The sequence below is a fragment of the Bos indicus genome, chromosome 15, assembly GCF_029378745.1.
Source record: "Bos indicus isolate NIAB-ARS_2022 breed Sahiwal x Tharparkar chromosome 15, NIAB-ARS_B.indTharparkar_mat_pri_1.0, whole genome shotgun sequence".
Taxonomy (NCBI): domain Eukaryota; kingdom Metazoa; phylum Chordata; class Mammalia; order Artiodactyla; family Bovidae; genus Bos; species Bos indicus.
In genome coordinates this window covers 30,864,406-31,008,584 of record NC_091774.1, presented here as the reverse complement: position 1 = coordinate 31,008,584, position 144,179 = coordinate 30,864,406, and positions in this window count along the sequence as shown.

Here is a 144,179-nt window from a genome sequence, read left to right as displayed (position 1 = left end):
CAAACCCTCATCTCTTATGTCTCCTGCATTGGCAGGTGGGTTCTTTACCCCTAGTGCCACCTGGGAAGCCCCGCAGGTAATATATAAGCCCCTTGTTTGGGCTTCCCTGGCGGCTCAGTGGTAAAGAATCCACCTGCCAAGCAGGAGACGTGGGTTCGATCTAAACAACAACAAATTCTGGTTGCCTCTCTGAACCACACTGTCTTGGTGAGTTTCTGTGCGTGTATACATAATTAAATTTTTTTTTTTTCCTCTTGTTAATCTGTCTTTTATCAGTTTGATTCTCAGGCCCCAGGCACTGAAGCTAGGAGGGTAGAGGGAAGGAGGGTTTTCTTCCCTCCTCTGTGTAAGGGGGTGAGATTTTATTCTGTCTTCGCCATCTCCTGTGACACACATCACATTCTGGTTTAATGCTCATCCTGTAAGAAAACTGTTTTCTGTCTCTCTGTCTCTACTACCTTTGTGCTAAGATTTTCCAGGTCGGGAGAAGATCTCTTTTTCTAATTCTATTCTCCCGACACCCACCTTGCCTCGTCTTGCCTTTCCAATCATGGGTTTCTGTTGTTTAACTCGATCCTTCTTACTCCTGACTCCTCTAAGACTCCAGACTCCCGCTGACCCTCAGTTTCTCGTTCTGTGGGGTGTGGCCCCTGATCTGAATTAAGCCTTGCTGCTCTATTGCCAGGTGGCCCTAGTGGTAGAGAACCCACCTGCCACTGCAGGAGATGTGAGACTCAGGTTCCATCCCTGGGTCGGAGAGATCCCTAGAGGAGGGCGCAGCGACCCACTCCAGTTTTCTTGCCTGGAGAATCCATAGACAGAGAAGCCTGGTGAGCTACAGTCCACAGGGTCGCAAAGAGTCGGACACGATTGAAGCAACTTAGCCCGCACACATGTTGTGTTAATGGATGTCAGACCACAGGTAAGGGTGATCCTTCCGGGCCTTCTTAGGGAAACGTTAGGACATCCCACAGTTTAAAGGCGGCTTCAGCAGCTATAGTTTTAGCCCCAGAACTGTCCCCACTGATGTTGCTTAAAAACCTTTGAGGTCTAGGAGGTAAAGTCACAACTTAGTCATGTGGGGACCCCATAGGCTGTGTCAAGCCCACCTTTTTAGCCATACCTTCTGCTGCTCTTCCAGTTTTATCTGCCCCCATAGTCCACTTAAGGATGCATTCACCAAACAGGACCTCATTCCCTCTGGCTTGGAAGGTTTCCTCTCTACTCTCCACCCAGGTGAGGTCTATCTGTTCTTCAAAGACCAGCTCAGTCACCTCTCCCCCTCTCCCACCTCTTCAAGCCTTCTCATTTGAAGGATTCACTCTGAGCACCTCTGTCCACACCACGCTTTGCTGGTCATCAGCTCCCCATTCTGTATGGTCAGTGCTTCCCACTTCATCTGTGATGTGTCCTCTGCAATGTACAGTTCTTTGGGAACATGGCCCATTTCTGTTTATTGCACCTCCCTCACTACACGGGTCCCCAGCCTCCAGGATCTAATGCCTGATGATCTAAGTTGGAGCTGATGAAATAATAATAAAGTGTGCAATAAATATAATGCACTTGGATCATCCCGAAACCACTGCCCACCCTGGTCAATGGAAAAATTGTTTTCCAGGAAACTGGTCCCTGGTTCCAGAACGCTTGGGGACCACTGCCCTACTGCACACGCCCCAGGGCCATACCCGGCAAATTTCCGGGTGGGACCAGCCCTGGTGCGTCCTACAATCTCAGGTCTTGGGCCGCACAGTCGGTCCAGGGTTCCCATTGAGGAGTTGCTGAGCGGGGGGTGGGGGGAGGGGGTTAATTTGTCCCTCTGCGGTCTGAGGGTCACTGACTCTTTCTCAGCTAATCAGCGGGTGGAAATGTAGCCGTCCCGCCTGGGCCACCCAGCGCACAAGGCCTTCTTGCTCCCTTTCTCTCTCCAGCGTAATAAACAGAGTCGTTACCAGGTGCCTCTTGCAGCCTCCTGTGCTGGCAGGTTATTTATATGCAAATGTTCCTGTCTGTGGTTGCGGAGGCTCATAAACAGGATAACAGAAGCCTCTGTAGGGGCTGGATGTGATGGAGGGTGGGGAGAGGCCCTCTAGCTTCTGCAGGGAGAGTTAATATGGGATTAGCCACAACCAATTAGATGGTATCAAGCCCAAAGGGATCCAGCCATTTAGCTAAACTGAAGATCCTCTGAGGGAGGGGGCTGCAGCTGTCAGGAGGGCCTCCGGCGCTGGCAGAGCCATCCCCCAGGAAGCCTTTGGGGCAGAATCCAGGAGCCCAGGCCTCTTGGGAAAGGACTAGGGGAAGAAGGGCATCACCTTGACTTCACACTGGTCCTGGCATCCATGGGTATGGGGCTTGGGTGGGAGGAGCATTCCTGCTTAGGGGGTACCAAGGCATTTATTCAGTCCTCCTAGGCTATGGGCTGCAGGTGGTCGTGCCCAGGTACCTTCACACACTGACCCCTGGTCTGCCTGGTAGACTGCAGTTTGTCCTCTGAGACCTCCTGGGATGTCACTTCTCCTGGAAAGCCTTGCTTAGCCTGTCCTTGCTCCAAGATCCCACGAGACTTTGCACATGCCTGGAGCACTGTTCATCACCCTGTTTAGCTTATGTGTTTGTCTCCTGTCCAGCCTGCAGGTGTTTGAAGGGCACACATAGCTTCATTGTCTTTGGCTTCCCAGAGAAGGAGCAGTGTTTGGTACAAAGTAGATGGTCAATAGGGCTTCCTTGGCAGCTCAGCTGGTAATGAATCCTCCTGCAATGCAGGAGACCCCAGTTCCATTCCTGGGTTGGGAAGATCCCTGGGGAAGGGATAGGCTACCCACTCCAGTATTCATGAGCTTCCCTGGTAGCTCAGATGGTGAAGAATCCGCCTGCATTGCAGGAGGCCTGGGTTTGATTCCTGGGTTGGGAGGATGCCCTGGAGGAGGGCATGGCAACCCACTCCAGCATTCTTGCCTGGAGAATCCCCACGGATGGAAGAGCCTGGCGGGCTACAGTCCATGGGGTTGCAAAGAGTCAGACACGACTGAGCGACTAAGCACAGCACAGCACAGATGGTCAATAAACAGATTTTGAGGGACTGGAAGGGAAATACAAAGAAAGTCAAGGATATCTGGGCTTAAATTCTGATTTGTCCTTGAAATCAGGACATCTATTATACCACCTTATAATATGCCTCTGTGGCATATGGATTATTTAAGAGTTAAGATCCATTGAGAATCAGCAGGCACAGGAAAAACTCTAAAAACAGGGAACAAGTTTTCCTTTTGCAAAGGAAATTTCCATTTGTAAAAGCATCTTCCTCACCTGTAGTAAGAGCTCTTATCCATGGAGAAGGCATTGACTTAAATCTGCATCACTAACCTCACTAAACAACTCTGCTTACCGTATTTTGCTGATCACATTCCCATAACCTCCCTTCCTCACCCCTCAGAAGCCCCCGTTTCCTTTGTCTAGCCTAAGATGGTTTGTAAGGCCAAGTTCTAATCACCCCGAGGGTTAGTCATCATTGGGTGCTCCCCTGTGTATATGCTCCCCTGTATATATGTTAATGTTGTACACATTAACACACTTTGATTTTCTCTTATCACTCTGTTTTTGGTCAGTGTAATCACAGGGACCCAGCCATTAGAGAACTAATTAGTAGAGGAAAATGTTTTTCCTACATATTGCTTTTGTGATCTTGGGCAAGTTATTTTACTCTTTGAGAGTCTCCTCACCTGTAAAATGGGGACGATGATCCCTCATATGACTATCGTATGTATGGTGATAGTAAAACTTGGCCCTTGAGAGTTTGCTCAATAAAGTTAGTTACTTCTTTGTTGCCGTTAGCTGCTTCCCTTCTCATCCCACCAGGGCGTCAGACCACAGGTCAAATAGTTTCTGTTTTCTCTGGGGAGTTTAGTCCCTGAGGAAAGTAACCAGGGAAGAAGAATCTAGCAATCAGGAAATCAAAGACTTGTGGATAACAGAGCAGGGAAGGAGAGGAGAATGGTCTGGGAAAAGGGGTGGGAAATGAGCCACAACCTCTGAAAGTCCTTTTTATTATAAGGGCATCCCTGAGAAGTGGCAGGAAGCACAGAAAAGCAGTGCTATGAGCATGGAGTCAGGGGCTGTAACCCTGGTCTGCTCTCTGCGCCAGTCAGCAAGCAGGAACTAGTGCCTGCTCCATGCCAGGCAGCCCCCCTACACCCAGTGGAGGAGATGGAGGAGGCAGTGAAGAGAACACAGGATGCCCTCAATTTACTGACAACCCAGGGACCCACGGCCAGGCTCCTGATTAGCGACTCTTTGAATTGCTTCTTTGGGACTCAGGGAGAGTCTAGGACGCTGAAGACTTTATCCTGCAAATAAGAACCAGGAAACACAGAAAGATTTTGTGTCCAGAGGACTCCATAGGGTCCTGCTCAGTTACATGCTCATAGCTGTTTGCTGCCCAGATCTCTGGGAAGACCTTCTCGTCCACTCAGTGACTATGTTGCAGGAAGGAGGACCTCTTCCAGGGCCTTAGAGTGGGCTGTTGTCTAACACCCAGAAATGAATTGTCAAGGCAGACACATGAGCTGACCAACAAGAGGCTTTATTGGGAAGGGGCATCTGGGTAGAGAGCAGTAGTAGGGTAAAGAAACCCAGGAGGACTGCTCTGCCGCATGACTTGCAATCTTGGTGATGGGATTAGTTTCTGGGGTTTTTTTCTGTCCAGTCTGACTCAGTGTCCTTCCAGGTGACGCATACCCTGCTCAGTCAAGGTGGATTCCAGTGGGGAAGATTCTAGCAGGACATATGGATTAGCATCTCTTGTCTCCTTTTGACCTTTCCCAAATTCTTCTGGTTGGTGGTGGCTTGTTAGTTCCGTGTTCCTTACCTGGATCTCCTGTCGTAAAATAACTCACGTGAATGGTTACTGTGGTGCCTGGCCAGGGTGGGCGGCTTCAGTCAGTGTTTCCCCTAACAACTAGACCCACCATCCATCTTCCTATTAGTCCTGCTGGAATCCTGGGAGACAGTTGCAGCTCCGTCCTCTCCTTAACCCCGTAATCAAGGGTTAGAGACCTCCGCTTCTCAGGAAGCCTCCACTCCACATCCCATAACCTGAGTCTATTCCTTTTCATCCTTACCTCTCAGCACAACCTCAACACTTCCTGGCTGAACCAAAGCCTTCTAAAACAAAGAGGCAGACCAGCCTAGCAATCTCTCTCTCTCTCTCTCTTTTTTTTTTTGCCATAAAACACACGAATACTGTCAGTTCCTGCTGTGGGTATGAAAAGCCCAGGCCTCCAAGGTACAATGGCTTGGCTCTCCTGCTGGGGTGGGAGTGAGAAGGAAGAGAAGTGGAAATACCTGTCATTCTTTACCAAGGAGCCACAGTGGAGAAAGCAAGACCCAGCTAGTCTCTCAATAGGCTCTTCTGCCACATTACATTCTTCACAAACCACCATGGTACATTTCTAAAAACAAATCTGCTCATGTCTCCTCTCTGCTTAAAATCTCTCAGTGGCTCCCCATCGCCTTCTGGATAAAATCCCAGACTGCCCCAACACATAAGAACGTCATGATCAGCTAGAGCGTACTTCTCCAGTTGGGACTATCCCTCTCCTCCCCGCCTCAGCTGTGACCAGATCAAGATTTTGATCTAGAATTTGACTGTGTGTTCGAAATTGTTGGCCATTTAGTGTGCTTTCTCTCACATGGCTCCTTGGACCTGCTGTCCCTTCAGTCTGGAACACCTTCCCCATCTTCCTTTATTCCTCCTCATCTTCTAAGATTCAGAGAGTGGGCCTGGGGCAGTGTGAATGCTCACTAAGGGCTAAGTGAATCTCAGCCTCCGAGATGTCCCCCAAATTCAGGATTGGCCCCACAAATTTATCCAAGGTATCATATGGCTATTTTATCCTTGACTTTTTTTTTTAGTATATTTAGCTCAAAAATCAGGACTTGCTCAACTCTTTTTTTTTTTTTAATTACAGGAGTCATAGTTTTGTATTTAATCCTTAGAGTGACCTGATGGAGGATGTGTCAATTTAGAGGCAGCAGGGTCCGTGGCCTTTGTTTCTGGTGAAACGGTGGGTTGATGTCCCCATCAGTCTCTAGTGAGAACCACCATCCAAGCCCAGGGCCTGTCTTAACCCCAGAGGGAGGCCTCCTCAGCATCCACAATCACACTGAAGTCCTCAGCTCTGGAGGGCACTGGGTCTAGCCTGAGGCCAGGCCCAGGACAGCTACTGGAGTGGGTGTTCTTGCCTCCTGAGGCCAGATTCATCCAGGTCCAAAGGAAGAAATTCCCAAATTCCTTTCACGATCCTTGTCTTGCAATCCAATCCCCATCCAGCCCATGAGGGGCCTGAGAGAGAAGCAGCCATGCATGGAGCATCGCCAGGGAGGGCTCTGAGGGGCCATCCTGCTTCACTTAAGCCAAGTAGACCAGAATCCCACAGGGAGACCCTTGAGGGTTGAGCCCAGTGGAGGGTCATTCCTTAGTGACAGACACTTGCTGTTGAGATCAGCCTCCTCCTTCCTCAAGAGCTTATGGAAATCCATTACATCCCTTTCCTTTGACTAATTTCTTGATGCTGGGAGGTGGGCCAGAGATGAAGGCCATGTCCATGGTTGAGGATGGTTCCAGCAAATGCTGACTGTCAGCTGTGTGTGTGGTTGCCTTGGAGACGAGCTGTGCTGTGGCCCTGCTGTGTCCTGCTTCAGTGGCCAGAGACAGGGCCTTTGCTGCTGGCCACATCACGGAGCCTGACCCCGAATGGGAAGGAGCAGCTCACTTTGCTCTCAGTGACAACCTCATAGCCCCTGGGTACCACATTAAAGACAGCTTGGCTGGTCAGAGTCTCTAGGACACCATCCGTTCAGTCATGAACACATCCTTGGCACTGCAGGGAACAGGAGTGAGGCACTCTGGACTTGAGAGTTTGTATGCTTAGCTATGTGGGAGGAGCCTAGGATAGAAGACCAGGCACTTTGAGATTGCCGTTCTCACAGCACCTTCTCCAGGAAGCATTCCTGGACAATCCCACCAGACACACTTTACCCATCAGAATCTCTGCAACCAAGCAATGGTCTCAATGGCAGTTCTCTTCTCCCAGCTTACATGGCTTAAAATCTCAGTAAAATTTTTCTTCTTTTCCTTGTCTCCATATTGAATTGGTCGCTGGGTTATTTCCATTTCTCCTAAACAATGTATTCAAGGTCATTCTTACTCTGCTCAACCTGGTCTGGGTTTCCATCCTAGCGAGTCTTCAGACTTTAGGCTCTAGCGCCTCTAATCCACCCTACATACAAATGTCCAAACCAATGTTTTTTGCATTCGGCTGTTATCCTACAACTCCCCTACTCATTAATCTTCCATGGCTCCCTCTTTTCTAGTACATAGACACCAGTAAGTTATCTAATTTTCTTCTGTCTTCAACTGATTACCCATGACCTTCCCATATACAAATCAATGATCCCTTTTTAGTCCTCCCTTTTTCTGAAACTCTCTTCCCCCAGACTCCCTTAGGATCACTCCTGCTGCTGCTGCTAAGTCGCTTCAGTCGTGTCCAACTCTGTGCGACCCCATAGATGGCAGCCCATCAGGCTCCCCCGTCCCTGGGATTCTCCAGGCAAGAACAATGGAGTGGGTTGCCATTTCCTTCTCCAATGCGTGAAAGTGAAAGTGAAAGTGAACGTGAAGTCACACAGTCGTGTCCGACTCTTAGCGACCCCATGGACTGCAGCCCACCAGGCTCCTCCATCAATGGGATTTTCCAGGCAAGAGTACTGGAGTGGGGTGCCATTGCCTTCTCCAAGGATCACTCCTACCTCCTCACAATTCCTGCCCAGGTTCTCAAATCATTCCTGCTTCTCTTCTTTCTGCCCAACTCATAAGTGTTGATGTTTCCCAATCTTCTATCCTTGGCTCTTTCCTCTCCCTCCACATTCACAGGCTCCTCCTTGGGTGATTTTATTCAACTGTGTAGCTTCAGCCACTACCTATTTGCTGTCAATTTGTAAATCTACATCTTTAGTCTAGACTGGCCTCCCAGAAGCTATGTGCTACTTGATGTCTTGAGGTATAAGAAGAAAACATTGTTTTGAAATAAGATTTATAAATATGTAATAACCACACTGACATACATATTAATTATTAATGTAAATACATATTTTTTTCAAGAGTTAGTAGCTCTTTGTGATTGCATGGACCATAGCCTGCCAGGCTCCTCTGTCCATGGAATTCTCCAGGCAAGAATATTGGAGTGGGTAGCCATTCCCATCTCCATGGGATCCTCCCAACTGTTATATATAAATGCACATATACTGAGGGAGTACCTACTCAAAAATATACTGATGGGATGTAGAACAGAGATTCCTAGCCATCCCAGAATATCCACTCTCCATTATTCCGTAGTAGTAGAAATGAACTGTGCATACAACTGCACGGGATAATAATGATGTCACTCAGCCTCCCTTTCAGCCTAATGGAGGCTTGTTACCAGCTTCTGGGATGTGAGCAGAAGTCATGTGTGCGTCTCTCAGGGTTCTGACCCTAAAAGGAAGGGACTTGCCCTCCCCTCGCCCAGTGCCCCATCTCTGCTGGCTGGAATGCAGATGGGAGTGAGTCATCTTGGACAGCGCACATGTGACAAGACAGGGGGAACTGGGCCCTGACACCTTCGAGCACCACATTGGCCCTGGATTGCTTACCCTTATGAAAGACAGTGCTGCTGCTGCTGCTGCTAAGTTGCTTCAGTCGTGTCTGACTCTGTGCGACCCCATAGATGGCACCCCACCAGGCTCCTCCATCCATGGGATTTTCCAGGCAAGAGTATTGGAGTGGGGTGCCATTGCCTTCTCCATAAAAGACAGTGAGACCTCATCATATTTAAGCCACTCTTATTTTGGGTTTGTAACAGTAGTTGAATCTGTATCCTATCAAATGTGAGATATATGGCATGCCCAGGTCTAGATTTCTCTTTTGAACTCCAAACCATACATGTGTCTGGTATCTATGGCACAGAGCACTTTAGATGTCTGAACTAACCTAGCAGATTCCCTCCCATCACCGTCTGCTCTGCCCCATCCCTGTTTGGGTCCATCACACCGCTGTCTCCTGGAGCAGGGCTCCCTGCTGGCCACTGCTGGGTAAGGCACAGAGCTCAGCTGCTGGCATGCTTGGAGGGCTGGGACCCCTGGGGATATTAATTCTCAAGAAGTGGTATCCCCAGTATTTTTTATTTTTATGCTAATAGAGGAGGAGAGAAGTTCTTTTTTTTTTTTTTTAAATGAGTCATTAGGGAGGTTGAGGGAACAAGTGGAAGGAGGTGACGGGGGCAATTGTGTGAGGATGGGACAGTGGGAGTGGCAGCTTGGATGGGGAGAGGGTTGAGGTCTGAGGCTGAGGGGGCCAGTGCTGTGGGCACAAGGTGCAAATTTGGGTTCAAGCTGAGCTGCTGCAGGCCTGGGTGACAGAGTGCAGAACAGAGGTGCTGAGGGCCCCTCCTCCCTGCTCTTTGAAGGAGCCAGTCCTGCTTGGGTACCTCAAAGATGGATGTAGGGGAGTGTCAGGTAGATCTTTGTGGGAATGTCAGTGCTCTCATGATGGAGAACATTGGTAGGCTCAGCTAGGAAGGGGTCTACAGCAGAAGCAATGTTATAGAGGCACCCGGACTGCCTGTCCCAGCTTCCACGCAGGTGGTACCACATTTATCAGGATGTGAACAGAAGTGGTGTTCACACTCCCAGCCTCACCTCCCTCTCATTCCATTCAGTTTCTACACTCTTTCCTCTGCTGCCTGGATGATGCTGGGGTGACTGTGAGGCCACAGGATGGTGGCAGCACAGGCCCCCAGCACCACTAAGCGGAGAACCTCCCAGGAGAGTGGCCCAGTTGGGAACATCCCAAATACATGTGCTAAGCACAAAGTAATTTTCATGATGTAAAGATACTGGGATTTGGAGGTTGTTTGTTCTAGCAGCAACCATTAATCATCCCAACTAACAGAGTTCTCTAGTGGCTTTGTGAGTGAAGGACACTGACAAAGGGGAAGTGAAGCCCAAGACAGGGGACAGGGACACTGTATGACTGGAGGTGGCAGACAGATGTTCAAATGTGCACGTGATGTCCTTTCTAGAGACATCAGGGAGGTGAGATCTTATTAACCCCTCAAGTCTAGACAATCTTTCCCATAATTCTTTTCTACTTTCCTTTGATCTTCCAAAGAGCCTTGAACAAATGCTGACAAAAGCCAATGCATACTTCTCTCTCTGTATGCATGTGTGTGTATAATTATACATACTATATATATATATATACATATATACATACATACATATAATTCACACTTTTTAAAAAGCTCATGTAATTTTTGGAGCCTGCACTAGGAAATTATAAACAGCATGGGATTTAAAAAATTAGCTTTTTTTATTTTGAGAATCGTACGTTCATACACAGTAGTAAGAAATAACAGAGAGATTCTGGGTATCCTTGTCCTCTTTACCTGGGTTCCCCTGGTGGTAACATTTCATGAAAATGTGGTACAGTGTCACGCTGGTGCTGACACTGATTCCATCCCTGCAAACTTCCCTTATGTTATCACTCAGCATAATGATCCAGGTTGTCATGTGCACCCAATTTGTTCTGCTTTAGTATTGAGCAGTAGTCCATGGTATGAATATGCCACCACTTTTTAAATTTTCACTTGTTAAAGGGCACTTGTGGTGTTCAGTTTTGGACTATTATGAATAAAGTTGTTATAACATCTATGTACAAGTTTTTGTGAGGACTTAAATCTTTATTTCTCTGAGATAAATGCCCAGGAGTGCAACTGCTGGGTCAGGTAGTAATCACGTGCTCACATTTTTTTTTTTTTAACAAAGCTGCCAAACTGTTTTCCAGAATGGCAATATTGTTTTCAATCCCGCCAGCAATGTATGAGTGATCTAGAGTCTCTGTATTCTTGTAAACATCTGGTTCTGTCACTATTTTTTATTTTAGCCATTCTGAAATAGGTGTAGTAAGTCGTGTCTTATTGTTCCTGGTTCTAATTTACCTTTTCCTAAGGGCTAATGATGTTGATCATCTTTTCATGTGCTTATCTACTATCTGCAGATCTTCTTTGGTGAAATCTCTCTTAATATCTTTGTTGTTGTTTAGTCATTCAGTCGTGTCTGACTCTTTTGAGACCCCATGAACTGTAGCCCACTAGGCTTCATGGGAATTTCTAGGCAGGAATACTGAAGTGGGCTGCCATTTTCTTCTCCAAGGGATCTTCCTGACCTAGGGATCGAACCCACATCTCCTGCACTGGCAGGCATATTCTTTACCACTGAACCATTGTCAGTGGAATTTGTTACTTAAATACAAGGTAGATTAGAATCAATGTCAATCCAATTAACAGATTTTAAAAAAGAGGAAATCTTACTATATTTCTTGAAATATGAAGAAGAAAAATACTACTCTTTTATTGTTGAGTAATATTCCATTGTATGAATATAACATAATTTATTGATCTATTCGTCGGTTGCTAGACATTTGGGTTGTTTATATGTTTTGGTTGTTGTGATAATGCCACTAAAGGTTTCGGCATTTTGTATGTTTGTTTTGGACACATGCTTTCACTTTTCTGGCATGTTTACCAGTGAGTGGAATTTCTGGGTCATAAGTAACCATGTTTAATCATTGAATGGTCAGACTGCTTTCCAAAGTGGATCACCATTTTATATTCCTACCAGAAATGCATGATGGTTGCAATTTCTCCACATTCTTACTAATACTTCTTACCATCTGTTTTGTTGTTGTTCTTTTTTATTATTATAGCCATCCCAGTGCATGTGAGCTTATATCACATAGTGGTTCTGAGTTGCGTTTCCCTGATTACTAATCATGCTGAGTATCGTTCATGTGTTTACTGGCCATTTGTATAGCTTCTTTGGGGAACTATCTAGTCACATTCTTTGCCAATTTTTCGTTTGGATTGTCTTTTTTTAAATTGAATTATAATAGGTCTTTAGATATTCTAGATACGAGTCCCTTATTAGATATATAATAGGCAAATATTTTCTTCTATTCTGTGAGCATCTTTGCATATTTTTGATGGTGCCCTTTGAAGCACAAAAGTTTTAAATTTAGCTAATGTCCAATTATTAGGCAAAGGAGAAAAGAAAAGATACACCCATCTGAATGCAGAGTTCCAGAGAATAGCAAGGAAAGATAAGAAAGCATTCCTAAGTGATCAATGCAAAGAAATAGAGGAACACAATAGAATGGGAAAGACTAGAGATACGTTCAAGAAAATTAGAGATACCAAGGGAACATTTTATGCAAAGATGGGCACAATTAAGAACAGAAATGGTATGGACCTAACAGAAACAGAAGATATTAAGAGGTGGCAAGAATACACAGAAGAACTATATTAAAAAGGTCTTAATAACCCAGATAACCATGATGGTGTGATCACTCGCCTAGAGCCAGATATCCTGGAATGTGAAGTCAAGTGGGCCTTAGGAAGCATCACTATAAACAAAGCTAGTGGAGGTGATGGAATTCCAGTTGAGCTATTTCAAATCCTAAAAGATGATGCTGTGAAAGTGTTGTATTCAATATGCCAGCAAATTTGGAAAACTCAGCAGTGGCCACAGCACTGCAAAATGTCAGTTTTCATTCCACTCCCAAAGAAAGACAATACCAAAGAATGTTCAAACTCCCGCACAATTGTACTCATCTCACACACTAGCAAAGTAATGCTTAAAATTTGCCAAGCGAGGCTTCAATAGTACATAAACTGAGACCTTCTAGATGTTCAAGTTGGATTTAGAAAAAAGAGAGGACTCAGAGATCAAATTGCCAACATCTGTTGGATCATACAAAAAGCAAGAGACTTCCAGAAAAATGTCTTCTTCTGCTTCATTGACTACTAATGCCTTTGACTGTGTGGATCACAACAAACTATGGAAAATTCTTAAAGAGATGGGAATACTAGACCACTTTACCTGCTTCCTGGGAAACCTGTATGCAGGTCAAGAAGCAACAGAAACAATAGACTGGTTCCAAATAGGGAAAGGAATATGTCAAGGCTGTATATTGTCACTTTGTTTATTTAACTTATATGCAGAGTACATCATGCAAAATGCCAGGCTGGATGAAGCACAAGCTGGAATCAAGATTGTCGGGAGAAATATCAATAACCTCAGATATGCAGATAACACCACCCTTATGGCAGAAAGCAAAGAGGAACTGAAGAGCCTCTTGATGAGAGTGAAAGAGGAGAGTGAAAAAACTGGCTTAAAACTCAACATTCAAAACACTAAGATCGTGGCATCTTGTCCCATCACTTCATGGCAAATAGATGAGGAAACAATGGAAAGAGTGATATACTTTCTTTTCTTGGGCTCCAAAATCACTGCAGATGGTGACTGTAGCCATGATATTTAAAGATGCTTGCTCCTTGGAAGAAAAGCTATGACCAACCTAGATAGCACATTAAAAACCAGAGTCATTGGAAGGACTGATGCTGAAGCTGAAGTTCCAATACTTTGAGAACCTGATGCAAAGAACTGACTCTTTAGAGAAGACCCTGATGCTGGGAAAGATTGAAGGCAGGAGGAGAAAGGGACAACAGAGGATGAGATGGCATCACCAACTCGATGGACATGAGTTTGAGCAAACTCCGGGAGTCGGTGATGGATAGGGAAGCCTGGTGTGCTGCAGTCCACGGGGTCACAAAGAGCTGGACACGACTGAGCAACTGAACTAACTGAATGTCCAATTTATCTATTTTTTTCTTCCTGTACTATCTAAGAAGCCATTTTTTAAGCCAGGGTCTTGAAGATAATATGCCCATATTTTCTTCTAAGAGTTTTATAGTATTAGCTCTTTCATTTAGGTCTTTGATTCATTTTGAGTTAATCTCCATAGATAGTATGAGGTAGTAATCTGACTTCATCCATTGTAGATATCCAGTTATTTCTGTACCATTTATTGAAAAGACTGTTCTTTCTCATCGAACTGTCTTGTCACCCTTGTTGAAAATCAGTTGACTATAAATGTGAGGGTCTGTCTCCAGACTGTCAATTTTATTCCATTGATCTGTATGTTTCCTATTACATTTTGAGCTCTTTTAAAAGATGCCTTATTCATCTTCATATTCTTGGCATATGTTAGGGTCTGTTGGTAAATCTAAGTGCCATCTGTTGAACTGAATAGAAAGCAGGACTGCTTTGACAGATGAGAGGGGGGAAATGAGGCTGTCCCAGCTGAGCATCAGCTGCTCAAAATGCAAAGGTACTGCGCCTGGCAAGCATGGACCAATCTGAGAAGTTATCCGGACTTCCTCAGGTCAAGTGAGAGCCTGGAAAGGGACAAGAGAACAGTGCGGGCTCTTCTTCCTGTGGAGGTGATGTTTGTGAGAGGCAGAAATAGACATAAGAAGTTTCACCTGTGCGATGATGGAAAGTTGGGTGTTGGCCGTGCTTGAATGGAGAGTGTGTGCATGGAATATATTGCTCCCTATCACGAGAGAGAGAGCCAGGAGGAGTGATATCTATTTTTCCAACAGTGATTTCTGCCTATTGTTGCTATATGGTTTCTGTGAACATTCATGGGACAGGTATAACAGCTAAGCCTTGGCTGGGCATGCACACATCACTCCCCTCACCTTCACAGGTGTGGGCCTCTTTGCTGGGAGGCACTTATAGTATAAAGGTTGTGGTTGTTTAGGTGCCAAGTCAAGTCTGACTTTTTGTGATCCCACAGATTGTAGCCCTCCAGTCTCCTCTGTCCATGGAATTTCCCAGGCAAGAATACTGGAGTGGGTTGCCATTTCCTTCTCCAAGGGATCTTCCTGACTCAGGGATTGAACCCATGTTTCCTGCATTGGCAGGCAGATTCTTTACCTCTGAGCCACTAGGACAGCCCTAGTATAAGGATACTTGGCATTTTCCTCTGTCCTGGGTTTCTTTTAGGTGTCCAAACATTGTCCATTCTCTGCTCTGCTGTGGGCATGGAGCAGTGGGGTGTTTGAGAAAGCCCCTCTCTGAGATACAGCTTCATTGTCTTTATAATAGCAATGTAATTACTTCCCCTCAACTGTTTAAGCCTAGGGCTGTTAGAAAACCTGTGTCAGTGGAACAGCAAAATGGATAGAGGAGGGGTATTGCTGGGGAGGAGGGCTGAGACGCAGCAGAAAGAGAAAAATGGGAGAGATCATGTTTAGGAGCCTCCAATGCCTCCCAAACTTGAACCAAGGTCTTGTTATTATTTCCGGTGGAGGCCCAGACAGTATTCTCGCAATACAATAATATCAAAAGGCTCAGAAGTAAGCAGTTGTAATGGTTTTCATTGATCAGGCCTATAAGCTCGCTCATTGCGTTTCAGGAAGTTCAAGTCAGGGGTGGGAATAGATTCAGGCAGCAGGGGAGAAGGCTGGGAAGTGAGCTCAAAACTCAGCACATTCTGAGTGGACAGAGGGCATGACCCGAGCACTGGGGGTTGTATGGACATCAAGCCAGTCTTTCTTCTGCACAATTCAAATGTGCTGGTTAATTTCATGCCCTCTGGGTATAGAGACTGGCTGCAGGCCAGGAATCTCAGAGTCCCAGAGGCTGGAATGGATCAGAGGAACCTAAATTTACCATCTCCTGACTCCTTGAGGGAAGGTTGGAAGCCTTTTCAGCTCAGTTTCTTCCTTCCTCCCAGGCTGCAACTGAGGCTTGTAATGGGTTGGCTGAAAAGTTAGTTTGGGTTTTTCCATAATGGAAAATCCTGAATGAACTTTTTGGCCAACCCCATGTAACTTTCTCCCAATTAACACGACTCAGCTGTGAAGATATTTCAACCCCCAGGTTCCTTCTCCCGTTCCCTGTTTTCCTGGGGGCCCGTGGTTTCTGGGGCACAGGACCTAGTGATGCAGTCTTACATGTCTCCAGGGCTCTTCGCTTTCCACTGCCCCTGCCTAGCCCTGGTGGCAAACTTGAGTGCCCAGGTGCAGAGAAGGAGGTCACTGGTGTTTCTGAAACACAGCAAACTGTAAAGCCAGTAGGACCAGGACTCGGGTCTGGATGGCTCAGTTTCTGCTTTCTCCTCTCATTTCCCCGCCTATTTCCTCTCACTGTTCTTTTCCTTCACTGCCCTCCTCATCCATGGTGTCTGGCAAGGATTTCTAAGGGCGGTGGGTGGACTGCTGAAAAGAGCCCCCTCTGAAAACATTTCCTTAGGGACCTGGAATTCAGCTAGGAAGAGTTCTAGCTGGCAAATTCTGGGCCAATCTGAGCATTGAAAAGAATAATGAGTTCAACTGATTGTAAAACACTGAACAAGTAGATATCCATCAGACCATGGTAGATAGATAGATACGCAAATGAATAACTAAATAACTGTCAGAGTTGAGAAATAGAGAGAAACTCATTTACCACCATTGAAGGTGACTATTGAACCAATTCTTTATTCAGGAAATTCATAATTAAAAAGAAAAAATTAAGCATTTACCTGCCTTTTCAGGAGGAATCGTTCTTAATTCCTGTTGATGAGGAGAAAAAAATGCTTCTTTGGGAAGAACATGAGCTGGTGAATATGAAAAGAATGATAGACTTGTAAAAAAATCATTTTGCAATATTTAAAGAAATAATTAATTCAGGGAAGGATCATCAATAAAGGTTAAATGAAGAACAAGATATTCCAGGGGGTCAAGGTAATGTCCTACAGAAGACTTGCTGATTGTAGAAAGGGAAAATAAGACTTTTCAATGGTTAGATCTGGCAGGGGCCACCTTAACCAAGTGATGAAATTTAGTGGGACAGCTTGGCAGTACATGCCTTCTGATATGATGAAATATGATGTTGATAGCATCCTCTACAAAGTTGTTTTAAGTATCTATTGATTTATGTGTTAGTCTGCTCAGACTGCCATAACAAAATACCACAGACTGCGTGGCTTAAGCACTAGATATTTATTTCTCAGTTTTGGAGGCTGAAGTCCAAGATCAAGGTGTTTGTTGATTCAGTTTCTGGTGAGAGCTCTCTTCCCGGCCTGGAGACAGCTGCCTTCTTGCTGTGTCCTCACATAGTTGGGATAGGAAGAGAGAGATCTCTCCTATTCTTCTTCTTATAAGGCCACAGTCCTATCAGATTAGAGTCCTACTTATGACCTCATTTAATCTTAAATTCTCCCTAAAGATCCTGTCTCTAGATACAGTCACATTAGAGATTGGGGCTTCAACACATGAATTTGGAACAAGGGGACACCATCTAGTCCACGGCAGTGCATAACAAAATACTGCCAAACTAAATAGCCTTAAACAGCAAATATTTATTGTCTCATGGTTTCTGTGGGACAGGAATGCAGGCACAGCTTAGCTGGGTGCCTCTGGTTCAAGGTTTCTCATGAGGTTGTAATCAAGCTACCACCTGGGACTGTGGTCTCATCTGAAGGCTTACTGGGGTGGGGTGAAGAGATCTACTTCCAAGCTCACTCACGCAGTGGTTGGCAGGCCTCATACCCTTGCCACATGGACCCTTCCAAAGAGTGCCCCATGGCATGTTGACTGACTTCCCCCAACAAGGGTGATCCAAGAGAGGGTGAGAGACAATAGCCATGACAGAAGTTACAGTTGTTGTTGTTGTTGTTTTTTTTTAATAATCTAATCTCAGAAGTGACATCTCATTGTTTCTGCCATATTCAATTTATTAGAATCGAGTTACAAAGCCAAGCCCATGCCCAAGCAGAGGGGACCACACAGGGTGTGAATGCCAAGAGGCAGGGATCAATGGGGCCACCTCAGAAGCTCCCACCATGGACATTCTCCTACATGAAATCTCAAACTTGAATCTAATCTGCTGACAGAAAATACAGGGAAATACAGTGACGAGTTGAATAGCACCATAAGGAAATAACCAGACAAGCTCAAAAAGTGGGACATTTTGTAGGACTATCAGCTCAATCACTTCAAAATGTTGATGTCATGACAGGAAAAAAAAAAAAAAAGGCTAATGTGGTGGGGAAGTGGGGTGGGCTATTTTAGATAGAAGACTGAACCGACATGATAACCAAATGCGATGTCTGACTTTTAGAGCCTGCTGTTAAAATACAGCTAATAAATGACATTTCTGGGACAACTGTGAAAAAATGAAGATGGTCTGGATATTGAATAATATTAAGAAATTGTTAATTTTCCTCAGGTGTGATAATGACATCTTGGTTTTGTAGGAGAAAGTCCTTTTTAAGAGATATAGGCTGAGCATTTAGGAGTGTGCTACCTTGATGTTGGCAACTTATACTCAAACAGTCCAGAGAAACACACAGATAAAGCAAATTTGACAAAATTTTAATTGGAGAATGTAAATATAGTGGGTATATGGCTGTTATTGTCTTATTCCTTGAGATTTGTTGTATGTATGAAATCTTTTCGTAGTAAAAAGTTGAGAGGAAAAATATTCAGTCTTCTGACCAAAACTATTCAACCCATAGAGACGAGCCCTGTTAGATCCCTCATGAAAAATGCCTCAGTTTTTTCTCATTGAGACGCTTAGAGTTTGCCTGGTTCATGCCCCATCTTGTTCTGGATGAGAGTCATAGTGACTTCTCGCCCTGCCTCCAGCCCTTGCCTGGCTTCCTGGAGAAGGAAGCCTAAGATGCAGGTACAGAGCTGGTTGTGTCCGGGTCTCTGGGCACATGGAGGCAGGTGGCTGGGCAGTCTTGGAGCAGATTCCTGGGCAAGTGTCTTTTTTAAAAAAGTTAACTTGCATTGGAGTATAGTTACTTATAGTATAAATAGATAACTAATGTTGTATAGCACAGGAAACTCTACTCCGTGCTCTGTGGTGACCTAAATGGGAAGGAAATCCAAAAAAGAGGGGATATATGTGTATGTATACCCGATTCACTTTGCTGTACAGCAAGAACTAACCCAACACTGTAAAGCAACTCTATGTGTGTGTGTGTTAGTCACACAGTCGTGTCCAGCTCTTTGCGACCCCATGGACTGTAGCCCACCAGGCTCCTCTATCCATGGAATTCTCCAGGCAAGTATACCGGAGTGGGTAGCTGTTCCCTTCTCCAGAGGATCTTCCTGACCTGGAGATAGAAACTGGGTCTCCTGCATTGCAGGCAGATTCTTTACCATCTACTCAGGTAAGGCTCGTTGAGAAGGAGAAGATGAAGGAGATGGAGGGGTGTGATGTTTTCAGGTCCTGGCATTCTGAATGCTCTCAATGGGACATCAGGTGGGGCAGGGAGACCCTGAAGCCCCTGGGGAGGGGACCAGAGAGCCCGTCTCAGGTATACTGCGAGTGTGGGGATGATCGGTGTTTGACAAGCAGGAGCTCTGGGCCCTGTGCCATTGTGTGTGTGACACACGAGGCAGACCCTGGCCAGGAAATGGCTCTTCTTTCCCCTTGCTCACCAGCACCTCTCCTTGGGATCATCTTGGGAAATCTTGAAAACATTTCCACGGCCTTTTCCACTCAGGGTAGCTGGGGATCACAGCAAACCTCTCCCATTCATCGCTCATCTGCCCCTCTCTCTCACAAGTCCAGGTCCTGCTGGGAGGGGGCTTGGCTAGGTTACCAACATCAGCTGCCTGCCCACCCATGTCTCTGGAACAAAGCCTCTATCTTATCACAGGAGGCACGATGGCCTGCGAGATTATCTGTAGAAGGAAAGAGTGGATGAGATGCACCAGTACACACATCAGTTCAAAACTCCAGAAGTGAACTTGCTTCCTTACACCTGGAAGTCTCCTGGAAACCCCAGCCAGGGGTGTTCACTGGCTTGGAGAAGACCCCAGAGAGGCTGCTGAACGAGGCTGTCGGGTTCCCTAGTTTTACCCATAATCTAGAAATCCATAAACTGTAGTCACACATGAGCGGAGCCTGGGCTTGTGGGTAGCTGACAGGTGGGTGATGAGGAGCTGAGGGAGGCGAGTGGATCCTCTGTCGAGGAGAAGCGCTGGAACCACAAGGAAGCAGTGGGGAGGCTGGTGAACCCTCAGAGGGGGCGAGAGGTCTCAGGGTCCAACCTGATGATGTGGTCAGGAGGGGAGGACCAGGAGCCCCTTCTGGAGCAGGTGGAGCCCTGAGCACTGGAGAAGAGCCAAAGTGTCCCCTTTTACGGCATATGCTTTTGGGTTAAATCTTGCCCTTAAAAATGGAGAATAGTCTTAAAACAGTAAGGAATGGGGACTTTCCTGGCCGTCCAGTGGTTAAGACTTTGCCTTCCAATGCAAGGGGTGAGGGTTCGATCCCTGGCAGGAAGTTAAGATCCCACATGCCTCAGGGCCAAAAAACTAAAACATAAAACAGAAACAATCTTGTAACAGATTCAATAAAGACTTTAAAAATGGTCCACATCAAAAAAACATAAAAAAAAAAGTAAGGAATTAAGTCACCGACCCCAACCCTCAATAGACTATATCAACAAACTGCCAGCCCTCAGCATCCATGGGTTTCCCATCAGGCTGCAGCTGGGAGCCAGCATTTAGTCTGTCCTGTGGACACCTGAGGCTGATGCCCTGCAGGGAGAAGGTGCCCAATGGGGAGGCGGAAGGGGGCAGGCAGGGGTGCCCAGGAAACACCTGTGTTATGGGACCTCTGTGCTGGAGGCCAACAGGACCAAGCTGGTGTGGAGAAGACGAGCTTCACTGTGGAGGGCTAAGGCAGTGCTGGGCAAGAAGCCAGAGGGCTGGTCTCTAGGCCAGCCTCCTCACCAGGGGGCCCGGAGCCGTCACTTCTCCTCTGATTCTTGGGGCCTCATCTGTGCCTCGGTAGTTTTCCAGGACCCACTATAACAGAGATGCCTGGTCAACCCCAGACTCACCCAACCCTATCAATAGGGGCAGGAACTGAGCCTCTTATTACCCAAACGTCTCCCCAGGTGACTCTGCCTCCAGCCATGGTAGCCGAGGCCCAGGAAGGCAGCAGGGGATGGGCAGTGAGGAGGGAATGCCAGGGGAGATGGAAGGTTTCTTCAAACCTCTGAAATCCAAGGACTTCCTTTGTGACAACTTCCAAGGTCAGAGTGGTGACCTGAGGGCATTCAGCCCTCCTACTGATGGGTTAGATGATGGGCTAGATGATGCTGTTAGGCCTGCAGCATTAGTCTGAGCTCAGTCAATGCGTGTATTCCCTGCTCTTACTTCGGTGTGTCCCTACTTGCCTGGCTGGGGCGGAAGAGTTCATCTGAGAACTGAGAAATATGGCAAAACATGGTGAAATATCTTCCAAGACAGAAGTGGGAGGTTGTGGAGTGGTTCACAAAATCCCCATGAAGTTCTAGGCTTCTCTTCTTTGAGGCCAGTGATGAGAATTGCTTTGCCTGATCTGGAATAAAGAGGCCTTGAATGCTGTAAACTCCCTCACCCCTTACTGGCATCAAAGAAGACTCCAGAATGACCCTGGAGGTCTCAGGAGGAGCAGGGGCCAGGACAGGACTTGCAGCCTCCCCCAAACTTGGAAAGACAAGGTAAGGAGGCAGTTTCCCAGTGGGATTCCTGGCCAGGGCCATCCCATTGCTGTCTAGAGAAGGACAGCCTATCAATCCAGCAGCTTGCTCCAGCAAGTAGAGCTCAGGCTGCCTTGAAAAACCTCCCAGAATCAGTTCTGACCTGGACCAACATGATCAACTCCCCTTCAGGAACCCTCGGGCAGGGATCAAGACAGCAGCCTCAGGAAAGATGTGGGGTGGGAGAGGCAGGAGCCAAGTGGCAGATGGAAGAGGGGGCAGACGGAAGAAGGGGGTAGTGCAGGTCGGGGAATGGAAGGTGGGGTGTTAGGGGCATCACTCTCCTCTGTTCTCCCTGGACCCTGGCCCTCTCATCGGGCAGGGGTCTCATTGTTCACAGAACCCCCTTGTCCCTGCTCACACCCGTCATTCCCATCCCCCTGTCTTTGCCCTTATGTTGCCTTTAAGCATCTTCCCTTTCCTAGTTTAACGTGCTCAAGTCTTTCCCGTCTTCAAGCTCCATATCTTCAGCGGGGCTCTCCCAGACAACTTCAGCCTTTATTTAGTCAATCATTCATTTTACAAAGTTTTTTTTTTTTTTCCCCCCAAGCCACAAGGGGCCGGGATATAGAGATGAATGAGCCAAGATCTTTGCTTCAAGGAACTCTGTTAGACTGATATGTAAATAAGCCAACTAAACTAAGACACAAAGGTGAGCCCCCAAGGGGCCCAGTGGATTGAGCGGCTGTTAGGGGGGCCAGGCAAAGTTTCTTCCCAGAGCCAAGTGACTCTCAAGGCATCCTGGGATGTGAGGGGTGCTCAGAAGGTCGTCCTGGCAGAACACCTGGCTCGTGGCGGAAGGTCATCTGCTGGAGGGACGATGAAGGGCACTGGGCAAGGATGTGAGGTCCACGCAGGCAGGCACCTGGCCTTGGGGAGGTGTGAGCTGCTGCGTGTGGGACGGGGGGGGCCACCCTGGGTCCCCACCGTGGCTCAGGCAGCTCCTGGGATGTCCGCCACCAGGATCTGCGTCTGATCTGATCTACCTCCTCATCGGAGGATAGGGACCAGGTTTTACCCCCTTCCTCCTTTCCCTGCTTCCGTGGTGGCTCAGATGGTAAAATCATCTGATTGCACTGCTGGAGACCTGGGTTCAATCCATGGGTCAGGGAAGATCCCCTGGAGAAGGACATGGCCACCCACTCCAGTATTCTTGCCTGGAAAATTCCGTGGATGGAAGAACCTCGTAGGCTACAGTCCACGGGGTCACAAAGTGTCGGACACAACTGAGTGACTTCACTTTTTTTTTCCTTTCCCCTTTCCCCTCACTGCCCCACCTACTGGTCACACAGCATTGTCCTGAGTACGTAGACGGGACTTGACAGATTATTATTGATAAATTATCCCTAATATCCTTTCTAGACCTTTGTTTATCAACTCTATAGCCTTGAGACAGAGAAAATGAATCTCCCTGTTTGTGTAAGATGTGCCAATCATGGGACCTGCCTGGCTCCCCACTATAGCCTGTAGGCTACCCTCTGTAGCCCCTGCTCAAGGGGCAGCCGTAGGTGGCCAGGTTGTATATCACATGACTCCTCCCTCCCTGGGCACAGCTGTTTAGTGGCTTATAGAAGGCAGACTTAAAAAGACTCTGTCCAAACTGGGAGGGCTGGGCCAATCAGATTTTTGTTCTCAAGAAGCTGAACTGGGAAATTCTGGAATCATCACAGCCTGGAAGCAGAAGCTGAAGCCTGCACAGAGATCAAGAGGCCCTGATGTATGTTCTGGGCCAGCAGGGGTCAGAAGCCCCCACTACCGGTAAGAAGAGGCTGGCAGGTAGAAAAAAGGCCAGGCAGAGGGTGAGGATGTGAGCAAGAGATGGGGGCGGGGGCAGAAATCAGAGAGAGATGCAAGTGCTCTGAGGGTCACAAAGCCACAGGGAATCCTCACAACGAGGTGCTACTCTCCCATTTGACAGATGAAGAAACTGAGGTGCAAAGAGGTTTAATGGCTTTCCCAAGCTCACACAGTCAGTTAGTGGTAGAGCCAAGATTTGAATCCCGACCACAAAGCTCTGCTGTGTCTGGGCATCTGGCTGGATCACTGAGCAGTCTTAGCTTCTGAATAGCCCCTTGGTTCTCTTACCTGGGGGGCTTGGCCTCACTGTGAGGATTTCCTGGGGATTCTGGGTTTTTTATTTACTATTCTGTATGTCTCCTCACATATACTCCCCCTCCCACACACACACATTCTTCAGCTAAGGGAATCTGTCCCTCATGTACCTGGTTTGTTGAGGCTCAATTCAGTTCAACACAAACATGAAATATTTACTTAAAAAATTTTCTCAAGTCAATGTTTTCAACCCTACTCCGTTGAATTTCCCTTTTCTGTCCCTTGACAATGTCTGAGGTAGATTCTATAACTTCTTTCTGATTATAAAATATATCAAATTTAAGACCCCCAAATCTCATGTCTGACTGAAACTCACATTTCCTCGCTGTCTGTGACCCTGGGGTCTGGGGTGGGGTAAGAGTTGTCTGCTCTTTACTCTTCTTCCCCAGGAGTGAAGGCCATGGGGGTGGGGGTGAAAGTGGGGTGTATGATGATGCCACCATGATGATGAGTCTTCAAAGTGGATGGTCTGTTCCAGCTAACTTTTCCAAACCACTTTAAGACTTTGGCCCCTCTTAGCAGGGGTCCCCTTGCCCGGCAGATTGCCTGCCCTCTTTGGGGTGTTACCAGCAAGGTAGCTTAAGCTGTATTACCTTCCATTACCTTCTGCAGTGTTCCTTGACCCATTGAAAACTCATGCATCCTTGCCACTTCACACGTGGAAATGTAGACTCCACCCTGCTGTCTCCAATCTCCTTTTCCCTGCCCAGTAGCTGCATGGGGCTCAGTGAGACTGCTACCTGAACAGACTACCTCTTACCAGAGTGAGGCGCCAGAGTCCCCTTCTCGCAGGCTCACCCAGCCTCTGATTGCTTTTGAATGTGGGGTCTGGATGCCTCTCCCCCGCCCCCCAACTTTGAGTCCTAGTTTTCCCTCTGGGGTCTCAACCAGAGTTCCACTCCATGTTCTTTAAACTTGCACCCCACAGGAATGGCCCGGCTCACTCCCTGCCTGGACTCAGTTCTCTCTCTGCCCCTAGTGAACAACAAAGGGGTCCCTGATTTCCCACCCGCCTTGGATGAGCAGCAGGCCTGAGGAGATCAGGGGTTTCTGGAAAGCCAGATGCTGCCAGCGTAGCCAGTGTGTCCATCACCCCTGCTGCCCTGGCCGGGGCTTCTCTTTCTCTTGCCCCAGCACCTGTGATCCTCTTCTGGATCCTTCCATGACTTTTCCACCACCCTCTGTTCTTGGTCTCCAGGACCTCCCTCCCACTCTTTAATCACACACCCGTTATGTTCCAGAACTCCTTGCTGCCACTCCCTCCCTCAGCTGCCCCTCTTTCCCCTCAAGACCTGAGTTCCCATCCCCTGGTGAACCCAGGCTTGGTCAATCCACTTCCAAGGGACCAAGGTGGGGGTGGGGAGAGGCTGCTTTGTGAGGCCGTGGCTCCTTCCCATGGAGCACACACTCAGCCTGTCCAGGAGATGGCCCCTCATCTGATGGACCAGAGGAGCTTGCCCAGCCTGGCTGCACGCTGCACTGAAATCAACAGGCTGTTCTCTCTCTCTCTCTGTCTCACACACACACACACACACAGAAGACTGAACGCGGGGATGGTGTAGACAGGGGAAAATTACAAGGTTCATTTAGAAAGCAGTAAAGAGGGGATTTCAATTTCCTTTGAAAGTCACAGCACAATTCTCCCGTGGTGGCTTTTGCAGAAGCAGTGGGATTCTGCCCTAGGAGCCAGAGACCCAGGACACGCCGAGTCAGGGGAGGTGCTCAGGAGGGTCATGCAGAGCTTTGGGCATTAGTGTGGCTGCTTCATGGGGGGGCGGGAGGGGTTGGAGGGAGGGCTCCGTGTGGGAGGGGCCAGGAGAGGGGCAGCTGTGGGAGGCAGTAGAGGGAGGACTTAAGGGATGGCAAGATGATGGGGCCATGCTCACGCGTTGTCCCATGGGTCTGGACAATGTGAGGCCAGTGAGGCATCTCAGAGTCAGAACGTAAGAGGCATCGCTCTCAGGTCTGTGCAAGTGGATCCTGATATGCACAGGGCGCTGGCTGTGTTCTGTACCAAGGGGGCGCCATGGACCGAGGGCCTGCTTGCAGAGCCCCAGCAGACAAGAGACAGAGGGATGACGTGCAAACAGGCAGCAGAGCAGAACAAGCATGTTTAGTAACAAGTGCCGTGCCATGCCCAGCCACTTCAGTCATGTCCGACTCTTTGCAATCCCATGGACTATATCCCACCTGGCTCCTCTGTCCATGGGATTCTCCAGGCAAGAATACTGGAATGGGTTGCCATGCCCTCCTCCAGGGGATGGCAGTGTCCTATCTGGGAAGGTAAGGTTCAGGAGGAGATGATTCTATTTCTCTAGGAGGACTTCTTGGAGGAGGAGGTAGGGATGGTTGAGCAGCTATTTGAGTTTTGGCAGAAGAGGAGAGCGTGGCCTGTGTGTATGTGAGAGAGAGAACTCTTCCTGTGGACCACAGCATGCACCTGCTGTCAGGCCCCATGGATGCACAAGACTGCAAGGTCAAGGTCAGTTGATGGGGGTCAGGGCTCATGGGAGCTGGTTCTAAGGAAGCCTGGGGAAAGATTTGGGGAGCTTTCCCTACTCTCTTTTGCTTCAGGCTCCTACATCCACCAACACCTCTGTGCTGGCTGATGAAATGGAATGGTAAGTGTAGAGAACACTGAAGGGTTAATTAAGCCTGCAGGTGGGGCCTGGCTCTCCTGCCAGCTGGACTTGTGGCCTTGAGAAATTTTAACCTTTAGGGCTTCTTTCTCTTGTGACAGTAGCTTACATTTTCATAGCTCTTTAGGTGACAGGTAGTCTTATGTTTACTTCTCACAAACTCCTGAGAGGAAGCCCTCGATAAACCCATTTTACAGACAGAGACACTGAGGTTAGAGGAACTGTCACTATTACAATTCACTCCTATATAAAATGAGAAAGTGGGGCTGGGTAAGCTCCAAGGATTCCTTTTAGAACCCAGATTTTATGATCCTGGGGAAATCTACCACCAGAGGACAGTCCTAAATGTTTGGGCAATGTCCTTGTTTTATCTCGTGTTCGTTTCCTCTCGATGCTGTAGTGAATGACCACAAGCTGAGTGACTTAAAATGACAGATTTATTCTCTTGCGGTTTCTTAGGTTAGAAGGTCAAAACCAGTCTTCCTGGGCTCAAGTCGAGGTGTCAGCAGAGTGGATTACGTCCTTTTTTTGTTGGTCTAAGGCTGCTTTACAATGTTGTGCTTGTTTCTACTGTATGATGAAGTGTATCAGCTATACATATATACGTGTTAATATGCCCCCTCCCTCTTGGACCTCCCTGACATCCCACTAGGTCGCCGCAGAGCACTGAGCTAAGCTCCCTATGCTTTATAGTAGGCTCCCATCAGCTACCTGTTTCACACACAGTGTTAGTGTTCGTCGCTCAGTCGTGTCTGACTCTTCGTGACCCCACGGCCTGGAACCCACCAGGCCCCTCTGCCCGTGGGCTTTTCCTGGCGAGAATACTGGAGTGGGTCGCCATGCCTTCTCCAGGCTCTTACACATGGCAGTGTGTGCCTGTCAGTGCGACTCCCGATTCACCCCGCCCTTGCCAGCCCCTCCTTGCGCCCCCACGTCCATTCTCTATGTCTGTGTCTCTGTATCTGCCTTGACGCTAGGTTCGCCTGTACCACTTTTCTAGAGTCCACGAACATGCGTGAATATGCGATATCTGTTTTTCTCCTTCTGACTTGCTTCACTGAGGTTGTGGAGAAAAGGGAACCCTTTTTGCACTCTTGGTAGGAATGTAAATTGATACAACCACTATGGAGAATAGTATGGAGGTTCCTTAAAAAACTAAAAATAGAACTATCATATGACCCAGAAAGGACTTCCCAGGTGGCACAGTGGTAAAGAATCTGCCTGCCACTGCTGAGACTCAGGAGATGCGAGTTTGACCCCCAGGTCAGGAAGATCTCCTGGAAAAGGAAATGGCAACCCACTCCAGTATTCTTGTCTGGAGAATCCCATGGATAGAGGAGCCTGGTGGGCTACAGTCCATGGGGTCGCAAAGAGTCAGACTCGACTGAATAGCACACAGTCACAAACATGACCCAGAAATCCCACTAGTAGGCATACACCCTAAGAAAACCATAGCTTAAAGACACCTGTCCCCCAGTGTTCACTGCAGCATTATTTGCAGTAGCCAGGACATGGAAACGACCCATGTGTGTCGACGTGTCTGTGGACGGATGGACGGATGATGAAGATGCGGTGCATGCAAACAGTGGAGCACTACCTAGCAGTAAAGAGCTGCACTCCTACAGGCTACGCCCGGAAAATCCACTTTCTCGCTTTTTCTGACTTCAAGCGGCTGCTGTCATTCCCAGCTTGTGGCCTCTTCCTCTGTCTTCAAAGCCAGCAATGGAGCATCTTCAGATCTCTGTCTTACCTCTGCGTGTCTCCTCACACTCCTGCTTCCCTCTGCTAAGGACCCTTGTTAACCCTTATAATAATCCTTATTATTATTGAGCCCACCCAAATAATTCAAGATGATCAAGATCCTTAATTGAACCACGTTTGCTAAGTCCCCTTTACCTTGTAAGGTAATAATTCACAGGTTTTGGGCCTAGGAGGGAAACATCTTTAAGAGGGGGTGTTATTCTGTCTGCCATGTAATCCTCTCCCCATCCTTCTTCCCCCACATGTACTAAAACCAGCGTTAAAAGTGTATCTGGAAAATGCTGTGGGCTGAGCAAACCTCTGTCCACTAGTGAATGAAGCTCATTGTAAAGGTAGACTCTGTGAGGGAGAGAAGAAGTGGGTTTCAGTTACAAATCAAGGGAATGAATATAGATGTCAGAAAGCACTTATTCAGAGGACTGTCTAACAGAATTACAGGGGGGGAGCCTCAGCTGAAAGGCAAAGAATGCAGCGTGATGGTTAGTGTCATTGACCATTAAGCCAGGCAGACAGGAATTTGAAACGAGCCCTGCTACTTTTTCACTGTGTGGCCTTGCACGTCTGCACTGTGATGTAATGTGTGTGCTCAGTCACATCCAACTCTTTGTGACCCCATGGACTGTAGCCCGCCAGGCTCCTCTGTCCATGGGATTCTCCAGGCAAGAATACTGGAATGGGTTGCCATTTCCTTCTCCAGGGATCCTTGACCCAGGGATCAAACCCGTGTCTCCTGCATTGGCAGGAGGATTCTTTACCGCTGTGCCACTTGGGAAACCCATAGGATACCAATAAAAATATGAAATGCACGTGGACTTCCCTGGTGGTCCAGTGTTTGAGACTCTATGCTTTTACTGCAGGGGGCACGGTTCGATTCCTGGTTGTGGAATTAAGATCCCTCATGCTATGCAGCGTGGCCAAAAAAAAACAAATTGCATAGGTTTTGTTATGGGAATTATGAGGTAGCATTAGGAAGTTCTGAGATTCTCATGATATCAGAATGTGTGGTCCTGCCCAGAGGCAAGGTTTGGAAGAGATGACCTTGGAGGAACGTTGGGGTTCCTTGAAGGCCGGGCCCTGTCTATGCGTGTTGAGGCCCTGAGAATATGTTTAACCAACTCTTTGGTGAGTTCAGAGCTGACTGCCCTTTGGCAGGCCCCCATGCCTCCTGACAACCAGCAGAGCAAAGCTGCGGCCTGTAGAAGGGTCCTACAGGGATCCAGATGAATCACCTGCTGACCCTGCGGACCTAACGAGCAGGGTGGGACCCTCTGGCCCTGGGCTCCTGGAGGGGCCGGGACGCCTGATGACTGAGAGCAGGGCAGCAGGCCCTTTTCTCTCAGCAGTGGAAAAACAGCCACCCCAGCACGCGCCGGCCGCACTCTGTGTCAATATGCTTAATGATTTGTGACGTGATTGATACAGAAAGCGAACTTGCTATAATCCATCTGTTGAAGAGGAAGTGGGCGTTCAGGGGAAATCAGGATGACATGCGCCCTGCTTATTGCTGGGGCTAGGCATGCTGGAGCGGGCCGTTTCTGACAAGTCTCCCGGTCTCCAGCCCAGGGCTGCCTGGGAAGAAGGAGCCCAGGAAGGACCACACACCAGGCAGGGAGTAGGGTGGCAGAGCTAGAGGGAAGCACTTCAGAGTTACAGCCCTGGGAGCTGGAAACCCTCGCTCCTCTGTGCCTGCGCCTGTGAGCTAACTGGACAGCTCTGTCCTCTTGTACCTGCCTAGGTCCCCTCGTGTCCCTCTCAGGAGCCTATGTGTGTGCTTCCCTGCTCACGGCTCATGAGGACACCCTTCAGAGGATTGCTCAGGGGATCCTGGAGCCACCTGACCTGTCCGTGCCCGGGAGGTGACAACCCGCTCACCCCACCCTCCACTTCTGGGACAAGGGATACAAAAACCCAGTACCTTTGCTTCAAGACGGGAAAAAAAAAAACCTCTTCAGTGTCTTCGACACTCCAGAAGTTTCAATGTGATCAGACTGAGGCTGAGACTTCACTTGAAATCACACCCTTCCTTTTTTCCTCCCCTTCCCTGTTCAAACGGGCTCACTACCTGATTCATTTCTCCAGGTAGCACTTCCCTAATAAATAAGTAAGGACCCTGCTCAGACTTCTTTTTCTCAGGATCTATGTGCTTCTAGGGAACCCAAGCTCGGACCGCCCCTAAGCAAAGCTGGAAGAGGCTCATAGGTAGCTGCAGGCAATCCACATACTCTTTCATTTCGATCAAGTGTTCTAGTGTGACGGCCCTGCCAAGACTGTCAGGTCCCGAGGACCCATGCCAGTGGCCAGAGGCTGCAAGTCGGGTCATCCCAGAGCCTGTATGAGGTGTTGGACTCTCGCGTGTGGGTGTGTACATCCAAGCACTCAGGTCTGGTGCTGGGGGGTTTGTCTGATCTCCCACCCCAGCCCCACTCTCTGCCTGCTCCTGCCAAAAGTGGATTTGCTGTCCTCTGTCTGCTGTGCTTGGACAGATGTTAAATTTGTCATTTAACTCACATGCCCTGAGTACATACACTGTGATGACTGCGTCAGCTCAGTAACTAAATACCATGGATGGGGTGGCTTCAACATCCGACATGTATTTCTCACAGTTCCACAGGCTGGCAAGTCCAAGATCAAGGTGCTTTCAGGGTTTGCTTCATGGTGAGAATGCTATTCTGGCTTGTGGATGGTTGCCTTCTTGCTGTATGCTCACGTGGTCTTCCCTCGGTGTTTGTGTGTGGAGACTATGAACTCCAGTCTCTCTTCTTATAAGGACACAAATCCTATGGCATCAGGGCCCTAACCTTTTGATTCCATTTAACCTTAATTATATCCATAAAGGCCCTAGATCCACATACAGTCACAGTAGGGGCTGAAGCTCCATCATGTGAATTTTGGGAGGACACAATTCAGTCTATAGCAGTGCGACAAAGCCTTTTTGAATGAAGGGAACTTGAGAGTAACTTAGTTTGGTCTCTGGGTTTTGCTTGGAATCCTGCAGTGCCAGGGGCTCTAGCCTAGGTTTAAACCTGTGACCTGCATAACCCATAAAGAGTCTGCCACAAGTCAACAATTGGAAATTCACTGTTAATGTGGATAGATCCTCAGGACATATTCTTTTACTGCTCAGATTTCCTTGAATAAGGGAGAGGAAAAAATGTGTGTTCTTTCTTTCCAGAACACTTTCCCACTCCTGCTCAGAGGGGTCAGGCCCTCATTCGTTCATTCGCAAGGTGAATACTCACTGAGCATCAGCTGTATGGACCTCTGTTGTCTTGGTTGCCCAGGCATGCAATCAGGCCCGGCCAATCAGAGCACTGCATCACCGTGGCGGTGTAATTAGTTCAGAGCTGGACAGGTGATCAATCTGGTCCGGTGACAGCGAACCTCAGGGCTTCTGCTTGACTGTTGGAGAAGTAAAACTCTACCCTGCTGGACACAAATTGGTGAAGCTATAGGTCTTGAACTGTGGGCAACCGTGTTGCTAACCACAGGAAACCCGAGACAAAACTAATGTGTGGATGAGAACAGATCCAAGAAACAGAGGCCACATCCTGGTGATGTTGTTTAAGGTCCCAAGTCCGTCTGTGCCTGGAGCCAGACCCTGGACTTTCAGACCTATGCGCCAACACATTTCTTTTCACTGAGGATAGCTGTGCTTCTTTTGTTGCTTTTAAACAAAACTGATGTTAGTTCCAAGAGTGGGGATGTGTACATGACAGGCCACACTGAGTGGCCGGAGGGTATAAGGGCAGTGAGGATGTTGTACCCTGGGCTGAAAGGTCGGAGGCCTTGTTACACTGAAGAGACTGGCAGCAAACTCCTATTAGAAAGTGACAAACTTGGCTTGAAACTGACTTGCTTGAAAGCAGACGACTAAAAGTCCTAAAAAGCCTCTCAGTCTTGACTAAGAGAGCTACTTTCTGCCTGTGACCTGAACTCCAAACAGCTGAGAAGCCAAAAATATTGAGGCCTGCAGGATTGCAAAGCTAAATTATCATTTCCAACTTAAAATTAATGTGAGTAAAGACAGGAAGGCGGGAAACTGCAGAAATCAGATCGGTACCTGGGAATACGTTGGTCCCTTAGGCTCTTCACTGGAACCTCCAATGACGAGATCCCACTCCATGCAAAGGATGCAACTGGGGCCAGATAATCCCCTCCCACCCCCAAGCGATTGTTTCACACGACCTTAAGGATGTGAGCTCCAGGATGGAGGCCAGGAGACTGCCGGCCTGGAGGATGGGCTGAGAACTCGTCAGGCAGTACAGTCACAGGCTATGCCTGAGTGAGATTTCTGGTTCCAGGTACTAACCGTGGAGCAGACCAGAAGCAAACACCCACAGCCTACTAAAGCACCAAGAGAATGACTCTTCAAAAGAAACCCCCAGTCTGTCCAAAGACCTGCATAAGGTGCCATCACCTACGGTAGTCTTCAGGTTCCCCAGTTCCTCATTGAGCAGAAGAGCTCCCTTTTGGAGGTTGCATCTTCCTCAGGGTCCATCTCAAATGTGGCTGTGGAAGGCAGTGGGCCAGGGGGACCGCTCAGAGAACTCAATAAAGGACAAAGAACCTCGCTGTCTGTGGGCATGGAGAGAGCCAGGGGGTGAGGTCTGGTCTGGCGCCCTCTGCATGCTGCCTCGCAGTCTCTTCTCCACTGTGCTCATTGTGTTTCCTCCCCACCATCATATACGGCTCATGCCATAGCGGGCAGCAAGGGGATGCTGTTGTGTCACTCAGGCCAAGACAGTAAGAGGCCACATCTGGAAAGACCAAGAGAAAAGCGCGTCTTGAGGGGCAGAATTCTGTAGTGCCAACACCTGGGCTCTGGCCACAGACTGCTTCGTGTCCTCACTCCTTCACTTCACAGCTACGGGGTCACAGTAAGTTACTTGACATCTTTGTATCTCAGTTTCCTCATGCATACGGGGTGATGACGATGGTGGGTTACACATCTTGGATCATCTCTCTGTGGCTGCCATCTTGCTACCACATGGGCGTTGAGACAGAGGCCACCGTGAGGAGGGCAGTGGGACTTGGAGGTGGCATGATGTTAGATGTGGTGATGTTGGGTTAACCCCTGCTCCAGTCTTGTCTGAATCAAGTCTTACGCCATCCTGGTTGCTTATATGGAGAATATATTTCCTTTATACTGAGTTAAGCAGATGGATTATTGTCACTTGCAATCAAAAAAAAGCTAGCTGATAGACCTACTGTGTGTGTTAATTACTAGATGTACAACCCTCACCACCGTGCCCACTCTTAGGAACTTTGAGTGGAAGGCATTGGGATAGGGAGGCCTGCATGAGGCATAGCCAACCTCACACATAGCTTAGGTGTGAGGCGTCAGGGGAAACTTCCCAGAGTAGGTGACTCTTGGCCAAACCCTGAAGGAATGAGCAGAGCCAGCTGCAGTGAGGAGAGGAGAGACTGTACCATCCCGTAATGAAATTGTCCATCCCTCACTCACTGGAGGTTGTAAGGATGGGCTAGAAAACAGCTTACTGGGAAAAGAGGATTTGTGCCTTGACTGGGAGGTTGAAATCCAACCCTTCAAGTGGGGAATATGCCCTCAGACACCACCATGGTAGCCCCTAGAACAGTACTACCCTCTGATGGCTCTTTTGAGCTTGGGTCTTGTCTGGCCTGTACCATGTTTAAAATTTTAAAAATGTGTTGCCCATATTTAAAATTGAGACTGTTCATAGAAAAGTTTGAATTGGGGGCTTCTCTTGAAGGCTTGATAGCACTAGTCCTGCATTCCTATTTGTCATCTCTGAGCTGGCTCTGAAATATAGTGCTGAAATACAGTGCTCCGTTCATGTAGGACTCATGTGTTCCTGGGCCCACTGCATTCTGCCTATTTCTTTTCCTTACAGGTAGGTCCCTATAGGTGTTTGAGTTTGCACATCCTATTATAGAGTAAGGGTGTACTGAACATGGATCAGGTTGCATGAGCCAGTGGGTGATGCCCCAGGACAGTGGTCCCCACCTTTTTGGCACCAGGGACTGGTTTTGTGGAAGACAATTTTTCCACGAATGGAGAGGCGGGTTTCAGGATGATTCAAGTGCGTTACATTATTGTGCACTTTATTTCTACTATTATCACGTCAGCTCCGCCTCAGATCATCAGGCACTAGATTCCAGACGTTGAGTGTACCCGCCCTAGGGAATGAAACAGACCTGAATGGGTGGAGGCCCCTTTCTGTGTCCTTTCTTCTGGGCGCTGATTGGGGCCGCGTCCAGCTGAAGAGTAGATTTGGAGACTCTGGGTTTGAGCACATGGGGTTGAGTTGGATGGAGGGACTTATTTGATTTTATACCATTCAAGGCCACCTGGGCCAGCAAATGGGACCTCCCACATGCTCCAGTTTAGCCTCCCAGGCTTCTGCAGTGGAGATTGGAGACAAAGCCATGGCTGATTAAAAAAAAAAAAACAACAAGACCTTATTTATTTGTCTTGCTTTCCTCCTTTCCATCTCTTTAAGGGCAGCTTTCAGGTATTCCTGGGTCCCCAGGTCAGAGTCCATCATAATAGCATCACTGTGCATGCACGCACGTGTGTGTGTACATCGGCCTGTTTGTACGTCTGTGGGTGCATGTGTGTTCTTTGAACGTTTATTTGACATTTGTTCTTTTTATTTTAAATATGAATTAGATTTCAATGCTATTAACTTAAAAATGTCATTTAAATCCAAAGTTAAGGTTGTTCATAATAGTCTTGTACACAGCCTTTCCCCTAATTTTATTGAGGTGTAATTTACAGTCCTATTTTCAGTGTGTAGAGCTCTGTGAGTTTTGACAAATGTTTAGCCTCATGTAACCAGCACCACAATCAAAATATAAACATTTCCAAAACCCCAAGGTTCCCTGTGCTCCTTCCTAGTCAATCTCCCACCACTCCTGACCCCACTCAATTATTGTTTTGCTTTCATGCCATTTTAGATTAAATTTCTTTTTTTTCCCCCCAGAGTTTCATAGAAATAGAATTAATACTACTTCCTCTTTTGTATCTATTTCACTCAGCATGATATTTTGAGATTCATCCATTTGGTTGTGGTATATTCAGTTCAGTTCAGTTCAGTCGCTCAGTCGTGTCCGACTCCCTGCGACCCCATGAATCGCAGCACGCCAGGCCTCCCTGTCCATCACCAACTCCCAGAGTTCCCCCAAATTCGTGTCCATCGAGTTGGTGATGCCATCCAGCCATCTCATCCTCTGTCGTCCCCTTCTCCTCCTGCCCCCAATCCCTCCCAGCATCAGAGTCTTTTCCAATGAGTCAACTCTTCACATGAGGTATGTGGTATATTACTTTTCTTTTTTCTGAGTATTATTCCATTGACTGTATAGTGACAGTGTCATTTACTGATCTAGTCACCTATTGCTGGACATACTGTTTCCAGTTTTTGATATTACTGATACAAGTAAATCTACTATGAACATATGTATATGGGTCTTTGTGTAGACACACATTTTAATTTCTTTTGGGAAATACCTAGGAGTGGAATGGGGTGGGGTCATTGGTAATTGTGTGTTTAACTTCTTAAGAATTTGCCTATCTTTCCAGCGTAGTTATTGTACATTTTTATTCTCCCACGAGGAATGGATGAGGCCGGTTTGTGAGGCGATACATAGAGTTCCACATCCTTTCAGCCTTTGGAGTTTCCTGCTTTTAGAGTTTAGTCATTCTAATGGGTGTGCAGTGGTATCTAATTGTGGTTATTAATTTGCATCTCCACGATGACTAATAATGTTGAACATCTTTTCACGTACTTACTGGCCATATGTAAATCTTTTCACACATAATAGCATCTTAATACTACTCAACCTCTAATAGAGGCCATAGAAGATTATACAGAAAATTAGTTCACAGAATGGCAAATCAGCTCAATGAAGAGGACAGATAAAAAGAGGTAGGTGTGAGAAGGAGAGGTAACATCTGATCTCTGAGCTGGAACTGTGAGGTTGAGGTTTTTATCATTTTCTCAGAACTAAGCAGCTGGGGCAAGTGACTGGCAGGGATCTCACACCTGCTTCTGTGACGGGAATGCTTCAGTGCTTGGCTAATGGCTGCCTCTCTGTTGGGCTCCCTGGCGGGGGCAGGGGGCAGGTAACAGCAGAGTGGAGCATTGAGAGACACAGAGGCAGACTCATGGCATTGCCTCCTTTTGATGAGTTTGCTTGTTCCTGGACATACGTTCTGAGCCTGCCTGGACTCTCCACGTCCATTGAAGCCACCTCTGCCCTTGGTTGGAGAGTCAACCCAAACAGGGCCTGACCCTCAGTCGCCCCCTTGTGGTGGAGGCAGGGGTGAGCGCTGTCGCTGGTCATGCCCCCAGGCCGCTGAGTGGCAGGTGAGTTGGTCCATGCTCACAGGTGGCTGGACTCAGTCCTGTGAGATATCCACTGACAGGCGGGCAGATCTAATCCTGCCATCACTCAGAGCTTTAACTCAGCCTGGATAAACTGTTGGACCTCAACTCGTCAGGCCCATCCACTGACCAGTCTGTTCAGTGTAAAAACAGCTTCGATTGATTTTTTTTTTCGGTGACTAGGTCTGCTGTCTGCACCAATCAAAATGAGATTTGGCTCCAGGAAGACTCAGCTTAAGGAAGGAATGTCTTGTTCTTTGTCAGTTTGGCTTATCTTCTGTTCCAAGAGCTCATGGGTTTGTCATCTGCATCAAAGTGCTCGTGTCTTCTGCCACTAATTGGCTGCATTGTCAACATGACACAGTGAAAAAGTCAGTGGTTTTGGAATGTACTGGGACCTGGGTTTAGTCACAGCTCTGTCACTTACAAGCAGTGTGACCTCGGGCAAGTCTCTCTAAGACCCCATTTCCTCTGTAACATGGGGATAGTAAAATTTATCTCATTGCATGGTTTCAATAATTAAATTTGCCAATGGACTTGGCGCTGAGCTATTTTGCAGTTTGTACTGGCTCTGGGCTTCAAGCTTCTGCCTCTGCAAAATAAGTAAGTTGGATCAGGTGACCTCCCAGGGCCATCCTGTTCTGATACATGACTCTGAGAAAGAAAGCGATACTCTCATCCAGATCACCAAGTAATTTTTCCTGGCAGCAGATTATGTCTCAAGAGGGGAGGACACAGTAAGACATGTAAACAGAAAATTTTGGTTTCTATAAATAGGAGGAACTTTTAACCTTAATGACAGCCAGTTTAACACATACAAAGTATTCAGTACTACTCCTGGGCTAAACTCCTTTCTTCTTCCTGCCCACTCTCCAGGTAGCAGTACTGTCCCACAGGCCCATACGTTTGGGTAAACAATCCACCAAGACAAAACCATGTCTCAGATTCAGTGGTCCCCTCTGTCTGACTCAGAACAGTGACCTTGCTGTACCTCAGTTTCTCTTTCATCCCCGGCATTCTACAGGCCTTACCCCTTTCCTCCTGGTGTCAAAACTGTGACTTATCCTCTCAAATGCCCTCCGGGGTCCTCCAATAGGAGTTGGCAGGATGAGTAGCAAGAATTATTATTAATTAGTGAAAATATGTATCATCACATAGTTGGAGTGTATAATTGATGCTTCACTGCTGCAGGCAGAAATAGAGGGAGAGATAGATGAAAGCCAGGGAAGAAGGAGGCCACCATAGATCCCAGCCACTGTCTAGAATGAAAAATAGGGAGGATTTGGCACTCCTGATACCTGCAAAATGTGGACTGACCAAAGGTCATGATCTGGGGCGGGGGGCGCCTAACAATCAAAAAAGCAGGGGACAAACAAGCCCTTAGTGTTAGCAGGCAATGTAAATAGAGCTGCTTCCCCCAAGGAGATCATTTTAAACCCACATTCTGAGCCTGCTGGTGTGTGTGTGTGTGTGTGTGTGTTTTACAGCAGCATCAGATTTCCAATGAAAGAGCTCAGTTGATTTCTGCAGTAAGAGGAAGAGATGATAGCATATTGTTTGTGGCTGGCTTCCAGACTGTCCCCTGATCTCTTGTACTTTTGAGTCTTTGTCGCTCTGTCAGCACCCAGGCAGAGCTTCCATCCCCTCCCTGGTCCCAAGGACTGGGTTATTATAAATGAGTCGTGACGTCTAGGATCTATTTGTTTCAGGGCTCATTTGTTGGAAGAGGAGGAATAAGGTAGCAAAGAAGAGTGTCTTGGTATATTGCACTCAAAGTTTCCTCCGCTCTGCTGAGGGTGTGGAAGGAGGTGTGTGTGCAGGGGGTGGCTGGGAGCTGGGGCACTGGGGCAGGATGGGAAAGGAAGCAGGTGTGGGTCATTCTTGGAAGGGGAAACAATAATAAGAGCAGCAGGCACCACGTGTTGAATGCTTCTAGTGTGCGAGGCACTGTTGTCTTTTTTAGTTGCTAAGTTGTGTCCAGCTCTTTGGCAACCCCATGGACTGTAGCCCTCCAGGCTCCTTTTCTATGGGATTTCCCAAGCAAGAATACTGGAAAGAGTTCCCCTTTCCTTCTCCAGGGGTTCTTCCCAACCCAAGGATCAAACCTGCATCTCCTGCTTGACAGGTGGATTCTTTACTGCTGAGCCACGTGGAAAGCCCTGTCAGGCACTGTGCTGGAGATGTAATACCTGCATGAATTCATGTCATTGTCATGCCCTTTTGTGACATGGGTGCTGTAATTATCTCCAGGCATTGAAAGGGAAACAGAAGCCAAGGGAAGAGAAATCACCCACCGAAGGACATCCAGCTGATAAGTGATGGAGCCAGGACTCCAGCCCAGGTCCTGCTCCAAGCCCACACCTACATCCGCCAGCTCATCCTCCAGGCACACAATGTTGTCCGCTCTGCTGCCGCCGACACCGCCACCCACGCTGCACCCTGAGCGAGCCCGCACCAGCCCCATAGGCTCGTCATCAGGATCACATGAGCGCTTGCTTATTAAGTACTCAGATCAACGGTAGGTCCTTATTATTATTATTATTTTTAATGCTGTTTTTCTTTCTTTGTGCCAGACACTCTGCTGAATGCTGCAGGGCTACAGAGGTAAAACAAACATACTTCCTGCCCTCCGGGGAGCTCCCATTAGAGTGGGGAGGTAGGATGGACACACGCAGATAATAAAAGGAGATGCGTGATGTGCCAAACACAGATCATGGAGTAAAGGCAATTGAAGTCTAGGATGAGGATGGATGCTGCTTGGGGAAAAAGGGGAGGAGGACCTACAGCTGAAGGCAGGGCTGGGTTGTTAAAGTTTAAGTGGAGTGGGTGAGGTCAAAGCCTTCTGGTAGAAATAATGACACCAAAATGTCAGCTTCTCCCTCCAAAAAAATAAGCGGGGATTTTTTTTAATTTAAAAACATTTAATGCAGTTTTAAGGGTTACTTTTTATTTACAGCTAGTAGAAAATATCGGCTATATTCCCCATGTCGTACAACACATCCTTGAGTCTACCTTACACCCGGCAGTTCGTGCCTCCCGTTCTTCCACCCTTGTGTTCCCCCTCCACCCCACTGGCAAACACTAGTTTGTCCATTATCTGTGAGGCTGCTTCTTTGCTGCTGTTACATTCACCAGTTTGTTGTATTTTTTAGGTCCCACATATAAGTGATATCATACAGTGTTTGTCTTTCTCCGACTTATTTCACTTGGTACAATAAAGCAGAGATTTTTGTCTGTTTTGTATGCTGCTGTGTCCTCAGTGCCCAAAAGAGTGCCTGGCACAGAGCAGATTCTCAAAAGAAGCAGGTTAAAAGAGTGGATGAGAAAAGGGAACATTCGGAGGAAGCTGCAAGGTCTGTTTGGGTAAGACCGGCAGACTGATTTGGCCAGAATGGAGAGTGGGCGGTGACGGTTAGAGGAGAGAGGCTGGAAGCAGCATTTAAATGGATCTTGAAGAATGAATCTGATTTTGATAGATGGAGAGAAAGGAAGTCGCTATAATAAAGCCTGGCGTGCCTTCACATGAAAGCCCAGGAGAATAAGTGAAAAGCTTCACCACGTACAAACCAGAAATTTTTTTCCCACCTGGACACCTGGAACAGAGGCGGTAAAACCGAGAGTTGGGAACAGAGGAGACCGCAAACCCCAGGCTGGGCTGTGCCACAGAAATAGCAAATGCAGCCCACGGGCGCCTGGTCCCATTATCCTGCCCCCTTCGCCACTTACGTCCCCTTAACAATCTGCAGCCCACAGTATTTGTCTGCTCTGGTTTATGGCAGTGACTTCACTGTGCCAAAGCCTGGTCTCAGATGACCCCTTAAGCTGACTGCCTGGCATCTTTAGTCTAAGCCATTGCCCAGTGGACTCGGGGTTCCTGCTTTCCAACAGCTCGCCCAGGGGTGGTGCAAGAGTGGGCTGAGCATTTCTTAGTAAGTGCCGGAACTGCTCCAGTGTCTATCCAGCCCCCAGGTTAGACCTTCTGTTCTTAGAGGAGAAGGATGTGTTTTCTATTTTCTTTGCTCCCGGGTGCCTGAAGTAAGCCTGAATTGAGTGATGCTAAGAAATTAAACATTTTAGAAAAAATTCTGTGGTCACAGTGGGCCCAAGTTAATGCTTTCAAATTGAGAATGGGTAAATTTAGAGAGTGTGGGGTGAGATTTGGAGAAGGGCAATCTGTTAGTTGATCTCAGTGACACTGGTAAAAAAGTAAATGTTGGGGTGTGCGTGTATGTGTGCTAAGTCGTGTCAGTAGTGTCTGACTCTTTGTGACCCTGTGGACCATAGCCTGCCAGACACTTGTCCATGGGATTCTCTAGGCAAGAATACTAGAGTGGGTTGCCATGCCTCTTCCAGGGGATCTTTCTGACCCAAGGATTGAACCCATGTCTCTTATGTCTCCTGCATTGGCAGGTGGGTTCTTTACCACCAGCACCACCTGGGAAGCCCCAGATATTGGGACAGGGAATGATAAAAACAGAAAAGAATATATGGCATCTCTCATTATTTTCCCATAGGACTCTGTTTTAGAAAGTTGCATGGGGGCAATAAAAAGAATGTGTTTTGAAGCTGACAGATCTGAGTTTAGTCTCTGTTATTTAGTGGTTGAGTGTCTCTGGGAAGTCCCCCAACCCAGTGGTGACATTTGTCAGGAGACAGTTTTGATTGTCACAGTAGGAAGAGTGGGTTTGCTACAGGTTGATGAGAGGGTAGAGGTCAGAGATTCTGCCAAACATCCTCCAGGTACACAGGACAGTCACCACAACAAAGAGTTATCTGGCCCCAAATGTTGATAGTGCCTAGATTGAGAAATCCTGTCAACCATATGAGCCTCTGTTTCCTCATCTGTAAAATGGGGGTGAAGAACAGCCACCTCATGGGTTGCTAGATCAAATTTAGTGTGCATGCCAACTTGTGGTGGGGGTGGAGAGTTAGTCCCGGGCACACAGTAGGTCCCCAGTTTGGTTCCTGTCATCTGCTCTCAAGTGCCTTCTTCATTCTGGATGCGGAGAAATTAGAGAGAATTCAGAAGCATTGCCAAGGTAATTACAGGGCAGGGAGTAACATTTTGAAGGAACATGAAAAGAGGTGGGATTATTTAGGCTGAAGAAGAAAGGTGGCTCAAAGGTGACTTAATAATAGTCTTAAAGCCTAAGAAGAGTTATTATTTAGGGAAAGATAATCCACTGCTTTCCATCTCCACTGAGGAATGAAAAGGAACCACAAGTAGGGTGGAATTAGGCTAGATAAAAGGCAGAACTTCCTGTCTGCAAAGGTCAGCTGAAGAAAGAACCTTCTGCACATCTTAAACCCAAGGGCTGCCCCGCATCAGAATTTATCAGCTAAGATTGATGAGCAACTTCCTGTGTGTTGGGAGAGCTGTGGGAATGGTTGGAGTCAGGTGGGCATAGGGGAGGTGCAACAGTGGGGATGGAAGGGTCTCTGCCCTCCCATTTGGGGAGTGTGTGGTCATGGATGCCCTGGAATGCCAGACCAAGGGGGATGTCCTCCTTCCACAGGGGCAGAGGTATGGGTGGGGAGAGCCCCTGGCCCGAGCTATGCTTGGGAAGGTTAATAGTAAAGGTCTGTAGTTTGGGCTAGAGGCATCCCTGGGGGGCAGAGCGGTCAGTTAAGACCCGAACATGAGGACTAAGGTGGGGTGGGAGGTAATCAGGGTAGTGGCAGCTGGGAGGAGTTGGAAAATCCTCTCTTGAGCCCTGTTTCCTGGGTGAGCCTCTGATTTCTCCATCAGGGTAGACAGGTTGGCTCCAAGCTGGGCCACCTGCTGATCTCAGCACGCTGGAATCCACCCCAAGCGAGTGCTGGATCTTCTCCTTTCCACTCTGGAAACTTGGAGCGTGGCCAGATGCCCTGCCAACCATGAGCTCGGCTGCTGCTGGGGCTCTGCTGGTGGGAATGCAGGAGGCCCACCGAGGCAGGCCGCGGTCCCTGCTCCCCATTAGCGGTTTCCTCTGACTGGTCCTACTTCCGGGTGGAGATGCTGTGTGGAAAGGGAGTGCAGAAGGAGTGGCAGGAGCTGGAGGGGTGGGGCCGGGGATAGAGAGCCATCCAGGCCCAGGAGGAGAGGTGCTGACGGAGGCCCCATCCTGCCTGCTGCTTGGCAGCCTCTAAGTTGGTGCAGAGTCCTGGTAGCGCCAGGCCGCGCCCGGGGCCGCCCCTGCAGCCTGTGGCAGCAGGCAAAACAGCCGCTCCCCCTGGGGTCGGCTGGAGGAAAAGGGGACGACAGAGGATGAGATGGCTGGATGGCATCACTGACTCGATGGACGTGAGTTTGGGTGAACTCCGGGAGATGGTGATGGACAGGGAGGCCTGGCGTGCTGCGATTCATGGGGTCGCAAAGAGTCGGACATGACTGAGCGACTGAACAGCAACGCCGGGGTCCCACCTGACAACTTAAAAGCCTGTACAGCTCCAGGCAGGAAGGTCGTGCAGAGGGTCTCCGCTGAGGCCTGGGTGCGAGGGGAGGGGTTTGGGTTACAGGGCCTGAAGGTCAGGGCTGACCCGAGGGGGGACTTCCTGATCCAGAGCAGTGAGATGCTGCCAGGTGCTGGGAAGGGGGCATCAGGAGGAGCGGGGGGCCTCACCCCCAGGAGTCACCTGGGCGAGCAGTGAGTGGGGAGCAGAGAGTTCCTCAGGCTCCAGGCAGACCTAGGGAGTCAGGATTTGGCGCTGGCGGAGCAACACCTGCCCTCTTCAGAGTGGTGAGGCGGCTCTCCCCTCAGGGTGAGCGGGGCCTCTACAGCAAGCTCCCCTCAGAGCTGGGGCCGCCAAGAGAAAAGAGTAGAACTTCAGCGTTAGGAGGACTTGCACTGTGAGTTCTGCCTTGATAATATTAGTTCTGGAACCTTCCGCAAGGCACAAAGCTCAGTTTCTTCCTGTTTCAGAGGGTGTCAGTACCTCTTTTATAGGATTGCTCTGAGGAATAGATGAAATAATGCACTGCCTCTACATGGTTGGTTCTCCACAATTAACATGCTTTCCTTTTCCTTTTCCTCAGGGCCAGGAGTGGAGTGAGCCCAGCCAGGTGGCTTGAGGCTCCTCTGGAGGCATTCACTCTCAGGTGAATGAATGGGCCCCAGAGCGGGCATCTCTGATTTTGCACCCTGGGGGCATCACTTGCTCACCCTAGTCCCAGCCTGCCCTGCTTTTGAGCAATTTGTCATCTCAGTCACAGGCTCGTTCAGTTCAAGAAATTCTGGAGAGGCACCCTCAAAGTCTGCGGAATCTCACAGGTGACGTGAAGAAGTAAACCATGTGCATGTGATAATCAGAGATAGAGATAAACCCGGGGAGAAGAGGACCCAGCATCTGACCCAGACTGGAGGGGCAGGGGAGGGGGGCTGAGGAGTACAGTTGGAAGGATTAACCAGCAGGAGTTAACCAGCATCACTGACTCTCCTGCAGTGGGATCCCAGCCCAGTTAATCTTATTCTACCACCAGGAGGACAATTTGGCCCAGGCCTACTCAGCGATCCTAAGACTGTGCCCGCAGGACATCGGCCACGTGTACGGAAAGTGCAAAAAGCTCACCAGATGCTTCTAGAGCTCAGAGGGTTGGCATCGCTGAGGTCTGGCCCCCATCAGCTGGCACATGGCAGCTGCAGAGGAGTGTGGGAATATCCCCGTGGGGAGGAGGATCTCAGCCGCCACTCAGCAACAAGGCCACTAGCGGCTCACTCCTCCGGAGTGAAGGCGCTGCAGTCATGAATCACGCCACTCCCCAACTATTTTGAAAGGAAGCTTCCGTGATGAAGGAGGAGAATTACAGAGAGCAGTGCCAGCGTTGGGAAAACATGCCCAGCTTCCATCGGCAGCCGTCACTTCCTTTCTCTCTGCTCGAGGTGCATATGACAGGAGCTTCCGAACAGCGCGTAAGTGCAGGAAACGCTGTGAGTGTGTATGTTTGTCTTCTGAGCGACTTTCATCCTGCCAGAGGTTCAGTCTGTCTGTAAAATCCACGTCCTTGTCAGCAACTGGCGAGGCAGCTCAACAATGGAACGAACTTAGCTTGTTTCACCACCTCCACCTAAGCGAAGCTCACTCCCATCTCTCCCTCCAGCACAGGAGCTTACATTGGTACACCGTTATAGACACACGGCAGAGGTTGGGATCCTCGGTAAGGTTTCCCCAGCCTGAGCTCCAGCTGGGAGAGCTCCTCTCTGCTCTACCTGCCACCACAGAGCCATCCTCCACCTCCAGCTGCAGCCCTGTAGAAATTCCAGCAAGCTCCAGTGAACATTCCTGTGTAGGTGATAAACTCTCTGCTGGACAGGGCCACCTAAGGACAGGGAAGTTGTAGAAAAAGACCTCTGGAATTTGCTACAGACTTTATGATGCCATGTTCAGGAGAACTGTTCCCAGAGGCCTTTGACGTCCCTTGCAGTTTGAAGCCATTGTCTTCTTTATGGTAATGATCAGATTCTCTGGGACTGAAAAGACTTTAAAAGTCAGCTGGTTCCCTCTCCTCTCCTTCCCTTCCCTGCTTCCTTTTCCCCACTCTCCATTCTTAAATCTCCTTTGCAAGTTGGTCATCACCCCACTTGTATCCTTCTAGCAATGGGGAACTCAGTATGTCTCAAGGCTCAGGGCCACTTGGATGGTTCTATGGCTCTTCTTCCACTGAGCTGAAGTTTGTCCACAATGAGTTTATTGCCACCCCCTAGGAGCACAAAATTGGAATCTAATCTATCCACTACATCACCCTGCAAGCCTCGTGCAAACCTGAGCCTTCTCTCCTCGGGGAGAACAGCCTTACTTCCTTAAACTGCTCCTCTTGTGCATTGTTTTATGTCCCTTTGATTGGAAATGAATATCTGAAGGCCGTTCTGATTCAGGTTTTTTTTCTTCCGGGGAATTTAGTGAGCAACGTGGCCAACTTTGAGCCTAGTATTTTGGTTTATCAAAGTGGCATCATAACTATTACTCCTAGAGTAACTGAGCCCTGCAAACATTGTCTGCCTGATGATGTCCTGATCAGGGGAAGCCAGTCAGTACTCTGGCAAAACACTCATTCTGCCCAGAACCCAGGCTTAGAGAGTAATTTTCAAACTGCTGAAGCCCCAGGGACTTCCTGGTGGCTCGGATGGTAAAGAATCCACCTGCAATGTAGGAGACTTGGTTTTGATCCCTGGGTTGGAAGATCCCCTGGAGAAAGGAATGGCAACCCACTCCAGTATTCTTGCCTGGAAAATGCCATGGACAGAGGAGGAGCCTGGCAGGCTACAGTCCATGGGGTGGCAAAGAGTTGAACATGATTGAGCAACTAACACTTCAGGGGATTCTCAAAGGACAGTGGACATCCTTTAGATGTGAATCTTAGCGGAGCTGATACCTGCACGCTGTCAATCTGACCTCCTGTACTTTTGCTGAAGTTAAGATAAGGAATGTTTTTGAGGGTACCCAGGAGGCCCTTCACCTTACCAGGAAATCCTTGTTTGCAAGAGAATAAACCAGTCTTTGGAGGTGGTGACTAGGTCAGAATTCCAGGACAGGAGAGGCCTACCTTTGGCCACCTCTTTGCTGGAGCAAAAACAGTACAGGGGTCTCCCTTCTTTCCAAGGAGATGTGGTTCAGATCTGGATCTGAACCAGAAAGACTGGTGCTTTGAGGAGCTGTCTCCCTGCTTGAGAGCATCCAATCCCTTCTACCACCTCAGTACCTGATTTCCAATTTGTTGATATTTTCCATTTCATTTCCCTCCCCCTCACCTTCCCTCCCTGCAGAATCATTTGGGGCTTTGATTTTCCTTTGTTGGAATGAGAATTTCCTTCCTATCACAACTGCACCTCCCTCTTCCCACCTCCATGACATTGTTTAATTCAGCTGTTTCCTGCACCTGGCTTTGCCTCACACCAACCAGGGGGTGGGCAGAATCACAGCCCACAGCCCCTGCTTTACCTCCCTCCACGTCAGACCTGGGCCTCTCCAGTTATACTCCCTTCTGCTGGTGTCAGGATGGAGTGAACTTTAATTACTGACACTGCTGTGCCAGGAATAGGGGCTTGGCGAAGCCTCCACTCCATCCCTGGTGGTCTGCCCAGTATCTTGGCAGTAGGAACCCAGGATATTCCCATAATCCTCTGGCTGGTGGAGATTCCAGTCTCTTTCCCTGGACTTCCAGGCAGGACTGTCCTACAGTCACTGTGCCAAGTTTGAGGAGGGATGCTGGTGTGGGAGAAGAGGAAGCCTCTTTTAAGAACTGCAGAAAATGAAATTCTATTATCTGTCTCCCGTGCTCTCCCACTCATGGGGTCTTCCTGTGGCAATGGATTGTGTGCATGCATGCTAAGCCACTTCAGTCATGTCCAACTCTTTGAAACCCCTTGGGCTGTAGCCTACCAGGCTCCTCTGTCCATGAGATTCTCCAAGCAAGGATACTGGAGAGGGTTGCCATTTCCTTCTCCAGGGGTGGGAATGGATTGGTCTAACCTAAATCCTAACCACTGTCATTTTATTTACGGTTAGCAATTATTCTTTTAAAAAATTTCATTTCTTTGGCTGTGCCAGGTCTTAGTGGTGGCACATGGGATATTTCTTTGAAGCTCATGGGCTTCCCTCTAGTGGTGACACGTGGACTTACTTGCCCTGTGGCATGTGGGTCTTAGTTCCCTGACCGGGGATTGGACCCATGTCCCCTGCATTGAAGGCAATTCTTAACCACTGGACCACCTGGAGAAAGTCCTCCACTAGATTTTTGTCTTTATTAAAGCCAATCTGGCTTTGTTCTCTCTCACTCTCCTCGTCTCCAAGGTTGGTCAGGTGGGCAGGGTGTTAGGATCAGGGTGTCCCTGTCTCCTTCATGGCTTTAATTCATCTCTCTCCATCTTATTTCCATCTTTGGCTCAGGCTCCACAAATGGCTATTTTCCTATTAGCATCTCCTTTGCATCACAATTCCCAGTGGTGATGGAATTGAGATGGCTCCTCAAAGAGAGCACAGCTCTGTGGATCAACTGTTTATTGAGTGTTGAGACCATCATACCGATTTCACTACGCTGAGATTTTGATTGATGTTCTTCAACCTGTAATCCATGGTCAAAGGGATTTTGAAGTGAGGAAAGGCCCTGGTCTGCATAAGTAGCCCATCTGTCCATTCATTGAATTATTCATTTAACAAGTACTTTCTGACTCTCTAGCCCCAGCCAGTCACGGGGCAGAGCGTGAGGAAAATGAGCTAAGAAAACATGATTCTTCTTCCCAAGTCACTGATAGGCTTGGGGAAGCCATATGTACCCATGTACATGTTATAGTGCCAGGTGGTGGGTACTTTACATGTACAGAGTGGGAACAGGGCAGCTGTGCCTGGGGCCTCAGGGAAGGCATCATGCAAGAGATGACTTTTGAACCATGCCCTTGAAGGAAACATAGGAGCTGTATGGACAGCTAAGGTGGAGGAAAGACTTGATGTTACATTGTTCAGACCAGCAAGGCACTTTCAATTGCTTTTCCTGGTGTTTGCCTCAAACTTAGAAATTATGAACTATATCATTGATTCTTTTAATCTAGTACAGTATCTACACAGGGGCATCCCTGGTGGCTCAAAAGGTAAAGCATATGCCTGCAATGCGGAAGACCCAGGTTCAGTCCCTGGGTGGGGAAGATCCCCTGGTGAAAGAAATGACAACCCACTCCAGTACTCTTGTCTGGAAAATCCCATTGATGGAGGAGCCTGGTAGGCTACAGTCCGTGAGGTCACAAAGAGTCAGATACAACTCAACGACTTCACTTCTTTCTTGCAGTATCTTTGGTGTGCTCAGTTCTGTGCTCTGGGCACCTTACAAGTGGCATCAGCTGCTATTCATAAAGATGAGGGACACCGGGCCACACAGAGGGTGCAGGCGTTAGGGCCTGAAATCAGGTCCAGCCTTCTACCCCTCACTGAGGCTAATGCAAGCGTCTTCCAGGAAGTGTAGAGGGCTCTGCTTATTGTCTGAGTTCTGAGTTCCTAAAGGTGCCAAGTGTGCACTAGTCAAAATTTAGACACAAGGAGAGCGTAAATCTGTCCAGGGGAGTTCTGATTTTGGTGTCCGCTCTTTAATCAATAGCATTAGGCATTCCAATTGAAAGGTCATAATCTGGTGGTCTCCCAGAAGAGTCATTGGTTCTGACGTGGACATATTACATGGCTTCCTGACTACCAGGAAGACGGGGCCAGCTTCCCAAAGGAACAAAGATGCTGCTCTCTTTGCATTGTCTTTGGATCAAGGGCCAGAAATGAGCTTGGTTTTCATCACAGCTTCAAAGCTTAGCGCTGGAACAGACCTTGGTTAGTTTAACGCTTCTGCCCCTGAAAAGACCACACGAAGTCCTTGGGGGGCCACCCTAGCCAGGTGAAAATAGATCCTACTGCCAAAGAGAATCCGTGATTTCCTTTCCAGAGGACTCTGAAAGAGCGCCCTCAGTTACATTTAAATAATTCAAGCTGGAGTGTAAATGTTTTTCACTTTGTTCTGGTTTCCTCCACATTTCAGACTTGGCAGGCTCATCATCAAGGAGTTAGAGAGGGAGCTCTCAGTGGAAGGTGTTCCGGGTGGGTTGATGGCTGTGGGCATCATTCCTGGGGAGCAAAGGAGGTTGGGAAGATCCCCCTGGAGAAGGGGATGGCTACCACTCCAGTATTCTTGCCTGGAGAATTCCATGGTCATAGGAGCCTGGCAGGCTACAGTCCATGGGGTCGAAAACAGTTGGACATGACTGCGCAACTAACATGCAACAACAAAGGGGTTAACGTGCTCAGGCTGCAGCTGGAAGGGGAGTGGCCCAGGGAGTTGCTTCAGCTCAGTGCCCATGGCCTCTCCCCAGAGAGGCCTCCCCAGTCACTGTACACAGAGCGCCTCATCCTCCTGGCCTGTTTTATTTTCTTCATAGTACTGCTAGCTGCATTTCCACTTATTTATTATCCATTTCCCCTTGGAATGTATGCGCCACAAGTACAGCACTGTCTTGGTTACTGCTGTGTCTCCTGATGTCTTGTAGGGGCTCAATTAATATGTGATTGAATGGTTGATTAAAGAATACGAAAAGTTTTTGTCTAGACTCTGAAATACAAGCTAGGTATATATTTTTCTGGACTTACAATTAAAAGGCCAAGTCTGTGAAGCCCTAGGTCACAGAGTCACTGTGAAGACTACTATAGACAAGGACTTCCTGGTGGTCCCGTGGTTGAGACTCTGCACTCCCAATGCAGGGGGCATGGGTTCGATTCCTGGTCAGGGTGCTTTTGGAGAGGCAGCAGTGAAGTGAGAAGCATCTCACATGAAGCGAGATCTTCACTCCCTGTGCAGGAATTGAACCTGGGTAACTTGGATGAGAACCAGAAATCCTAACCACCAGACCAGCAGTCATGTCTGACTCTTTGCGATCCCATGGACTGTAGCCTACCAGGCTCCTCCGTCCATGGAATTTTCCAGGCAAGAGTACTGGAGTGGGGTGCCATTTCCTTCTCCAGGGGATCTTTCCAACCCAGGGACTGAACCTGGGTCTCCTGCATTGTGGGCAGATGCTTTATCATCTGAGCTACCAGGGAAGCCAACTTGGATGAGAACCAGAAATCCTAACCACCAAGACCAGCAAGGGCTAGAGGCTAGAAGCTATTTTTTCCTGGATCTTTGCCCCCATTGAAAAATGCATTTTTCACGGAGGCAGAAACTGTGAATACAGGTACAAAGTTTATTATTAGAGATGTAGCACAGCAACAAGTGGGAGAGCACATAGAGAAGTGAGTTGTCAGTTAAGATAGAAGCAAGACAGAGATACACACCTGGAGAGAAATGAGGTGGGTGTCCCTACTGATGAGGAGGAATACAGTAAAGCAGAGGTTTAATCATTTATACAGGGGAGTTCTTCTGGGTCTTTTTTTACTTTAGCCAATTATCTGGTTTCTTTTTCCACCCTGACCTACCCTGGGACCCTCCAAAACATGCGTGTGCAACTTTTCCCAAGATGGATTCCAGTCCAGAGGTCTATGGGGCAGCCTTGGCCCATCCCATAACAGGGGAACCAAGATCCTGTATGCTGCACACTGTGGCCAAAGAAATAAAAAAAATGAATTATTATATAGACATAAAATGTAGTAGATACATAATGTTTATCTCTGCATCCTCTTTTCTTTTGGGGCCCCCATGGTTCTAACTGGCCTGTCAATCACAAAAAGCCATAGGGCTAAGCATGTGACCCAGGCCTGGATAGTCATCTCTTCCCTTAGGACAGTGATTGGCCCAAGAATTGATCACATGATCCAAATAGAGCCAATTAGAGTTCTTTCCTGAAATTTATATATTTGTACTAAGAGGGGGGAAGAAAGCTATGACTCAGGGCATTTGAAAGCTATCTTCTCTGTCACAAGGGCATAAAAGCTATTTTGCAGATGACACAGACAACAGTTGCCATGTGGATGGTGAGAGGCTGGCGTCTGATGGCACTGATTCCTGGCTCTGGCTTCTGATTGTTGGATCCTTGGAGCTCTTCATTCTTTGAACTCTGTTAGTTATTTTCCACTTTACAAGCCAACATTTTGCTTAATTAGTTTGAGATGGTTTTCATTTGTATGTAGCTGAAAAGATTTTTTCCTGGTCATTCATTTATTGGTGTTTTCATTTATGAATTTAGTCATTAATATATTTAACAAAGATTTATTGACTATAAAACACCATTGTTGTATAACAAAGAATTTGATTAATCTTTGTTCTTTGTTCCCAGGATGGAGCTTCTAAACTCTTGGAAGTAGTGTCTTTGTTATTCACAATGGGCCCCTGGGGACCACACCTGAGTTTGTACTAAGGACTTGATTCTGGATGGAGGTTGGTCCTTCCAGAGAAACAAACTTTGTTTTTTTTTTTTTTTTAGAAACAAACTTTGTGATTACAGAGTTGGGCTTTGAGTGAAGTGATGTTGGCCTGATCTCCTCCAGAGAAGGGAGGGGATTTAGAGTTCAGTCACATGGCCAGTGATGCAATCAATCACGTCTACATAATGAAACCCCAATAAAAACTCTGAGCACCAAAGCTCAGTGGCTGGTGAATGCACTGACGTCCCAGGAGAACCACACATTCTGATTCCAGGAAAAGAGGGTATGGAGACTCTGCGTTTGGGCCCCCCCAGACCTTGACTGTGAGTTTTTTATTTGGCTGGCTCGGATTTGTATCTTTTATCATAAACACATTGAAAGTATAGAACATTCCAGAGTTCTGTGGGTTGCTGTCTTTAGTCACTAAGTCATGTCCAACCCTTTGCGACCCCATGGACTATAGCTCACCAGGCTCCTCTGTCCATGGGATTTCCCAGGCATGAATACTGGAGTGGGTTGCCATTTCTTTCTCCAGGGGCTCTTCCTGATCCAAGGAATCAAGCCCTCATCTCCTGTACTGGCAGGCAGATTCTTTACTGCTGAGCTGCCAGGGAAGCTGTATTGAACTATAAAACCCAAGGAAGTTGTAGAAACTTCTGAATTTGCTGCCAATTTTTCCAAAGATTAGGTGTCCTGAAGATTCCCAAACTTGTGGCTGGCATCTAAAGTGAGAGCAGTCTTTCTGAAGTGAGAGTAGTCTTCTTGGGGACTACCCCCTTAATCTGTGGCATCTGCATTAATTCAGAGGGTTTGTGCAGAATTTTACTGCAGTATTATAACCATACATATGACCCAATCATTACATTCTAGGTATTTATTCAAGAAAAAAGGAGATAAGTAATTTTTCACCAGATGAAAGCTTTGTATACAAATGTTTATAACAACTTTCTTTGTAATAGTCCCAAACTGGTAACAACCCAAATGTCCATCAATAAGTGAATAGATAAACAAACTGTAGAATATCCGATCGATGGGATAGCACTCCATGATAAAAAGGAACAAATTAGTGAAACAAGCAATAATATGGAGAGTCTTAAAATAATGATGCTGAATGAAAGAAATCACACAAAAAAGAGTATACTGCATGCTTTCATTTACATAAACCTCTAGAGAAGACCAACTAACCTATAGTGGCAAGGTGGCCTGAGAGGAGAGGTGGGGAGGGGTGGCAGGGAAAAGTCATGAAGGTCAGGAGGATACTTCTTGGGTGGTGGGTATATTCACTATTTTGACTGTGGTGATGGATTCTGAGGTGTAGATTCCTGTCAAAACTCATCAACCTGGGGAAAATAATCTAAAAAAAAAAAAGACTGGCTATATATATAACCGATTCACTTTGCTGTACATCTGAAACTAACTCAACATTGTAAATCAACTTTTTCTGTTGTTCAGTCACTAAGTCACATTGGACTCTTTGCAACTTCATGGACTGCAGCATGCCAGGCTTCCCTGTACTTCACTATCTTCCAGAGTTTGCTCTAATTCATGTCCACTGAGTCAGTGATACTATCTAATCATCTCATCCTCTGCCACCCCTTCTCCTTTTGCCTTCAGCCTTTCCCAGCATCAAGGTCTTTTCCAATGAGTCTGTTCTTCGCATCAGGTGGCCAAAGTATTGGAGCTTCAGCTTCAGCATCAGTCCTTCCAGTGAATATTCAGGGTGGATTTCCTTTAAGATTGACTAGTTTGATCTCCTTGCAGTCCAATTAATACTTCACTAATTTTTTAAAATTATAAAATATTAAAAAATGAAAGAAAAAACTCATCCAATTGTACATTTGAAATGTAAGTAGTTTATTGTATGTCAATTAAACCTCAATAAAGCTATTACAAACATCATCATGGTAGGTCCAGTGAAAGGCTGGAAGTTTCCTTATAACATATCCTGTACCTCTGACTCAGTAAATCCCAGGACTCCTGACTTACCTCCAACATGCTGTTGCTCCTGACATACCCTCTCCCTGTTAAGGACACTACCCTCCACCCACAACCCAGAAACCCAAGAGCCTTTCTGGACTTTATCCTTTTCTTTCACCAACAGCCCACTGGAAATTATATTCTAGTGATTCTTTTTCCACTTTAATATCTCTTAACTTCAACTCCTCCTCACCAGCAGAGTTCAGATCATTATCACCTTACATGTGAATAGTTACGACAGACTCCTAACTGGTTTTCCAGCTTCCAGGCTTACTGTGACACCCACAGTGCCACCTACTCCTGCTTGTAAGCCTCGTATGAGATCCATTCTCTACACTGTTTCCAATGAGACCTTTCTAGAACCTGTGTGTGACTTGAAGGACCTTAATACATGTTGTTTCTTCCAGATAAAAGGTAGAAAATAAATGTCATTCTCCCTTCTTTGCCTAGATAATACTTGCCTTAAACTATGGCTTTATTACAGAGACCTTCCCATACTCCCAGTCTAGTGATGTATCTCTATGAGCACCCGGAACTCCTCCTTGGTAGGAGTCTGTGTGCTCACAAATGCTACATTCATGGTTAATTTACTGTCTGTCATCAGACTGTACTGCTCATGAAAGAATTATGTCTGTTTCATTTACTACTATTTCCCAGTGCCTTGCTCAGAGTTTGGTCCAGACAGGAGTTCCATAAATATCGTTTGCCAACTCAAGGAGGGTTCAGTCTACTAGGATCGTAGCATCACAGGGACCCAAATACACACATTAGGCAAATTCTATATACCTTAAAGCAAGACCTAAACAAAATACTATAGTGGGTCACATAAGGGGAAGGGATCTGGTTGTGGAATAAGAAAGGGCCGGAAGGAGGAAGGGGCAAAGGGAGCCGGGTCAGGCCTTCCATGGAGAATGGACTTGACAAAGGAGAAGATGCAAGAATGTCTACAATAAATGTGGAGACTAGAATAGTCCAATTTCTTTGGATTATACATTTACAGAGTGAAAATAGTAGGGAGAAGGAAGGCTGGAAATGCCTTGAGGCCAGTGCTTGGAGAGTGTTAAATATCCAATTATTTGGTGGCCTAGGGGGACCGCGGAGGGTTTCTGAACAGGTGAATGACTTAGTTAGCTGTGCTGCTGCCAGTTCTTCTTCTCTCCTCTCCTCCCTTCCCCTTCACTTCACCTCCCTGCCCTCACCTTTTTGGTGGGAGGAATCGTGGTAACAACGAACCATAACATGGATTAGAAGGAGATAGAAACCAGAATTGGACACCTACTGCTTAGACTGTTGTCCAAATACTCAGGTGTTAGCCTTGAAAATAAAGGGCTCAGGCCAGATGCGAGAGGAGTGGTAGAAACAGACTTTGAAGGTCTTGGCACTTGATTACTCAAGAGGATGAAAGAAAGAGAAGGTTCAAAGATGAATCAGTGGTATCAACCCCTGTTACCCGGAGGATGAGGCTATCTTTACTAACTATCACCAAAGAGTTGGTTTGGTGGGGAATCCAACTGGGGCAGGGAGTGGGAAAGAATTGGGAATGAATTTGGCCTGTACAGCCAGATGAATGCAATTCCCGGCAGTCTTTGATCAAGAAATTCCTCAGGCTTCTTTCCCGCTGTGCTCAGTCCTTTGGGAACCTCTGCCAGTCAAGTGGATGGGAGATCCATCTTCATGGAGAGATTTTTTTTTCCCCTTAATAAATAACAATGCGAAATTGCAAGCATGTGTGGGAGTATCAGGACATGGCTCCTCAATCCTGCTATTGTGTTTGAGCTCTGGGTAATTAGTGTCTGATAGTTTTAAACAGATGGGTCTCTCTGGCAGCAGGGATTACAGCTTGAAATCAATCCTGAACAAATATTATATTAATTTCCCAACTCCCTCTCTCTGTGGACAAAACCCGTTCTTTTCCTCTGAACACTGTAATGACGAGAACATTAATATTAGATCATTTAGAGATGAAACGGAAGTGGTGGAGGAGGAAGAAGGGACTGAACTTAGGAGCTGAGGAGGAGGCAGATGCTAAAAGTTTCATGTGGCAGGATGCAGACAGGAGGCAGGAAAAGGAAATTCTGAGCGCACACTGGGTGGGGGTGGGGGTCTGTTCAGGGTTCCAGTGATCCCCAAATGTTCCGCATGAGCTTGACATTGGCACCTGCTCTGACAGCAGCCTGGGTAGTCTCAGATGTTTATGCAGTCTCAGAGAGGAGATGGGTTCTACATAAATAAGTCTGCAGGGGGCCTGGCTAGACTTCTGACTTTCCAATCAAACTGGGCCATCTACAATTCAAAAACAAACGGGCTACCTGGAGTGAGCCTGCAGCCTCTGCCCCCACCACCTGGGAAGCCCAGCCTCTTCTCCTGGACTGTTAAAAAGGAAAAGCCTACCACCGCATCCTCCCGTAGTGGCAGGTGATGAGACCCACGCTCTCGTTCCCAGCCTTGGGTAAAAACTAGGCCTGGAAATGTTTAAATCTATAGGCTGTCAGCCCTCGATTATTAATGCTAATATAATTCCTGAGCCATTTTTCTTTGGCTTTGTAAGCTTTGGGGTTTTTTTTTTGTACTTCCATCCGGCCTTACCTACCTAATCATGCTCGGCTCCGGTTGACGTTAAAGCATGAGGCTCAGCAGCAACTGTGAAGTTGGGAAGAGAGCAGGGAGTTGCTAGTGAGGAGTCTCGAGGTCAGAGCCCCCCCACCATGCTCCTCTCCGGGAGATGAGCTCCTGGAGCTGATGTAACGTGTCCAGTGTCTGTCTTGTCAATCTTTTATCCCTGGCTCAAAGTAAGTACTCACTTGGTACTTGTTGACTAGTTAATTATTTCACTTAATTCCAGGCCATAAAGGACACCAACTTGGGACTACAGGGACCAGCTGAGAACCATGACCTTTCTGCTCAGAGGCTTGACCTTGCGAGAACGTTCCTATGAAACTTGAAGGAGCTTTCCCCACCTCTTCTACTATGACCCAGGGGCTTCTCTTGGGGACAGAGCAAGGTCCTTCAGCTCCCATCTTATAGATGCTTGGGGACACACATTCTACACTGGTCCAGGTCTGAATGGCTTCCAGAGATGAAGAGCAGTGATCCTGCCTGCTGGAGGCATCATTTCAATTCTAGGAAAAGACTAGGAGGAGGGAAGGGAGGTGTGGAAAGCATCTTTTGCTAAACTCTTAGTATGGGCTCAGGTACCTTAGACACATTAGCTCATTTATCATTTACCTAGCAGCCTCCTGACCATTACTAGTTTCTCCATCTTTTTTTTATCTAATGCAAACAGTCACAGGTAGACTGCTTTTTTTAAAAAGATCTATTTATTTATTTAGCCGTGCTGGGCCTTCATTTCTACACAGGCTTTCTCTAGGTACGGTGAGCAGGGGTTACTCTGTTGTGGTACACAGTCTTCTCATGGGGGTGGCTTTGGGAATGACAGGCTCTAGGGCACGTGGGCTCAGTGTTGTGGTGCAAAGCTTAGCCACCTTGTGGCTTGCGGGATCTCCTGCACCAGGGATCAAATCCGTGTCCCTTACATCGGCAGGCAGGTTCTTAACCACTGGACCACCAGGAAAGTCCCTAGTTTCCCCCTTTTAAAGATGAGTGGAATCTCAGAGAGTCTGAGAGGGTCTTCAAGGTCACAGAGAATCTATATATGGCAGGGACAAGATTCAAGAACAGATCTGTTCACCTGAGTGCTACCACAACTCCTTTCCTCTTTGTCCTGGTGAATGTATTCAGGAAGAGGTTGCCAGAAGCCAAAAGATTTTGCTGTCTTAGACCACTACTTTCAGTGGCAGAGCTGGAAGTCCCATAGAACCAGAAACTCCAAGAGAGGCATTATTATATACAGCACAGGGCCCAGGACTCAGACAAGTGTTCAGCGACCCTAGTTAGATTACACCCCAGTCTCCTCTGTGTCTTCACATGTAAAATTGGAGGTGGTCGACTATGTGACTTCCTACACCCTTCCCGTTTCTGACATGATCCCAGATGCCAGGAGGCAGTTTCTATAACCTGCAAATCCTAACTCAGACCATTCCAAGGTCGGGCTTACCACACCTGCGGGAAGGAAACAGTGATATTCTTGACCTGACCTTCATTGCTGGCCATCCCTCCAGCTCTCCACTCCCACCCCATTTCGGGTCTAAACTGAAGGGTAGAGGTGAAGGCAGCAGTGGAATAGTCTTGAGAAATACAAATGCCCTTGAACCCTCAGTCTCCACATGTTTGTTTTTTCAGTTCAGTTCAGTCGCTCAGTCGTGTCCGATTCTTTGTGACCCCATGAATTGCAGCATGCCAGGCCTCCCTGTCCATCACCAACTCCTAGAGTTTACTCAAACTCATGTCCATCGAGTTGGTGATGCCATCCAGCCATCTCATCCTCTGTCGTCCCCTTCTCCTCCTTCCCCTAATCCCTCCCAGCATCAGGGTCTTTTCCAATGAGTCAACTCTTCGCATGAGGTGGCCAAAGTATTGGTGTTTCAGCTTTAGCATGAAGCTAAACACCCAGGACTGATCTCCTTTAGGATGGACTGGTTGGACATCCTTGCAGTTCAAGGAACTCTCAAGAGTCTTCTCCAACACCACAGTTCAAAAGCATCAATTCTTCGGTGCTCAGCTTTCTTCACAGTCCAACTCTCACATCCATACATGACTACTGGAAAAACCATAGCCTTGACTAGACGAACCTTTGTTGGCAAAGTAATGTCTCTTAGTTTTCTGAATGTTGAACTTTAAGCCAACTTTTTCACTTTCCTCTTTCACTTTCATCAAGAGGCTTTTTAGTTCCTCTTCACTTTCTGCCATAAGGGTGGTGTCATCTGCATATCTGAGGTTATTGATATTTCTCTCAGCAATTTTGATTCCAGCTTGTGCTTCTTCCAGCCCAGCGTTTCTCATGATGTACTCTGCATTTAAGTTAAATAAGCAGGGTGACAATATACAGCCTTGACGTACTCCTTTTCCTATTTGGAACCAGTCTGTTGTTCCATGTCCAGTTCTAACTGTTGCTTCCTGACCTGCATATAGGTTTCTCAAGAGGCAGATCAGGTGGTCTGGTATTCCCATCTCTTTCAGAATTTTCCACAGTTTATTGTGATCCACACAGTCAAAGGCTTTGGCATAATCAATAAAGCAGAAATAGATGTTTTTCTGGAACTCTCTTGCTTTTTCCATGATCCATCGGATGTTGGCAATTTGATCTCTGGTTCCTCTGCCTTTTCGGTCTGGCCAATTAGAACAGGGGTTTGCCTCAAAATCTCTGATTTCATTGGTCTCAGATGTGGTCTGGACATTGGGATTTTAAAATGCTTCCTGGGTAATTCTAATGTGTAGACTGAGAACCACTGAATTAGAATAAGATTAGTACTGCCCTTACTCTCTTCATGGCAATGTTTTGAGAAAGTGATGGCCTAGACTTTTGATCGGAACAGCTACACTTGCATTGATCACCTTAGAGGGAGGCTGCAGGAGGGCTGTGTGCTCCTGGTCACTCTGGGTTCCATGGTATCCTTGGTGTTGGGTCAAAGTCCACCCTAAATGTCCATTTTGGCCTTTCCATCTTCCTAGGTGTCATGTTTGCTCTGCAGGGTCGCAGCCAAGGAAGACATAGGAATGTGAGGTGGTAGCATCCAGGTGGGCAACACCTCTTCTTGGTTAACTTGCCCCATCCCCCACCTGGCCTGGGGAAACTGGGCCTTGGGCTGCAGGAGCAGCACATGCAGGCCTGGCCAGCTGGCCCTAAAGCAATGCCACCGACCTTGGCCTGGGTAATCACTGGGGCAGCTGTTGGGCGGGGCCAGGGCGGGCCCTCATCTCTTTCAGCGTTGGAGTACTGAGCCCTGCACTTGGCGTAGGTAGTGGTGGTGGAGGGCCAGGGGAGTGGCTGTCTTAGCTCAGGGGCTCCACTCTGGCTCATCGTCCACTCGAATCCATGCAACAGGAACACAAAAGATTTAAAATCTCAGTCCTCAGCCTCCCAAAGTGTGTTGGTGGGTGAGGACAAACTAAATCCCTGCTTTCATTCCTTCCCCCAAATGGAGCTCACATAAAGCCTTTAAACCATCGGCTTTTATCTGTTTTTAGTGTCCAATTTAGGGCTTTGTGAGGGGCTCCCTCCAGGGCTTTCTCAATGGATTTATATCCCAGTCAGATAGCGTCTCCGAAAGCTTGTCTGAGCTGGAAAGGAGAGAAACATCCTTCTCCACTGTCAAGTGACAAGTGACAGTACCCGGGCAGCCGGTTTGAGAGCTCAGGGGACCCACTCTGGATGCTGGGGCCAGGCTGGGCCCTGCCTGGAGAGGGCTCTGTATTGCCTTTCCTTTTCTGAGTGCAGAGACTCCGACTCTGAAAACCTTTCAACAAAGTACTGGTTGTCCTCTTGGCCTGTCACCTGCGGGCATGAGGATGTCAGCTCCCTGGCCAACCACTAGGTGCCATGTGCATGCGGGAGGTTGGAGGGGCAAAGCTCAGAAGCCTGCTCTGGCTTGCCCAGGAGGAAACAACAGCCCTCTCCTTGATGGCTAAGCTGACTCTTCCAGCTTCTACCAGGAGCTGCGTTAACCCCCTGCTCTCTGCCTACATTCCCGCTCTCAGCTGGGAAGTCATTGTTCTTTCTTGTGATACACAATTCTTGTGCCTGTATGCTCAGTCGTGTCTGGCTCTTTGTGACCCCATAGACAGCAGCCCACCAGGCTCCCCCGTCCCTGGGATTCTCCAGGCAAGAACACTGGAGTGGGTTGCCATTTCCTTCTCCAATGCATGAAAGTGAAAAGTGAAAGTGAAGTCACTCAGTCGTGTCTGGCTCTTTGTGACTCCATGGACTGTAGCCCACCAGGCTCCTCTGTCCATGGGATCTTCCAGGTAAGAATACTGGACTGGGTTTCCATTTCTTCCTCCAGGGGATCTTCCCAACCCAGGGATGTAACCCACAACTCCTGCATCTCCTGCATTGCAGATAGATTCTTTACCAATGAGCCATCTGGGAAGTCTTGAGCATCTACTATCTGCCAGGCAGAGTTCAGCATGGGGGTTTCCATGCCTAAGTGGCTCGTGGTGAATGTGAGGCAGAGAGGCAAGTAGGTGATGACAGCAGAGTTATTTGTGAAGAGAGAAGAAAAAACGAGGGACTGAGATGTTCAGAGAAGGAGCAATGAGCCTGCCTTGGGGCTCAGGAAATGTCCTAGAGCAGAGACCCATAGAGCAGTGAGCGTCCCCAGCAGGGGATGGTGGCAGGAGTCTTCTTTATCTTAAGAGATCATGGCCCCAGTGGGTATTCATAGGATTCCTGGGCATTCTTGGTTTATACCTGTTGTCCTGGCAACACTTTCATTCTAAAAATGTCACTGTTCAGATGACAAACAGTCATAAATCAGAACTGTTTCTGAAAAATCTATGAATAGCGTATTCACAGAGCATATGTAACTCAGGATTGAAATCCTATTTTGTGACAGAGTCAGCGTGCCTGGTGTGTCCTTTGTGTGTGTGGATGGCAAAGGGCCATCATGCAGAGTGTGTGTGCTGGCTCCATCGAGTCACTAGAAATTTCAAAAATGACCTGGGGGTTGGAAAAGGTGGTCGTAAGGTGTAATAGAAACCATTTTAATTTACTTCTGCCTTTTACAGTTCTGGAGACTGAAGTCCAGAGAGGGAAGGGGAGGAGCAGAGAGGAAAGGTGAGCAGTGCTTGGGCGTCTGCTGTGAGGTACACACCTTGCTGCACGCCCATCTGTGGGCACCCTTTCAGCCAATCAGAGGTAGTATATGCCCATTTTCCAGATGAGCATGGAGCTTGGAGAGATTCTGTTACTTGCAGCTACAAAGTTGTGCAGCTTCAAGCAGCAGGTTAAGTTTCCCGACTTGTGGCCCAGTGCCCACCTTCGTGACATCACCACTCATGGGAGAGTGGCTTGGACACCCTTGCTTGGGGCTGTGGTGACTCCAGCTGGCCTCTTTCCAGTCTTGCCACTGTCACCAGTCCCTAACGGTCCTCTCACTCTCTGAGAGGCATGTCTCCTGGGATGCATTGGATGGAGTCTCTCTTAGCCCCTGATTGCTCAGGCCCTGCACATGGCAAGGACCCTGGGGGACAGGCAGGAAGAGAGGCCTCAGGCTGGAAGGAGCTGAAGACAGGCTGGGCTCCTGGTGGGATGGGCCCTATTTCCATGGGCGGTGCTCCTGGGCATCTCTGCCCTTCTGGTCTATGAAGCGAGGGATGTGCAATGAAGGACTGGAAAGCTTTGATGTGGTTGTAATTCCAGGGTTGACAGCCTTGCTTTTGCCACAGGCCCATCCTGATTCTGTGGTTAAACCCTGGGAGAACAGCGTCTTCTGAAACATTTCTGCCTTCTCATGGCCTATTGGAAAAGCGCATTTGCTGGCTGTGGTGATGCCTGAGGGCCCCAGAAGTCCAGAGATGAGGCGGAAGAGGGCACAAGGCCTGATGGAGGCCCATTGCGGGGACAGCAGATGTGAGCGTGCAGTGTGGGGAGGGTCATTGATTGGTCCTGGGCCCCAGGCCCCTACAAGGGGTGTGGGGCTTGGCTGGGAACCCCAAGCGAGCTCTTTCCTGGGGCTGAGCTAGGAAGGAGGAGGAGACTGCTTTTCCAGGAGGTTGAGCAAATAGCCCTGCCCAGGCTTGCCTCCGGTAAGTCCCATTGGCATGAACCCCCTTGTCTGACATCCTGTCCTACTTCAGACGCCTGCCCTGCCCCCCTGAGAACAGCTCGCTGGCTCCAGGCCTCAGACACTTGTCCCTCCCCTCCTCCACGTGGGCGCAGTTGTTCCCGTGGATGAGCAAGGGCCCCAGGGGTGGCTGTAAAGGGGAGAGCGCAGTGAAGGATGGAGATCATTTGCACACCCAGACTTGTTCTGCCGAGCTCTTGTCAGGGTGCCCAGAACACTTAGTTCCCACCTTGCCAGGTATGAGAGCCGGTGGCCGGCGAAGCCCAGGTAGGGCTCTGGCCTGGTGCTCCAGGTCGGCATGTAGGGCCCCTACTGTCTGAGGGCCCCACAAGGGATGGAGGGACCCTGTCCTTTGACTGCAACCTCCCTAGCCCCTACCAATGTGGCCAAGGCCTCTGAGCTTGCCTTCAGCGCCCCCTGGCTGGGTCACTGATCTACAGAGGTTCAGGGTGTCGGTTGGGACCATGAAACTAACCACCCTTGCAAGATCTCAGGGAGCCACAGAGCTCTTTTTTCTAAGATTTTATTTTTTATTTTTTGGCTGTGGTGGATCTTAGTAGTTGCTGCAAGTGGAGGCTATTGCGGTGCTCAGGCTTCTCATTGTGGGGGCTTCTCTCTTGTTGGGAAGTACAGGCTCTAGGTGCGTGGGCTTCAGTAGCTACAGCATGTAGGCTCAGTAGCTGCAACTCGCAGGCTCTAGAGCAGGGGCTCAGTAGTTGTGGTGCGTGGGCTTAATTGTTCCAAGCATGTAGGATCTTCCCAGACCAGGGATTGAACCGGTACACCCTGCATTGCAGGGTGACTCTTTACAGTCCATGGGGTTACAAAGAGTTGGATTCAACTGAACGACTTTCACGTTCTTAACCACTGGACCACCAGGGAAGCCCCACAGGGCTCTGTGGTGCATTTCTGTATATGTCTGTGATGTGTCCTCCTATGACTCCACGCTGACCCTGCTCTGCTCTTTACCTTGACCATGAATGCCCTCAGGGATAAAGATGCCTGTCTCAGAGTGCCCAGGGTCATCCTGGCTCCTAGGAAGGAGCTCCTGTGTGGGGGAAGGGGTAGGGCCAAGTGTGGGCACATGACTTTACTAATTGCATCTATCTAGCACCTTATGCAGTATTTTCACATCTGTTTTCTGACTTGAGGGTTCTGCTGAGCCCTATGAGGTAGCAGGGCAAGTGTTACCACCCTGCACCTTGTATGTGGGGAGTCCCAGGACCTGTTAGGAGCTGGAACTTGTCTGAAACCAGGTCCAGAGCAGCTCAGGGTGCAGGCCTTCCTGCAGCCATCACTGGCTCACTCCCCTTGAGGACCCTGCATCTAACTGGGGAACCAGCTGTGCCCTGAGCCCACGGGGAACGTGGGCCCTGGCAAGGGTGAGAGAGACAGGACTATACAGTGGGTCACTCTACATGGCTCCCTTCTCCCAGCTCTGCTCCCCCAGATCCCAAGGTGCCCTTGCTGGGATCCACCCCTCTAGACTTCTCACTGGCGTCATTGCTTGGAGTCTGCTGAAGCCAGGCCATCTGGCCCACGTATGTGTTCCCTCTTGGGCATCTTACCCATCCTGTCCCCTGGGCTTTTGCATGCCAGCGTCCTCCTCTAATTCTTGCTGCCCACCGGTCCCTTCCATCTTCCTCTCTTCTGCCCCCTGCTCTCCCCAGCACACCTTTGCTGTGCTGCTCTGCCTGGGGTTCTCCCTTCTAGCATTTCTGTTCTTTCTTAAGGTGTCACTTTCATTCCGGACCTTAACCCAGTCCTGCCCTGCGAGGCCCGTGGGGCCTGACTGTCCTCTCAGCTCCCCTGAAGGGCTCAGTCCTTGCTGTGTCCTTCCCTCTCCACCCCCACCAGGTGGGTAAGCAGTCACACGGCCACCAAGTCCCTCCCAGATCTCCACATCACAGTCCAGATTTTCTCCATTAATCGTATTGATTTCCTCTGCCACACTGTGGGGACCAAAGGCAGCCTCAGCAACTCAGCAGTTCATTAAGTCCTGGTGGTCCCAGGGGCCTGGCCTTGGGTGAATATGTGAGCGGGAGGCCCGGCCAGGGTCAAGGGGCACATGGGGCAGGGAGTGCAGGGCCGAGCAAGGCATCCGGCCGGGTGTGACCTGAACAGGAAGAACGTGAGGCCCCAGACAGGCCATGTGGTGGTTGCAGCGGGAGCCGGGCTTCAGGCCTCTCCCAGAACCAGCGGGGACCCTGTTCCGCCTGATATGGCTCCTGGCTCCCACCTACCCTTGCTGCCCATCTTCCTGACTGTCCTTCCACCAAACCCCTGGCAGGCCTTGTGCTGGGCACCTGAGATGAGAGCTTCTCAAGTTTATCTCTGCCCTCAAGAAGATCCCATTCCACTGGGAAGGCATGCGTGCATGCTAAGTCACTTCAGTCATGTCTGACTCTGTGCGACCATGTGGACTGCAGCCCTCCAGGCTCCTCTGTTTATGGGATTCTCCAGGCTAGAATAGTAGAGTGAGCTGCGTGCCCTCCTCCAGGGGATCTTCCCCGCCCAGGAATCAAACCTGTGTCTCTTTGGTCTACCTACATTGGCAGACGGGTTCTTTACCACTAGTGCCACTTGGGAAGCCCTCCACTAGGAACACAGACCTCCAAAAAGATGATTAAGACTCAGAAGACAGCCTCAGACAGGGCAGCTGGCTGTGTTCATTTCTGAGTGACCCCCAAACCCAGGTCTCAGACAGACTTGGGGCTGGGGCTGGGCTGGGTGTGTGCCAGATGATGATGCTTTGAGAAGTTCCCACAATGCACCATAAGAGTCGCTTCACTTGTTCCAAAGCGTTGTCACTGTCTGTGGTCAGAGTCTGCGCTGATGCTGACACTCACCCTCCTCTTCTTCTGGGATCACTCACTCAGCCAGTCATCCTGTCGGCAGGTGTTTATTGAGCGCCTACTGTGTACCACGCACGGTGCTTGGCCCCCATGCCACAGTGGTGGGAATACAGACATGGCCTCTTCCTGCTCGTGGACTCTGAGTCTGGAAGTGAACTTTCACTTGTCAGCCTAGAACCGCACCAGAGCTCTGGGAGGGGGCCAGCTGGCCCAGAGAAGAAACTGAAGTTTGAGTCAGGACTGTGCAGGAACCTAAACTGAACCTCTCCTTCTTCACTGGGCGAAGGTTGACCATGCCTCCCCAACACATTTCCCCAAGGGGGACTTCAGGGTCTCAGGATAGAGGACAGACATTTGTTCAGTTCCCGGGTGTCTCAGTCTTTTCCGGCTGCTGTATCAAAAATACCCATCAACTGGGTGACTTAAAAACAATTTCTCACAGTTCTGGAAGCTTGGACGTCTAAGATCAATATGCTGGCAGATTTGATGTCTGGTGAGAGCCTGCTTTCTGAATCATGGACAGCTGTTTTCTTGCTGTGTCCTCACATGACAGAGGGGTGAAGGAGCTCCCTGGGGCCTCTTTTATAAGAACACGTGTCCCAGTCTTGGAGGGTCTCACCCTCATGTCCTAATCACCTTCCCAAAGGCCCTACTTCCTAATACCATCGTCTTGGGTGTTGGGTGTCAGAATTGCAACATAGGAATTGGGAGGGAGTCATAAACACTCCATCTATACCCAGTGGTTCAGATTCCTTATCTTAAGCCTCATCAAAATCCAAAGATATACATACAATAATCTCAATTTACAGACCAGGAAGCTGAGGCTTGAGGGAGCAAATGCTCTCATCCAGAGTTCCCAGGGGAAGCAGAAAAACAAGCCTGACTCCAGAGCCCATGCTTTCCTCAGCACCATGTTGCTTCTGGGTAACAGGAAAAACCTCCCCCGTCTGCTCCCGTCTGAACACTGCAGACACACGTACACCCTGACCCCTGGGAAGATTGCTCCCACTCAAGGCTTTGAAGAAAATTATAGGCAAAGTGTGAGAGTGAACTCCCATTTCCCTTCCTTAACTTCTGCCTCCCTGCTCCCAGTATCTTCCTAGGCCTGGCAACTCCAGTCTCCCCTCTCTATCCCCCTCTCGCCCCAGAAAATCCCACGAAGCCTTCACGTGACTCTATATAAATCCCCGCTTTCAGCACTCAGAACCAGCTCTGCTTTCCTGGTGAGCTCTGGGTCTCCATCTGGTTTGGAGGCTATTTTGATTCGCCGGATGTAGATTAGCTGCCATGATCTGGGGCTGGGCCGCTGGAGAGATGCCTTTATCTACAGAAGGACAATTTAAAAACTAACTCAAAGCACAGAGAACAAATAAATAAATTCCTTTTTCTCTCCCCAGCACTCTCCATCTCGTTTTTACAGGTAACTGCTGAAGGATTTTTGCTTCAAACAGACTCTCGCTTGTTTGGGGTGTGGGGTACTGCAATGTGGACTGAGGACAGGCAGCCATGAGCCGGAAATGCCAGGTGAGGGAGAGGGTGACTCCAGCAGGATCAGAAGAGGGCACGTCCTGGCTCTGGGTAACGGGGCAAGTGGTATGCTCTTTGGGAGTACCCTACCTTCATCCACGTGCTCTAATATAAGTGTTCCTGGGACAGGAATCACCTCCCCCTTCTCCTGTCATTGAGAAAGGAACCTTCAGGTCTGCCTGGGCGGAGCCCAGAGAAGGGCTAGTTAATTACATGGCCAATGTCCTAATGTTTCGGGAGTTCACGGCGCCTGAAATCTGCATCTGCCTCGGCATCCCCCAAGGTCGTGGTGGTCAGTGTGTCCTGTCTTGGGAGGCAAAGAGTGGCCTAGAGGTGGGGGTTGGGGGGAGGGGCTTGGGAGGCCAAGAGGCACCCAGAGGTTGGGGTGGGGTGATGGGGTGATAATCTGGCAGCTCCTGAAAAGCTGTGGATTCAAAGAAGAGGAAGGGAAGAAAAAGAAGAAAAGTCTGTGCCTTTGCCAGTTTCTCATCTACTCCTCCCAGCGACCTTTGGAGAACTTCGCTATCTCCCTTTATTGTCGTTCAGTCGCTCAGTCGTGTCCGACTCTTTGTGGCCCCATGGACTGCAGCACGCCAGGCTTTCCTGTCCTTCACCATCTCTTGGAGTTTGCTCAAACTCATGTCCATGGAATCAGTGATGCCATCCAACCATCTCATCCTCTGTTGTCCCCTTCTCCTGCCTTCAATCTTTTCCAGCATCAGGGTCTTTTCCAACAAGGCGGCTCTTTGCATCAGGTGGCCAAAGCATTCCCCTTTATAGATAGAGGCAACTCTGAGGACGGGCATCCAGCTTCACGCGGCAATGGCAGAAACAAATTCAAACACGTATTCCGCTGGAATTTCTGAGTCTCTCCTCTGTACCACTGCTGCCACTTGAAGAGTTTCACAGAGCTGGTGAGGGTTCTGAGGAGCAGGGAGGGGACGCAGAGGGAGAGAAGGAAAAGGGAGGGCATCTTTTCCTCTCTCCTCCTCCTTTTCTCTCCTCCCCTCTGCCCTCCACCCTCACCTCACCTGGAGCAGCTGCTGCCTCCTCTCTGGACTGGACAGGTCCCTTGTCATGGTCAGCAGCCACGTCGATCAAACTGGTGGCCAGCCTTGACCCAGAGCCGTGAAAGTTGAGTCTGTCCTTTCGGTCTCAGGATGACAGTGAAAGTGACCATCAAAAAAAGAAAAAGCATCTCAGAAGGGTCACTCTGGGTTGAGTGTAGGGCAGTGTAGATGGGGAGGGGTGCTGACAGGTGAACCTTTAGCTTGCCCTATCCAAAACTGCCCTGTGCTGGCCGGGCATGCAGCCTCCCCTTACCCACACCAGTGGTTCAAAGTGGGCAGCATTCAAGACCCTGCTTTGATATCCTCGCCTGAGAGGTCACTATCACCCATCTTTATGGATGAGAAATGAGGCTCTGAGGTCGTATGCATAGCAAGGAGTAGATCACACATTTGAACCAGGCCTGCCCCATCCCCAAACTAGAATTTTCTACTAGAAAAAAACAATATGAACTACACATAATGTTGCTGGAGGGCTGACTCTCATCCTCTCTGCTCAGTGCCATGCAGACAGACACCATGTCACGTAATCCTTCGAAGGTCTGTATTTCGCAGATAAAGAAACCGAGGCTGAGAAAGGTTAATACTTTACTGTGAGTGACACAGATCTTAAGTTGGGGCCCCAAAGCCCATGCTCTTCACCTCTAGGCCAACTGTCAGTCACAAGTGGACCCCAAATAGACAAGACTAAGGGTTCGCATTTGCTTGCATTTTATGCAGGTAGAGGCACTGTTAGGCTTGAGGGGTGAGAGAAGGGGGTTTGCAGAGGGAAACTGCTGAGTGGCCCCTCCCTGCCCTGGGATCACCCATCAGAGCTGGCACTAAGCACTGAGTGGTGTGTACCCTCGCCACGAGTCTGCCCATGACTGGAGTGCAATTCCATGAGGGTAGGGCGCAGTCATAGTCCTTTTAGTGTCTAGCTGAGGTTTACCAAAAGCTTCCCTGGTGGGTTAGCAGTAAACAAAAAAAATCCACCTGCAATGCAGGAGCTGCAGGAGATACAGTTTCGATCCCTGGATTGGAAAGATCCCCTGGAGGAGGGCATGGTAACTCATCCCAGTATTCTTGCCTGGAGAATCCCATGGGCAGAGGAGCCCAGCAGGCTACAGTCCATGGGTCGAACATGACTGAAATGACTTAGCATGAGGTTTACCAGGTGTTTACAGGTGAAGAAACGGGGCCCAAGTGGTCTAGATGAGCTGGAAACCCAGAACTCTAATTACCAGTGTGGCAGATCAGGTGTCTCATGCAAGTTCAGAGAGGTTGCTGCTTTGAAGTCCAAGGATTTTCTTTCTAAAGTCCCTCCAATCACCACACAACCATCCTTCTTTTCTTCCTCTCTATAATTCAGTTCTGCCCCTGTGATGATAAGAGCCAGGGAGGGAGGGGGAAGCAAGCTAGTACCACCATGAAGCCCAAGTCATGACTCATCTCATGATCAGGCTTTCCTGGTGGCTCAGATGGTAGAGAATCTCTCCTGGAATGCAGGAGACCAGGGTTCAATCCCTGGATTGGGAAGATCCTATGGAGAAAGAAATGGCAACCCACTCCAGTACTCTTGCCTGGAGAATTCCCTAGTCAGAGAAGCCTGGCCGGCTACAGTCCATGGGGTCACACAGAGTTGGACAGGAATGAGCGACTAACACACACACACACACACACACACACACACACACACACACACACACCCATTCTGTAGGTGTCAAGACTGAGGTTCAGAGAAGGGCAGTGCTGCAGATTTAGTCCACTGGAAGGACATGCTTCCAAACAATAAGACCTGAAAAGACAGCTCCATCTTCCAAGACTTGAACACTCCCTAGGTTCTTTTCTGTAGGCGTAAGTGATGTGGTTCTGCAGTTTGACTGGTGTTGCTGGGAGATGTCAGAATCACGCTTAAGGAAAGGAAGAACTGCCTGGGAGAGAAGGTTGGAGCCAGTGTGGTCTGCACACTGCTGATGATACAGGAGATGAATTTAGATGGTCAAATTATTATTGTTGCCTTCGATTTTTGGCAGTGGCTATGGAGTTCCATATATGGTGATGATATAAGCTTTAGTTTAAAAAAACACATTTAACTTAATGAAGCGAGTTGATTTAAAGGCAAATACAAAGCAGTGTGGTTTGATTTTTGAGAAACTGACTTAAAGGGTCCTGAAAAGTTTTGCTTGGCCCTGAATTCTCTCCCCGACAAGCTTGTGACAATTCATGGACTTGGGACAAGGTGTTGCCCATTCTGAGAAACCTCTGTCAGAGCTGCAGGCAGCCAGAGCAAGCAGGCATCTAAAACACTGCTGTGTCCAACACTTCATATCAGACATGAGGAAATGGAAGCCAGGGCTGAGGTCATGGAACGGGCGTCAGCACACACATTCTCAGAAACAGCCTTGCCCTGACTCACTTTCCCCGACACTCATGGGGTTCAGGGTGGAGCCACTGGTCCAGATCGGAGTCCCCACCAGCAAGGGGTGAGGTTTTCAGTATGTGCTTGCGTCCACGCACCCATCACTCCAGTTGTGTCGGACTCTGTGTGACCCTAGGGACTGTAACCCGCCAGGCTCCTCTGTCCATGGGATTCTTCCGGCAAGAAGACTGGAGTGGGCAGCCATTCCCTTCTCCAGGGAAATCTTCCTGACCCCGGGATTGAACAACATTTCTTAGGTCTCCTGCGTTGGCAGGCAGGTTCTTTACCACTAGTGCCACCTGGGAAGACTGGTTTTGAACACAGTGGCTTTAAATTTACCAATGGAGCCTTGAAAACTTACAGATGCCTGGGTTCCATTCCCAGAGATTCTGGTTAGGTGGTTTGATTTGGGGGTAGCATTCAGGGAAACCGTTCTTTAAAAATCTCCCCAGTTTAGCTCAGTGATCTGTGATGACCTAGAGAGGTGGGATGGAGGAGGTGGGAGGGATGTTCAAGAGGGAGGGGATATAGGTATACATATATATGAATATGGCTGATTCAGTTTTTTGTACGGCAGAAACTACCACAACATTGTAAAGCAATTATACTTCAATAAAAAAATAAAAGAAGCTCTATAAAAGAAAAATCTCCACAGTTGTCTACCCTAAACTGGACACCAAAGCCCCGACATGAGATGCATAGGAAGGACAGTCCTTGGGTTGCCCTATCCTTCTTCTGAATTTTCTATGCTCTGCAATGCCTAATGCAGAAGGGGTGGGAGAAAAGAGAGAAGGAGCAAGAGACAGAGGAGGAAGGAAGGGGAGAAGAAAGAGACTGTAAGTGAAGCAAACAGTTGTGGGCTTTGGACCCAGGCAGATCTGGCTTACAATTCTGACTGTACCACTAATATTTACAATATGTGTTACCCAAAGCATCTTTCTCAACTTTGAGACTCAGTGACCTCATAGGTGAGGGCTTCCCAGGTAGTGCTAGTGGTAAAGGACTCGCCTACCAATGAAGGAGATGCTCAAGGGACGTGGGTTCGATCCCTGGGTTGGAAAGATCCTCTGGAGGAGGGCATGGCAATCCACTCCAGTATTCTTGCCTGGAAAATCCCAAGGACAGAAGAGCCTGGTGGGCTACAGTCCATAGGGCCGCAAAGAGTCGGACACGACTGAAGCAACTCAGCACGCATGCGCGTAAAACCTCATGGGTGAAATGATGGTAATAGTCATCAGTGCCTCAATAAACAACAGTGAGTTTTCAATGAGATTCACCATATAAAGGGTGAGGCACACGTCCTGACCTCGTTGGATGCTAATTCTCATCTTTATCATTACAGCCGGAGGCCAGAATGATCTTGTTGTTAAGAGGAACCAGGGACTCAGTTGGAACATTCTTCAGGGCAGAGGAGTTCATTAAGTGGCTCAGAATTAAGATGGGCAGGAGCTAAGGAAGAGCGGGACTTAATTCCCTTGCACACCCAGGGGAAGGGGTCTCTTTTGGAAGAGATTTGCATTGGCTTTAGTTGATTGCAATTACACTGTCCTTCGCTGTGCTGAAAATAAAATGAAAACCTAACAAAGTTCCAGGTTTAATTGAAATTTCCTGGGATCTGTTATTACATCGCCGTGATTGTTCTGTGCCACTAATGAGCCTGTGCTAGCTGATTATCCAAGTGTCTCTCCAGTCACTATTCCATTATTGCATTATTAATGATCAGATATGATTGTCACAGCCGATGGTTTGAACATCAAAGAGCAGAGACAAGTCAGAGAGTCTAACAGATGGACAGATGGCCATGGTTGGATGGAGTGGGGCCAGTGGGCAGGGTGTGCTGGCCCACAACTTGGTACCCAGAGTAGGAAGGGGCAGGCATATGGATGACAGTGTGGTGAGGAGACATACTGGGGAGTGGGGGCTATGCTGGAGAAGGTGGTGGGGTGGGCGTGGTGATCAGTGAGAGGTAGACTCTAGGAGCTGATGCGAGGAAATGTTGCCTCTAACTTGGTCAATGGCTCTTAATTCTCCGCCTGTCTGGAGTAAAAGCCAATGACTCATGATAAACATAAGCAAAAACCATTTCCAGTTGAACGAAGTCTTAGGGGACTGGGAAATGGATAAAGACCAGTGTAAAGGGCAGGAATGAGGAGAAGGCTGCAAGAGCCAGTCTTCCTCCACAAGCCCGGGCATTCATATCGAGACATTGGTGAGTGCCTTTCTCCTAGAGGATGCTTACCTTGTGATGAGAGGATTGGTGGACCCTGGAAAGGGGCAGGGGAGACCTGGACCTGGATGCTGCTGGGAGCATCTAAAAATGGGGGCTGAGCAGGATGAACTCTACAGAAGCCTCCCAGCCCAGTTTTCAACTAGTCACCTCTCGGTACTCCCAAAGGGAGCTAGCTAGAAGGGAACCTGCATGTTAGTGCCATGAGAGAACGTTGGAAGAGTTTTCTGGAAACTGGCAGAGCTGGCCCGTGCTAATGGTCTTCTCTAGAGATGGTGATGAGTGGGCTCCAAAGGTTTCACTGAGCCCCATGTCCCACCCTGCACCCCAGACCTCCGCGTGCAGGTGGGTAGCCCATTTAAATCCCACGTGCCCACAGCTTGGTTTCCTGGGCTCTGACCCTGTGCAGCCCACCGCTGCTCCCTACGCCCCTCCTTTCAGGAAGCAGCCTTTCCCGAAAACAGCAGACAGGATGAGGTCACTTCAGGCACCCGGTTGCTGCCAAATTTCATTCTTCAAAGATCACGCTCGCGCTAACATGAAATGCAAGCCAGGAACAGAAGAGAGGAGGGGGACAGACTGACAAAACGGAGGGAGAGAGAAACCCACAAGCAGGAGAGAAGGAACTGACATTTGAACACGGTTGTGTAATTGGAAAATTGATCCCCTGGCCGCCCCCTCCCCCAGTAACAGGCACGGGAGCTGCTGTTTCTCCGAAGCTCCTGGTGGAGGCCACCTGTTCTGCTACCCTCGCTGCCTCCATCTCGCCGTCTCCATGGCAAAGAGGCAAATGGCTGGGGGCTCCTGCAGCCATGGTTTCCTGGGCAACCCTCAGGCAGCAGCCCACCTTAGGCTGCGTGTACTGGTTTGTCTCCGCCACCGCTGTGTGGCCGAGTTATTTCCGAGCAATGGGGGATTCTGCCCACATAGCCACTCAGAGTCCCACCAACACGCACACAGGTGCCCCTCCATGTGCTCCTGCCCCCTGTCCACCCACGGTACCCATTCTGAACCTGTCCAGCTTGTAGCAGGCTAGGCTGACCGACCAATCACAGAGACACTTGCTTGGGGCGGCTGGCATAAGGAAGGCAGGGACCCTCAGGGTAGGCAGAACCTGAACACCTTCTCAGTCTTCAAGGAGGACTTTTAAAAAATTGAGGCAAAAAAATCTAACTAGGAGAATGCTTTCCCCTTCTGCTCCCCCCATGACCCTGGACCAGTCAGTCATGAAGATGATATTGAACATAATTGTAGTAATCCCACCTTGCAGGACTTTTTTGTCCTTAAGGAAGCAGAACAGCTATTATTAACATCTCCTACTTACAGAAGTGGAAGCTGAGCCCCAGAGAGGTGATGGGCCTGGGGCTTCCCCAGCGCCTACTGGACAGATGATGGGAGGGGGTGAGCATCCAGGGGGCAGCCTCTGGCAGGAAATGTGCCCATCCTACAGACACACCACAGCCCAGCACCGACTTCAGAGACTATGAGACCACCCCAGGGGCTTCCGGGAGGCTGTACTTCCCGTCCCTGCCTCAGAAATGGACGACCCAGGACCTCCCCCCACCTTTACTTAGAGAGGAGCATCTGTCTTGTTCTTAGTCTTCTCCCAGGAAGGAAATTTCATTCTGGCAGCTGCTTTCCACATCTCCCAAACTTTGTTAGGAAGTTTAGATCGAACAGATTTTCCAGAGTCTGCTCTGTGCCAGATAAAGCAATTTACATATATATATTGTCTCGGGTGAGCCTCACCACTGCCCTGCAGGGTGGGGAGGGCAGGACTAGCTCCATTTCACCAGGAAATGGAGGCTCAGCGCTTAGGCTAAGTCAGTTCCCTACGAGTACCAGCTCCCAAGAGTCAAAGTTGGGATTTGAACCATTGATTTCAAGCTGTGCATCCAGTTTCCCTGATACTGGCCACAGCTCTGACAGTAGTGAAGCCACTGTCCTGTATGGAGGAAGTAAACAGCTCTACAGTCCCCTAGAAAACTCTGCAGCCACCATCCCAGGCCAGGACCAGCCAGAAGTTCAACAGAGGAGGCTTGGGACCACTCCACTTGTGACCCATCAACCCACCTACAGACGCACCCCTCAGCCAGTCGCTCAGCTCAGAATGAAAGAAGAGCTGGAAAATTCCTCCATCCTTGTCATCAGCCTGTCCCCACCCCTTCTGCTCTGGTCTGAAAAATGTTGAGTTGATTATATTCTGTGCTCAATCACCAGAAATAATCAATCTGTAATTAAGAGCATCCTCCAGCCCTCTGCAAACCTTCCTCAGATCTCCTGCTCCTCCAGCCTCCCCCGACCCCCACCCCCACCACCACCACCCTCTCACCTCCCCCTCCCACCTGCCTTTCCAGCATGGAATTGTTTTAATGAGATTTCTCTGTTACAAATGACCAGTTTGTTATAATTATATTTGGTGCAGCAATCGTGGCTTAAAGATGATTTAAAACAGGCAAGGCTCCAATTTATTAGGCATCAAATTTTCTGTGGTGAACTTTTTAACTGGAAGCTGCCCCTTTGACATGGAGGGGGCCATCTCTGCCACCCTGGGCTGAGCAATAGTCCTGAAATATTGATGGTTTCTGGGTGGAAATGTAGCCGAGGAGAAGTAACTTCGATTAAAATAAAGGAATCCCTCAACAACATCTTGGCTGTCCTGGGTGTCCCATTCCCCTCCCCAGTGCCAGAGGAAATGCGGAGCGAGCAGAAGGGAGTGAGAAGGGGCTGCCACTCAAAACCAGATGAAGGATGAAGAATGTGAGCTTCTGGACTCACTGCCCGAAGCATTCCCAGGCAGGACTTCTCCACAGAGTCATCATCGTGTGTTGTTTAAATTCTATAAAAAGCTTTGGTGACAGCCAGAGCTGGGGAGCCTTTGAGACTTCTGGCTTCGGGTTCCAATCTGAAGCTTGCTACTTTCTCCCTGTGTGATCAGCTTTCTGAGTCCAGCAGAGAATTTCCTGAGATAACGAGTGGAAAGCACTTTGTCTAGAACCTGGTATGCAGCAAGCACTCAGTACCTGACAGATACTACCAGTATTGCTATTGCTTTGCATTTAATAGCTTATGAGGGCCTCACAAACCTGTGTGTCACATACAGCAGGTGTCATTGTCCTCGTGGAGAAATGAAGGCCTGGATAGTCCAGGGCTGCCCCATACTTTAGGTGGTGGAGCTGGGTCATAGCCCTAGGTTCCTTCTAACCCCAGCCCTGGCACCTTTTCCTTCCTATACACCCATACCTAGAAGTTCCCAGAAGGAAGCAGGACTGCCATTGTGATTGAAAACAGCAGTTTATTCTTTCAAAATACAAATAGAAAGGCTCAGGCTTGAAATCAGGAAAACTACCTTGGCGCAAAGGAAGAAAGGAGGAAGCTGAGGGAGGCTGAATGGACCCTGTCCCTTTCAGAATGTGGAGGCTTCCATGTGTCGTGGGCACAGCCTTTTGGGGCTTGGGCTGGTGGCTGGGTTATATACCCACCAGGACCAGCCTGGGATGGGGTTGAGTGTGTGCCCCGTCTCCCACTGGAGCCTGAGTTCCCCAGGGCAAGGGTCCTGTCTCATTGCCTGCCTCCAAGAAGAGCACATAGGTGTGCAGTAATCTAAGCTGCATGCTCCCTGAGGTCAGGGGAAGGGCAGTTCATTCCTGGAGGCTAACCCAATGCCTGGAACACAGTAGGTGCTAAATGTTCAGTCGCTCAGTCGTGTCTGACTTTTTGTGACCCCATGGACTGCAACATGCCAGGCCTCCCTGTCCTCACTATTTCCAGAAGTCTGCTCAAGTTCATGCCCATTGACCGGGTGATGCCATCCAACCATCTCATCCTCTGTGGCCCTGTTCTACTTTTGCCTTTAATCTTTCCCAGCATCAAGGTCTTTTCCAATGAGTCGGCTCTTCACATCAGGTGGCCAAAGTATTGGAGTTTCAGCTTCAGCATCAGTCCTTCCCATGAGTATTCAGCGTTGACTTCCTTTAGGATTGACAGCTTTGACACTAAATAATAATTTGTTAAAGAGTGACTGAATGAATGGAGAGTGTTAGTTGCATTAGATGAAATGGCCTCTCCTCTCTGACCCCGCTCTCTGGAGAGTGCAGTATTGGCCATCCTTTCTGGCAATGTCCCCAGCTACAAGGAAGAGAGCTCAGCCTCCCTGGCCTGCTGGGACGCCAGGGTGGATTCCAGGACTCCGGCTCCTACACCAGTAACGTGAAGAGTTACAAAGCTCCTTACACATCAAGTTCTGACTCAAAGATCATTTCTAGGCCCAGGTGAGAGGATCAGTGGCCCGGTGCCGGTGGCTGGGGTGGAGTGGGGAGGAAGGGGAGGAGGTGAGGGCGCCCCCTTCTGTCCGGCTCTGATCTGTGCCGGGTCTCAGCCTCCTGCTCATTACCCTCCTTCTCTGACCAGCTGCCTGGTGAGAGGCATCAGGGCCTCCTTTGGCTCTCTGACCCCTGTCTGGGGATGGGAAGATGGAAGGGGCATGTGTTGGTCCACCACAGTTGCATGAAAAGGATGCTTCCCAGCAGGCTGAAGCCCAGAAGCCCAACCTGTGAGAGCCCCTCCAGGTGGCCCACACGCAGGGTTGGTGGTACCCTGCTCTTCCCACTGCTCTCTCCTGGGGTCGGGTTCCAGACTGTCCTGAGGATCACTATGATCAACCACAGACCTCCTGCAGCGCGGGGCAGCTCCAGGGAGATGTTCAGAGTCTGAAGTCCTCAAGCAGCAGACTTGAAGGTGAAATGCAGTGTTGCACAGTCAAGTGAATTTTGAATTTGAGTTTCTAGGAGCCTTTGTCCCTGAATGGTGATGGCCTCATGATAGGAAGCTGAACCTCCAAGACGTGGTCCTTCCACATCCCTAATCAGTCTCCCCCATCCTCACCTTGGTGCTCTGTCAGTGATTATCTAGCCATTTGGTGATGTCAGGGAGGGTTTGGCCAGCACAAGTTGGCTCTCTGGGGATCCTCGACTAGGGAGATGAAACGATGTACTGAAAGCCTTGTCGTATTTATCAGCAAAACACTAATGCTGAGATGCAGCTTTGCCTCAAGGTAGCTCTCTGGTTTCGGAGAAGGCAATGGCACCCCACTCCAGTACTCTTGCCTGGAAAATCTCATGGACAGAGGAGCCTAGTAGGCTGCAGTCCATGGGGTCGCTAAGAGTCGGACACGACTGAGTGACTTCACTTTCCCTTTTCCCTTTCATGCATTGGAGAAGGAAATGGCAACCCACTCCAGTGTTCTTGCCTGGAGAATCCCAGGGATGGGAAAGCCTGGTGGGCTGCCGTCTATGGGGTTGCACAGAGTCAGACACGACTGAAGCAACTTAGCAGCAGCAGCAGCTCTCTGGTCTAAGCTCAGGGACTCAGTCTTTCCCTCTGTAACAAGAGGCAATGACTATAATTCTTGCTCTGTCAGCATTCCTGGTCTGGGAGAGTCTGGTGAACAGGGATCAAGACCATTCTTCTGCTTCCTGGTCCCTGCCCAATTCCTGAGTGCTGACCGGATGAAGGATTATTGTTATGGAGAAGAGTGCAGAAGCCGACCTCTGGGGGCGTTTGTCAGTGCTCCAGTACTCTGTGGACAAGAGGGACCCATTCCTGCCCTGGTCTGTGGCTGTCTCAGGGTCCTTCTATTCTGGACATCCCCAAGTGCCTGTTCCCTCCTCCCACCCACTGCTTTCTCTTCTCCATCAAGCTGGGGTTCTTCCATGTCTCCATAATGGAGTTTTAGCCCTGTCTTGTCCCATCCCATCAGTCACCCCAGGCTCTGCCCCTGTGCCCATGGTAATAGGGATGGCAGGACCCTGCCCACGGTGCCCCTGCCCCTACCCCATCAGCTCTCTTCTGGACTCAGAGTGGGCCTTCAGGGTGGGTCCCCTCCTAACCAGCCCCTCTCCCTGCCTCTGTCTGAAGACTACTGACCCTGTGACCTCCTAGCTGACAATCCTTCAGAGGAGCGACATTCTTTTCTTTGGACAGTGAATATTTACTTGGTGCCTACTGTGCCCTGGGTAGAGTCCTGATTCCTGGGCCAACGTACCAGGTCCTTGGTGATCTGGCCCAGCCCTGTGCCCCCGCCCCTCCCCAGGCTCTGGGCACAAGATCTATTCACAGGTCCCCAAGGTGCCATGCGCTCTCACACCCCCATGCCCGTGCATTCCCTCTCCACCCCTCTCCTGTGCTGCTCTGACTTCTCCCGGCTTGCTCCACCAGCCCTCTTGGCTTCATTAACTCATCTTCTAAGATCAGTTCTGCTATCACCTCCCCCAGGAACTCCTCCCTGGGTCTCCAGTCCAGGCTCTGTGCCACCTGGTGGCACCTCTTACCACCCTGTGGTCTAAGCATATGGCCCGGCAGTTCCTCCACCCTTCTGTGAGCACGCGAGGCAAGGCCACGTCTCCTGTCTCATCATTTTTCTAATGCCCCGCACATAGGGGAGTCTCAGAACAGGCGTTTTGAATACACGACCATTTTCCTTGGCTCCCGTTTATAAGCTTTCTCTTCTATTTTAACTTGTACATTCTGCAGCAGGGATTGGCCTAATGAAGAATAACAGCCATAGGTTATTTATTTATTTAAGGCATGGAATTGTACACTTACTTATTTTACTTTTATTTTTGGCTGTGCTGGGTCTTTGTTGCTGCACGTGGACTTTCTCTAGTTGCTGGGAGTGGGGGCTGCTCTCTAGTTGCGAGGCGCGGGCTTCTTACTGCAGTGGCTTCTCTCACTGTGGGTCATGGGCTCTAGGGCACACAGGCTTCAGTAATTGTGGTGCACAGGCTTAGTTGTTCCGTGGCATTTGGAATCTTCCTGGACCAAGGACTGAACCTGTGTCCCATGCACTGGAAGGCAGATTCTTTTTTATTTTTTTTGCCACTTTATTTATTTTTTAAATTGAAAGATATAATTGCTTTACAGAATTTTGTGGTTTTCTGTCAAACATCAACAAGAATCAGGAAGGTGTATTCTTAACCTCTGGATTACCAGGGAAACCCCAGACAGTTTATTAACTGCTTACTATAGATCAGTCCTGGGTGTTCATTGGAAGGACTGATGCTGGAGCTGAAACTCCAATACTTTGGTCACCTCATGGGAAGAGTTGACTCATTGGAAAAAACCCTGATGCTGGGAGGGATTAAAGGCAGGAGAAGGGGACGACAGAGGATGAGATGGCTGGATGGCATCACCGTCTCGATGGACATGAGTTGGGTAAACTCTGAGAGTTGGTGATGGACAGGGAGGCCTGGCATGCTGTGATCCATGGAGTTGCAAAGAGTTGGACACGACTGAGCAACTGAACTGAACTGAACTGATTTGTCAATCATCTGCTGAATTCTTAGCATCCATATCTCATTAAATCCTTATTACTAGAGGTAGATACTATGACGCATTATTATTTCCATTTAACAGTAAAACTGAGGCTCAGAGAGGTTAACTGCTAATGCCTGCACTTGAACCCTTGTGTCTAATTTCAATGCTTGGACACTGACCCCTGGGCTACCTGGCCAACACCCATCCCAGGATTAGCCTACCCAACGTAATCCCTGGGGAGGAGGCTCAGGTGCCCGGGTCCCTAGTTGAGGCTTGGCCTTTGTGGAGTTCTGTGGTTGCTGCCCCTCTGTACAATATACCTCCTGCACTGAGCAGTAGAGAGAAGGCTTGTCACCCCAGTCCAAGGCTGGGAGCAGCCTATTTACAGCCCTGGAGGGAGTTGGAGGGAGCAGGGAAGAGAGGGTGGTCCAAGCCCCCTTCCCACTGCTTATCTGAGTGTTTAGGTGGATGGGGAGCTTTGAGGACCAGTAGGAGACTCCATTCATTTTAGCTCCGAGTCCCAGGTGGAGCTAAATAACAGGAAAGCTCCCACGAAGGGGGCACATGAGACCAAGACAGCTGCAGCTCCGACAGCCCAGCTGCGTGCCAGTGCTGAGATCAAGTTACTTACTGGGACACCCTGGCGGGAACGACTTCAAAACCTACACAGGCTGGCCACGCAGCCAATCACCACCCCACAGGGGGCCAGCAGGGATAAATGGGGAGGAAAAAACACTTCAGAGTCTTCCCAGGCCCTGGAACTCACACATCTTTCCCAGCTAGAAGTTCATCTGGGGAGGCATGTTCCAGCACCAATGAGGCGGGCTTTCTTCTGCCTCACTTCCGGGAAGGAGAATGGCCCAGGCACAGGATGGGCAGTAGAGAGCTGTCCAGCCTGCTCAGGCATGTCCTTCAAGGCTGCCCAGTGGCGCCTGTGGTTTCTGATAGCCTGAGAAATTGCCATGGAGGGTAGGGTTTGATCCCAAGGGACAGGAACCAGAGTTTCTCAGAAACCTCTCCTGGAGGGAGAGTTTGCCCCAGAGGTTGTTATACTATTCACAGCTTTCTGTACCAGAGCTTCATTTGGTTGTTTTTCAGTCGCTCAGTCATATCTGATTCTTTGCGACCCCATGGACTGCAGCACACCAGGCTGCCTTGTCCCTTACTATCTCCCGGAGTTTGCTCAAACTCATGCTCATTGAGCCGGTGATGCCCCCTTCTCCTCCCATTTCATTAGAATACATGAAAATGGTCTAGAACAGGTAGCTGGGGATCTTGATAAAATACAGACTCTGACGCACAGGTCTGTGTGGTGTTCAAGATTCTGCATTTCTTACAAGCTTCCAGGTGATGATGCCAGTCCAGGGCAGTGTAGCTCCATGATTTACTGGCTGGAACTCCTTATTCAACTCTCCAAGGTTCCTTCCCTCTTCTACAAAATGGGGAAGAGAACAGCTACCTACAGGGCCACAGGGGGGATTAATGAGACCTGGGCTGTCAAGTCCCCAATAAGTGGGGGAAGATGCACAGGAAAACACCTGGCACCTGGCAGGGGATCAATACATACATCTGCTTTTCCTTAGTTCATAGTCGTTGTTCAATCGCTCAGTCATGTCTCTTTGTGACCCCATGGACTGCAGCACACCAGGCTTCCCTGTCCATCACCAACTCCTGAGCTTGCTCAAACTCATGTCCATAGAGTCGGTGATGCCATCCAACCATCTCATCCTCTGTCATCTCCTTCTCCTACTGCCTTTAATCTTCCCCAGCATCGGGGTCTTTTCTAACGAGTTGGCTCTTCACATCAGGTGGCCAAAGTATTGGAGTTTCAGCTTCTGCATCAGTCCTTCCAATGAATGCTCAGGACTGATTTCCTTTAGGATGGACTGGTTGGATCTCCCTTCAGTCCAAGGGACTCTCAAGAGTCTTCTCCAACACCACAGTTCAAAAGCATCAATTCTTCGGCGCTCAGCCTTCTTTATGGTCCAACTCTCACACCCGTACATGACTACCATTACACTTTTTCATCTGAGCCCACAAAACAAGAGCAGCAGATACCGTTCATCCCATTTCATAGATGAAGACTCACTAATGCAGCAAGTTAGTGGCTGAGGTGGACTAGAACCTGAGATTCCTGCCCCAAGTTCAGTGTTCTTCCCACCATCACACATTCCTTCGCAGTCAGATCAGAGATGTATGTGTCCACCAGATGAGGAGCATGTGGATACGGATGGTGAAAATCCTAACAACACGGCAGAAATCTGTGTGGGGCTCTTGCTGGGCAGGCAGCCATGACTGGCCTTCTGGAGTCCCGGGAGAGAGCTCAGAACTTGGAAGACAATGTTCCCATTACATGGCTCCCCTCTGGGTCTGCCTGCGCGTTGATCTCAACAAGCATTTCAGGAAAGAACAAATGTTTGAATCGCCTTCCCCCATGGGCAAGACAGCAGCGAGTGGATCAGAGATGAAAGGTAGCAGTCCTGCCGTCTCCTTGGAGATGCAGGGGTCATCTCTCAGTAACCCCAGCTAGCAGAGGCATCTATGTAGTCAGGGCTTGGAGCAGAGAGCAGATGTGGCCAAGCCCCACATCTGGATGCCACATCTCTGTGGAGGGGGAACAGTTCAATGCATTCTTCCCTTCCTTCCCGGGCTGCCCCTCCCTGTATCAGCCCTGCCTCTTATTGCCCAGCTCTTTACGCTGGATGCGACCCAGGAAAAACTGGCCAGGACACTCCTGGAGCCTCCTTTACATCATTTCATTCACCTTCCCAGGGCAGCCCCATTGCATGGTTGTTAGTTTCCTGAGTCAGAAAAGCCAACAGAGGCCCAGGAAGCCAGCAAAGGGCACATTTGGTTCCTGGTCCATGGATGTGGTCTGGGAATTGCTTGGGGGTTGAGCCCTGTTTAAGTCAAGGCCTCTGATCCCCATTTGAGTTATTTGTCATGAGGGAATGCAGATGGATTCCTGGACTTAGCACTTCCACTCCAGCCACTTGTGAGTGTCCCCAGAGGCCCTCCGCATATAGCCCTCTGTCATCTTGCTGAGGCAGGAGGGCATCCCATGTGTGGTGAGGATGCTGAGTGGCGGCCAGCTCCTGGGTCAGTAGGGAGCCAGGCTTGGGCCCTGCTTTGCCTCTCTGTCTAGGGTGGCCCTTCTGGGTGAATTTTCGCAGCTTCCCCGAGAGGTTGATGCTGTCCTTGCTTTTCAGATGAGGACATAGAAGCACCCCATGGCACTGTGCAACTGGAAATAAGGAGATGCAAGAAGCTCTAGGGTTTGTACTCCTCGAAAATGTCCAACTCTCTGGACCTTATTGACAGGGAATTCCGAGAATTGTGGGAAAGGAACGAGGAAGGCTGAATCTGTTGTCAGGTCAGTGGGATTGGTGGAATTTCTAAAAGAAATATCTAGACTTGCTCTTTCTGGTCATGAAGTTCAGGGAAGTGATATCACAGCATCACTGAGCCCCTTCCAGCAAGTCAAGGGCTAGTTACCATCGGACTTCTTGAATATTCCATCAGACATCTTGAATATTCCATTGGACTTCTTCAACATTCCATCAGACTTCTTGAATATTCCACCAGAAGGACATTGCTCCCACTGGGTGGCAGGTACGCCTGCAACCCTAGATCACCAACATCCTAGTTGTCGGCCCCTTCCCTGGTTTGTTCCAGCACCGCCTGGAGAATGCTGGTTCTCCAGGTCCTGTCATCAACAGAGCAGTCACCAGGCATGCACTTTACAGTTATAAAACATAGTCTCACTGGATCCTCATGACACCACAGCGGAGTAGGATAGGAGTCAAGAAAACTGAAGGGCAGAGGCTAGGCATTCTGCCCGAGTCACAAGAAAGTGGGGACACCAGCCAAAGTTTTCCAATTTTGCATGACAACCTGCAGCTTCTCTTAACAGTCAACCTATATATTCCATGCTCATGGACATGATCTCATTTTAATTTCGGACCAACCCTTTGAAGCAAACTAAAGTAGGTAATATTGTCCCCATTTTTACAGCTAGAGAATCTGACATGCTTAATCTGTACCCAGATGGGTCTCTTGGGGGAGGCAGGGAGGGCAGGTTTGAGATCAGCAAATGCAGAAGAGGACTTCAGAAGCTGTGAAGTCCAGTCAGACTTAGGTACCTTATTTAGAAACCTTATTCTTTTTATAGCAATCTTACCACTTTCACAGAATGTTGTTAATTTAATTAATTATCCTTATTAATAGACTTTGGAGGGCTTCTTGGAGCACCACAAAGCTCTAGACAAGATGCGGGAGGGAGCAGTTAACTTCTGGAAAACTGCCATGCCCCCATCTCTCCTCCCCAACAATTAAGGTGCCTACTCACAGCTTGGGCATCTTCTCCTGCCTTCCTGGAAACAGCATCGGAGCCAATGAATGCATTTAGCCCTTGTCTTTGACCTGAAGGGGGAGGGTCTCATGTGTGGCATGGATTAGGCAGCCTATGGGCTTTATGTGCCCCTGTGCATAAGAAAGACTATGGCTACCACATTTCCTACACGTACAGACATTTCTGTGTGTGTGCCTGATGCTGTGTGTGTGGTCACATGTGACCCTGTGACCAGCGGACCTGGCCTCCTACCTGGGCTCTTGCTCAGAAAACACACAGCCGTCTCCTTCAGCCTCGATCTGTCTTATCCTCGCAACCCACTGTTTTGGTGAGTTGTCAAATGCAAACACAGGCTCCACAGCATCTCCTTTATAGGAAGGCCAGGACAGGCAGGTAATTTATCAAACATTCCTTAAAATAGTCCTCCAGCCTCTTGCTCCTGCTCTCTCATTGCTGTCTGATTCTTGATTGTTTCTTCTCCTTTCTGTCTCTTGTTTTTCTGCCTGGAGATTGACAGCCCCCTGCTAACACAGCCTTGGAGATGCCAGGTGCTGGTGGAATCGACACCTCACTCTGCCTCAGCCTCCAGCCCAGAACTAACTGCTCCGCGGCTGACTCAGGCGGCACCGCAGTGGCTCCTGTCTGTGCGCCAGCACGGCGGGCTGATGGATGAACCCGCGTCCCCCGCACTGCAGAATGTTCAGGAACCAGGGGCACTTACCCTGTGATCTGCTGAGTTATGGACCAGCTAATGAGACTCCTTCTGACACCAGCCAGCCCACAACTGCCCTAATTTTGCCCTGTTCCCAATTCTCTAGCCTTTTAAGCAGCCCGTGTTTTGTGACCTTATGTACTAGTCCGCTGTCCCCTTGAGAGGTTTCAGGAGAATGAGATGAATTAGCATTCTCTGTCATCTCCATTCTCAAGATGAATCAACCAAGGCCAGCCAAGGGAAAGAGCTTGGGAACTAACATTGTGTAAGTACCTGCTGTTTGCCAAGTACTATGCTAGGTGTTTGAAATTTTGTTGTCTCATTGAATGCCGTGTAACAGATACTATCTCTATTTAAAGATAACTGAGAACAAGAGAAAACAGACTCAGGGGAGGTAAGTAGCCTGCTTACTAGGTCAGCTAGGTCAGCTTTTCAGTCAGAGTTCATGACTGTAAGCAACAAAACCTGACTCTAGCCAACTCAAACAGAAGAGGAACTTTTGGGTGAGCTATTGAAATCTCGTGCTTCCCTGGTGACTCAGTGGTAAAGAATCCACCTGCCAATGCAGGAGACACAAGTCCAATCCCTATTTTGGAATGATCCCCAGGAGAAGGAAAGGGAAACCCACTCCAGTATTTTTTCCTGGGAAATCCCATGGACAGAGGAGCCTGGCGAGCTACAGTCCATGGGGTCGCAAAATAGTCAGACATGACTCAGCGACTAAACGACAGCAATTCAACAGCTCACAGAATGTATGTGAAGCTTAGAACACGTATATGAATCAAGATGGCAGAGTGTGGATCAGGAACACACCAGGAGCCTGGAGTTAGGAGTTGGGAGACCACACTTTACACTGGGTGATGCCAGTTTGGCCACTACCGCCAAAATGCATTTCAAACTCTTCCTGTGCTTTTATATTCCTATCTTAAAACCTGAATTCCAAAGTGGTATCATCTGAGGGTTGGTAAGCCGGGTATCTACACCCTTGCTCCTGACTTGTACCAAGAATTACTTATGGGTTCCCCAATAAAAAAGGAGGTTCCAACATTGGGGGCCAACAATCAGTGAACTGGCAAACCAAACCAATGTTCCCAATCATCACACAGCTGGTGAGAGTGTAAGCAAGTCCAAAGGCAGGTGTTCCTAGCTCTAAATCACGTGCTCTTTCTGCCACCACCTGGGGTGCAGTCTGAGATATTAACAACTGGCAGGCTACTGACTCTGGCCAATCAGAATTCAGTTCAGTTCAGTTGCTCAGTCATGTCCAACTCTTTGTGACCCCATGGACTGCAGAACGCCAGGCCTCCCTGTCCATCACCAACTCCCAGAGCTTGCTCAAACTCGTGTCAATCGAGTCAGTGATGCCATCCAACCATCTCATCCTTTATCGTCCCCTTCTCCTCCTGCCTTCAATCTTTTCCAGCATTAGAGTCTTTTCTAATGAGTCAGTTCTTTGCATCAGGTGGCCAAAGTCAACTTCAACATCAGTCCTACCAATGAATATTCAGGACTGATTTCCTTTAGGATTGACTGGTTTGATTTCCTTGCAGTACAAGGGATTCTCAAGAAACTTTCCAGCTTTACAGTTCAAAAGCATCAATTCTTCAGCACTCAGCTTTCTTTATAGTCCAACTCTCACATCCATACATGACTACTGGAAAAACCATAGCTTTGATTAGACAGACCTTTGTCAGTAAAGTAATGTCTCTGCTTTTTAATATGCTGTCCAGGTTAGTCATAGTTTTTCTTCCAAGGAGCAAGCGTCTTTTAATTTCATGGCTGCAGTCACCATCTGCAGTGATTTTGAAGCCCAAGAAAATAAAGTCTGTCACTGTTTCCATTGTTTCCCCATCTATTTGCCATGAAGGACTGGCATCTGGCCAATCAGAATAGATGCCTCTGTATACCAAGGAAGCAAAATTAGAACTCAGGGTTCTTAGCTTCTCAGGCCAGAGATCCTTACTCTTAGGACCAGGCTTCCCAAACTTTCCAAAGAAAATGATAATACTTGATGGCTCACTGGGATAAACTGGGATAAATGTGAGAGAGGGAGAGAGATTGATATAGACATATAAAAAGATATAGGGTTTGGAGGAGAAAAGCTCATTATACTTTGTTTACATATTATCATTATGATAAAAATAAAATAAAATGCCCCTGTACTCCAGGCTTTTGTATCCAACTGCCTCCTTGACATTTCCACTTAGATGTATATAACAGATCCCTCAGAAATAGTGTATCTATATCTGAACACCTGGTCTCCCCACAATTACCAGCAACTTCCCCTACCTACATGTGTACGTGCTGAGTAGCTTCAGTCACGTTCAACTCTTTGTGACCCTATGGACTGTAGCCCATCAGCCTCTTCTGTCCATGGGATTCTCCAGGCAAGAATACTGGAGTGGGTTGAGGGTTGCTATGCCGTCCTCCAGGGGATCTTCCTGACCCGGGGATTAAACTGGGGTCTCTTATGTCTCCTACATGGTCAGGCAGATTCTTTACCACTAGCAGCTCCTGTCTCTCCCAACTCAGGGTCCTGTTTAGCCTTCTGATTCCTCAGGTCAGAATCTTTGTAGTCATCTTTAACTCTTTCATAGATACATCTTCCACATATTCTACATATGTTTTGCGATATGTATGTATGTATTTTACATCAGAAAGCTCTCTGACCTCTAACTTTACTTTCTAATATTTTAAAGTTGTCATTGAATATGTCACAGTATTGCTTCTGTTTTGTGTTTTGGCCTTTTGGGCACAAGACATATGGAATCTTAGTTCCCAGACCAGGGATCAAACTCACGGCCTCTGCACTGAGAGGCGAAGTCTTAATCACTGGACCACCAGGGAAGTCCCTGACCTCTAACTTTAGAATGTAGTCCATAAGTCACCTCTCCTTTGGATTCACACAGTGGTGTCCTAACTAGTCCCCCCTGCTAGTTTTCTCAAGTCAAGGGCTGGATTAATCCTTAAAAAGCATATCACGTAGCATCATCCTTCTGCTGGAAATCCTGTATGATATCCACAGTTCTCTCAGAGTCAAGAGCAATGTTTTTAAAATGTCCTGCAAGCCCCCACATAACCTGGTCTCCATCATCTCCCTGACCTCCACTACTCTCTTCCACGCTTACTCCTCTCCAGCCAAAATGGCCTCTGTGCTATTCTTTGAATGTGTCAAGCTTGTTCTGTCTTGGGGTCTTTGCACTTATTCTTTCTTCTGTCTGAATACTTTTCCCCAGACGTCTTTATCACTTAGTTCCTCACCTCCTCCAAATCTTTGCACAAATGTCACCTTCTCAATAAGACCTGTCCTTACCATCTTATTTTTCCAACCTATTTTATCCTTCTCAATTTTTCCCATAGTACTCCTTACCTCATATGTCCTAATATTATTTATTCTTCATCTCTCTCCATTAGACTGTCAGCTCCATGATGACAGAGGTGTTTTTCTGTTGAGGGGTATATTCCACAGAGCTAGACTATTACCTGGCTCTCAAATTACTGCTGGAGGAGTGAATAAAAATACAAACTATTAGAGATAATATTAAACATTTAAGTTTGCATAGAATTTAGATTCCAGAGATTGGAAAACATTTCTAATTTAAATGATAACTTAATATTATTTCCATGAACATAACTTTTAATATCTAGTTTTATGTTTGAAATGGCTCCGTGTAATTCTTGTTCCAGGCTTTCAATATGATCTCTTCAAATTCTTGATAATCCCCATTGACAAGAAACTTTACGTGCCAAAGTCACATTCAAAACTGTACAGCAGTTGAAATTATATTTAAAGAATCTCGGAGCTCTTCCTTTTCTTTCATTGACAAATGTAATGTTAAAATATCTTGTGATAATGCTAATGGATTTGAATGCTATCAGCTTTTTTATATCACATATTTTAAAATAATGCTGAGGCTCTAATTTGTAGCAGGTGTGTGCATTGTTGGCACAGTCACCCTGAAGCTAGCTCGGATGCTGCTAAAAGGGCACAGAAGCTGTAAATGTTTAGAAGTATTTGATACTCATGAAGATAGAGAGCTGGGCCACTGCCTAGAGCTACCTCTACCAGCAACCACCCCCAACCCCAGCCTCCCTGCCCCACCCCCCTCTACCCTCAGCACCATGCACGTGAGCACTTGGAGCCAAAAGTCCTCCAGCAGCTAAAGGGCAGTGGCCTGTTCTGAGCTGGCAAAGTAAGTAGGCATCTAGGTGCGGGAGCATCTCTGGCTCCATGTTTGGTACCTCACTATGCAACAGCGTGTGATGGAGTTGCTCAGGGGTGCTGCCAAGTGGGATCGTAGGATACACCATCCTTCTCTGCTCCATTCCTGCTATGCTCCAAGGAACCTTGCTAGGGCACTCCAACAGCCTCCATCCCCCGCTTATGAGTCTGCAGAACTTTGAGATCCAATAGCAACACATCAATGTGCCATGACCCACCATTTGGGAAACTCTACTTCAAAACCCTTGGGCCAGATTCCCACTTGTATACTAACCTGCTGTGTGTTCTTGGGCAGGTTACCTCACCTCTCTGGACTTAGTTTTCCTTATCTATAAATGGAGGGTTTGAATAAACCTCCCAGATGGCGCTAGTGGTAAAGAACCTGCTTGCCAATGCAGGAGACATAAGAGACATGGGTTCTATCTCTGGGTTGGGAAGATACCCTGGAGGAGAGCTTAGCATCCCACTCCAGTACTCTTGCCTGAGGAGCCTATAGGCAGAGGAGTCTGATGGGCTACAATCAACCCCCTTCTCCACTGGGGTCGCAAAGAGTCGGACATGACTGAGCAACTTAGCACACACACGCAATGCTTGTCAAGAATCCCTTGGATTCTGGAGAAGGGCCTCAAAGGATGCTCTGGGATGGAGTAGGAGTAGAAAGGGTCCACATGGAAAAGGCTTTTCTCATTTCTCTCTTTAACCAGAACATCTCTGCTTTTATCAGTTTTATGTCTTAATATCCCATAGAAGACTTTTATAAAAGGAGAGGTTTCCGCTGCTGACATAAAAGTTTGAAAACCAGCATATCGGTCAGGGGTCTCACCCTTAGCCCCTCCATGTTCAGGTGGCCCTTTGTTCAAGAAGGGAATCATTCTGAATGGACTTTTAATATTTTTATTACAAAAAATAAATGCCATCTTTATTTAATGAAATTATGATGAAGAACCTTCAAAGTCGCTAAGAGAAGGGATTTTCTTGGTATGATGGGAGGACGGCCCATGTGTCTCGTCTCTCTGTCTTCAAGTCATCTTCCTTTGGGGATCTTTCTCTAAGACTGCTGCTAACACTAGTCTGCTTTCTCTTAACACTTAGCCTCAGGGGAGGAATGGAATTCTCCTCTTTCTCCCCCATGGCAGAAGGATGACAAAGTTGGAACTTGGTTCAAATAATACTTTACAAGAAACTAAAAAATAGCAAAAGGGGAAAGCATAGAGACTGTGGCGCAGCTGGCCCATCTGGTTTACCAGCTGTTAGCGGCCTTGGAGGCTGTACCCCATCTTCATTGGCCCCAAGAGTTCCATCTCTCTGAATTTGCCCCCAAGGGGCAGACATCATTTTAATGACCATCACCCAGTAGAGCCCAGGTAAGACACTTACGATCCTCAATATCCAGACCTGTCTTGTGCTCCCAAGTCTCCCTCATAGTTGCAGGTTTCTTGTAGAAAGACCCTCTTTTTCTTTGATAGCAGCACTACCCACTGTCTCCTGGTAAGATTCCACTTTCTTACAGCAGCCCCTCCAAATAGTTTAACCCTATGCTGCTGCTGCTGCTGCTGCTAAGTGGCTTCAGTCATGTCTGACTCTGTGCGACCCCACAGACGGCAGCCCACCAGGCTCCGACAACAGCACAAATAGTCCCAACAAAAGATGAATCCAGTCACTGGCAAAGAATTGCTTACAGAGGGGTATATAATTTTTAAAATACTCAACAGTTTAACTGGAGCATAGAGAGGATTCGAATATGGGACACTGGACAGGACATCAGGGTCTTCGGTCTGTACAGATAGATGCCTTTCCCAATGCACCTGTGAGGAAGGGAGAGAGAACGGATGGCACCCAGAGCCTTCACCTAACCCTGGAGACAATCAGGCAAAGGTGGGCTTGAGCACCCCACCAACATCCCCTATACTTCTGTCCAGACTTCAGACCCCACAGAGATGGCTTTGTTTTGGACACAGGCAATCTGGCCCTCAACGGGCAATTACAGCTTCCTAAAGCTAAGGGACAAAAAATGCAGAGAATGTCAGAGCCCAAGGTGTCCCCTTCCCTAAGACTCTGAGATTTGCATGAACACTTTTGTTTGCTTGTTTATCCTGTTGCCTCAAATTAGAAGTGAAAACCAGAACAAAGAAACAGGAGACATTCCTCAGGATGGAATTACCTACGTAGCCTTGAGGTTTGATCTTGCCAAGACAATTTGGAGTCTGTTCCACTGTTGCAACACATCAAATATCCTAAGGTTTCCCTTTCATCTGCTGACTTCTAGGGCTGTGCAAAGTCTAACACAGGGGAGGAACTGGCCCTTTCTGGGTTTCTGGGGTCAGTGTAAGTCTTCCCAGGCTGCCATGAGAAGATTCTCATACCAGGAAACTGTCCTGAGAGTCCTCATCCCAAGGGGGAGGAGGCCAGGAAATAAGAAAAGGAGGATGCTGGGGGAAGCTGCTGACTTGGGGCTGGAGTTTATCTCCCTTCATCCCAGCATCTTTTTATCCTCACCTAAGGCCTTTGATCTTAAACCCTGCCTGCTCTGATGGGGCCAGGAGGGGAGCAGAGAAAACTCACGGTATCCTGTCGGAAGACTGCTGATTAACTGTCCACTCTTGGGTAGGGTGTTTCCATTCTCTGAGCCCCTGCTTTCTTCTCTGTGAAATGGGGATAATAATACCTTATTTAATCTCTTCCCATGGTGGTGGTGAGGATTCAATGAGATAACGCCCATTAAAAGTCTCGTGAGGTGCTAAATGTTTTTCAAAAAGGTTTCCAAGGTGTGTGTGTGTGTGTGTGTGTGTGTGTGTGTGTGTGTGTCTGTGTCTGTGTCTGTTTCTGTATCTGTGTCTCTGTGTGTGTACCTCTGTGTATCACATGTGATCCACTGGGGAAGAGGGAAGTGCTCCCCCTCAAGGGTGTCACTCCACAATTCCTGTATAAATTGCTATCCCTGGGGACTGGAGACATCAGAGGAGCTCAAATACCTTCTGGTGGAGATTAACCAGGGTAAGAAGAGGATCAGGAGGAAAGGCAATCTTTGAAGTAACTATGTTCTACCTACCCTGCCATCAGAAAGGAAAGTGAGAGACCAGAGGTATTACTCGGCTTTGACACCTGGCGAGGGAGCTCGAGGGCAGGGCCTGTGTCTAGAAGGTACACCTGGAAAGGAGCTCTTCCAACTCACTGCCTTGCCTTGGCCGAACTTCCTGTAACCTCTTATCCCTGTTCTAAGGTGCCCAAGAAGAGCAGACAGTACCCTCTGTGCCCGTCTTCTCGTCCCTCCCCTACCACCACTCTCAGCTAGGTTTCTGATAAGGAGAGAATTGAATCTAATTCCACAAGGATTTCCCCAGCCTCTCCTACAAATGCTTCTCATTTTTATGATGTTCTCCAGTTGACAAAACTCTTTCACATCAACTATCTCTTTTTGACTCTCACTGTAACACTGAAAGTCGAGGAGCAGAAAAATTCAGTTCAGTTCAGTTGCTGAGTCCTGTCCGACTCTTTGTGACTCCATGGACCGCAGCACACCAGGCCTCCTTGTCCATCACCAACTTCCCGAGTTTACTCACACTCATGTCCATTGAGTCGGTGATGCCATCCAGCTAGCTCATCCTCTGTCGTCCCCTTCTCCTCCTGCCCCCAGTCCCTCCCAGCATCAGGGTCTTGCTCAAGGAGTCAGTTCTTCACATCAGGTGGCCAAAGTATTAGACTTTCAGCTTCAACATCAGTCCTTCCAATGAACACTCAGGACTGATTTCCTCTAGGATGGACTGGTTGGATCTCCTTTCAGTCCAAGGGACTCTCAAGAGTCTTCTACAACACCACAGTTCAAGAGCATCAATTCTTCAGCGCTCAGCCTTCTTCACAGTCCAGCTCTCACATCCATACGTGACCACTGCAAAAACCATAGCCTTGACTACATGGACCTTTGTTGGCAAAGCAGTGTCTCTGTTTTTTAATAAGCTGTCTAGGTTGGTCATAACTTCTCTTTCAAGGAGTAAGTGTCTTTTAATTTCATGGCTGCAGTCACCATCTGCAGTGATTTTGGAGACCAAAAATATAAAGTCTGTCACTGTTTCCACTGTTTCCCCATCTATTTGCCATGAAGTGATGGGACCAGATGCCATGATCTTAGTTTTCTGAATGCTGAATTTTAAGCCAACTTTTAAACTTTCCTCTTTCACTTTCATCAAAAGACTCTTTAATTATTCTTTTCTTTCTTCCATGTAAATTAGTATCCTAAATTTCCCAGAAAAAGAAAATGAGGATCAGGAGTTAAGTGATCATCTGAAAGGCACTCAGCTTGTAAGAGCAAGGAAAGTCAGCTTGTAAAAGCATGTAGAACCCACATGGGCACTTCTGACTACTGCTGGGTCCTCAGCATCTCCACTTCTTCCCAGGGCTTACAAAGCTCATAATGGTCTGTACTCATCTCTGTCTACTGTGAAGGCTTCCCTAAGGGGGAAGGGGTTATGCTCTCCTCACATGCTCTCCTTTGATTGCTATTATCCCTTTACAGCCCAAATCACACTGTTTCCACTGTTTCCCCATCTATTTCCCATGAAATGATGGGACCAGATGCCATGATCTTAGTTTTCTGAATGTTGAGCTTTAAGCCAACTTTTTCACTCTCCTCTTTTACTTTCATCAAGAGGCACTGAACATACATTATGGTCATAGCTATAGAGAAGGATACAAAAAGCAAACTCTTAAAAGTCACGCAAGGAAAAGGAAGTCGAAGCAGTGGGTATTTCTCTTCCTTCCATCTTTCCATAATCTCCAGGCTTCCTGTAATAGACATGCATTATTTTTATAATGAGTACAGCAGCAACAAAAATGGTAATCAATAGCTGTGGAGCTATTAAGGGAATTCTTAATTGTTTTCACAGTTCACAGCTCCAGGTTCAAGTGACTTACTTCTCTTGTGCTGAAAATTTTCTAATAGGATGAAAGAGCCATTGTCTAAAAATCTGGAGAACTCCGGGAGGCTGGGAAAACTTCCAGGTGATAGGCAATCTATTGTGTTGCACCCAATTTTAGAAAAAAAAAATGGTGGTCATTAGGAGCTTTGCCTCAGATTCACCAAGAATGAAGCATCCCAAATTCACTTCATTTTCCCCTTGGATGGGGTTACTAGACTGGTAGATCAGGAGATTGTTGCCGACATAATGTGTATCGATTCTACAGTATATTTGACAAAGCCTCCCCTGTCCTTATGAACAAGGTGGAGAAATGTGGGCTAGAAGACAGAACTGCAAGGTGGACTTAAAGGAGACTGAGCAACAGATACAGACATTGCAGTTTAATGGATTCGAGGCTGTTCTAGAACAGGTATGGCAATTTGTGGCACCTCTACAACCACTGTCACCACCCTCCACCTCCAGGCTGGCATTGATAATTAACTGCATCCCTCTTTTTCTCAGAATCCAGATGGGGCTTCAGAATCCTTCTCAACATAGGGCACCAAGCTGCCATTAGCCAAGGGCAGAGCAAACATGTAGATTTCCAAACATGTGGAAATCTATTAGCCAACCTTGACGTTAAAGGAAGTCTCAGGTACGTGCTTCAGGATGATTTTTTTTTACACAATCCTATTCAGCATGTTTATCAATGATTTAGAATGAAAATCTAGAAAATTTCCATTTCTCATGTGTATGATTGACAAAGACTTAAAGTTGGGAGGGAAAGAGGAAAGAGTGAAAATTTTATACTATCCAACCAGATTATAATATGGGACAGAACCCGAGGAGTGATTATACAATAGCACATATAATCTTATATTAAGTTTAAAAGTGAAATGCAAGAAGAGAAGATGAAGGTATGACTTGATAGCAGTTCATGAAACCGGGTAATGAAGGGGACACTCCTGGGATGCTAGGTGACCAGAAACTCAACCCGAGCCATAGAATGAGAGTTGGGATGTTGATAATCAATACAGTCTTAGGCTTTGTTAATGGAACTACAGGGCCTAGAATACAAGAGGTAAAGAGGACCTAGATTCATCTAGAGCCAGAGTGGAACTGAAACTTGACAGACCCTAAGCACCGGTCCCATCACTTCATGGCAAATAGATGGGGAAACAGTGGAAACAGTGTCAGACTTCATTTTTTTGGGCTCCAAAATCACTGCAGTTGGTGACTGCAGCCATGAAATTAAAAGACACTTACTCCTTGGAAGGAAAGTTATGACCAACCTAGACAGTATATTAAAAAGCAGAGACACTACTTTGCCAACAAAGGTCCATCTAGTCAAGGCTATGGTTTTTCCACTGGTCATGTATGGATGTGAGAGTTGGACTGTGAAGAAAGCTGAGCACTAAAGAATTGATGCTCTTGAACTGTGGTGTTGTAGAAGACTCTTGAGAGTCCCTTGGACTACAAGGAGATCCAACCAGTCCATCCTAAAGGAGACCAGTCCTGGGTGTTCATTGGAAGGACTGATGCTAAAGCTGAAACTCCAATACTTAGGCCACCTCATGTGAAGAGCTGACTCATTGGAAAAGACCCTGATGCTGGGAAAGATTGAGGGCGGGAGGAGAAGGGGACAACAGAGGATGAGATGGTTGGATGGCATCACTGACTCAACAGCCATGAGTTTGGGTAAACTCTGGGAGCTGGTGATGGACAGGGAGGCCTGGTGTGCTGCGATCCATGGGGTCACAAAGAGTCGGACACAACTGAGTGACTGAACTGACTGACTGACTGAAGCACCAAAAATATAATGATGTGCCCACTGCCTGCACAACTCTCTCATGTAACCCACGTCAATAGTAAACCATAAAATAAGAATAGGTAAAGTTTAGAAAAATCTACTTTCCCCCATAAAAACTGTTTTGATTCTATTTGAAATGTAAAATAGCATATGAGGGGGACTTTGCTGGTGGTCCAGTGGCGAAGACTCCAAGCTCCCAATGCAGAGGGCCCAGGTTTGATCCCTGATCAGAGAAATAGAGTCTTCATTCCACAACAAAGACCCAGGACAGCCCAATAAATAAATATCAGAAAAAAAAGGTTCATATTAGAAAAAGCTGGAATTTTTTGCTTTGCTTTGTCATAAGGATTTGGTTGGTTTGTATGTTGGATACACTGGTGCACTCAGTCAGCCCTGGGAGTCCCATTTCAAGATGGACTTTGCTGACCAGGGTCTAGATCTCATTTGTCCCTCCTGTCTTCCAAAACATCCCGTGGCTCCCTTGTGCATATGGAACAGAAAGCAATCTCTTTAGTCTGAAAGCACTCAAAGCCTGCCAAGTCCTGAAAAAGGAGGCTGTTTCTTAAAAATCCAAATGAGACACATGATTTAAAAGCCAAAAGTACCAAAAGGTTCATAAAGAAATACAGCAGTCTCTGGTTTTACCGCTCTCAACAACTTCAGTCCTGTTACTCAGGGTCTACCATTTTAATCTTTTGGATTGATTTATTCTGGTAATTACTTTCGTATCTCTAAATAATATGTTTTTACTGATGTATCTGGTTTTGTGAACTTTACACATTATCATTGATTTCTTGTGATGGTGGTTGGGTGTTTATTTTATTACACAACCTCCACTTCCCCTTCCCTCATTCTTCTACTATTACTATTTTGGGGGGAAAAGTCAATAAATAATGTTTATTGCTTTCTTATGGAAATTTTGTTTACTGCCTCATCAAATTAGTTGCACATTTTTTGTATAGCTTTTTATTTTCCCTAGAGTTTCTAATTCCTTTCTTTTTGTCATGCTTTATTTGCCTTTGTAGAATTCCTCATGTTTTTCATTTTCCAATGCTTCATCACATCAAGCATTTTATAAATCTCGCTTTGTTTTTCCTGAAAACATCTTCCCAGAAACGTCGGTCCTCCTGTTCTAGTCTGGACTCGTTGCCCTTTGGATGACCAGGACTGTGATCATTCCTGGAATTGTCCCTTGCTGCCTTCTTGGGCTAAATTCAATGTCTTCCTCAACACATATCTTCCTCTCTTGATTTATTTCATTTTTCAAGAGCACACCCTCAAGTAAATTCCCAAGAAAGAGTGCATGAGAGATAAATGATCTGAGTCCTCTGTGCCTGAAAATATATTTGCTTTGCTGTTGTACTCAATTGGGTATAGGATTCTCAGTTTCCGGGTTGAAAATTATTCTCCTTCAGGTCTTTGAAGGCTGTCTCCAATGCCTTCTTTCTTGTATCCAGTGTCAAAGATGGAAAAGGTGAAACCAGTCTGGTTCCAGCTCTTTGTAGACGAGCTGCCGCATCCCCTCTTGCCTGTATCATCCTTTCCACCGCCCCGTTTTTCTTCAGCTGTCGTTCCCTCAGTTTCCACTCATTTTCTTGGACCTCCAGAGAACCATTCAATCTGAATATTCCTTTAAAGTCTGAAAAATTCTTTGGTAGTGTTGTGGACATTTTTGTCCCTCAATTTCCTCTTCTTTCTAGGATCCTCTTAACCAGATGCGGGACCACCTGGATTCATCCACTAGGTCTTTATTTTTTCTTTCACATTTTGTTTTCATTCTCTTTCAGGAATATTTCCTTGACCTTATCTTTGTAACTTTTTATTATTTTTTTTAATTTAAGAAATATTATATATATATATATATATATATATATATACATTTTCAAGAGCAGGATGTTATGAAAAAAGAACAATCAAAACACAAAAGATCTCTTCATTTCCCTGAGGATCTAATTAGAGTCTTTTTAGTGTTTGCTTTTACATTATCTTCTGTGGTCTGAATGATCTTCTTCAGGGATCAGTTTTTCCATTGTTGTTGTTGCTGTTTTTTTAAACTCTCATGTATTGGGGATTCTTGGATATCTTTTCATATAAAAGTATTAGAGGATAAAAATCCACTTAGCAGATTCGTGTTTGTGAGCAAGACTGGCTAGCTGATGGACTTCATTCTTGGGGTGATTGGGCTGTGAGCCAGCTGTTTTCCTGGGAGTTAGCTAAGTGTCAGAAGAAAGCAGTATCTTTGTTTAGGGTTGTTTGATTCCTTTTTAGAAGAAATTCTTTTCTTTTTTGGTCTGGGGTTAGAGAAATATGGCTGCCAGGAATTCTAAACAATGTGGGGATGGGCTGTTACTGTTTGGTACATGGATTTTCAATTGGCTTCCTTAATTCAGCTCCAGATATCACCTACGTTCTCCGATGTCCCTTACATCTGAGATCAAAACCTGCTTCCCTGGGCTGGTTGCCTGCATTCTCTGTAGCAGCACACGTCCTCCTGGCTTCATCAGTGACCATTTCACCACCTGCTCTCTTTAAGACATTTAAAGACATCTCACTTGCTGATATGCCTTCTCTCATTCTTTTTGTTATAAACCTTCTTTCTTTATTTCTTTCTTCTCCCTCTTCTTTTTCTCTTTCTCCTCCTCCTCCTCCTTCTCCTCCTGCTCCTCCTCCTTTGTAGTCTTCTACTTAATTATTACAAAATGTCAAAATATTCCTATTCCTTTCTCCTCAGTCCTGTTAAATCATTCATTCAGAGCATTTTGCTATATTGCTTCCTACTTTTTAAAAAACTGATAGATTCAGTTGATATTTACCCTTAACTCATCCTATGTCCCTACCTCCCCAATTGTAACCACTGTTTGACTTTGGTATTTTTCACTCTTTTGCAAGTTTTTACACTTTTGCTACCTATATGTGGTATACAACATAAGCTTTTGCATTGAGTGTCTTGTATTTTTATATAAAGGTATCAATGTATACCCATCAACTTTCCCATTACTTCTTTCAATATTTCTTGAGACCTATCAATGTTGTATATGTAGCTTTACTGCTGTATGGTGCTTAACTATTCAATCATTCTCTCATTAATGAAAGGTTAGATTGTTTCTGATTTCTCACTGTTACATCCAGTGCTAATCTGAACATTCTTGTAACTTTCCCTTGAGCACAGGTGCAAAAACTCCTCTAGTCATTTATGCTGTGTCATAGTATACATGCTTCTTCAACTTTACTATGTAATGGCAAATTGTTTTCCAAAGTAGACATCAATTTATCCTCCCACATTGGCAGCATTAGAGGGTTTTCTTGTTCCATATATTTGCTGGTAGTCCATACTGTCAACAAACCAGATTTGCTAAACTAGTCAGTGTGAAACAGTATCTTTTAATTTGCATTTGATTGTAACAATCAAGTTAGGCATCTTTTATTGGCATTCAAGCTTCCTTTTCTGTGGATTCAATGTACATAACTTTTGCCCAGTTTTCTACTGGGTTATGCTTTTGAACTGTGGTGTTGGAGAAGACTCTTGAGAGTCCCTTGGACTGCAAGGAGATCCAACCAGTCCATCCTGAAGGAGATCAGCCCTGGGATTTCTTTGGAGGGAATGATGCTAAAGCTGAAACTCCAGTACTTTGGCCACCTCATGTGAAGAGTTGACTCATTGGAAAAGACCCTGATGCTGGGAGGGATTGGGGGCAGGAGAAGGGGACGACAGAGGATGAGATGGCTGAATGTCATCACTGACTTGATGGATGTGAGTCTGAGTGAACTCCGGGAGTTGGTGATGGACAGGGAGGCCTGGCATGCTGCGATTCATAGGGTCACAAAGAGTCAGACAAGACTGAGTGACTGAACTAAACTGAACTGGACTATCTTTGATTACCTTGATAATCTTGGTATTTTCTACTTTGGTTACCTTGTGATTTATAGAAGACTTTATATCTGGCATAATGTGGGAGCTCTTAGAAATGTGGGATTTAGAGACCCACCCTGGACCCACTGGATCAGAGTCTCCATTTGAACAAGACTTGGGTGATTTGATTGCACATTTAAGTTTGAGAAGCACTGATGCAGAACATTTTCTCTGTCTCTTGAATATTTGGTAGAAGTTCCCTGTAAAGCCACCCAAGGATGATGCTTTGTTAGTCAGAGCTATTGTTGTTGATGTAGGTAAATTTATACTTATTCAACTACTTTAGTGATTATAGGCCCCTTCTGATTTTTAATTTTCTTTAAGTTTTAGTAAGTTACTTTTTCCTAGAAAACTGCATTTATCTATGGTTCTTAGTGTATTTATAAAAATATATTCATATTAATTTCATTGTTTTAAAATTTTATGTCGTATTAAGTCACATTTTTTCCATCTTTAATACTTTTTATCTGTGTGTCCTTCCGCATCTCATTCTCACAAAATCCTGCCAGAGGTTTGTCTGTTTTACTGGTCTTTTCAAAGGACCAGATTATGGTTTTATTGAATTCTTCTCTTATAGCATTTTCTATTTCATTATTTTCTGTCTTTATAATCTTCTTCTTCCTACCTTTTTGGGGTTACTTTGACTTCCTTTTTTCAGCTTGTTAAGTTGAAGTCAGCTCATTAACTTTTTAATCTTTATTTTTCATGATTTAAACATTTGAGGCTATAGATTTCCCACTAATTACCACTGTAGTTGTATCTTACATGCTTTGATACATCATATTTTTATTATCTTTTAGGTCTAAATGTTTTCTAATTTCCATTATTACTTCTTCTTTGACCCATGAGTTATTTCAAAGTGTGTTTTAAAATGTATGACTGTAGAATTTTCTTAAAAGATTTAAAAAATGTATTTCTAACTTAATTACACTGTGGATTGAGAACATGATCTTTATAATATTAGTTCTTGGTGTTTGTTGTGACTTGCTTTTGGATACCATAAATGGTTTATATTGGTAGATGTGTCATCCGTATTTGAAAAGAATGTGCATTCTCCTCTAATTGCTAGTTATATTTTTCAAACCTTTTGTCCTTATCTGTTTTTATTTGCTTAATATATCAATTGCTGACAGCTGTGTTACAAGTGTCATTATGATTTTAGATATGTAAATTTCTCCTTGGAATTTTGTCAATTTTGACTTTATATATTTTAAGGCAGAGGATGAGATGATTGGATGGCATAACTGACTCCATGGACATGAACTTGGGCAAACTCTGGGAGATAATGAGGGACAGGGAGGCCTGGCATGCTGCAGTCCAAGGGCTTGCAAATAGTCAGACATGACTTAGTGACCGAACAACAACAGCAACAACATTTTAAGACTATTTAATTAGCTTCATGCAAATTTAGAATTTCTATATATTTCTGGCAAGTGGTTCCTTTTAATATTGTATGGTGTCCATCTCTATTCTTAACATTAAAAGCTATATTGATATGCAACAAAAAAACTCCTCCACCAGTGTTCTTTGGGTTGGTGTGTGACTGGGGTATCTTTTTTCCAATTTTTTGTGTTCAACTTTTCTATGTCCTTTCTTTTAAGACATATCTCTTATAAGCAACACAATGCTTTTTTAAAAATCCAATCTGTCAATCTTTATTTGAACAAGTGAGTTTAGTCAGTTTACAGGCTTATGGTTATTTATACATTAGATTTAATGCTACCATTTTATTCTGTGCTTCTTTCACTTAAACTGTATCCAGTTCCTATGTCTGTATAACAATTTTCCCCAAAACTTAGTGATATAAAGCAGACATTTATTATGCCCACAGTTTCTGCGGGTCAGAAACTGGTCGGGGCGTAGCACCTCCACATTTGGATTCTCATCCAGAAAAGACTTGAAGGTGGGATTTGTCTCAAGATTCGCCCACTCACATGTCTGGGTGTTGATGCCAGCTTGTCTGCTGAGACATTAGCTAGATCTATCAGTCCAAATAAACTACCCAGAGCCACTCTGTATGGCTGGAAGTCTGTCATAATATGGTGGCCAAGGGCAAGAATCTTGAAAGAGTGCCAGGTGGAAGGCGTATTCCCTTTTATGAGCTAGTCTCAGAAATCACACAGCATTACTTCCACCACATTCTAATTGTCAAGATAATAACAAGGTCCTGCCCAGGATCAAGGAGAGAAAGATCAGACTGTCGGTTGGTGGGGAATTTAGCGAGATTCTGGAAGAGCATGTGGGATTAAAATTATTGCTGTGGACATTTTCAGAAAATACAATCTACCATACTCTGCTTTTTTATTTGGTTCATTTTATTCTTCTTGCCTCCTATTGAAAAAATCAAGGCTTGTAAAAAATTATTCTCTTATTCTGCTGACAGTCTTGGAAGTCATACATTCTATTTCAGCTTTTTGGAGTATGTACCTGTAAAATTTTTTTGAATCTATATGTAACATAAAATTCTAATTTGATTGGTGTCCCTGTTTTCCTCTCAAATAAAACAAGGTTCTCAAAATGCCTCATTTTAACTCCTATCACTCCTTTTCCAAAGTATAGAATCTGTGGTTCATATTTTAATTTCACTTCTATTTATACCCTCAATTATTCATTATTATTTTGTGTATGGTCTTTTTGTGTTTAAACAGCAGCCAAGACATGTCTCAGTTTGCTGGTACATACCATATTTGTTACTATATCTTTGTTATGCTTTCTTGTATTTATTCCATAGTAGTGCTTTCAACAAAGCTCTGTAGTTAAAAACTCGAAATCATTCTATATCTGAAAACATCTTTATTTCACTGTTAGTCTCGAAAAGCTGGTTTAGCTATGAGTAAAATCCAGGGTTGACAGATATTTTCTCTCAGGACATTAGATATAGTCTTCTACTATTTTCTGGAGTCAGTACAAATGTTCTTTTATATAATCTGTGTCTTTTATCTCTGTTTATTTCAAAGATCTTCTTTGCCTGTGGTGCTCTGAAATTTCACAGCAATGTTTCTTGATGTGCACTTAGTTTTAGCCATGCTACTTGAGGTTCTTCACAAATATGAGGATTTCCAATTCTGGCAAATTCTCAATCGTTATTTCTTGGAATATTGTGTCTTCTCTAATCTCCTTCTTCTGTTCTTTAACTACCGGACATATGATGGATATTCCCATTCTGTCTCTGTTTCTCTCTTTCAAAAATTAATTAAGCCGTGTCAAGTCTTAGTTGAGGCACTCTGGCTCCAGAGCATGCAAGCCCAGTAGGTGCCTCAAACAGACTCAGCTGCTCATGGCACGCAGGATCTTAGTTCCCCAACCAGGGACTGAACCCATGTCTCCTGCGTTGGCAGACAGATTCTCAACCCCTGGACCACCAGGGAGGTTCCCATGTCTCTCTATCTCTTGTTAAATTTTATTTTATTTTTTTAAAAGATTTTTTTTTTTTTTTTTGATGTAGACCATTTTTAAGGTCTTTGTTGAATTTGTTACAATATTGCTTCTGTTTTCTATTTTGGTTTCTTGGCTATGAGGCATGTGGGAATCTTAGCTCCCCAAACAGGGATCGAACCCATACCCCATGCATTGGAAAGCGAAGTCTTGCCACTGAACCACTAGGGAAGTACCCCCATGTCTCAGTCTCAAATATTTTCCATCTCTTTGTATTCTGGGTTGCCTTATGAGTACTTTCTTAAGGTTTCCTTTTTGTTCATGAATTCTTCAGTTATATCTATTATTTAAACGTTCCATTGAAGTTTTAACTTACATAACTACACATTTCATTTCTAGAATTTTGGGGGGTCAAATCTACCGTTCATGTTTTCCTAGTGACTTTTTATGTTTTCAATTCCTTCTTTTATGTCTTCAATTACTTCAGGAAATAGACTCTATCTAAAGTTCTCTTTATGCTCTTCTTAGTCACAACCACTCCCTTTCCTAAGAAAATCATTGTCCTGACTTTGGTAGTAATCATCTTTCTTTTGCTTCCTTTTTTTTACAATCTAAGTTCTTCATGTGCTTTTAAATTAGATTTTAAACTCATCTTCAATAGGATTTTCTCTCTAGAATCCCAGACAAACATAGATGAGAACATGTTCTTCTAAGGACATCTTGTGTTTGCTTATGGTTTTGTTGTTGTTCAGCTGCTCAGTCGTATCTGACTCTTTGTGACCCCATGGACTGCAGCATGCCAGGCTCCTCAGTCCTTGGCTATCTCCTGGAGTTTGCCCAAACTCATCTCCATTGACTTGGTGATGCTACCTAATCATCTCATCCTCTGTCGTCCCCTTCACCTCCTGTCTTCAGTCTTTCCAAGCATCAGGGTCTTTTCCAATGAGTCGGCTCTTCACATCAGGCCAAAGTATTGGCGCTTCAGCTTCAGCATCAGTCCTTTCAATGAGTATTCAGAGTTGGTTTCTTTTAGGATTGACTGGTTTGATCTCCTTGCTGTCCAAGGGACTCTCAAGAGTCTTCTCCAGGACCACAATTCAAAAATATCAATTCTTTGATGCTCAGCCTTCTTTATGGTTCAGCTTTCATGTCTGTACATGACTACTGGAAAAACCATAGCTTTGACTACACGGACCTTTGTCAGCAAAGTGATATCTCTGCTTTTTAATATGCTGTCTAGGTTTGTCATAGCTTTCCTTCCAAGGAGCAAGTGTCTTTTAATTGCTTATGTTAGGAGTCCCAAATGGAACCACTAACCCAGGATCACTTTTAACATAAAATTACCAACTCATTTGTTTCTGTACCATGAAGCTAAAGTCGAAGGCCAATTCTTCATGAAGAGTTGGTCCTTGGTTGTAAATTGCCAGGTGAGACCTTTAGCCTATGCTGGCTGAGACAAACAAATTTCCCTGTCATCTTCCTAGACAAATTAATGACTTTTTCTACCCCTTTCTCTGGTGGGAATGTAACATTTGAACATCAAGACAAAGATCTCAGTTCCAACACTTTTCCTCAGAAGGCTCAGAGCCTAGGTCTTGGGCCTCATGTGAGCACTAACCCCATGGGCTTGCAGTGGCAAAGAGGTTCCCAGACTTAGGGAACGAACCTATGGTTGCCGAGGGGAAGGATGAGGGGAAGGGATAGTTAGGGAGTTTGGGATGGGCATATACACACACTGCTATATTTCAAATGGATAGCCAACAAGGACTTACTGTATAGCACATGTAACTCTGCTTAGCATTATGTGGCAACTTGGATGGGAGAGGATCTTGGGGGAGAATGGATACATGTATATGTAAACAGCAAACAGTCCCTTTGCTGTTCACCTGAAATTATCACAACATTGTTAATTGCCTATACCCTAATATAAAATTAAAAGTTAAATTAAAAATAATGCAAATACAAACACCAGCACAGTCATCAAATGCTAAGTAGACAAAACAAAAAAATATGCAGTGGCTACAGCGTCACTCCAGTGCTTCCTGCTATAGGGTCTTTGTGTCTGGCTTGAGGGTGAATGTTCTTTCTTAAAGGTCAGTTAGGCACTTAAAGAATATTTGCCTTTCTAGGTCTTTGTCCTGGGTGTGCATTCTGGCCATATAGGCCACTGCACTGCTGAGCTGCAAGTCCTGCCTCTTCTTCCTCAGCCCTGAATGCCACCGTGACCCGCCTATTACATCCTTCTCTCCAGCGCATGGGGCCTGGGATCTGTGGTTGAGTCCTTCCTGGCCCATTCCTGAGCCCAAGTGCCCTCTAGTTCTTGTGCCTGTGGGGCTTCATGGTGAACAACCAGGCTTCCTGCCAATCCTCCTGCAGACCCCAAATATTAGGCTTTCTCCACCAGTCACCCCTCCTGTGTCTGCCCTCTGTCTTAACAGAAATCAGACAATGTCCTTTACATGCCACTGTCTCCTCCCCTATTCTTTGGGTTCTTGTGACTGTATGTCTTTCTTTTCTTTTTTCTTTCTTTTCTTTTTTTCATTTCATCAGGGTTTTAGAAGGGAGAGAGAGAAACACATGTTCAATGCTCCACACTTAGCAGGAAGTTCAAAGAGTAACTTATCTTCATGTTTCTTTAATTACAAGTGAGGTTGTACTTTCTAATGAGTCCATTCGAATTAATTTATTATTATTATTATTAATTGCACTGCAGGGCTTGTGGGATCTTAGTTTCCCAACCAAGGATTGAAGTTGGGCCCTCGGTAGTGAGAGCTTGAAGTCCCAACCACTGAACTGCCAGGCAGTTCCCTAACAAGTCCATTTTTCACAACTTCGTTGTCATTACTGTTCACATCCTTTACCTGTTCTGTTTGTTCTCCTCACCTGCTCCCACCCCATCCTGGCTCTCAGAATATTCCCTTCAATTCATATATCAATTATTTATAGTAGAATATTAATGCTTGGCCTGAAAGGTTGGAAACAAATATTTTTCTTCAGTCTTCACTTTTTATAAAGGCATTTTATTGGTTTGTTATTTACATAAACTCTTAATTGTATGTAGTTTAATCTGGCAGGTTTTACCTTTTTCGGTTTCTTCTATTGCTCCTGCATTGATTGGGAGAGTGGAAATGTTCCCAAGAGACTTGCTGGCTACTATTGCTGTTTGGTTCTATGGGGAGAGAAGGCCGTGATGGGAAGCAGAGAGAATGAAATAGGAGAATTTCATTAGAGTTGTCATTTGACCCCGGTTATCTGTCAGTACACAGATAATTGAGAACTGACTCCAAGTGAAATTGATAAACTGACCTTCTTAATTACATGCCAATGTACCCTATCATTCACCATGGGCAGGAAAGCAATTTCCAGGTTCGGTTTATGCCATGTGCTCATCCACCCTCTTCCTTGAGACTTTGCACTTTTGTGACCTGCCCTTCCAGCGAGTTCCCTTTAAGACCTTCTTGCCTCCTGATGCCAAAAGTGCTGAAAGATAACAACATCCAGTCTTTATTGCTGCCTGAGTTCCTGTGCCCCCAGCTAGTGCGTAAAGAGGAAGCAGCATATATCTCAAGCGCCTCTGATGGTAGCTGGCATGATGCTTGATAACAGAATTTCTCAGACAACAGGCCCAGGCTGGGGAATTTTAATATTGTCTTTCCCTACAAGTAATTTCCAATGTTTATGCTCTGTGGAGCCCCTTTTGAGTGTCAGAGCAGAACAAATGCCAGTTTTAATGGACTTGCTAAATCATAAAAACTGCTTGCGAAATTGCATCTGATTAAAACAGGAAAATGTTCCATTATTCAGAAAAATCTCCCTGCAGAGGCTCACGGAGGCTGTTGGAGGTGCAGAAATGCAGGGAGCACCCAGATCCTGTGGCGTTTTTTCTCCATGGAAAAGATGTGGCTCCATTTATGTTCTTTTCTCTCCCCCAAATCCCCCATTCTTCTGCCTTCCCTGATGAAAGGGAAATTGACATGAGTTATTTCAAAATTAATTTATGCGACAACATATTATTAGCAGGGGCAGAGCACGCATGACAAGGTACAGCCAGAGAAGAGATGGTGGGGGTGGGGTTGAAACCTCTGAGTTGCCTCTGAGTTGTCTGAGCACCTCCACAGAGCAAAGACCAACCGATACAGCAAAAGCCAAAAGGGTGCTCTGTTAAGCTGGACAAGGCTCTCCTGGCTAACAACAAAATATAAAATAGAATTGAGTTATCCCATAGATATAAGTTGGGCTTCCCCAGTGGCTCAGTGATAATGAATCTGCCTACAATGAAGGAGATGCAGGAGACATGGGTTCGATCCTTGGGTGGGGAAGATCCTCTGGAAGAGGAAATGACAACTCATTCCAGTATTCTTGCCTGGAGAATCCCATGGACAGAGAGCCTGGTGAGATACAGTCCATAGGGTCCCAAAGAGTTGGACACTACTGAGCAACTGAGTATGCCCCGACATAAGTCACCCACTAGAGAGCCGTTTCTAGTGAATTGTCAGTGGAGTCTGGTTTGGGGATTTAACCTACAGCCAGTTAGACAGGCAGATGGCTAGACCAATATCACCAGCAAGTACCCTTTGTTTGCAGAGAATTGTCCCTAAGTCTGGAGAGATAGCAAAGGGAAGCACTGCCCAGTCCCAGCCCCAGCTAATGGTGGGGGCAGGGTGGGGGCAACTTTAGCCTCATGAATGAGCCACCCAGACACCACATGGAGCAGAAGAGCTGCCCAGCAGAGCCCAGCTATCCCAGGAATTGCTGAAAACAATGTCATGGTTTTTTCCTGCACTGTACTGAATAACTGAGACATCAGTCGGTTCCAGCCTCTCCCCTGGGACCCTGACATTGGAAGGACCTGCCCAAGTTGCCTTCTTGGCACTGATAACTGAATGACACCAATCAGGATGGCATCTACAGTGACTTGGCTGCCACTCATCATGTCCTGGTCTACCTGGAGGGATCCTGCTCTCTATCTGGGACTTTCCTTGTCTTGCCCCTTCCTCCTTTGTGTCCTGTCTCCCACCTCGAAGACTGGGCACTGTTCCCTTCACCTTCTCTTCAGACTTAGGGACATGCTGAATGGGCTTTCCAGATGTTGCTAGAGGTCTACTGGGCAGCTCTTCTGCTCCACGTGGTATCAGATGGCTCATTCATGAGTCTGCAATTTGCTGGGGCTGGAACATTCAAAATGGCTTCACTGCCACATCTGGGACCTGATTTGGCCGGAGGGCTGCCCAGCTTCTCTTTGTCCATGAACTCCATGGAGCTGTGTGGTCTGTTGGTAGACAGTATGTCTCTGCATGGCTACTCGATCCTAGAACTCATCAATGCATTTCATTGGCCAAAGCAAGTCACAGGGCCAGTCCAGGTCAAGGGTAGGGGAAATAAACCTCATCTCTTGATGGAGAAAGGCAGGTATATTCAGGGATGGGAGACATTTTGGTGGCCATCTTTGCAGATACCTGGCCAGGTGAGCATTTGGGAGCTGAGATTCAGTAGAACCTTGCACCAGGGCAAAGTTGCATCTGCTTAGAGGGTTCTCTTGGCCCTAATGCTTGCAGAGACTCTATATGGGCTGCTGCTGCTGCTAAGTCACTTCAGTCGTGTCCAACTCTGTGCAACCCCATAGACAGCAGCCCATCAGGCTCCCCTGTCCCTGGGATTCTCCAGGCAAGAACACTGGAGTGGGTTGCCGTTTCCTTCTCCAATGCATGAAAGTAAAAAGTGAAAGTGAAGCCATTCAGTTGTGTCTGACTCTTCACGACCCCATGGACTGTAGCCTACCAGGCTCCTCAGTCCATGGAATTTTCCAGGCAAGAGTACTAGAGTGGGGTGCCATTGCCTTCTCCGCTATATGGGCTAGGCATGACTATACCTGGTTCTGGTCCTGATACAACTTGAAAGGCCAGGAGTGGAGACCTGCCAGCCATCAGCCTGCTGAGCCCTTCTCTGCTCTGGGCTTCTTAGCTACCCAAGGCTGCGGGTGATGGCGCCTCCTCTGCTTAACCCCAGGGTTAAGTATTCTGTCCTGTTTTTCCATCAGTAACTGTCTCCACCCTCCTTGGCTTCCTTCCTGGCCCTCTCAACCCTAGGCCCAGCTGCTGCCTGTCACCCTCTGTCTTCCCTGCCACAGAAATGATTTTTTTTTTTTATAAACTCATCCTTGACTGAAGAGCCACTTTAGAGAATTTAAAACACCACCACTCTCTTCTAATGAGAGGGAAGAAGAAACGCAGAGGCACTAAATTCTCTAGAGCTTTCCTGTTGCATTCTGATGTCACCATCCCTGGAAATAATTCTCTTTCCACAACACACAAAATATTGGCTGGGGAGCATCACCACCTATTTTAGAATCATCCCCTCGAACACTTTGTCTCCTTCTAGGATTGCCAAACTACGCAGTGTCAATAGCACAGACTTCAGGAGCTGGGGCTGGGAATGCAAACTGAAGCTGGTGCTGGGCTCCATGTGCGCCAAGTGCTCAACACACCCCTGCCTCTGGCTGGGCTCCAGGGGAGGAAGTAAACAACTCATGGCAAAGGTGTTGCCCCTTGTTGGCCACCGAGATGGAGTCACTAGTGCCCTGGTCACCAGAAATGATGTCAGCTGGCCCAGGCACATTATAAAGCCAGTTTGCCTTTCCCAGTGGAGCCTCCCAGGCACCACTAAAAGGTCGGAGTGGCAACCCTGACACTGCCTATCCCAGTCTGCCCACAGTGACCTAGTTAGTCTTTGTTTTCTAGATCTAACCCTCCAACTCTTTACTATTTGGAAACCACCCTGCCTGGCAGCACTGATGTCTACCTCCCCATCAACTGTGGGGAAAGGGCTGCCCCTGCGGGACCTCCAAGCCATTGCCACTGGGCTCCAAGCATCACCTGCCATCCAAACACCCACCGCGCCCCTAAAGCCCCTCCTGACGCTCCTTCACCCTCTCCATCCCCCAGAGCCAGCTCTACAGCCAGCTCCCTTCCCTGCCCCACCCTGCCTGCCCCAGCTCCCTTCCCCTCCCCACCAGCATATGGGCTTGGAGTCCCATCCAGTCCCCTCCTAAAAGTTTCTCTCATCTTTCACTTCTCAATGCACATGAGGCCCGAATCAGACTGCCTGCGTCTCTTGCTTAGATTGAGAAAGCAGTCCCTAACACATCCCCCGGCTTCCAGCTATGCTTGTGGAAAACCTCCTTTATAATGAAGCCTGAGGAACCTTTCTGAAGCCACGGGCCGGCACGTCCTTTCCCACCTGGACTGCTTGGAAGGCTGTCTGTCCACAGGCTTCATGCCACTCTTGACTGGCACATTCACCTCACTGCTGTCACCTGCTCTGGCACAAGCTGGGCCAGACTGAGTTATTCCTGCTCTGCCTCTGACTTTCTCTCACCTCTCGGGTGTTAAGTACTGGGTTCAAATCCATTACTAGCCGTGTGAACTTGTCATTAGGTGAGGTTAATCAGAAACCTAGCTGGCCAAGCAGATGCAAACTAGTATATATAGAATGGATAAACAATAAGGTCTTACTATACACACAGGGAACTATATTCAATATCATGTAATAAACCATAACAGAAAAGAATATAAAAAACAGTTTATATGTATATATACATATATGGATCACTTTTCTGTACAATAGAAACAAACGGTTATAAATCAACTATTTTTCAGTAAAACAATTTTTTACAAAAAGAAACCTAATTGACTAGAAGAGGTGAATTTAGACTTAGAGTTTGAAGATATTAATAATAGTGATGATTATGATAGTAATAATGACACCTAATGCTTAGACTGTGCAAATTAAGCAAAATATTTAACCTCTCAAAGCCTCAGTTTTCTCATCTGTAAAAGGGGAGTGATGGGTTGATGTAAGGATTGAACGAAATAAGGTCTGATAACCTCCATTTCATGCCTGGAAATGGCAACTATTTGATAAAAGTGTGCTATTGTCATCACTGTGCTGACTCAACCACCCAGAACTCTAGTCTGGCTCTCACTGTAGTCTTGTCTGGACCTTCCCCTACCTTACCTGCCTGGATACTTTCTGCTCACCTTTAAAGTCTTATTTAAGATATCACTTCCTTCAGGAAGCCACCCAGGACCCTTTTGGTTCTGTATTGCTGCTTTGAGCCTGTTAGAGGATGCACTTCTTATATTAACTCCGATGGCAGTTTACTTGTCTGTCCCTCCCTGCTAGCCTGTGAGCCCCCTTGAGAAGAGGACCTGAATCTTCCTGGCACAGCCTTCTCATACCTGGTACAGTAGTAGATAAGCGGGAATCATTTGGGGCTGGAACCAACAAAGACCTAGCAGGCTTCATGTCCACACATGCTCCTCCCCTGGCAGGACCAGCCCTGACCTTGAGGACTTTTTCTTCCAGATGGGAAGGCAAGAATAATACAGATCAAACACTGGTAAATGATAAAAGATAGCGCTTGGGTGCGTTACACAGCGTGCAGGATGGACCATCAGTTGGCCGAGCACTCAGAGAAGGGAGCAGTCTCAGAGAAGGGAGTGATCACTGTTCGCATATTGAATATTGTTTGAAATAAGTAGGCCATTGACTAGGACATGGAAATTGCTTTTGTCATACTGAAGGTTTCATTGCAATGGTACTTGCCGTAACAGGATTTGACTTATAATACGAAGCTCTTGTAGGACCTTTGTGATTCCCAAGCACTTACCATACAATCATGAAATGCATAGTGTGAAAGAAAAAGTCCCAATTGTTTGGAGATTGGCAGCTCCAATTTTCTGTAGCAAGTCTGCAATTGCTCCCTGATCAAACTTCCAGCGAGGGCCTGGGATTTCAGCTTTACAGGCCCATCCAAAGTGGGCGTGGGCTGCTGGCCAGCCAGAAGAGCATCTCCTAGGACGCAGGTGGGGCCACCTGTCGGGAATGATGACTCTGGTTTTTCTGAGGACAGGAGACGCTGGTACATCTCAACGCCGACTGGGTAATGCAGATGTGTGTTGACCGATTCCTCCCCAACTTGCTGAGGGATAAAACCATGACCCAGAGCAAGGCTGTGACTCTTCTGTCTCTTGCAAAAAATGAACCCCTGGGGCCATTTCACACACCTCTGCTGGGGCTTTGGGGGCACCAAATGCAGGCAGTTCACACTGCAGATCAGCTGCTCTTGTGTCCGCCGCAGTCAGCGCCCAACCTTACCGTTTCTGTTTGGTGTGACTTGTCATGTACTGCAGGCCCAGCAACCAGGCTTTCTTGTTCCTAGCTTGGTCCCAATACCCATGGTCCATATTCTGCAGCTTCCTAGATCAGTGCTGGGCACATAGTAAGGACCACCTCCGTGTGAGCTGGCATGATCATCATTACCAGCATCGCCATCTTCCAAATCCAGATCTAAATTCGTCTCCTCTGAATAGGTTTCTGATTGACTTCCCCTAATGATAATGGATTGTGCCTATTTGGAATTTTTCATTTACAAAGCGTTTTCACATGTATTATCTTATTTCAGCCTCACAGCAAGTCCGGGAAGGTAAACAGCCGGGACAGGGAGTGCCATTCACATTTTCCTAATGGTGACAAGAGTTTCTGAAAGTTCAAGTGCTTCTGTCCAAATCGCATGGGCCGAAGTCAGTAACTGTGCTGATCTCAGACCCAGAGCTCTGACTCCTATGACGCACACGCTTTTTAGAGCGTGGTTTCCAGTAAGCGATAAATTTTATATCAAGACTCAGTACAAACACGCACATACGCCAAAAAAACGGAAATAAATTTTCATAAAACAATACTTTTTAATTTTTAATATTTTATTAAAAATCTTTGGGCTGTGTTGGGTCTTTATTGTAGCATATGGGATCCAGTTCTTTGACCAGGGATCGAACCTGGGCCCTCTGCAGTGGGAGTGCAGACTCTTAGCTGCTAGACCACCAGGGAAGTTCCAATAATACTTCTCTTACTGCATGCAAAGTAGCCTCCTCCCTTCCCCCTCTTCCCTCTCCCCCATCTCCTCTCCTCTCCCCGCTTCCCCTCCCTTCTTTCCCTGTCTATTCTCTCCCTACTAGTAGCGCAAATCTCATCTTTTACTCTATATCTAGGGCTCTTCCCACCCCACGTCTGCTTCTCACCTGATTTTTTTTCTCCTCACCCACTTCCTCAAACCTGATTCACTGCTTTGCACTTGTCTGTATGTTGCTTTGCAAGCATTTTGAAGTGTGTGTTACTCCCAATATAGGGTATAGAGGAGGTGAGCGCAGAGACCCTGGTGCGCGGTCTCCTCCGCCCTTCTCGATGGCGGCTTGGGCCTGAGCCACAGGGAGGTCTCAGTGCTGTCGGCGGGCTGTGACCCTCCTCGGTCCTCAGCAAGCCGGTCCGTGGAGGACCCGCCCGGCCTGTCCAGCTCTCCTCCAGGCCTCTTTGAAGGACCTTGGCTGGACTCCCGTCAGATGTATATCTCTCTGTGATTAATATAGGCCCCTTTCAAACCTTGACACCTGCCGGCACCAAATGTTTATCGGGCAGAGGCATTGGCAATGCAGCATCTAGAGATAGCAGGACTCCAGCCCAGGGAGAAGGAGAGAAAGGACAAGGGAGGGGTTTCGGGGGGAGGCGCCAGGCTGATGGTTCACTTCAGGACGACTGTCAAGGTGAGACACAGGGGGTCTGCATGGGACATTCACCAAGGTGATCCTCCTGGAGCTTCCTTGGCAAGCAAACTGTGGTGTGCTCGACACTCAGCTTTGTCCCCATGGAAACACTCATACACCCCTATCTCTTCCCCAGCCTGCCTTTGCCAGGAGGTAGGTCCCAGGACCAAGACCGCTCATCTGGGCAGAGGCCATCCCAGAGCCTCTCACAAAGGCTTGCACACCATGACTGCAGCCAGGTGAGGCAGGCATGAGCACCCTTTTTGTCCAGACAAGAAACTCAGGCTGTCCAGGGATACCGGAAAAGCAGTGAAGAGCAGAGGTCAGGTGCTCTTTCCTTTGGCAGTTAGATCTGCTTAGAGCTCTGGGTTTCAACCTGGGGCCATGAAAATAATTCTCCTGCATGGCTCCCACCCCCAGGCATCCTGACTTCACTCGTGTAGGTGTGGCCTGAGCATCTGCCATGTGTAGGAACCATGACTATGGTTAGGAGTGGCTGATCAGATACTATTAGAAGGGATGTGTGTGTGCGTGTGTGTGTGTGTAAAAGCATCTCCCCAGGCCAATACCAGCCCAGGTGTAGCCAGCAGATACACTGATCTTGGGCCCTCGGGGAACCAGGTGGGTTGAGACGGCTCTGGGGTCTTGCCCCTGGAAGGGGAGAAGCAGTGTTACCATGTTCCCCCTTGTTGCTGAAATGCCATCCTGTTTCTGTGACTGCTGTTATGTCCCCAGTGAGACACAGGGTTACAACCTGTGCAGGAGAAATACCAAATCATCCTTAGCATCTTAGCACCCTTCCTCCAGGAAACTCTCAAAGACACTGAGCTCAGTGAGGTCAGAGAACCTGTCCTGGTCATTGTTACCTGTGGCGTGACATGTAGAAGGGGCTTGCAAATCTTGGTGAAATGCTGAGTGGAGGAAACCCAGTGTCTGAGAAGCCTGTTTAGCCCTGTTTTACAAACAGGGAGATGGGTCTGGAGAGGGAAGAGTAATGATGACAATGATTTGTGGAGTCATTGATGGGCCAGTCACAAAGTGAGATGCTCTTTGCACATCAACTCCCCTAATCTTCCAACAGCCCTCTACATAGGCATCATTAGCTCCCATTTTACAAATGAGGGAAACTGAGGCTTTGAGAGGTCAAAATTTTGAGAGGTTACACAATAAGCAAGGGGTCAGATACACCATGCCAGGCTGCGCCAGCCCCAGAGTGTTCCAGCTTCCTCCCCTCTCTGCTCAGGCGCACTGCCCTACAAGTGACTTTAAATCCTTGGTTTTCCCCTCTTTGCCAGCTTGTGAATGATAAATAAATTTCAAAGCAAATCACGCAGGGATCGACTCAGACCTCTCATTTCTATAAACAATATCTTCTCTGGAAACAGCGGAGAGTGGTCTTCAGGGAGGCAGTCGCCTGGGCTGCAGGAATAAGGGGAAGTCTATTACTGAGAAGAACCCACGCGCAGCCCCCGGGGACCAGCTGCCTCTGACCTCAGCGTCCTTTTTCGTCTCTAATTTCTGTGATTCTGGGATTCCATGTAAACCTCATTCTTCATGCAGCACCCTGAGTTGCCACCGAGTTGAACTTTCGCTAAAGAATGTCAAGGTGTTTCATCACGCTGGGTAGTGATTAGGGAGAAGGCGTGAACATGCTATTTCTGAGTCCCTATTGCTCTCCTGGGTGCAGGGCTGGAGACAGATGTGAGGACAAAGTCAGATCTAGTTCAGGACCTGGGCTTGGAGAGCCACTATCCCAGCGTTCTCTTGACCCCTCAGAGCCCCTGTTGACCTGGCCCAGGAGGTGCTGACCAGCAAGTAGGTGGCCCCTGCCCTGGAAAACTGCTATTTTTCACTCCCTGCTTATTCTTTCATTGTGCACTTTCTCCTAGGCACTGACTTATTTCCTGTAGGTCGAAGGCTAATGGATTCAGATTCAGAATAAGATTAAAATGTATTTCAGAAGCCAGACAGGGTTGGATTTAGGTTGAATTCAGGGCTGTGTTGGGGGAGTAGCAATGGCATTTTCTACCATCAGGGACCCCTGCAGGACCACTATTCAAGCTTCAAAGGTGGGCTTGAGAGGCAGTGGCTGAGCCTGTTGACCAAGCAGGAAGATTTCTGGAGTCGAGGTTGAGCTTTGAGTTCAAGGCTAGTCATTACTTGGGTAACCTGGGGAAAATGACTTTGCATCTCTAAATCTCAATTTAATTATCTATAGAGTGGACCTAATAATAACTGCTTCCTCTAATTAATATGGGAACCACACAACACTATATATGTGACAGCATTTTGCCAAGTGAAATGTACTATCCAACTATTAGTTAGGACTTGTACTTTCAAAATGCCTCCTTGATTAAAAAAAAATCTTTTGTATCCTTTTTTTTTTAGATTCTACATATAAGGGATATCATATGATATTTCTCCTTCTCTGTCTCACTTACTCAACAGAAGGAGACTCGCAAACTTAGAAAACGAACTTATGGTTGCTGGGAGGGGAAAGGATAGTTAGGGACTTTGGGAAGGTACACACTGCTGTATTTCAAGTGGATAACCAACAAGGACCTATTGTACAATGAAGAAAAGAAAAAGAGGGGGGAGAAAAAGTCCCTTCTCCTGGAGTGGGGTGAAGACATTCCCCCATGCTGAATTTCTTCTCCCACTTTTACTAGGACACTCATCTACTGTGAGTGTTCAAGCAGGAAAGGGGGCACAGTAGGGACTGGGCCAGGGGGACCCTCAGATCATTCAGACCTCCCTTCAGTTTTAAATCACACTCTTCGTTTTGGCAGAAGAGACTGAAATCACATGAGAGGCTCTGGAGAGAGGAGGCACGCAGAGCAAGGAGGAGTGAGGTCCCAGTGCCTGCTTAGCCCCTGTCCCAGACTAGCAGAGGTCCTGGCCAGAGCCTCTGGAGCTTACACAGTCCCAGGAGAGAAGCCCTCCCGGCATCACAGGCCTGACCCAGAGCCTCTCTCCTGACTACATATCCACCTGAGCTGACACCCCCACCCTTGAACTTTGGAGGGTCCTAGCAAGTCTGAATGGATCCCTGAGGGGCAAGTGGCCAAGGGCACCTGTCTGTGCATGGATGGGGGGGGTGGGTATCAGCTGATTTGAGATCCTCCTGCAGTTCATGCAAGGGTGCCAGCTCCACACCAGGCAGCAGGCGGGCTCCCAGGACAGAGGGCTGGATGGGCTAGAGGTCCCATCCTGGACCCTCTGGACTGGGTTTCCACCTACAAACGCCCTCCTTTGTGTCTGCTGGGGATGAAGGCAGAGACAGCAGGTATGACGGGGAAATGCCGAGTTATGAATGACTCCAGAGGCTGCAATTAACTGGTTCTCAGCTGTGTGTATTTTTAGATGCAAAATATTGTCACCAGACGTTTCACAGCCACCCCAGAAGCTTCCTCCTCTCAGGAGCTCCCTTCTTCCTTGCAGGCGGGGACTTCCCTGCTCAGGCAGAGCTAGGAGTCCAGGGTGACCTAGGCCTTAGAGTTGGTCCTCCCTCTTCGGTGCTGAAAACCAGCTGAAGAAGCAATAGAGGACTGGAAACCTGGGGACCACCCTGCACGCACAGCCCTTCACAGACCCACAGGTGACGAGATAACTGGCACCTATGGAGCCCCTTCTAAAGCCCAGGAACAGCCAGGATGGTCTTCTTCCTGCTGCAGAGTGAGACAGGGCACTTCTCGGTGGTGGCAAACCCATTTCTCAGGCAGAGTGTGATTTCATGAGCCAGAGAAATGGAAGAGGCTTTAATGCTTTCAACTCTACCACCTCATTGGGTGGACGAGAAAATAAGGCATAGAGAGAGCACTGACCTGTCTAAAGTCACGCGACTGGTGTGGACAAACCAGGAGACAAACTCAGGACCTTTGGCTGAGGGCTGGCTCTCCAGGCGCTGAGGACCATGTCCAGCTGAGGAATGTGGGGTGGCCATGTAGACACTCCAGGCCTGGGGTAGCCTTGAACTTCTCCAGGTTGAAAGAGATGTCCAGATTCATGGAGATTTATCGCCATGTGTGTATCACATCTCACCAGATAACAATTTCGTGGCTTAAGACAATTTCTTACTGTCTTTCATAGTTGTATGTGCTGACCAGGCTTAGCTGGATGATGTCTGTTAGGGCCTCTCACACAGGTACTGTCATATGGAGGCTAGGGCCAGAGTCATCTGAAGGCTGGATGGGGCTGGCCCTCCCAGATGGTTTCTTCACTCATGTGCCTCAGTCAGTATGACTGGAACAGCTGGGGACTGACTGGCCTTCTCCAGGGAGTGAGCTTGGGCTTCCTCACAGCATGGCCATCTTGGGGTGCTCAGAACACGTACATGGTGGCCAGCTTCCCCCAGAGTGAGCACTCCAAGGGGCCCAGAGAGATCGGCAAGGCTGCTCATGCTTCTGAAGTCACAGGGCATCATATCCACTACAATTTATTGATCAACGCAAATTATGGGGCTAGCTCAGATTCATGGCAAGGGGCCACACAAGGTGATGAATGCTAGCAGGTGTCATTGAAGACCAGCTGTTGCAATAAGAAGCACATAGGCTAGAATAAATCAAAAGAGAGTGGCCTTTTGCCTCACCGTGGAGATGGTTTTCTGCCTTGGTTCCCTCACTGGCATTTTGCTCAGGGCCTCCCTCTCTCCACTCCTTCCCCCCAGCTTTCTGTCTCCTGTAGTCCCCATTGCCACTTCATTTGGCTGAAATGAAAATGGACTTTGAAATGAGACAGCTACGCTTTTGTATCTCGCCGCCACTACTTACTGGGCTTCCCTGGTGGCTCTCCACAGCTAAGAAGTAATAAGTGCCGTTACTTACCAGCTGTGTGATCTTGAACAGTTCGAGTCTCAGTTTATCCATCTTGAAACTTGGGGAACATAATCAGCCAGCATCTTGTCTCCTTGGAAAGTGGTTGAGATGTTGAGAGGCACAAAGGGATACCGTCCCAGAACAGAGAAATCCCTCGAGGAGTAGCTCCTTCCTTCACTGACTTGTCTCAGAGGACTCAGAACCTGGAGGCAGTAGACTCACAGTTGTCCCTTGCAGACATACCCACAGCTCTTTCTTTTTTATATTTATTTATTTATTTTTGGTTGTGCTGGGTCTTTGTTGCTGCATGGGCTTTTTTTTCCATTTGCAGGGAGTAGAGGCTTCTCACTGCAGTGGCTTCTCTTGTTGCTCAGCCTCTAGGGCACTTGGGCTACATTATTTGTGGCACATGGGTTCCGTAGTTGTGGTTTCTGGGCTCCAGAGCACAAGTTCAGTAGTTGCAGAGCATGGATTTAGTTGCTCTATGGTACATGGGGTCCTCCCTAATCAGGGATTGAAGCCGTGTCTCCTGCATTGGCAGGTGGATTCTTTACCACTGAGCTACCAGGGAAGCCCAGCAATAAAAGTATCCTCACAGAATTGTTAAGGGGATTGATAGTGAGACGCTCTTCTTTGATGGACATCAAACTGAGCCCCCTCCTCCATCAGCTGCCCACCATCCCCACCGCCAAAAGATGCCTGGGGAAAAAAGGGAAATTCAGCCTCTTCCCTGGCTGTTTGCTTCCCTCCATGTCAAATGCCCGTTTTGACCAACTTCTCCATGTCTGAAGTGACAGGCTATCTGAGAGCCATATTAGACCCAACTTGGGTAAATGTCATTTATTTTGGAGCTACTGCCTGGGTTCTTTTCATCCAGAGAAATCTAGACTTAGTGTCAGAAAACCTGGTTCAGGTCTAACTCTATGGTCCTGGCCGAATCTTAAAGCTCAGATTCGTCATCTGAAAGACGGATGAAAGTCGCTCAGTCATGTCCAACTCTTTGCAATCCCATGGACTGTAGCTCACCAGGCTCCTCTGTCCATGGAATTCTCTAGGCAAGAATACTGGAGTGGGTAGCCTTCCCCTTCTCCAGGGAATCTTCCCGAACCAAGGATCAAACCTGCATCTCCTGCATTGCAGGCAGATTCTTTACCATCGGAGCCACAGGGGAAGCCCTCTGAAAGATGGGGATGCTAATAATTACTTCTTTCAGAAAAAAAAATGAGATAGAATATTTGAGAGAGGTTTGGGGACTACAGAGTGTTATATGAACATGTGGGATTTATACTACCAAAAATACTGTTTGGCCCCAAGTTGAGAAGAAAAAAAGGAAGGAGAGAAGAAGGGAGGGAGAAGTTATCACAGTAACCCTAGAAAATAAGTTACTGAGATTATTCCCATTTCACAGAAAGGGAAAACTGAGCAACAAAGGCATGTAATAGCTTCCACAAGTTCAGACAGATCCCCTGATGCTGTCCCCATGGGTCCCACCTGTGCCAGACCCCCTGCCACGCCCTGGAGATAAAGATGAATAAGATCCAGTCCTTGTTCCTAGGCAGCTTACAGAAATTCCTTGATTGTTCAGTGGTTAGGACTCCAAGCTCTCACTGCCAAGGGCTTGGATTCGATCCCTTGTCAGGTAACTAAGATCCTGCAAGCCAAGTGGCATGACCGAAAAAAAAGTCAGAGCCAGGCAGCTTACCGCCTGGGAGAAGAGGATTCAAGCTGGAATGCTTGTCTTGGACTTGCTATTTGAGACAGTTCTGCCCTCCAGGTGCATTTTTTTTTTGCAATGACCCACTGAAAGGAGAAGTTATCAATAGAGAAAAATAGCCATTACAGATTTGACCAGAGCAGAACATTTTTAAATGTATCCATCCACAAAATTACATTTGGGAAAGATAGTCTGTGTTTGCTAAACCGCTGAGAAACTGGAAAAAAAAAAAAAAAAACTACCCGTGGCACAGAAGAAAAATATTACAAATGTGTTCATAGTACTCTCTGGTTTAAAAAAGTGACATCATCAATTCTCAGCGTGTTTTGCATGAAACGGGAGGAGGAGGGAAGCTGCCTTTGCAGGACCCTCTTTGTGTAAGGAGCATAGGGTTGCTGGGTGCTTCCTCTCTACTGTTCACTGACCCCCTTCAGAGCAGGAGCCCCATCCTAGACCTCAAGGGTCACTCCCCTCCTACAGTTAGGGCTTTCCTCCCCATCACTGCTTATCACCATCGTGCCTGCAGAAAACAATAGAGAACAAATAATTTTTGCTCATTTCAACCTTCCTGCTCAGACCGTCCACAGGAGCGGGGGGAATTGAGTCCCTCTATCTGCCAAACCCGATGTGATGTGTTTTGTGTACATGATTTCACGTCACTTCTCCACAATAAGTGCTATTATTATTTTCATTTTCAGATGTGGAATGGAGGCTTGTAGAGCTTCCATAATTTTCCCAAACCCACATAACCAATACATGGTAACACCAGGATTCAAACCCTGGTCTGCCTGGCTCCACCACTCATGTTCTTCAGCATCATGGTACACTGTCCCTACTCAGAAGAAGGCAGACTCAAATTATTTTGTGATTTTTTTTTTAATTGAAGCATAATCTGTTTAACAATATTACATTAGTTTCAGGTGTCAGAATAAACCTATTTTAGAAGACACCAGTACATATGAGGGCTTCCCCGGTGGCTCAGAGGTAAAGAATCTGCCTGCAGTGCAGAAGCCTCAGGAGACGTGGGTTCAATCCCTGGGTCAGGAAGTTCCCCTGGAGAAGAGCATGGCAATCCACTCTAGTATTCTTGCCTGGAGAATCCTATGGTCAGAGGAGCTTGGAGGACTATGGTCCATAGGGTTGCAAAGAGTTGGACAAGACTGAAGTGACGGAGCACGTATGCATGCAGTACATTTGTTTGGCGAGTAGAGTGACTTCATTCATTCACTCATTTCTTCATTCATTGGCTCCTGAATCCATGTACTGATTCCTACGACATTTATTAGCTATACCTCTAGGAGTATATTTCTGCCACATTTCTGCAAGTGTGGGCTCTGGGATCAGAATACAAGAGTTCAAGTCCCAGCTTCACCGTTCACTAACTCTGGGACTTTGGGCAAGTTCCTTAATCATTTTGTGCTTTAGTTGACTCATTCGTAATATGTAATAATAGTAGCTTCCCCCTAGAGCTGCTGAATAGATTAAACAATACATATAAAACACTTAAAATACTGTGTGACACATAGTAATTATACAAAAATGTTAGCCTTCATTTTTATTCCCTTCAATGGGTGCTGTGCTGAGCACTGCCAAAAAAAAAAAAAAACAACTATGACATACGAGCAAAAAGTGACTTAATTCTATGAGTCTTAGGGTAGCACTAAATGCTTTGGAGTGATGAGGGGCTGATTGAATTGTGTTTTAGGAATTTTAATGTGGCTGTGAATAAATTGGATCAAAGGACAGGTAGACTGGCTAAGAAGCTGCAGTAAGGGTGCCAGTGAGAAGTCGTTCCAATGCAGCAGCATAGAAGACAGGACCCAGAGTGGTGCTTTCTTGGACTCGGGCTGCCATACGGGGGCAGGCAGCAGTGTCCTAGAAGAGTGAGACTTCCATCCCAGAGGAATGGGAGAACTCAGAGGCGGCCAGCAGAGACAGGGAAAAGAGGAGGAGGGAGCACTGGGAGGAGAGCTACTGATGGTCTCTACCTTTGTAGAACTGGGACAGGGAGGCTACACTTGCCTATTTAAGCCTTTGGACTGTTGTCTAGACTCGACCTCCTGGGAATTGGTCAAAAGACAACCTTGCCCAGAGGTTGGCCCATGACCAGAGTCTCCCAGAAGTCCCCCATGATAGACCCAATTTGGAACTTGGCTTTCCCAGCGCGATCCCTGTGTTTCATCCATGTAACCCAGCTGTCATTTTTTTTTTTGCTCCTTACTGTCCCTCTCTGACTTTCATATTTTTGGATCAGAAGTCAATTAAGAGAAAGCATCATTGAGACCTCAACCAGCCCTACTGGGATGAGAAGCCACTTTCAGGTCCAAGGAGGTGCAAGGGCCAGACCCAGGAAGCCTGTTACAGTGTGACCTGCAGCTCTACTCCTATCCCTTCAAAGAGAAAGGGCTCGCACTCCGATGGGAGAGGTCCAGGGTGTCACCAACAGTGGGTAATCAGGTGTGGGGGTGGGGTGTCGAAGTTGGAGCTACTGAATGGTTGAGGGCTGAAACCTCAGGTCCAGTATGGGGATGGTTGACATCGAATAAGGACAATGGTAAGAAGCATCTCTGGGTTATTGGGATCCCCAGGTATGGTGAGAGAGGGACCTAGCATCTTTCCCCCCACCATTTTCTCTACATCCCCAATCCCTAGCACAGCACCTGGTGCTTAGTAACTGCTTGATCAAACTATTGATCGAATGAATGAAGAAATGCCAGATTCCCAAGTCTTCACTTGGGGTGGGAGCAAGATTAACTGCCTACCTGGCCCTGAAAAGCAGCTGTGCCATTGAGAAGCAGCATCGTCTGGCTGATGGTTGATGAGCAAGAAGCAGAGCCTCAGTTCTGAGAGGCGTGTGGGGGCAGGAGGACGCAGTGTCCACGGCCAGGATGGCTGGGGTGGGGGCTCTGCCAGGCAGCCTGCCAAAGAAAACCAGCTGCCAGCCAACTTGCCTCCCCAGCCAGAGGTTGCAGACCCTGGGATAGATGACAGCATTGGATATGCAAATCTATGCAAATAATGTCACAGAAATGCTCTCGGGTTCCCAGAGAAAGGATATTAATGTCCACCACTGGACAGCTGGCCACTGGCAGCGAGGACTCCAGTCATTACACCACCATCCTGTGGCAAAAAGCCCCAAACCTCCCTAAAATCCTGCTGGATGTGGGTCTTGTTTCAGGCCACTGGAGACAGAAGAATGGAGCAGCAATTGAATCACAAGTATGCTTTATTGTTTGATCTATGCTGGTGTTGTCTGAGATGAGCCTGTGACCCCAGATCAGGGTCTGAAGAGCCAGCCATGGCCAATGTGAGCTCTGAGCTTTCTCCTGAGAATGAATGGAAGCTTGGGGCCTGGGGGTTCCGGATCTCCTGAGGGAAGACAGGACGCAACTTGCCCCAGAGGAGAAGGTCAGGGAGGCTGGGGTTCCTGGGCCTGAAACAGCCATTTCACCCAGAAGCCAAAGAGGAGGTTGGCTTGGGGTCAGAGCCAGGACCTGGCACTTCCAGAGACCAGAGAAGACTAGGTGAGACCGCTGTAACTGGAGGAGTCCTAGCACAGGAGGAGCCAGAGGCTGGAAACGGCGGAGGCCGAGAGAGGCGAGTCTGCGGTGAGCCCCGCCAGGCAGATGACGGGGGGCCCGGGACTCCCTCGCGTGCACGTGCTCCCTCATCCCTTCTTTCCATGGCGGCCACTGTGCTCACTGCTGGGGAGGCACAGCGGACGTCTCGTGAACCAGTGGGCTGGGGGGAGGAGATGTTAAGCAAATCACTCAGGCCACTGAGTCAGAGGGGGAGGCGGGATGCTGTGGAGAACAGGCACACCCAGCCTCGTCTGCAGCAGTGAGGAGGGTTTCCTGGGGGATCCAAGGCCCAACCTGGGACCCGGCAGATAAATCAGAGTTAACTAAATGGGAGGTGAGGGGTGGGGTTCAGCTGGGGAGGGCTTCCAGCCAGATGGATGTGTAAGGGCAAAGGACCCGGGTTGGGAAGAGTCAGGCTCCCTGGAACCTGAAAGAGGACCCAGGTGGCTGAGTGGGGGTTGGGGGGTGCAGGATGAGGGTCAAGGGTGGGTAGGGGCCAGGACGCACTATAGGCCACGCTTTGGGATATTGGGCTTGATCCCAAGGCAGTAGGAAGCCATTCAAGGATTTTTGTTAATCAGGGGGGTACTGTGATCGGATTGATGACTTCAAGATAGCCTTGTAGCTGCCGGAGAATAGATAGGAGACAGGAAAAGCTATCAAAAGCATGTCCTTGAATGGCCTCTGCAATGCTGCTGTGGTCATTGAAGATGAGGTACGGCTGGATGTGAGAAATGAGTAAAGGACTTGGATCTCAGGAACAAGGTCCTGACAAAAACCTCTTCTTTTCTTCCTGGTCCCCTGGTGGTGGCAAAAAAAAATTAGCCACAGTTCCTAACCAGAGGACAAACTATGCCAAAATCTGCTGTCCTTTTCTTGTCTTCTTTGCCCCTGTTCAGAGTAGGAGGGAGGGGGACTTCCCTGCCTGCCTGACCTGCTGTCTGGCTTCTGCTGGTTCTCACCTGGCAGGGCACCTCCCTGGAATTGCACCTGTGACAGGTACCTATGGCAGAAATCACCTCTCCAAGAACCCTCCCACCCACTGTCACACACTCTCCTGTCCAGAAAAACCCAGGAGGTGGGGGGCATAGCAGAACCAGCCCAGGTTGACCTCCATCTCCTGTGCTCCTTGTTTTGTGATTTGTGTATTTTTATCCTTCCCCAGGGGCTCCCCCAAGGGCTCAGTGGTAAAGAATCCATCTGCAGTACAGGAGCTGTGGGTTCGATCCCTGGGTCAGGAAGATCCCCTGGAGGAGGAAATGGCAATCTGCTCCAGTACACTTGCCTGCAAAATCCCCTGGACAGAGGAGCCTGGTGAGCTATAGTCCACGGGGTCACAAAGAGTCAGACATGACTGAGCGACTGGGCACATGCGCACATTCGTCCCAGGGTCAGCCCTGCTGTTCCAAGTACCTCCTACTCTCCTGCTGACAAACAGAGACCCCAGAGGGACAATACTGGTTTTAAAAAGGTGGTCCCTGGTCAGCAACATCTTATTCTATAGTTATAGACAACACAGACAGGGGTGTCTATGGGCCATAAAAGCAATAGGCAACATGTGACATTTAATTCAAGATTAAAAGAAACCGTCAATTGGAGCTGATTGTGCTCATCCAGATGTCACCAGAAACAGCTGTATGCCATCTGCCTGAGTGGGTACCACCAGCTGGAGCAACTCCCCCTAAGACCCTGGCTTTGCTTTTCTCCACGGCAGGAAGGCAGCACCGAGGCTGGAGGCCAACCCGGGGACGGGGATGATGGAGGCTAAGGCGGCGTCTCCTCCCCCTCCCCACTCCCCAGGCCTTGTTTATGCTAACAAAGGCGAGTAATGAATTACTGATAAGTGGCCTCTTTTAAAGGGAAATTATTCAAGAGAGCAGGTGAAATTCTGCCGACATTCATCTTCCCAGCTCTGAGAAGCTGGCTCCGAGATGGGGAAAGGTAAGGGAGATGATTCATGACCGTGGCCCTCCATCCGTCACTCGGGGCGTCCTCAGCAATGGAGAAGCAGGATTGATGGGCCCAGGGGCCCAGGTTGGCAGTCGGCTGGGAATCCACTGGCTCCATCTCATTAGCCAGGGCAACAAGGCCACGAAGCACTGGGACTTGAGTACCTGGCGCCAACTTAATGCCAAGGGGCAGTCATGGGGAATGACAGGAGGGGACGGAGTCACTTTGCCAGAAAACAGCCTCACCCGTGTACAGGTTGGTCCCGGAAAGGGGAGGCATGTGGAGGGATGGTGCCCGAGGCTGTGGACGCTCACTGGTGTGGGCGTCAGGAGAGGAGGCCCAGCTCAGCCCCTTTCCCTTCCTGTTCCTCTTTCATAAAATGAACGGATCAGATGTCCCAGACTTCCGGGCCCCATGGGCAATATTCAGACTTGTTTTCTTGACCCTGCATGGTGTAGGACCACGCATTGTGTTTTAAATCTGAATGTGTTGTCAACTTTAAATGAAAACTCAGTTAACTAGCTTCCTTGGGAAAAAAAAATTCAGATCTAGCAATTAGTTGGGGCTGAGTACAGCTTCTTCCCGGTTGAGGGATGCACCCCCCGCCCCCCCCCCCCCCCCCGCCTTTGCCATCCGCCTCTCATCTCTCTGATTTTATGCCACAGTCCATTCTCACAGCTTCATCTGTCTGCAGTTGCACAGGGGTAAACCTGACAGCACACTGCTTGGTGCCTGCCCTGCATGCTGTGGGCCCCTGGCCTCATAACCCCTGAGCCTCCCCACTGATGTGGAGGTAGGGACCCCACAGAACCCCACTCAGCACCCACAGGTGTGCAGCCAAAAAGTGCTGGGGAGTTAATGTTCGGTGAGGCGAACATTTGATCCCTGGAAAATGGAAGCTAGTAGAAGATTCTTCCCTCCTGCTTCCTCCCAGCAGTTGCTCCTGAGACATATAACTTCTTGAAATGGCCTTGCAAGATTGAGCAATCAGTCGCACTTGGCAGCAGCCAGCTCAGCGGTGTCTCCTCCCAGTGGCCCTTTCCCTCTCCACCTGGGATTGCACTCCCTAATAAGAGGGACCATGTGATCCTCTGCCTCAGGCCCTGCCTGCTGGGAAACCCAGGTGAAGACTCTGGTATCAGGAGTGACCCTGGACAGCAGCCCTTTATGGTGGGATTTTAGAGTTGGATTACTTGCTGGAGTTCTGACATTAAGAACCCCATCAACTCTATCCCTAGGGATGGTAGTAACCCTGGCACTGCAGTGGTGAAAACTCTCACCTGTGGAACCCTGGGCAGAGGTGCAGGTGAAAGGTGAGACCTTGCGGTACGCAGTGACCATGGTGTCTGAACAGGTGATTGTAATGATTGTGGAGCGTTCATGCCTGCTCAATCATGTTCGACTCTTTGCCACCCCTTGGACTGTAGCCTGCCAGGCTCCGCTGTCCATGGGATTTCCCAGGCAAAAATACTGGAGTGGGGTGCCCTGTTGCCTTCTCCAGGGGATCTTCCCGACTCGGGTTGAACCCACGTCTCCTGTGCCTCCTGATTGGCAGGCAGATTCTTCACTGCTGAGCTATTGGGGAAGCCCCGATGATTATGGAGGATGTTGCTTTTTGTCAGCTGCATTTTGAAAGCCTTGAATACGAGAAACGTTAGGCTCTTGCCACTGACTAGGACCTGGAAACCTGGGATGGGAATGAATGTGTGGGTGAGACTGAGAATCTAAAATCTTGGGGTCCCTGGACCCTTCAGGCTGACAGATGCAGTCACCTTCCCCTTGACAGAGAGGGAAGCCTCCCCTGGAGAACTGCAGTGACTCCTCCAAGGCAAGTGTCGCCCAGATGATTCTTTTCCTCAAACCTGCCCCACCGCCACCGTTTGTTACCTCCAGGCCATTGGCCGGACTCAAGTCTCAGAGCAGCTTGAACTGGAAAGTACAACCCTGTTTCAGAAGGAAATGGCTTGTATTGGGAAGGAATGGCAGGCCCTGCCCTGGGAGCCTCCAGGACTAGGGGAGCCCAGGATAAGTAGGAGGGAGGAGGGGAGAGCAGGCTCCAAAGAAAAACTCACTGACATGAAAACACTCACCCTGGATTAAGGAGCAAACGTTAGGAGGCACAGTTGGTCCTAACAGTGTGATGAGTTGGCTTCTTAGAACTTGGTCATGACAATGGGATGGGCCAAAGTGACACTTTCCCTTTTCCTGGTGGCTCAGTGGTAAAGAATCAGCCTGCTTATGCAGGAAACTTGGTTTTAATCTCTGTGTGGGGAAGATCCCCTGGAGGAGGAAATAGCAACCTACTCCAGTATTCTTGCCTGGAAAATCCCATGGACAGAAGGGCCTGGCAGGCTACAGTCCATGGGAGTTGCAAAGATATAACTTAGCAACTAGACAATAACAACATGACAATGGGCTAGGAAAATGAGGAGAAATGCCAGAACTTCCTCAGCACAGTATTGAAGAGGGGTTGGAAGGTTCACGAAAGGGAGATTTTTTTTATTTTTAATTATTTTTGCTGCACGCCATGGCCTGTTGGATCTCAGTCCCCCAGCTGGGATTTGAACTGTACTGCCTGCAGTGGAAACATGGTGTCTGAACCACTGAACCACCAGGGAAGTCCCTGGAGGGGGAGGTTTTTAGAATGGGTTTTCTATGCAGGCCCTGGGAACGTACCAGATGACTGTTGCTTCTACGTTGAACTGTGTCCCCAAAAGACACGTTGAGGCCCTAACTCCCAGCACCTGTGGGTGTGACATAGGGGCCTTGTGTGGAAATAGGGTCTTTGCAGATGTAATTAAATCAAAATGAGGTCATTAGGTGGACCCCTAATATAACCGATGCCCTTATAAGAAAAGGAGAGGACACATGGAAAGCGAAGGCAGAGCTTAGAGTTGTGTGGCCACAATCCACAGACCTGGAAGAGGCCAAGAAGAATCCTCACCTGGGCCCTTTGGAGGGAGCCTGGCCCTGCCAACACCTTAATTCCAGACTTCTGGCCTCTAGGACTGAGAGAATAAATCTCTCTTGTTTCAAGCCCCCCAGTCATGGTGCTTTTTATGGCAGCCCTAAGAAATGAACACAGTTGTTTTCTCCAGGGATGCCCAGAGGAACCTGCACCCACAAAAGCAATAATAGGGAATGCTTTGGTAAGATGAAGGCGAAAGAGAAGAAGTGCATAGTGGCTGCCCTCAGCAGGCCGGGGCTGACAGTGGAACCAGCCTCCCCGTTCCCAGTGGGCCTGACAGGGCTCTGGGCCAGCAGAGGCCAGGTGGTGGCACTTCAGCAGGAGAGGCACGTGGGCAGCCAGACGACAGTAGCAACCGGGGAAGCTGGACCTGCAGGGGTTCTTAGCCATGGCCCATCAGCCACGGGAGAGAAGATGGCTAGCCAGGGAGGGCATTGCTTAACTCGTTTGGTTTTTAAAACAGTAAGAAATGGTGAGAAGAAGGATGACATCAGGTCTTCACGTGGTTTCCAGATGTGAGTTTGATCACAGACCCAGCGTCCATTGATAGGAAGGGAAGTGGGTCCTCTTAAGAAAGACCCATACAAGGCACCCACAATCTAGATGACAAATATCCTCCCATCCTTTCTTGGGCTTCTCAGATGGCTCAGTGGTAAAGAATCCCTCTGCTGATGCAGGAGATGCAAGAGATACAGGTTCGGTCCCTGGGTGGGGAAGATCCCCTGGAGAGGGATATAGCAACCCACTCCAGTGTTCTTGTCTGGGAAGTCCCATGGATTGAGGAACCTGGTGGGCTGCAGTCCATGGGGTCACAAAGAGTCTGACATGACTGAGCAACTGAATACGCACGCACATACACAATCCTTTCTCAAATGAGCTGCAGGTACTTGCTAGGACAGCTATGCATGAGGGCTTCCCAAGTGGTGCCAGTGATAAAGAACCTGCCTGACAATGCAGGAGACATGAGAGACATGGGTTTGATTGCTGGGTAGGGAAGATCCCCTGGAGGAGGGCATGGCAACCCACTCCAGTATTCCTGCCTGGAGAATCCCATGGACAGAGGAGCTTAGCAAGTACAGTCCACAGGGTCGCACAGAGTTGGACATGATTGAAGCAACTTAGCACTACGCATGGAAGGAGGGACAGTACCTGCATGTCTAAGCACTGTTAGATACAGGCGCTGACCTCACACTGACAGCAAAGGATCCAACCTGCCGTCGTGGGCTTCCGGCTAGCGAGGGGGCTTCTTGGAACCCAGGTGGCAAAGGTGCGTTAGTCTAAGTCTGTCTTCTGGAGGATCCATGGGCCAGCCCTGGGGTTACATTTCCCTGTCCCTGAATGCATAATCGGTACAGCTATACCAAGGAGCTGGCAGAAGCCTCACATTCGGTTCCACAAATGTGAATGAGAGTCATTATGGTAGGATGGACCAAGTGGGAGGCCCTGGAACTACCCTCCAGCTCAGTGCCAGCCAAGACAGTAAATCAGAAGAAGTATTGCCACATTCTGGGAGAAACTGCAGAGATTAGTGACACCATTAAAAACTTAGAGGTTGTAGAGTTGGTGCCCCCCATCACAGAGTCATTCGGCTCACCCTTCTGGCCCTGCTCAAGCCAAATTGATCACGGGGAATGGCCGTGGACGAGCATAAACTTAACCAGGTGGCGACCCTCGTTGCAGCTTCCCTGCCAGATGCTGTCATTTCACTAGAGCAGGTCAAATGGCTGCTGGCAATCGTGTGAGGCTGTTGATCAAGCAAATGCTTTCTTCCTCATCCATGAGGAGGACAAAACGCAGTTCATTTTCACACAGTGGGGGCAGATTTGTTGTCTTCCCCCAGGACTGTTCTCATCCTTTTGTTCTTGGTCAAGATGCGGATGGGCCTACAGTGGCCACAAAGCACACAGATCCTGTGTCTCCCATCAACCCCACCAGAAGCATCTCAGGAGAGCTGGTTCTCCACAGTCAGGTGGAAAGGGTGACACATCCCCAGGAAGTCAGCCATCCTCAGTCATCAGTCACTCTAGCGCAGACTCAGAGGGACGATGGCAGCAGGAATGGAGGCTAGGAGTGGCTAACAGCGATGGGCTCCCTCTTACCAAGACTCATCTTAAGACTGCCAAAACTGAATATGCAAACCAACGGCAGCAGAGAGTGACACTGAGCCTTTAATATGGCACACCATTCCTAAAGGAGACTAGCTGGCCTCTTGGCAGTAGGTTGACGACATCAGACCCCTTCAGTCCTGGAAGTGGGCTGATGGCACACTGGTCCCCCTTTCCTGTCCACAGAGCCTCCACTGGTACCAGATTCAGAGGGTGCACAAATTACCTGGATCTATATGACATTGTCTCAAACCAAGAAACCCAAGTCATAAAAGAAGGTGTACAACCAGTTCACGGTCATGAGATTCCTAGTCTTGTGTACTCATCACCCTGAAACAGCCAGTCTAAGAGAGTGGTGAAATGTCTTGTTAATCTAAGGTCCTCGGTTAGGGACAGTACCCTGAGGCTTGGGGTAATATCCTCCAGGAAGCAGCTTATGTGCTGTGTGCTGTGCCAAGTCGCTTCAGTCGTGTCCAGCGATCCTATGGACCGTAGTCCGCCAGGCTCCTCTGTCCATGGGGTTCTCCAGGCATGAATACTGGAGTGGGTTGCCATTTCCTCCTCCAGGGGATCTTCCTGACCCAGGGATCCAACCTGCATCTCTTATGTTTCCTGCATCGGCAGGTGGGTTCTTTACCACTAGCACCACCTGGGAAGCCCCATATATGCTGAAATAATGGCCTATATATGACGCTATGTCCCCAATAGCTAGAATACACAGAACTGGAAATCGAGGGGTAGAAGTTAGATTGCTCCTCACAACATTATTCTTATTGAACCACTTGAGAAGTCTGTGCTTCCTTATTCTGTTTGTAGGCTTTTCCAGGTGAGAGGCCCTGGTTCCTATGTGCAAATGCTTCTGCCAGAGGACAAAGTAAGGGCATCTTACTTAAACTTGAAATTGTAATTACGTAGACACTCTGGGCTCTTCATGTCTGTGAACCAGTAAGTAAATAGTCACTATGTTGGCGGGGTTATTAACTCTGTTACCATCAGGAGCTAGAGGTTCTGCTATACAATGGGAGAGGGGAGAAGGATGTCTGGAACTCAGAAGATTCCTTGGGGCATCTCTTGGTGCTTCTAAAACAATGACAATATTCCATTGTATATAGGTCCCACACCTTCTTTATCCATTCCTATGCTGAAAGATATTTAGATTGTTTTCAAGTCCTGGCTGTTGTAAATAGCACTGCAATGAACATTGGGTTACATGTGTCTTTTTGAATTAGTAGTGGGATTTCTGGGTCATATGTTAGTTCTATTTTTAGTTTTTTAAGGAACCTCCATACTGTTTTCCACAGAAGCTGTACCAATTTACATTCCTATCAACAGTGCAAGAAGATTTCCTTTTTCTCCACACCCTCTCCAGCACTTACTGCTTATAGATTTTTTTTTATGATGGCCATTCTGACTGGTGTGAGGTGATACTTCATTATAGTTAAAGTAGATAGCTAGCAGAAAGCTGCAATATAAGGCAAGGAACTCAGCTCAGTGCTCTGTGATGACCTAGAGGAGTGTGATGGGGGGTGGGGGCTTGGGGTGGGAAGGAGATCCAAGAGGGAGGAGATAAATAAATACATATAGCTCCCTGATAGCTCAGATGGTAAAGAATCTGTCTACAATGCAGGAGACCTGGGTTCAATTCCTGTATCGGGAGGACCCCCTGGAGAAGGGAATGATAACCTATTCCAGTATTCTTGCCTGGAGAATTCCATGGACAGAGGAGCCTGATGGGCTACAGCCTATGGGTTCGCAAAGATTCAGGCACAACTGAGTGACTAACACAACAACCACCGTGGCTGATACACTTCATTGTACAGCAGAGACTGACTCAATATTGTAAAGCAATTATACTTCAGTAAAAAGGATATCAATGAACAAAGATTCACCAAAAATAATAATAATGAGAACCATAACTCACAAAGGCTATTAGGAGCCCAGACTCCCCAGGATGAAAGGTCAGATCCCATAAGGCAAGCAACCCAGACTAGTCAAACTGCTGGCCACGGATAAGGGAAACCCACAGTGAAGAGTGGAGAGAGAAGATGGTGAGTGTTGATTATAGCCTCAGCATCCGACAAGGCAGTGAGGACTGTAGCTTGTTTCACTAACCTTTCCTTACGTCTCTTTAAAGTGATGGCTGGCTCCCTCTTGCAGGGGGCTCTGTGACTGATTGGATTTGTACTTCTCCCTTCAGAAAAAAAAGATGAGGGTTTTCTGCTCACAGAAAAAGGAGGTCTTGTTTTGTATTTTGAGTCCTAGATGTGAAAGTCAAGGCAGGTCAGGCCAGAGGCGGATGGCCCAACCATTTTCCTGCTGCAATGTGAGCAGCTCTGCATTGGCTCCACTGGGTCCTACCTGAGAGGGCCTTGTCTCCTGTCTGTGTTGCCTGCTATCTCCTCTCACCTCCTGCATCACCAACATCAAGACATGGGATGCTGAGGGATCTATTGTGGCACTCATGAGTTACTCCAGAAGGGAAGGGAACTTAGTGCTCGGTGTAGCCAACCTTTGACAAATGGAATATTGAATCTAGTGGCAAAATCTTCCCTCTGCCTCTGGACAGTTTTTCCATCTTCTTGCGACTTCAGTTCCACAAGATTGGAATGTAAGTTGCCCTTGAGAGTGGCCACCTTGATGACACATCCTTGTAGTGTCTCTCTGTCCTTCTCTGCTTCACTTCTCCTGCCCCTGACTCTTGTGCCCTCTGATAAAATGATGCCACGTGAGCCTTTGCCTCAGGTTCTGCTTTGTTGGGAACCCAGGCAAAGACAATGTCTGATATTAAAAGTGGGCATCAGTTGTTCTTTGTCATCTAAACTCCACATTGCTCATTTATATCGCCTTTCTGGTCCTTGTGATACCTGAGTTTGGGACCCTGAACCACATGGTCTCTTAGATATGCTGCTCTGTCAGTCTGTGGGCTTATATTTCCAAAAATGAAGGATACAGATTCTTCCACAGGTTCACTGGCCAAATGCTTCTGTCCCCTGGGGATTATCGCCTTAGCTCTAAAGGATGAGAAGTTTAAGTTTGTCTTGAATTGCATTTTTAGGGCCACCCCTATATGGATTCCTAGACGTACCATGCTCCCAGATGGGACTCTCTTTTGTACCTAGACATCAGCTGAGAGAAAAAACGAGGGGTGAAAAAAAAGAGAGGAGAGATTGGAAGAAGGCTTATGGGAAGGATGATAGGTTGAAAGAAACTGTGCCATCAAGAACTTGGATGGGCTCTAGGAAATCTGCTTTAAGAAATAAAAGCCAGGCCCTAGAATGCTTCTGGAATCTCTGCATGGGGTCCTGGAATCAAGACTCTGAAAACCACCCTCTGTGTTTGGAAAGTCTTCAGAGAGAAAGGGAGCCAAGCCTTCTGTCATCAGTGCCAGCAGTGATCACCAGCTTTCGCCCCAAATCAAGCATTTGATCAGCACGTGTTTTACTCCTACTATCTACAAGGTACTGACAGTATCTTGGGAATGAGGAGAAGACAGCAGAGACACAGATTTGGACATTCTTCCTGCCAAACTTGAACTTGCCATGTATTTCTAGGCAACAAAAAGAAGACAAGGCAGCACGAGCTAGTTACAGAAAGAGCGGTGTGGAATGTGGGCGATGCGATTGAGAATGAGCTCCCTGAAGAGGTGGGTTGGGCTGCTGAGCAGTCATAATGTGCATCCAAAAAATATTTATTGATTACCTGTGATGTATAAGGCACTGTTCTAGGGTCTGTATGAGGTGGGGTAATCAAGGGCATTGTTCGTGGGGACACAAACAAATATATTGACCTATTCTCTAGGGCCTCTGGGGCTTCCCATGTAGCACTAGTAGTAAAGAACCTGTCTGCCAATGCAGGAGACATATGAGACCCAGGTTCGAGCCCTGGGTTGGGAAGATCCCCTGGAGGGAGGGCATGGCAACCCACTCCAGTATTCCTGCCTGGAGAATCCCATGGACAGAGGAGCCTGGTGGGCTATAGTCCATGGTGTTGCAAAGAGTCAGACACAACTGAAGGGACTTAGCATGCACCCACTAGGGACTTTAAGTGGGTGAGTTAAAATCAACCATGAATGGCTATAGTACCGGTCATGAGGTATTAAATAGCATAGGGATGATAAACATTAGTAAATCTAGGAGCACATAAGATGGGAAGGCTCAGTGCCAAATTAAAGAGAAGGCATTCCCACTGGAATGTGACAGAGACATATTCAAGTCTGTCATTTGGGTAGACGGGAATGGATTGGGAGAGCGGCAGGAAAGGAGGGCACAGGTGAAGGCTGGACGGTGGGCTGTGGGTTTGAGAACGCTGTGCAGTCCTCTGATCCTTCATCAGTCACACGCCATCTCCCCAGCGCCAGGAGCTCTGCCAGTGCTAGCAATGGGTTTTGGTTAGGATGGTGTTTGGTGGATCACAGATACACCATTAGAGAAGGTTAACCTAACAGGAGGGACATTTTTGTTTGTTTCCACATCACTGGAATCCAGAGTTTAGACCCTGAAGCCCCACAAGGTCAGCTTTCTTCTGTCCCTCTGTTCCTCTGCCTTTAGCATGCAACTTACTACTCACGGTCATAAATGGCTGTGCCATCTTTGGCTTCATATCATGAGAAGGAAAACAGAAGTGGCTGAGGTTATTTTTGGAGAGCAAAGTTCTAACGCTCAGCTTACTCGTCACTGGCAGGACCGCTGGCATGGTCACCCCTGCCCATAAAGAAGCTGAAGAGGCAGCTGGAGCATTGTCCCCTCCACTAGGACTAGAGTTGTATTACAGGAGAGAACAGAGTGGCTGGCGGGTAGGCAGTGAGCAGAGTCCTCCCTGGGATACGGCCATGATGGAACGGCATCTGCCATCAAGGAGCTCGCAGTTCTGTGGGTGGACGCGTGAGCTGCTCATTTCCCTGGCAGGGCCAAGCACAGGGTGGGTGTGAGCTGTTAAGAGGGACCTCTGCCCCACTTTGGGAGAGGGTGCGGAGGTCCCTAGGTTGCTGGGCTCCCTGGTGGGGACGACTAAGTGCAGAGGCTGGAGGGCAGGGGTGGTGCAGCACGCTCACAGGATCAGAGGATGGCAAGGCAGCAGGGCAGTGACCGGCTGACAGTGAGGATGGGAAAGAAAAGATAAAGGCAGGGCTGGGGACTTCATCCTCCAGGCAGAGGAGAGCCACTGGAGCACTTAGGACAGGGAGCAGCATGTCAAGAGTATGCTTTATTTATTTTTAATTTTTTTTTTATTTTGTATTGGAATATAGCCAATTAACAGTGCTATGATAGTTTCAGGTGAACAGGAAAAGGACATAGCCATACATATACATGTATCCATTCTCCCCCAGATTCCCCTCCCATCCTGGCTGCCATTTAACATTGTGCAGAGCTCCACATGCTATACAGTAGGTCCTTGCTGGTTATTCATTTTAAATATATCAGTGTGTCCATGTTGATCCCAAACTCCATAACTCTCCCTTCCCCCAGTGCTTCCCCCGCAACCATAAGTTCTTTCTCTAAGTTTGTGAGTCTGTTTCTGTTTTGTAAATACATTTGTAACATTTCTTTTTAGATTTCACATATAAGAGATGTCATACAATGTTTCTCTGAAGAACCTGCTTTAGAATTCAGAGGAGGTATTAATTGGGATTTGCCCCCCTATAGATTACATTTAAAGTCAGTTTAAAGCTGGGTATCTGGATGCGACTACCAAGCGGCTGTGCGTAGAAATAAAAAGTGAAGAGGTGCCCAGGTAGAGTCCTAGGGGACTCCAGTGTCAAGAAGTTAGTAAAACGAAGGGGAGTCAGCAAAGGAGATAGTGGAGAAGGGGGAAAACCAGCAGGGTGTGGGGTCCCAGATTCTTGTAAAGAAAGTATTTCAATAGGAAGGCAGTGATCAGTATGGCCAGGGGCTGCTGATAGTCAAATAAGATGGGAGCTAAGAACTCCCCACCGACCTGCGCTCTGGAAGGCAAGGAGGACCTTGACATGAACATCCTGGGTGGAGCAGAATGGCAGGTGGACTCAAACGGAGGAAAGGAATCAGATGAGTGAAGGTGGACAATTCTTTCCAGGAGAGTTGATAAAAGTAACTGGAGGAGGAAGTGGGACACAAAATGATCTTTCTTTCCTTTTCATTTTTTTTTTAAGATGGGAGGAATCACAGCAGGTTTGTCTGCTAAGAGTAGTGGACTAGGAAAGAATGGAAAACTAATGTAGGAGAGAGCAGAGTTGCACCCAGGCTATGTCCTTGAGTAGGTGAGAGGGGTGTGCGCCGGCCTTGGCAGGAGTGTGGACTGTCTGCCCACAGCACAGGAGAGAGGTAGGAAATTTGAAATCAGATGCCGTGGGAGGGCAGTTGAGGGGATGGGAGTCTGAAGGTTTACTTCAATTCTTCCCACACTGTCAGTGGATAGATAGCAAGGTTTTCAGTGGAGATGAGGGTACAGGGGATGTGTTGGAGGTTTAAAGAGGAAGGGAGGTATGAAATACACATAGGGGAGAGGAGGAGAATGAATGGAGCAGAGACATGATGGATGATTGCCAGCTGGCAGCCAACGCCCACTTGAGTTTAGGGATCATAAATTTAAAGTAAGACCGTCAGCGTACGGTGTGTGTTCCTCTCCAGCTATGCTCTGCTCCCAAAGACATAGGGACTGAGTAGGGGAAAGATGGAGGCTTTGCTAAGTGACCAGGAAGGGAGAGGGGGGCCAGGGAGTCGAGAACACTTGCAACGGATGATTGCTTTTAATCAGGAAATTGCTCTGGTTCAGGAGGTGCGTTGGGACACCAGGAAGGGGGTAAAGAGGTGACAGAACCAACAAAGTACAGGTTCAAGTGGGACCAGAAGGTGAAAGCTGAGGGCGTGAAGCGGGGAGACGCTGTGGGGCTGGAGAATAGACGGCTTGGCGTGGGGATTGTGGAGCAATGAGGCCTGCTGCTGCCAGGGACAGGGTTCAAGCTGAGACATTGGGGAGCAGCTGGGCAGGGCTGGCTGGAGACCAGCTGATGGGAGGAGAGGAAATCAAATGCCGATGGGCCAGAACCCCCACCACCACACTGGGGTGGGTTGGAGAGAGCTGCTGTTGATCCAGAAGACAAAACGTTCAAGGAAGAGAGGAAGACCAGTGGTTTGTAGGTGACACCGGCAAGGAGGGGTGGAGCGAGGCAGATTCTTGGACGTGAGATCCAAATCTGGGCGTTTTTCAGGAGGTTGTTGTTCAGTCACTCAGTTGTGTCCAACTCTTTGTGACCCCATGGATTGCAGTACTCCAGGCTTCCCTGTCCTTCACCATCTCCCAGAGTTTGCTCAAACTCATGTTCATTGAGTCAATGATGCCATTAAACCATCTCATCCTTTGTCACCCCCTTCTCCTCCTGCTCTCAGTCTTTCCCAGCATCATAATATTTTCCCATGAGTCAGCTCTTTGCATCAGGTGGCCAAAGGATTGGAGCTTCAGCTTCAGCATCAGTCCTTCCAATGAATATTCAGGGTTGATTTCCTTTAGGATTGACTAGTTTGATCTCTTTGCTGTCCAGGGGACTCTCAAGAGTCTTCTCCAGCACCACAGTTTGAGAGCATCAATTCTTTGGGGCTCAGTTTTCACTGTGGTCCAACTCTTACATCCGTACATGACTACTGGAAAAAACACAGTTTTGACTATATGGACCTTTGTCGGCAAAGTGATGTCTCTTTTTTTTAATACAATGTCTAGGTTTTTGGGAGGGATGGATATTGTCAGGAAACTGAACAAGGAGGAGCCAGAAGGACCCTACTCCACCTCCAGTCCCAGGCACAAGGGAGAGAAAACAGTGTAAGGAGGAGAACTGGGTTCAATTAGAGCAAGGGGGTAAAAAAGACCATTCAGAGGAGAGGCAGGATGGAGGCTGGTGGGGGACAGAGGCAGCTGATGGTGGAGCAGAGGCAGAAGCCCTACCTGGCATGCAGGTATCCCCAGGTGGGGTTCAGGCCCTCTTAGTTGCCCGCCTTTCTCCAGCTCCGTGCAAACCTCCTCAAAGCCACTCCTTAACCAAGTGCTGCCTATGCCCCTGTGTCCAAGGGACCTCAGAGATAATCATCTTGGAGGCACTGAGGTGCTCAAATTGCAGCAGGATCAGAGTTTGTTAATATGCAGTAACACAGCCCTGGGGATGAGTCGTTCATTCACGAGGCCACCGAGGCCGCTTATCTTGCAATACATCGCACTCTACAAGGGATGCCAAATGCCTACACGATGGAAATTAAAGAGGATAAGGGCTGAGGTGGTGACAGAGATATTAAAAGAAAAAAAAAAAAATCAGGACCTGGGCTTACTTTCAGGCCTCCTGAAGTGGAATATGTGTGCTCAGACTGTGAAAAGGCAAGCAGGAAGCCAATCCCACCCTCGGGGAAAGGCTGGGGGTCCCTGGCTACAGAAACCTCCCATTCATTACTTTTGATTTACCGTGGAGCAGACAAGACGCGCTCACATGATACATAGCTTGTATATTCTTCTATCGATTTCCAAGACTTCGTTTTCTAAACTTCCCATCCATCAGCAGCATCTGCGCCGGCTCTCCCCCAGAAGAGATGAAGTGGGGATGAACCACCCCGTCTCGCAGAGAGTGGCAAGTTTTATGAGCTTGGAAGATTGGAACAGAGCCTACATTCATACTCGTTTCTGCCAACAGGTGAGGCAGGTCGCCTTGCCATGAAGTTGAAAGGGCACAGTCAAGGATCCAGGATGTGGCTGCCGGGAAAGGGCGTGTGTGCTAAGCAGTCATGTCCGACTCTTTGCGATATTATGGACTGTAGCCCACAAGGCTGCTTTGTCCATGGGATTTCCCAGGCAAGAACACTGGAGTGGGTTGCTATGCCCTTCTCCAGGGGATCTTTCTGATCCAGGGATTGAACCCGCCATCTTGTATGTCTCCTGTATAGGCAGTCAAGTTCTTTACCACTAGCACCTCCTGGGAAGCCCCTCAGAGCACCCCTAAAGCCCAAAGAAACAAGGCTGGGGAAGAGCCAGGTAATATGGTGAGGGAGGGTGCATGTTTTTGGCAGTCGGCATCACCCAGAGAGGCCATCCTGGATGCTGCTACTATAAACACTCTCTGTGCTGAGTAACCAGCACGAACGCTGCCCACATTCATCATCAGCTTCTACCCCACAACAGAAGGATGCGGATGGTGCCACGGCTGCCAGCCTGCGGACCCTGAGTGCTGACAACCGCTCCCCGCTGGCTGCCGAGAGAGGTTACCGTGCCCCCACCGGAAGACGCACTGTGCTGCACATATAAGGAAAGCTGGGCACCCACGTACCACCTTAATTCCTCTTCTCCTGCCAATATTCTCAGAATGGAAAAGGCAAGCATCTGTGATATTCTATCCACCCCCAGCCCTCCCCCACCCCATTTACAGAAAAGATTCCTTCAGCTTTCACAAAGCAGATCTCAATACCTGGGGGGCTGGGATGGATGGAGGGAAGTGGAAAATATCGTCACTGCACCCCCTTTGAGGCTGGAGCACAAAGGGGAGGGAGAAGCAGGGCTGAGGGCTGCCAGGGTCTTGAAGGAAGAGAGGCAGAGGCAGAGGTCTACACTTTGCCTTCATGGGATGCTGGGGAATCTTCAAGGGAGCTGAGAATCTCAACCAAACCCAGAGCATCTCCTGCCAGGAGGGGAGACATGACATCAGAAGTTGAGGAAGGAACCAAGTGTCAGGAGGTGAGGGCTGGTCCTGCTCGTGGCCTTTGGCCAATCTCCCCATCTGCCTGTGCCTCAGTTTCCCTCAGAGAAATAGCCTTAGAGCTCCACCACCTCTCCAAGGCATTGGAAGGCATCCAAAGAGTCTCAGAAGTGACAGTATTACCAATAAGGGAATTATTGATGTGATTGATGGTTTCAATTGAGCCTTGGGGTCTCTGCTATTTAGAGGATGGATCAATAGTAATAACAACAATAAATAGTGAATAACTCAGGAGAGAGTCTGTAAAGGACCCCGGGGCGACAGGGCCAGATAATACAGAAGCAGAGGAGGCCCTCTGTGCTCCCCATGTCGACGCAGCCACCAGCCTCGCTCTGGGGAGTGGCTGTCCCCCTGATTGGCCAGCCTGGCTAGGGGTTTCTACTGCTCCAGATGGTATTCCAAAGGGAACCTGGCTGTGCTGGAGTTGGGATGGGGAATGAGGAAGCTGGGTGAGCTAAAGAGGTCCCCCAGAGGTAGCGTGTGCCTCCAACCAGCACAAAATGGAACCAAATGAAATGCCATCCATGGGTCCCAGCCCAGGTGAGGTGTGAGCCCAGGAGAGGTGGCAGAGAAACAGGCCACAGTGTGCGATGGACCAGTCACAGCCAGAGCCCATTCCTGGCAGCTTCCAAGAGAGAGCAGATGTGCTGCAAAGGGCATGGGGTGTGGAATTTGTGAACCTGGTTTGAAGTCCTGACTCTGGAACATCGAACCTGGTGATGGGCTAGTCTCATGATCTCCCCAAGCCCGTGACAGCTATCTAACTTGTTGCTACACGCTGTCACCTGAGAGAAGATAGGGGAAGTTTTCCGCAAAATATTCAGTTTTTATCACCCACGTGGGAGGATGGGCAGTATCCTAGGACTGCCTCGTTTCCCAGCATAGCTTTGCCGCATCCAAGCGGCCACAGAACCAGTGCTCCTGAGTTCATCCTTACTGAGGCCGAAACACATCTAAGGGCTGATCCTAGGAAAGATGGGCTTGCCCACACGCTCCCTCATCCCCCGCTAACCTCTGTACAGGAGTTGTAACATCTTTTATACTCAATGGGTCGTCTGCCTCTGATTTCCTGCCGAGTTGTGAGCCTTCGTGTTAGGGGCGGTAGGCACCATCCTGACACACGCTGGTGCATGGCCAATAAGTGAGTGAGTGGGCCTCATGGGTTCCTCTGTGTCTCTTTATGCACTAACGACCCAGGGCTGATTTGTCTGTCAACGGCTTGGCTTTTCCTCCAGTATGGAGAGGCTGATGTAACAAGCTTGCACAGGCCGCCTCAGGTGGAATCAGAAAAAGCCTCTTAGAGGGGACAAAAAGTCTACAAAGTCCAATGGGCTGAGCCAAATTCCAGGTACTTACAGGAAGGTTTTGGGAAGCCCAGCCTGGTGCGGGGTCCTTACCACTGGCTGTCAAGTCCCAGCCTGCAAGCCTGACCCTCATGGAAAGAGATCACAGTGCTACAAGTGAAAGTCGCTCAGGCGTGGCTGACTCTTTGTGACCCCATGGACTGGAGCCCACCAGGCTCCTCTGTCCATGGAATTCTCCAGGCAGGACTACTGGAGTGGGTAGCCATTCCCTTCTCCAGAGGATCTTCCCACCCCAGGGATCGAAGCCTGGTCTCCTACATTGCAGGTGGATGCTTGACTTTCTGAGCCACCAGGGAAGTCCAACAATGCTAAAGACCTGGTTTGTAAGCTTCCCCTCCAAGTACAAACATCCCAGCACCAACAAGGGCCACATCTCTGGTGAGTGGATTCGGCTGAGGAGCTGAGATGAATGTGGACCTGGGTGGTGGCAGGATCTACCTTCCATCACGCCATCAAGTGGAGCGTTCGCCCACATGATAATTGGGTGTCTTCTGGAGTGGGGGTCAGATCTGACCAAACACAGGCACACACACACCCCAGTGTCCAAATGTACAGATATTCACAGAGTCCTGCATATCTATGGGCCTGCACAGATGTGTGCAGACACACACGTGATGGATTTGAACAATAATTCATACAGTGAAATGTCTAGGCCCTTGGGCCAGCGCGGAATTCCAATCCCAGTAACAGATGACTGTCCCTGACCTGACCAGAAGTCTGGGCTCTTTTAATAACTTAACATCACAGAATTAGAGTTCGAAAGGGCCTTAGAAATCAACAATTTCAACCTCCAGCCCTGAGCAGAAAGATCCCCTCTAACATTCCCAACGTGTTGACATATAGCCTCTGCTTAATACCACAGTGATCGAGGACCTATTACCCTGCTTGGAACCCCATCTAATTGTTGTTATTAATAATGAAAAGAACTATAATTTATTAAGTGTAGACTTGGCCTGCTGCTGGGCTAAGCACTTCATTGGACTGGCTCGGGTGACCCAGTGAGATATCTCCATTTAAAGGAGGCTTAAACTGAGTCTCAGAAAAGCTGACTTGTCCACAGTGATGCACTCAGAGTGTGGCAGAGCTGGGATTTGAATCTGGGACTGACTCCACTGCCCTTCGTTGTTAAGTCATATTAACTTGTCTTAAGTTAAATTGTATAGGAAATTGTTCCTCTGCTTTTCTTTCTTTCTTCCCCCCCACCCCCCTTCCCCATGGCATGTGGATCTTAGCTCTTCGACCAGGGATCAAACCCATGTCCCCTGCAGTGGAAGCAGAGTCTTAACCGCCGGACCACCAGGAAAGTCCTCTGCTTTTCTGTAATTTCCATAGACTGCTTCCGGATCTGGGCTCTGGAGCTTTGCAGAGGCTTCCTCTTGTCCCTCAGGGCCTTCCCTTCTCCTCATGCTGCCCCTTTCCTTTGATGCCCTCTGGATACTCTTATTCAAATATGGGCCCCTGCAAAAGAATTCCATTCTCTTTGGATACTGCATTGGCGTGTGCACCGTTAAAATACATGTGTATCAGCAAGTCACTCTGTATACACCCGAAACAGGCACAGCCTTGTTAATCAGCCTGTGTTGTGCTGTTTGTTGTTCAGTTGCTCAGTCATGTCTGACTGTTTGAGTCCCCGTGGACTATAGAACACCAGGCTCCTCTGTCCTTCACTATCTCTCAGAGTTTGCTCAAATTCATATCCATTGAGTTGGTGATGCTATCTAAGCATCTCATCCTCTGTTGCCCCCTTCTCCTCCTGCCCTCAGTCTTTCCCAGCATCAGGGTCTTTTCCAATAAGTCTGCTCTTCACATCAGGTGGCCAAAGTATTGGAACTGTAGCTTCAGCATCAGTCCTTCCAATGAATATTCAGGGTTGATTCCCTTTAGGATTAACTGGTTGACTTAACCAACTATGTGCCAATATAAAATAAAAATGTAAGTGAAAAAAATATGGCATTGGCATTTTAGCCAGTGACCTCATATCACTGACCATTTTAAAGAAACTGTGGAGTTTTATTTCATTGTATTTACTTAGCTTTTTTCTTACAATGACTACTGTAAGCTATTTTTTGCAGTTGAGATTAAAGAATATGCTTTCAATTTATTATTCTAGCTAATTTTAAGATCATTTTGAAACACAGTTTGTCAACCAGGGCTTCGGGTAGCCCTGCGGCTTTGAGGCATCTGCAAATTGGGTTAGCTGACTTCCTGTGCCAAGGAGTTGATCAAAGCCAGGCCATGATTCAAGGGCTGAGCTCTGGTTACCATCCACTAGAGACCACCTGTCAGGTGACACTGATCTCCGAAGCATTTCTCTGGTGCCAGTGTCTGATGCCACCCTCAACTTTGCATACTTGGTTTGAAACTAGAGATATGCCAGGGGTCAGTTTAGAAGAAATAAAGGACAAAGGTCAATTCCAACCCAGAAGAAAGGATGAGGTCAAGGGAGAAATGCCAGTCAGTAAATATCACACCTCTCCAGGAGATAAGGGTACCAGGAGGAGGCATCAGGTCTGAAAACATCAGTAGCTGAGGGGACAAAGTTGGAGTTCGAGACATACACCAAACTCAGAAATGTGGTCGTGTTTAGTCGCTCAGTCGTGTCTGACTCTTTGTGACCCTTTGGACTGTAGCCCGCCAGTCTCCTTTGTCCAAGGGATTTTTCAGGCAAGAGTGCTGGAGTGGGTTGCCATTCCCTCCAGCAAGGGATCATTCCAATCCAGGGATCGAACTCAGCTGATGCTGAGCTATCAGCTAAGCTCCAAGCTTAGGGATTTACAGACACAAATGGGATGTTTCAGGCAATGCCCCGGTGAATCCCAGAAGACTGAATCCTGTTGGCCTGGGGCTCCTTTTTGAAAAACCCAGATATCCACCCTTTCTGGCTCGTTTAAATGCACCACCTGGCTTTTGCT